Source organism: Drosophila albomicans, chromosome 2L (assembly GCF_009650485.2).
Source record: "Drosophila albomicans strain 15112-1751.03 chromosome 2L, ASM965048v2, whole genome shotgun sequence".
NCBI classification, from domain to species: Eukaryota; Metazoa; Arthropoda; class Insecta; order Diptera; family Drosophilidae; genus Drosophila; species Drosophila albomicans.
In genome coordinates, this window is record NC_047628.2 from 25,003,340 (window position 1) to 25,106,888 (window position 103,549).

The 103,549-nt window shown below is 35.6% G+C and overlaps 3 protein-coding genes and 1 long non-coding RNA gene across 5 annotated transcripts in view; 2 read left to right on the forward strand and 2 right to left on the reverse strand.

Annotated features, from left to right (window-relative positions):
* Positions 1–4,218: 4,218 nt before the first annotated feature.
* On the reverse strand, positions 4,219–41,021 carry LOC117564344 (polypeptide N-acetylgalactosaminyltransferase 2). 2 transcript variants are annotated; one of them, XM_034243055.2, is made up of 7 exons: positions 40,995–41,021; positions 33,096–33,357; positions 8,185–8,660; positions 7,927–8,093; positions 6,176–6,863; positions 5,925–6,097; positions 4,219–5,193 (listed from the first exon to the last, which is right to left on the reverse strand). In XM_034243055.2, the coding sequence occupies exons 2-7, from the start codon at positions 33,180–33,182 to the stop codon at positions 4,892–4,894; spliced, it is 1,893 nt and encodes a 630-aa protein (XP_034098946.1). In that variant the 5' UTR covers positions 33,183–33,357; positions 40,995–41,021; the 3' UTR covers positions 4,219–4,891. The 2 variants fall into 2 exon arrangements, with proteins under 2 accessions (XP_034098946.1, XP_034098945.1); XM_034243054.2 differs by lacking the exon at positions 40,995–41,021 and adding an exon at positions 35,302–35,536.
* A 20,280-nt stretch (positions 41,022–61,301) lies between these two features.
* Positions 61,302–62,422, reverse strand: LOC127565240 (uncharacterized). Its single transcript, XR_007954618.1, has 3 exons — positions 62,378–62,422; positions 62,247–62,320; positions 61,302–61,453 (listed from the first exon to the last, which is right to left on the reverse strand). It is a non-coding gene; the product is annotated as an uncharacterized LOC127565240 (long non-coding RNA).
* A 12,499-nt stretch (positions 62,423–74,921) lies between these two features.
* On the forward strand, positions 74,922–76,334 carry LOC117565643 (lipase 3). The gene is made up of 2 exons (XM_034244856.2): positions 74,922–75,086; positions 75,173–76,334. Exons 1-2 carry the CDS (start codon positions 74,967–74,969, stop codon positions 76,298–76,300), a joined length of 1,248 nt encoding a protein of 415 aa, XP_034100747.1. The 5' UTR covers positions 74,922–74,966; the 3' UTR covers positions 76,301–76,334.
* A 20,651-nt stretch (positions 76,335–96,985) lies between these two features.
* LOC117565425 (mucin-5AC) overlaps positions 96,986–103,549 on the forward strand; it is a 7,413-nt gene continuing 849 nt past the window's right edge. The window contains exons 1-5 of the mRNA XM_034244509.2: positions 96,986–97,103; positions 98,132–98,467; positions 98,525–98,605; positions 99,365–101,737; positions 102,862–103,549. The exon at positions 102,862–103,549 is cut by the window's right edge and continues 849 nt beyond it. Of these exons, the coding sequence (XP_034100400.2) occupies positions 97,016–97,103; positions 98,132–98,467; positions 98,525–98,605; positions 99,365–101,737; positions 102,862–103,549 (3,566 nt within the window). The 5' untranslated portion in view covers positions 96,986–97,015. The remainder of the gene's footprint in view (positions 97,104–98,131; positions 98,468–98,524; positions 98,606–99,364; positions 101,738–102,861) is intronic.

A 103,549-nucleotide genomic window follows, 5' to 3' on the forward strand; every position in this document is an offset into this window, starting at 1 on the left:
GAAAGTGAAGATATATCTTATTGAAGATGGTCTCTTATTAAATTTACCTCTCCAATGTGCTCGACTGTGAGATACCGGCTACCTATTCTGAATAAAAGAAAAACAGCGCGATATTAATTTTGAAATATACTAAATTAAAATACCACAAAAAGACAACAAATATACCAACAGCTGTATTTGGTATATTTATATAGTAATCTTTTAGTGATCGACTGTACGATATTTTAACGAAGCAAAACAGTATAGTATTAATTTTAAAATATACTGAATTAATATACCGAAAAAATACTAAAAACGCAAAATACTAAAAAATACCAAAGAATGTATTTGGTATATTGAATGTATTTGGTATATTGCTACTACATTTCGTATATTTTACACGCTATGGTATTTAAAATATACCAGATTGTCAGCCAAAACAATTGTGTCCCCTAGCAAGTAGGCCTTGTACTCTATGGATAGTTTGTATAAAGAGCTAAAGTTCTCTTATTAAATTTACTTCTAAAAAGTGCCAATTCAGTTCTTTAAAGCTAATTAATCAATATTATTGTAATGCAACTCATCTGCATAAACACAATTGCTATTTTTATAACAAGGACATTTGGCTCGCACACATTTTAATAATAATTGTGAAGTATGGGATCCATTTGTAATGCTTGCGCATAAGCCTCGTACTTATGGCAATTTATACGTGGTCAACTCGGGCGCTTAACGTGTTTTTAATTATGTTTCAACGACAGGCTCATTACGGATGGATGGTCGCCGCCAGGACTCGGACCCAGGTCCGAGAGCAAGACTCTAAGAGCCCATGATTAATGCATGAGCATCTACAGGACAACGGGACGACGAAACTGAAACTGAAGAGGTAGACGACGACGACACCCTGATAATAACTGAAAAGGTGGCAGAGAGACCAACAAGCAACAAACATGGTGGAGAACAGTAAACATCTCGTCTCGGATGTAGGTTGTGCGTTTGGTTATTAACATGCCACGTAAACTGGCAATGACGTATGGTGTAAACAGCAAGACGGCAACATAACGAGGTGGGATGTGGGGGGGTTGGGGCAGGTGTTTCATGGCGATGTGAGGCAATGCGATACGTTACGAGGCGATGCGATGCGAAGCGACGAAATCGGGCCAAAAGTGTTGGGCCGCGATAAAATTGCGGAAGCGCAAAGAATGCCGATGGCATCGCCCGTTTGCAGCAAATGATGGAAGTGTAAGGTTCGCTAACGGCCTCTCTTTCACTCTCCCTCTCTCTCTCTCTCTCTCTATTTACTTCTCTCCTTTCTCCCTTGCCCGCAGTCACACAGTCAACTTTTGTATGCCTGACACACGTTATGCCTTAAATAACGGAAAATGTAAGGAAAATATTGCAGAGGGAGAAAAAAATGGAAACTCACCTGTCGCCGCACAGTAACAGCAACAACAACAAGAACAACAACTACAACTGGGGGGAAAACATGGCCAAAACGCCTTAGTCATCAGAGCTGAGCCAAAACATATGGGACTCGAAGCCTCGAGCTGCGAACTGCGAGCTTCAAGCTCTCCATGGCACTCGCATAAACGATTCAGATTCAGTTCCAGTTGCTTGTCATCAGCCACGCCCTCTCCGCCCGAGCACGCCCCTCGCTCGTTTCGCTGTCGCTGGCTTAACCTTGTCGTCCACAGGCAGGAGAAACGGCAGTAGCAACGGTTGAGACTCCTCCTGCCACATCCGTCGAGGCTTTCATACGGAAATCGGTTTGTCTTACGCTTGCCTGCACATGCGGCTTCCCAAATGTCGCTGCATTTGTAGAAGCTTTTTTGTTCCTTCTACTTCCTCAGCTTCGCCTGGAGATTCCCAAGCTAAAAGGTAGTTCTTCAATTTCTAAGCAGCTGCAAATCAACTGAATTTATGTGTTTGTGAGGCAATTTATAAGCAAAACGATGAGCAATGAAAACGGACTTTATAGATGCTTGCGTTAGCCTCTAGAATTTATCATATTTATACATTATTTAAGCTAGTTTTATGGCAACAATGTTGTACAAACAAGTAAGAAAGCGACAATCCAGTGTACTCGACTGTGAGATACCTGCTAGCCATTCTGAATTAAAGCTGAACTGAGTGGAATTCATTTGAAAATATACCAAATTAATATACCGAAAAATACTAAAAATATACCGAATGGTATATTTAGTATAATGACAAGACTGCATTCAAAATAAACTAAATACATAAATATACCAAAGGTTACATTTGATATTGTATATTAATATAGTACTACATTCAAAATATACCAAAGGTTACAAGGTATACATTCAAAAAATACTAAATACTAAAATATACCAAAGGTTTCATTTAGTACTACATTTAAAATATACTATAGAGTGCGAAATATACCAAATTGTCAGCTAAAGCAACCAAGACCAGATTGTATTGGGCTATATCGTCTCTGCTTTTAACGCTGATCATGAATATATATATATATGTACTTTATGGTGTCGGAAGACACAGGAACACCCTTCTACCCTTTGCTTAACGGGTATAAAATATGCTTAACAAGTAAAGATTTATTTATAGAAGAATACGTTTAGTTTTATTTGCTGGTTTAACACTTTGCAACGTTAACATTGTTGCTACTCTTTTATGCAGTCTTTCTATCCATTGTTAAGCAACTGCTTTCAATTTGGGGGAAATGTGTCTAAGCTCTTGTATGCTGTGTGTAAAATCGTCCCCTCTCTGAAATTTCAGGTGGCGATTTAAGGTTTTACGGCATTTTGGTTTGCCGGAATCGTCGGTGAAAGACACTTTTTGTTTATCTGCTCTCTCTGCGTGTTGAAGATGCTGAGGAATACGACGAGCATGACACTTTATTTTATGTTATGCTTTATGCTGTGCATGTAAACGCTCTTCCACCTGCCACGCCCACTTACGCCCATATAATTTAAAGTGCCTCGTGCTGAGCACTGAGCGCTGTCCTGTTCGCTTGCTGCTTTTTATGATGTCTGTCTTACTTTACCTTTTTCAAATGACAAAATTAGCGCAACGAACTCGTGCTTTTTTTATTTCAACTGCTCAACGTGTCGTATACGCAATGTAGCGCAGCGTGCAAAAGATACAAATGTTAAGGATGCGTCGTTTAACCTACATGCTCGCCTCCTTTAATTTAATATGTAGTACGAGATGAGAACTTGTGTACTTAGCACTTGACAGATTTCCTCTACGTACGGGTCAGCAGCAGAAAACTCCACTCCACCCACCCCTCAAGCAATTACATTAAGTATACGCAGAGTGGCACAGCAGAAAGAAGAGAACTTTTTATCTTTTGACTGTAAGAAAATGCCGTAAACTTTTAGTTTTCCCTTTTTAATTTTTTTTTTGTTTTAATTTTTATTTGAAGTAAATTAAAATTGCAGTTATTTGAATTTCAATTTATTAAGTATACGCACGGTACACACAGGAGAAAAAGAGAGAGTACAAACAAACATTCAGTATTTGGTTTTTGTTTTATTCGTTTTCACGTTTCTTTTGCTTCTAACATATATAATAATATATATATTTTTATATATTTATATAAAAAAACTACATAAAATTCATTTACACACAACAACAGAAAAACTCATCAAAATTAACAATAAAAGCACTTGAACAAATGCAAATGGAAATGGAAATGGATGTGGAAGTGGAAATGGAATGTGAAATCGCCATAAAAATATTGTAAAATATCGTAAAATTCATATAAAACAAAGGAGGCAAAAAACTCTCGAAAGAAAAGCAAATTAAATGCTCGCTGTGTGTGTGTGTGTGTGTGTGTGTGAGTGCAATAGTATTTAATGTTGAGTGAGTGTGAGTGTTTGTGTATTTGTTTGAGTTAACTAGAAATTTTAAAATTTATTCAAATATTGAAATGAATGCGTTTCGCATGCACTTACAATCAATGGAAATAATATTTGAAAATTGATTTCAATTATTGTTTTGGCATTTTTCTTTTTGTTTGTAAAATTTTAAAATAATCATATATACATATACACTTAAATTGTTTTTGTTGTCTAATACATTTCGGTGAATGTATTTTAAGTACTTAAATTTATAACTAAAACTAATGATAACATTTCTTATTTATTTTCCTCTTTTTAATTTGTTTTCTTTTTTGTTGTTTGCCTTTGTCATAGTCATAGAGATAGTTGAAGCCTCTGAGCTTCAAATAGGGATACAGATAGATAGTTTTAGTTTGGAATTTTTTGTTATTTTATAGTTGTTGTTGCTGTTTCTGTTGTTCTGCTGGGCTATCTAGATGATAATTGACTTTGCTGGGGGGCGGTGAAGGGGAATGTGTTGAGTTAATGCAAATTATATATTTATTCTTTAAGCAGCTTCCAAAGGGTTTACGTTAGTATATGTTTGTATGCATGTGTGTACTCGTATGTAGTTTATATATTTTTTAAATATATTTTATTACATATGCATATACATACAAAAAATTAATCAGTCTAAGTACGTGTTTTTGTTGTTGTTCTTCTTCACACACACTTCTCCTCGAATTCTCCAAAGAAATTTGACTTGTACAACACATTCAACTTGTAACTTAAATATCATATTAGTCGAAACTTATACTTTCTGTGTGGTTCTTTGTGTGTGAGTGTGTGTATGTGTTTGTGTATGTCTGTAAACACATAGAAACCACATACTTCATCATCTTCATCCTCATCATCGTCATCATCGTCATATCCGAGTAGGTAGCATTTATAAACATTCACAAATATCACGAACCGAACTGAAGATCGCTTCAACGGAAGCCACATTTTCACGTTCTTCTCTCTTTGTCGGTTCTTTTTTTTTACTCATTATACTTTCTTTCTTTCGAAAACAAATCTACTTAGTTGGTCGTTTGTTTGGTTCGCTGCTCTCACGCATATTTGCTAAATTTCCAACGCTGTGTCGACAGCGCTGAATTGCAACGCTGTGCACTGATTCCCTGCTCGTTGTGATCTCGCGTGTCCAGGCAAACGTTGATCTTGTTATGCCGCACCATACCGCCATCACGTATGATCCAGCGTTGATTCTCCGAATCGTCGCATGACTTCAGCACCACCTGAGAGCCACGAGCGAACTGCACCAGGGTTAGGCAGAGATCATCGTGCTTGATTTCGCCGCGTTTCGAGTATGCCCATTCCTGATTGCCGCCCGTATTGTGGCAGGGGAAGAGACCTGCAAGTGGGGAAGAGAAAGAACAACAAAGATAGTGTTGTAAAGCAAGGAAATTTTGAATTAATTATGCGTATTTAATAGCTAACAATTTATATATTAATTTTAAGTAGTTAGTACATAAGCTTTAGGGGTTTTTTGACCGCCTTTGTAGAAGAAACTTTCGCAAAAGATGTATAACTTTTGACAGTGTAAAACAACACCAAAAATATGCTTAAAGTAGTTAAAATTCGTATAACTTTGCTAAAATTGATTCATAATTAATAAATGTGCGTTTTGGTGTATTAATTATACCATATACTTATCATATCTATTTGGTTTGCTAAACAGGTGCTGAATTTTTAACTTATAGTATTGTAAAACACCAAAATAATATTATAATTATTTTTTATACATTTCGTACTTTTTGAAACTTTGCTATTTTGAATATCTATAATTTTCATGATTTCATTTTCAAAGTAAAGGGATGCTTACTGTCAGTGTTGTAAAACGTCAAAATATTAGGTTAAGGGAGTTAAACGAATTAAAATTTAACTAATATAATATTTAGGTTGATCTGTATGTTATGGAAAAGTTAATTATTTAATTATTTTTAAATTTATATATAATTTTCTTATATTTTTTAATAACTTTAATTTATAATCCTCAAATTCTTTCCAACTTCTTTTTTTACGTTTCTTTAATATCAGAATTGTATACTAATCTTATTATTTGCTATTGCTTTTGTTACTCACCCACAGTGCCGTCTATCAAATGACCCATTGTGTCTAAGCATTCGGTCTGATCCTGTCTGAATTGCCCCACTTCCTGAGGTTCGGGGGCCTGCAGATCGGGATACACGTTCTCCAGATACCACTTGAAGGGCTTGCAATGCAGTTTTTCCTTCAAAGCCAAACGATCATCAATGCTGAAGAGAAGAAAACATAAGACATAGAAAAGAGATTTAAGCACCACATTTGAGAACAACGTTTTTTGCTCAACTCACTTGCCAAATGGAATATTCTTGGCCAGCGGCACTGCATTGTAATAATGTTGCTTGTAGTCATCCATCCAGACCTCAGCCGCACGTCGTGTATTCCGGGCAAAGACATTGCCACTGCCCCCAGGGAAAGTGTAAGGATGACGCTTGCGGAACACGTGACCCACTCGACTGCAGGGAATAATCTCCAAGCTGCCACCGCATTGCCACACGCGGAACGAAATCTCCAAGTTCTCACCGCCCCACACATCCATCTTCATGTCGTATTTACCCAACTTGTTGAAGTACGCCTTGTCGATGACAAACAGACCGCCAGCAATCATGGGCGTCCTGATCGCAGTCGTGGGATCATTGTGGCGAGCAGCACGCTCGCTTGGACTGAGATATTCCCACTTGAAGATCAGATTCCAATCGAAACCACCGCGCAAATCAGCCGAGGCGCCAATGTACTGGAAGTTGTCCATGCTGATCACATCGATGACGGGACAAACCACCCGAGTGGGATCCTCGCGCACACGCTCCAACAAAGGTTCCAGCCACTGTTCGTTGCACTCCACGTGACTGTCGAGGAAGGTGAGAACGCTGCTCACAGCCGCGTCCGCGCCGCGTACTCGTGATCGGACCAAACCTTCGCGCTTGTCGTTACGTATAATCCGCACCTTGTCGATCTTCGCGAGTTCCAGACCATCCTCGGCTGGAAAGTGTAAAAGAAAAGTGCAGAGTTGGCGCATTGTTAAAGTTTGTGCGGTAAGTTTGAATTTATTGCTATCATATTTAAAGTATTTTGAACAAGGGCCAAGTAGGTCAATCAATTGGTTGAGCCAGAAAACTATCTGCGGCTTAAATATTGCTGCCAATATCTATGTCAAGCAAGCAGAATTTAACTATCTTGACTATCTTAAACGGGAAATATATATTATTATTATTTGTATATGCTCGTACTTGTAATATAGGTCTTGAAGAATTAGGTTTTTTTTTAAATAATGACAAATAACTGAGAAGACAACTGGAAATAATACATTTTGTGTTCAGCTATCGAATTAGTTAATTTGAAATAGGAATTTCTTCTTTATTTATAGAGATTTATATTTCAAGTTGTTTTATGTTAAATGTGGCATATTTTGTATTCTCTGGTATATTTTGAATGTAGTACTTTTTGATATACCAATTATAGTACTCATCAACTTTTCAGTATATTAAATGAGCAATAGTTTTTGTTGATAATGAGGTATATTTTATACTCTATGGTATACTTACGATTTAGAAATATATTGGTATTTTTTCGGTATTTTAATTGAGCTATAATTTCTGTTGATTGTGGTATATTTTGTATAATTTGAATGCAGTACTATATCAATATACCAAATATATCCTGTGGTATTACTTCAGTATTTTTATAGTATATTAATTTGGTATATTTTTAAATTAATACCACTTTGTTTTGCAAATGGGTAGCAAACGTAAACATTCAGAATTAAACGGTTGTAAAAGGGCAAAAAAAGCTTTTCATATTTTCTGTCTGTTGTTTTTTTTTTTTTATTTATTAACGAAAAAGGTTTTGCAGAATTTCATAGTATTGAATTACCATTCTGTCACAGTTTTTAGTATAGTATACATGCATGCATGTATTCATGAAGTGAAAGAAAAAAGTATGTCAAACAGAACAAAGTTTAATTTACTGCTCTGCAAACTTGGCACATTTTTCACCTAGAGTCAGCTTAACATATTATTGTGTGCGGTAGTGTCAGCATACTTACGGTGGTCACTGTAATCGTCCACCAGCACAATTTCGCGTATCAAGTGCTCTGGACTGCGATTGAGAACGCTGACAATGGTTCTCAGCAGCGTTGAGCGCGCCTCGTTGTGGAAAGTGATGATGACGCTTGTTTCGGGCAAATCCTCGCGGAATTTCCTCGCGCGGCACCTGAAGGGGTGGGGAGAAAGGGGAGAGAGAGATAGAGGGAAGGGGCGTTGAAGAGACATTGAGTGTATGCATGTTAAAATCGCAAACTTACATGGGATTCCTTGTGTCGGGTATCTCGCGATTACTGGGCAACGCATCGCTGGCCTCCTGATTGAAGCGATTCCTGATGTACGGATCCTCGCCACTGCGCAGACCGCCGCCTCGAATGTAACCGGCCTCATCGAAATATTCCACCTCGCCATTACCACGTGAGCTGGGTGCCATGGCCAGACGTCCGGCAATTGGGAGACTGCTGCTGCTGCCGCTCTGTGAGGTCTCCTCGAGCGCAACGATGCCATTCAACTTGAGGCCATGGACCGCATTGCGTTCGAAATCCTTTACGGACCCGATTAAAATGACATTGCCGCCGGGATCGTCTGCTCCACTGCCGCCGCCAGACGCTCGAACCCCAGAGTTGGCAGCTGGCGCCCATTGCTGGCGTGCTGTGGATGCGCCAGACGATACATCGTCCTGGTATTGCTGCATGGCCGTTGCCACCTCACGTAGCCTCAACGCTCGATTTTCCACCTAAAAGAGCACACATAAAAAGAGAGAGAAAGAGAGTCGTGAGTGTGAGTGTGGAAGAAACATTGCCACATTTAATTTATTTCTTTAATCTCCGCCACATTGGTGACACAGCCAGCGTGTGGCAATAACTCAACTCAACTGCAAAAGCAACAGGGCAAGAGGACACGAGGTGGTCGAGAGCATCCAGGACACGACAGGACATGGACAGCAGAGGATTAGAGCAGATTCAACTTGCTGAAAAACTTTACAGCTTACAACAAGCAGCAGCAAAACACGCTACAGGCTGACTTATGGCTAAAAGCGTCGCCCAACAACAACAACAACACAAATAATATTTTGAGCCAGTTTTACGCTTTTTGTTACAAAGATTCATAATCTATAAATGACATTGGGGCCAACGCTTGACCCAGTTCACAAAGCTTTGCCCCAAAGGCTAAGGAAAAAACAAAGTTTTTAGATGCTCATTGCTGTGATAGAGTCGCAAAATATGTAAAAAGTTATGTCCGAGTTTTATCGAGTGCCACTTTCTACTACATGTTGTACAAGATCGCACAAGTTTTGAAATATTATATATACAAAGAGTCGATTAGAGTGCATTTATATTGCATGCACTTGGCAAGTATTTGCCAAGAGAATTCTTTATAAATTTTGCTGCATTGAGAGTGGTTTTTCAATAACCGTCAAGGAAAATAATAAAAATTATTGTTTTAACTCGCTGTGTGGCAATAAACTTCGATTAATTGCAACCAAAGCAAATGAGAAATAATTTGTAAAAAGTTTTCTAGCAAGAATTTATGGCAAGACAATAATTTCTCTTGATAATACCCAATACATACAATAGAGTAGAAGGGTATTATAAGTTTGTGATTCCAGGGAATGTATTTAACGGGCAGAAGAAGCCATCTTCATTTCCTTATAAATTTTATATATTTTTTTGATCAGCGTAAAAATCCAAGGCGATATAGCGTTGTCCGTCGTCGAAGTTTTTTTAAGAAGCCCAATCGGGACTTAGTAGCTTTGGCTGACAATCTGGTATATTTTGTATACTAAATATGTAAAATTATAACGATATATCAAATACAGTTTTTAGTATATTTTCAGTATTTTTTGGTATATTAAATATGTAATACTATTTCAATATACCGTATATTTAAGTATTATTTAAATATGCACCACTTTATCGATATATCAAATATTACTTTTGGTATATTTTTAGTATATTTGCGGTATATTTTGGAATATATGAATTAGAATATGATTTTATTGAAAATGGATTAACGGATATCTCACAGTCGAGTGTGCTTTCTTACTTGCTATGAATAATTCCTCTTCATTTTGTATTTGAATTTATGTTTAGTACTTTGACAACTTAATTAAGACACCCCTCGTCAAAGCGATATAAATCTATCATATCTATCATAACTTCTATACGCATATGACAGACATATTTGTCATTGTCACTTCGCTGACGATAGCGTCAATCGTTTTTACGCGCTGCTCTTTTTTTCTGCAATCTCATCCTATTGTTGACAACAAAAAGCAGCGCATTAAACTTCTCCCCTTCGTATACCCAAGACTCATTCAAGATGCAAGCAAAGCTTTGTGTTTTGCAGATAATATTTCGGTTGTTGTCCTTGCATGCCAATCTCTAATCCTCCTGTCGGTGAGTATCAAAATAAAAGAAAAGAAATAAAAGTAGGAGCAGAAAAAAAGAAAAAAAAAGGGTAAATCCTTTCTGGGTATAAATCCCGTAGGGTATAGACAAATAAAGACTTGTACCGGATTTCCGTTTTTATATTGCTCGTAATATTATGTAAATTGTATAAATAGCAAAAGAATACTATATAGAGCAGAATTAATGCCATATGATGAGGGACAACAGTCGAATGAGGAAAGGATAACAACAGCAGCAGCTGCAGCTGTGGAAAAAATAGACTTCTGACTGCAAAACAGAAAACTTTTTGGGTTTAACTAATGATGGATTGTTATTGTTGTTGTTTGGTTGTTGAAATGATTTGCAAAAGGCCAAAGATTGACATACTTTCACTCTCCTTTCACTCTTTCGCTCCTTTCATACTAATAAAATCCAAGGAGAGAGAGAGAAAGAGTTTCATTTACCCATGACTCGTTTATTAATTGTGTTTAACATTCAATCTATTTGTCATGCTTTATGGCCAAAAGTGCTTGGACAGACCCTCATTTGTTATACGCGACGTATGCGTGATGTTTTTACTCGTTCATGTTGTTCTTGTAGTTTTAAAATCGAAACTGGCACGTTTAAGGTTGTTTTTTTAGAGTGTTTTTTGTGAGTGTGTTGGTTGATATTCAACTTCCGTTCTCAGTCTCGCCTTTCTGCGCTTTCGATTTGCATGATACGTGACCCCTTTTAACGCCATTTGCAAACGCATTTGTTATAGGGCAAAACCCCGCACTTGGCTCTTGCCTCGTGCAACGTGTCTGCATTGTTAAATATTTAAAATGGTCTTAAGTGTCGAATTATGTGACAAGCTGCAAAAATTTCAGTAGACTCTAGCTGTCGTCTGTCTTCTGCCAGACTTGTCAAGTGGCCCGAAGCTGCTGTGGATTGGGAATCGGAGTTGTCTCAAGGCTTTCGTAAAGTCAAAAACATTCATTGTCCTTTTGTGCACGAATCACTTAAGCTTCAGCAAAAACCAACTGAAATTTCCATTTCACACCCAAGAGCATTTAAATCACATTATTCAGTTTGACAAATAATCTGCAATTTGCAGTGTGCTTGTTTAATATGTGCAATGCACAAATAGTTATTTAATTTGTTATTCAATTTGTTTGCTCTGCCACACAATAATTCTTTGCCCGATTGTTGTTATTATTATGCACACACAAACAGGCAACAAACGAGGGAAAAAAACAAACAAACATCCTTTTTGGTTATTATTATTAATTACACTTTGAGCTGGGCTGCTGCATGATGGACAGCCTGGTCATATATGAGATGAAAGCATGGAGATAAAGGACCAAAGACCATGTGATATGTGGCTGTATGCAGATAACAAAGCGCACAAAGAATGGAGCAAGAAGAAAAGCGCAATTGTTGCCACATTAACGAAGATTGAATACGCTGAAAAAGTAATCCAATCTAAGCAGAAATCTTGTTAGTCGCGTTGTTAATTAACTTTGGTATAAAAAGGCAACGCGAATTGACAGACGACAGTTTTGTTAAAGCTGCAGAAAGTAATAACTCATATTTAATATTGATTATGACAAAGTCTGTGCATATAATATAAATTTCATTTTATTATACATATAGTTGAGAAGAGAAACTATTTGTGAGCTAAAGTAAACAAAATTTGCATACTTATTCATTTTTCTTGCATGAAATGCAAACTGCACAGGGAATGAATGGAGCTCGCTCGATACACTCGACAACCTATTTGGGTGCGCACATGGCGTATACGCAATATGGGAACACACACACAAGGTCTTGGCCATGAAATAGTGCGTTTCTTATCAAGTAAAATATTGGCAGCTATGCATATGCGACAAGGCAAGGAGTTGTCTCTTTCTCGTCTCCTTTCCCTTCTTTTTGCTCCATCGTTTTGGTATTGGAAACAGTTTCAATTTAGCCATTCAATTTGTCGTTCTTGCCACACTTGCCTTTGCTCTTCGGTCATGTGTAACTTAATTAGTTTCATTGTTTGCATTGTGGAGTGAGTGATGGACACAAGGGAGACAGCGACCGAAAGGGGAAAGGAGAATGAGAATGAGGATTTATGGTCAATGATTGGTTTTTGGTTGCACTCCCTGTGCGTGTGTGTGTGTTTTGGGGGACCAAAATATCTAAAGGGTGCAAAACGGGGTAAGCGGCTTATTGGCCGACATCATTATGCTCATTTTGGCACAACAATCGATATTGGTTATTAACTTGTTACCGCTGTTGCTGCTGCTGTTGCTACTGCTGCTAATTAGCCATAACTCAAATTTAGCCTACATGCCTCCTGATAATAATACAAACAATATTTCAGGCCAAAAGAATTGCCAAAAAGTTTTGTCAATATAATTTAGTCGACATACAACAGTTTTTATTGTTTGCTGTTGTTGCTGGTCTCTGGAGAGCCACTTTCAGTTAAGAGTAATGCATTGATAAACGACTCTTGTTGTTGTTGTTCTTGGTTGTTGGCACGTGACTTGAAGCCAACTTTTGTGTAGCACACACGTTGCATTTGCCCATGACGCTAATGTTTGCCACCGTTCACCACTTTTTATTTTGGTATGTGCAAACACTCGCTTGCCCAATTAGTCAATCAGCTAGTCAATCAATCGATACACTTGAATATTTTTCTGACCTACACTGCATCACTCTGTCAAAACTGTGTCATTAGTCAATCAACAGCAGCAGCAGCAGCAACAGCAAAAACAACAAATATCGCGGTCTATATGGATGTGGTCCATAGACGGCAACAAGTTGCCACAAATGGATCTTTTTTTTTTTTGCTGTTGTTGCTCTTGCTATCGATGATGATGCTTTCGGTCATTTTTTTATGTGCAGCTCGTTTAAAGTTCAATGTTTGAGTTCAATGCTTGCTCTGCTCTTATTGCCTTCTTTTTGTCTACTTCATTTGATTTGTTGCTTATGGCATTCATGAATGGAATTGGAATTGCATTATATATTTCAAGTTGATTATAACAGGTTTTACTAAAGGTTTATTGGCTTGCTCTGAATACGTTGCCTTGGGTGAACAATTACAAAAAGAAGATAGACAGAATTGATAATTCGTCTAATTACAAAATAAATATATAAAGAAAACGCTATTTAAACCAAAATTATGTTATTCAAAATACAAATTTAAAGTTTGAAAATAAGGTTATATAACAGTTCGTTGGCCTTGGTTGGTCACTTCATAAAGAATAAACCAAAAACTTTGATGACTCGCTTTATATTGAACTTAAAAACGAGTAATTTTAAATACTTTTTGAAAATAATTTATATAGTGCTAAAAATATAGATGAACGATATTAAACTAGATAACAAACAGTTAATTCAATTTATTAGCTTGGTTTAAATAAACTGCCTTGGGAGGTGAATTCAAATAGAAAAAAAAAAAAAAAAGATGTCGCGTTTATTTGTGAACTTCACAAAATCAAAATTGTGAATAAAATACAAGTTTAAAACATATTTTTTTTTGTTTTCAAAATATAGATACGACATTTTAATATAAAGTTTACTAATAGTTCTTTTATTAATCTGAATAAATAGCCTTGCAAAGACGATTCATAAAAAGAAACAAGAATTTATAATTAACCTAAAACAATAAGTTCTTTTACTTCCATCTCAAATATAAAAATAATTTTAAAATATCATAAAATACCAGTTAAAATACCATAAAATTAAAAGAATACTATTTGAAATACCATGAAATACCAAAAAACCGGTAATTAAATATAAAACACTATTCATTTATACAAGTAGGTATAAACATGTAGCAATTTAAACAAAAGCAACAACATTTGATATCAAATATAAAAAAGTATTTTTAAATACCAAAAAAATATCAAAAATTCCAATTTAAAATAATTTGAAAACTATCCATGATTGCTTTAATAATTAAATTAAAAAACAGTAGAGAAAGTAAAATGAAATTTTAGATCAATTTATTTCTAACTGAAACGTGGAAATACCATTTTAAATTAGAAATAACTAACAATTTAATAATTTTTCCATTAAATCACAAAATATTCAGACCACTTTCACTTCCATTTATCTTGTAACTATTCCCTAAATAATATTGCAGTTGTGCCCCAAGTCCAATCTCTTTTGTCAAGCTATTTCCATTGAAGCAATCATTATATTATTTTCAAATCTTTATTACGAAACTTTGTTGCAATTTATTGATGCGAACTCGATGTTTTTGACTCTAGCATACAATAAGATTTGCTTGAACAGCTTTTGAACATCAGAATTTCGATAGAAAAGTATTTAAAATACAAATACAGAGAGAAGAGAGGGAGAAATTTGCATTTGTTGCTTAGCCCAACTACTATTCGAGTCAATTGTCGTGTGCTTAAAGTTGTGTTTTTGGCCAGACAGAAATCTGTGCCCATGTCATGTCTCATTTCCAATTTCATCAACGGTTCATTGCTTCTACAGTTATTCTGTTGCTTTGACAATGGGCGTGTGTGTTGAGTGTCTGTGTGTATGTGGTGTGTGTATTTTTCTTGGCATTTGTCTTTGCCGAAGACATCGAAAATATTTTTGTATTTTGTCGAATCAATATTTTTGGGCGTGCATAGATTTTTAATTGAATTTTGTTTGTTGTGTTTCGTTAGTTGTTGCTGACGCACAAATGCCAATGCCACACACACGCACATGTGTGTATAGGTGTGATTGTGTGTGTGTGTGGGTGTGTTGGTTTGGTTGCATTGCATATTCAATGCTCGTCATGTGCAACTTGGAACATCGAAAGGTCTTAACTGATTTGCAATGCGATTGAAGTTCAATTTATGCGGCCTGAAAGCCAAAGAAATTAGTTTTGCAGAACAATGGCAAAAAACTTCCATTTGTTGTGTGAGTAAACTCACATTTTTTTCTTTTTGTTTTTGTGTAAGCCAAGTTTAATCAGTATACTGTGGCTTTTATCTGTCGGTTTGTCGGTTTTTGTGAGTAGACACACTTGGGGCAAAAATAAATTTGATACGTTCCAATTACTGAATCATGCAGTCTACTTAGTAGCTATCTAGCCAACTGGCTGCATGGAAACTACAACTACGATGCTGATGTGAAAATCATTCAGCTGGAAGACTGCACAACCGAGTTAAGCACAAAAAAAAGAACAACAACAAAAGACACCAGAGAGAGAGAGAGAGAAAAAATGAGATATATAACATGAAATGAGCAACACGAAAACACGAAAACGAAACAAAACGAACCGAAACTGAGGCCAAAAGCTAACCAAACGAAACGCAACAAATTAAAATCATTGTAAGAAAACATGAAAAGAAATTGCTGGCGAAAATTTTCACTAATTAATCAAAAAAAGAAAAAGAAAATAGGCAAATGTGAAAAGCTTATGACAGAAAGGCAGCAAACTTAATTGGAGATGACAGCCAAATGTGACACTTAAAGAAGTTAAGCTGATCAACAAAATTCAAAGAGGAAAAGCATTAAAATATAATGTTTTTTTTTACATTTTTATTGCACGACCAAAATAAGTAAACAGAATTACAAAAAAAAACCTATCAGGAGCTTCATATTTCCCTCTCACACAATTCATTAATTCGTTGCTCCTCAGATGGACTCTCGGGTTCGATATCAGATAGCATTTTTTGAGTTTCCTGTGCCAATCGCACCAATGTTGTCAAATCTTTTTCTAGGCAATCGATGCGTTGCTTTTGCAGATCAATGACAGTCATAAAGCGTTCGATCTGTTCGCCACGACTCAAGGCTAAGGCACGCCAATAAGCCGCATCGTTGGTGACATCTACGTACTCCGACATCGATTTCGTGTGATTCAAACGCTTCTGCAGCATTATCACAATGTGCACCAAGAGACGAAAGCTAAAACGTTGCGGAGTTGCGATAACTTCAGCTTCATTCTTAATCGTATTCACTTTGAGTTCATGTGGTTCACCAAAACTATGCTCTGCACTTTTTTCAATCATTTCCTTTTGTTCGTCTGTGTTTTCCATTTTGTTTAAGGATTAAAATAAAATTATATTTCTACTATTGAAATGCCAAATTTAGTTAAGTTTTTTCTTTGTTGTAAAGTCGTAGCCTACTTCTCTATGAATTTCTACATATTTCAGACGCTTTCTCAATAATAAATCAATTAATAGGCAACTGTAATTCGTTTGTAATTTCTCTTCTTTTTTAGCCACAGTTTAGCGGGAAATTGCTTAATTTAAACCATCTTTTTTTTCTCGCACAATATTCTCTGAACATCTTCGTTGCTTTTATAGTTGATTTTTATCATAAAACTTTAATTGTTGCGCTTGTTACATTTCCGGGCAGGCGAAAATTTCTTTTCCCTTCACTACTTCCCTTCTCTCTCTCTCTCTCTGTTTATTTCTCTCTCTTGTTGTTTCTTTAGATTTTCACCGTCGTCGCATCTTGAAACTTTTATGGGACATTAACAAAACACGAAATCTCTTGGCTACGGCTAATTTCCTATACAACAGCGGCAAAGGCGAAGATTTTCTCTAGGTTTAATGAGCTGACAGCATTAATCGCAGTTTTAAGTTTTTGGATATTATTTTGATGTTCCCTTTGGGGCGCATCAACATTTATGCGTTGTGCGATAAGCGATGATTTGTCGGCTCTTTCTTAATGCAACATGAAATACCCTGTAATTTCCTTTACTAAACAAAAACACAAATTACCGCTATCACTTGACATTCACTTCCAAATCTCTGGCTACCCAGGGGGTCCAAAATAATGTTGTTGTTCACTGTGTTTGCTACTTATCAGATTTGCCTGTCAATCAGTTAGTTTTGTTGGCCAGAATTTACATAAGCCACACGGTAAATTTTGTGCAAAAACCGTCGAGTATTTTAATGGCTAATTTATGTTCAACAAATGTCGAACGGTCAAACAACAATGCACAAACTCTGTGTGTGTTTACAATGCACTGCGGGGAAAATGGCACAAGATGCAATAAATAAATACATTTGCTCGTAATTTATCATCAATTACAGGCCGAGGTCGACACACAGAGAGATATAGAGAGCGGAGATGTTCGCCAGATGATTTGGCCTGCAGGTTAATTGAAAATCTCACATGCTGCCAGGTAAATCAGCCTTTCTCTTGCTCTGGCTATTGCTGTCTCTCTCTCGCAGCTATCATCTCTTTCCTTGTGTATTTCTATTAGACTTCAACTTTGTGCGAGTTGCGCAACTTTTGAGGCTGATGATGAAGCTGTGAGATGCCACAAAAAAGCAGAGAGAAGCGAAAAAAAAATCCAAATTGCGGCCAAAGCAACAATTGCAAATTGTTGTGTAGCAAATGTGTTGCATGTGCTTGTGTGTGTTTGTGGCATCTTCAGCTGCGATGGGGCAACAAAGTCACATGGCAAAAAGCTTCCTCCTCTCTCTCTGTCTAGGAAAACTTACTGTTGGTTAAGTAGCAAATTTGATGCTGTTGCAGCTGTCAGCTAACACAACTCAACTCGCCTCTTCCTCCTCTGCTCTGCAAATTGATGCAGCCTTCATTTTTGGCTATGGTTGAACAAACAAGTTTGTGGCTTTTGCTCAAGTCGCCCAATTTGCATGGCAAACTCAATTAAATAACCATCATTTTGAGCACTTGGCAGCGTTCTCTTTTTCACACATAACCCGAATTATTTTGACCAACAAATTTTTGGTCTAAAAGCAGCAGCTTAGCTGCCAATTTTCTCACCTTTGCTTGCGCCATAAAAGGCGTCTCTAATTTGAGTTAATTAAAACCGAGTTTGCAGCAACTTTTGCAACTTTCACATAGTTTTAATAAAATATTGAAGACTACTTATTAATCTTATTGAGTAGCCATCCAATTGCCTTTCTTTTAAACAGTTTAACAATAAATGTAGCAACATTATTTATGCCAAGTGCATTGCAGTTGATAACAATCGAGGTGCCACATTTGCAACAAGCTGTGTGTGTGTGTGTGTGTGAACATGACAAGCACAACGCTGATGACCAAAGCTCTGTTGAGTTTAGCCTCAATCTGCTTGACATGAAAATATTATCCTTATTATCCTTTGGCAGTCTTAACTCTTGCTTTTTGCCACACACAAATGCACATACAGTTGCAGTGTTGCAGCTGTGGTTGTTATACCCACTATTTATAGAATAGAAAGGTATTATAACTTCGTGTGTGCATGCAGAAATAAAATTTAAACATATATTTTTGATCATCATATAAGACTATAAGACTTTGGTATGTTTTGTACTCTGAATGTCGTAGAATATCGATGTACCAATTATAGTCGTTGGTATATTTCACTATTTTTTCGGTACATTAATTGAAATAACTTTTTTAGACATTATGGTATATTTTGAACCTCATAGTATATTATCAATTTAGAGTAGAATAACAATATACTAATTCTTCGGTATTTTTTCGGTATATTCATTGAGCTATAATTTTTATTTGGCAATCTAGTATATTTTGTTCTTTATAGTATGTTTTGAATGTAGTAGTATATTGATAAACCAAATAAAGCCCTTAATATACTTTGGTATCTGTTCTGGTATATTTTTTACACTACAGTATATATAGAATATCGTAGTATATCAATATACCAATTATAAACTTCATTAATTGAGCTATATTTTTGACAATCCGGTATATTTTTATATACCAAATAAATCTTTTGTTGCACTATAGTATTTTTTCGGGATATTAGTTGAGCATATTTATAGAATAATACCATAACATTACCATTATTATTACGTATCTCTCAGTCGAGCAGACTTGACTCTAGCATTCTTACTTGTTGGTGTTGTTTCTGGGTGGCAATTTGAAGTAACTGCCACAGAGGCTGCAATAAATTGCATGTTGCATAAATAGCAGTAGTACTATAGTAGAAGCAGCAGCAGCAGCAGCTGTTGCATGCAACGTGTGTGTTAGAGTGTGTCCAAATTGCCACTGTGACTATGACTGTGACTGTGACTGAAGTCGCTCTAACGTTGCCACTGCCACTGACTCCGCCTCTGCCATGCTCTGCTCTGTTTAAGTGCTTGCAACTGCCACGGCCAGTGGTTGTTGTGGTTGCCACTGCTGCTGCTGCCCCACGTTGCAAGAGATCTTCATAAAATATATTGAAAGTGCTTGGCATAAATTTAAGGTCTCGCCCTGTCTCTGTCTCACTGAAGACAATGCTGCCACTGAGTCTCTGCCTCTTCAGAGAATCAATTAAGGCCATGCCACAAACTAAGCAGAGCTGTTGATGAACTAACGCCACACACAATTCACTCTCTTTCTCTCTCTCTCACACTTTTTGTCGATATTTTCGGGCACTCATTAGAGGCATTTGTATCTGGGTATAATAATAATATACTCGACAATCAAAAGTTACTCAATTCGGGTCATTCATTAAGGCACAACTGAATGTCGTCATGCAGTTTGAAAACTGTGACTCATTCGGCGCTTGAAAGAATGTTTTCATGATGATGTGGCAGACACACAGACACAGACAAAACACAGATGCCCATGTACGAAGTGAAGGGCAACGGGCAACGGCAACGGTCAGATATAGATACACTCGCATTCGCGTTCACATTCACATTGGCATAAATATTGTAAAGATACATTCGATTGCAGCGCTCGAGCACAAGAACAATAGCGGCGACAAATTGCCAAATGTGCGCATCCGCACATAAACAAAAGCCACATGTGCGCACAAAAGATACACAGCCATAGATACAGCAGTAGCTACAGCAGCTACAACAGCTTCAGATACAAATGTATCTGAGGCCGAATGTGACACGTCGCATTCTAATTAAAGCAAACACTTCTTGCGAATGATATTTGCTTATATAGTACGTAATTTTTATTACCACGTTGATGTCAGTTCGAAATATCAAGTATACGCAATACACACACAATTTACCAACTAAAATATTGTTTATCGCAATAAGCCCATTTCATTGCAATTAGCTTTGTTGCCATGGGTCAAATTGCGGTTGAATATGTAACAACCGCACTTCGACCGCATTTACCGCATTATATTGACCAATATTTTTGTAGAGTTGTTGCAAATGATATTTAATATTTAATTTAATTGCATTTTCGTCGCATTTTGTGTTTAAACAGGATTTAACCGCAGCTTAGCCACAGTCAATGAGCTAAATTAATAGCAGGTTGCAAAAACATTTTTAAGCTCAACTTGTTTTCGTGTTTTTGCATTCCAGAATTTTTAACTTTAAGGTCGTTGAACACAGTATTGTTCTGATTTGTTGTTCTTGATAAAATATCTTAATGAGCCATGCCTTAAAAACAGGAGGCGACATTTAGAAGTTAGCTATCTAGAAAGCTGACGTAAGTGCACTGAAATAGCAAAGCAAATTATAATAGATGTTTTTGCTTATTTAAAGTTTATCTGCACTTAAAATTGACATCAAAAGTATAAAGTATCTAAATGGTCGCAAGAGGAGTTGCTTTGCTTTTCAACAGTTAAAATAATTAGGAAAAATAGGGTACTAAAAAGTATAGCAAGCGACTTGACTTTACAATTGATATTATGATATTTATTATAAAAGTAATATTACATGTAACATTCTAAATTTTGCTCTTTTCCAGACACAAGTTTGCTGTTGTCGTTAGTGTAGTTTCCAATTAAAACTTTGTTTCAGTATAGTTGAATTTTATGCTGCTCATATGACAAGCATATCAAAATTGTAACCAAAATATGTTTATGACATTAGTTTTGTTTATAAATTACAAATTAAAGTGTCAGTTTAACTTAAAAGCTCAAATCTTAAATTAGTATTAAGATTTTGTTGACTTTACTTATTGTTACAACTTACGAATTAAACTATCAGTTTAACCCTCTTATAACTTGTAACCTTAAAGCCTAGACAAGAGCTAAAATGTTGCTGACATTAGTTATATTTATAGGTTACAAATTAAATTTGTAGTTTAACCCCCAAATTTTAAACCTTTAAATCCCTTAAAAGCTCTGAGATATAGATCAAATTACAATGTAAACTGCCAGCTTCAAGAAATGATTTTGTTGACATTCATTATATTTATAAATTACAAATTAAACTCAAAGTTTTTATTACTTAAAATCCCGAAGAAATGTTAAGATTTGCTTGATACATAAATCACAACTAAAACTGTCAGTTTAACCCTCTCAAATTTACTACTTTAAGTCCTGGACAAGAGACTTGCTTTGTTTAACAATCGCAGAGACATAAACTAGACACCAAAGCTTGATCCTAAACAAATTGTTGTTTCACTCAAAGAGTAGAGTCCAGCTATCTCGGCGACACTTTCGCTGCTGCCCTTTATCCAAGCATTTGCAAGCGTTAACTTAATTTTGGAACGTCAAGAGGTTTTTATAGGCGCTCTTTGAGCGTTTTTATGCGCAGAGAGAGCGAGAGAGAGAGAGAGAGAGGAAGAGGGGAGAAGTGGACCACTGGACTGTGAGTTATTCGCTGGAGTTTTGTTGTGGCACAGTTGCGTAGTTTACGCATTTCACGACATCTGCTTTATGGAGTGCATTTTAGTAGAACTCTTGAAGTACGAAACGAAAAAAAAAATAAAAAAAATAAAACAACAGCGACGTTAACAACACTAGCAAAACAGTAACAACACTATAAAGCCAAGTTAAGATGCCGTTTGCAAAGTAATCCGGTATATGACCCACATAACTCGAAACTTCACTTCAACTCGTACCACATTTCATTCACGAGGGCCGCTCCAAGCATTAAGTGTTGAGTGTTGAGTGTTCAGTGTTGAATGTTGAGTGTTGACTGTAGTACGCCCTCTTTGTCAACCATCGCTGCTCTTCTGGCCATCTCATCATCATCGTTCCCCCCCACCTCCGTGTGCCTTTGTGTGCAGTCATCACTCACTTAACGTGTTTTGCGTCATAAAGTTCAAGTTCATTATGCCAACAAACAAAAGCAAAGTCAAAAAGCCAACTACAATAACAAGTTAAAACAGTCCGTTAACAGTCAGTCACAGTTTGTTGGAGGATGGAGAAAGGGGGAAGGGGGGAAGTGCGCCCACCGGGCCAACAAAAATTGTGAAGTACACACTTGCAGCGATTACAGACACTCACTCGAAGAGATACCACGAAAAAGCGACGAGAGGAAAAAAAGTGAAACCATCGACAATAAAACACAGCACAAAGCTGCTGACCAAATAAAGCAGAAGAAGATAGAAAAGCAACTACAACAACAACTACAGCAGTAATATAATAACAACAGGCAAACAATACACAATGTTAAATAATTATTATTTAATGGCATTTGCATTGCGTCGTTTAAGCCAGGCCGACAACAGCGCAACAGCAGCTGCTGGCCAAAGTTAAGAAACATTTAAGCCGGATGCACATGAATTGGCCAAAAGGTTGCCGCAGTCTTCGCAAGCGATATTCGCACGCTTTTCGCTCTCCCCATCTCTCTCCCTTCTCTTCCTTTATTGCTCTTTTTGGTCATGTTGACATTTTAACTTGTCTTGGCTTTTTTCGGCTTCTACCTTTCGCTCACGTTGCTTCGCTTCCTCCTCCCCCACTTTGCATGTGCTCGCCATTTAAATGCCAGCGCTAAATGTCTTCGAGATAATCATTAAAATACAAATACAATAGCTACACAAAAATAAAAGTAAAATAAAATTAAATAAGAATAAAGATACGAGATAAAACACAATTAGCTTGCAAGTGAAAGTACACAATGGAATAACAACAACAACTATTACAGCAAATCGAACAACTTGAGAAAGTCACAAGACACAATTCAAATTTCAATTCGAATTCGAATAAGCTTCGTCTCCTTCTTCTTCCCCCTTTTGTCAAATCGTTCACGTTTTGTGCATGACCAAGAGCTGACACTGCTCCCTGGCTCTCTTTCTTTCTTTTTCTCTGTCCGGCTGCACTTCGCTCCCTTTTTAATCCCCCGGCCAATAAACTGCACCAAAAAATAGCCAACTATAGCCGCGACTTTTGGCCATTTGAGCCACTTAAGTAGTGGCATTCACCTCCTGCCTAGCAGCTTCTCCTCTTTTTTTTTATGGCATACCCTGGGTGTTGAAAGACCACGTGGAAAGAGTATATTAAGCGTAGGCGATGCATATGGCATTTATGGAAAGAAGTTGAAGTTTTTGAGACTTGATTTTCAAAAAGTTTGATATGGCTTGGAGAAGATATAAGTCATGGAGAGGATATACAGGAAAAAATCTAAAAAAGGTTAATTTAAAAAAAATATACTAAAATTATCTATAAGCTCAAATTAATTGTATGTTTATTTAAAATGGTTATAACGAGGTTATAGGGTATAGTAACTAGTGTCCTAATACTCCAAATAAATCTCTGATAATGTATACTTAAATTATATTGAAAATACCTAAAATGTACTAAATATTAAAATACTACAAAATATACTAAAAGAAAATAAATATGATACATTTTAAATAAATAAAATATTTCCTAAAAATACTTTAAGTATATTTTTAGTATTTTATACTATTATATATTAAAATACTTCAAAATATACTAAAAGAAAATAAATATGATACATTTTAAATAAATAACATATTTCTTAAAAATACTTTAAGTATATTTTTAGTATTTTAAATTTTAGTATATTTTACATATTTATAATGTACTTTTAGTATAGACTTATTTGGAGTCTTAGAACATTAGTTAACCGATAACCTTTTAATATATTATTTTTAAAGTAATCTTGTTTTTTAAATTTGATTTGGATTTTTAATGATCTGCTTTTGAGTATCTATTGCTACTATTCTTTTCAAAAAGACATCAACTATCGCTTCAACTTCAACCAAAGGGTATCTGTTAGCCACTTATTTCAGGCTCTTCTCGTTGCTTCTCGTATTTCTGACGCTTTTTGCAGCTGTGAGCTGTCGTTTTTATCGCCGTTGGGGCAAGCTTTGAGGCTGTGTCTCTGGCAATGTTTGTGTGTGTAGTTGTGTGTTGTTGTGCGAGTGTAGTTGAGTGCACATAACTACGACTATATCTATGTTTTATGTGTAGGTGTCTCTGCAATAGTTTGTTGTTGTTGTTTTGTTTTTTGCTCATATTTGGTAGCACTTAAAATTTTGCACTGCCAGCATAGCAACTAGGAGAGCTGCTCATCACTTTAGTGAGAAAAGCAAGAGGCTGAGAGAAAGAAAGAGAGAGAAAGACAGAGCAGAGAGAGAGAAAGAAGTGCTTAAGACTTGGAGCAACAGCATAAGCAGCTGTTGGTTTCGAATAAGTCGCATATCATTCAATTAGTTGCATATCTTATTTCACAAATTAGCTGATTTCAACATCCGCCGCTGTCTCCGTCATTTTTTCCGCTTCTTTCTTCAGCTGGCTGGCACATCAATTGTCTGTCTATTAATATTGAACATTTTTTTGTCTATTCATCATTTGCTATTACATCAAAAATGACGACAAAAATAATTTCGACAAGAAGGAAAGCTACACCTGGGGGAAATAGCATTTTCAATGTCAGTTTCAGCTGCAATTAAAGTTGTATAATAAAGAGAAAAGAGAGACTTTTTGGAGTAGAGTTTGTTGAATAGTAAATTTAACATAAAAACTTGCCAAAATAATCAAGATAGATAGTATCTATGTATCCATCTATTAGATACACCAAAGCTTCTTCAGATATTCTTCCAAAGTGTATAAAATAAAGCATTTGCTGTTGAAGGTTAAACTCCTCTTTTCTGCTAAATTGATTTCCATTTATTTCGAACAGCAAATTCCCAGAAAAAAAAACAACTTCAGTGGTTACACGCAATGTTAAGAGGATTAAATATAAATACACTCAGCGAAAAGTAAAAAATATTGGTAATATTTGAAAGAGAAAAGCAGCTAAGTGATTTAACGAAAAGAACGCATTTTTTTCAAGTGCATGAACCTTAGAACAATTGAATTCGTTTGCTCGAAAATCTTGTCTTGGCAAATGGCAAATCGAAAATCGTATTGTAATATGTAAATACAGACAGAAAGGAAATGCAAATGAATTTGTACTTGTTGTGTTAGAGAGGAAATTGAAAAAATAATAGCAATTGTCAAAATTGTGTATTTTCTAACAAACAAGCCAAAGAAATTGCAATGTAATTGTTAAATGTTTGCATGTTTTTCCCCCAAACAAGCTCATCATGTCTTCAATGTTTTAGCATATAAAAGCCTCTTCAATATATTTTAATCCTTGGACTTAAGTCAAGTTTGCTCCAGAGTATTTAAAGTTTTCATTTTTGTTTAGCCTGTTGTGTCCTTAACGCAGCTTTGCCTTGACCTTAACGCTTAAACGAAGCTTCCGGTTTGATCCCACAGACATTTCCTGGCAGCGCGTAAACATTTATCTCAATTCAAGCAAAAACTACAACTTCTGCTGTTGTTGCTGCTGTTGTTGTTGCCTTATCTTTTGCCTTTTGGCCAAAGACATGACAAGCTGCTACAGCAGCAGCGGCGTCCAAACAAGTTGTAAAATAACAATAAAAATCAGCGAAATGAAATTGAAAGCGATGCGCGAGCAGCAAAAAAAAAAAAAAATTGAACGAACATTAATGCCATATAATAATAAAGCCCATAATAATGAGTTAGAGGGGGAGGGTGAAGAAGGGATTGAAACAGATGCGGAGATGGTTGGTTGGATTGGTCGGTTGTTGGTTGTTGGTTGGAGTTCAATAAAAATTATGAAGCCAAGAGCTGGCGCGACCTTGTGAAGATGCGTTGGATTACGTTGCGTAATCGAGAGACGTGGCCAAGTCAACAGCTGGCAAAGTGGAATTGGCAACAGCAAACGAAAACGAAAATGAAGATGAAAAATGAGCTGAAGAGGAGAGCTGAAGAAGAGGGCAAAAACTGAAAAACCGGCTGCTGCTGTTTGAGCCGGTTAAGCGAGCTGCTTTAACTTTTGTTTTTGTTTGTCATTACAGTAGTCGATCGAATTGTTGTTGTTGTTTCTGTTGGCCACTGAAATTAGTGAAACACAAACAAAAAGGAGGCCAACAGCTAGCGTCATCTGCTGTCGGACCAGCCGATAAACATCTTTAATTATTCATTCTAAATCAAAGCAAGCCAAATGCCAAATGTTGTCTCTCCTATCTCCAATAACAAAGCCAAAAACTTTACTTGATTTTACAATCACTTAAGGGGGGAGTCAGAGGGAGGGGCACTTGCCTGACGAAAATGTTAATTGCTTGTGAAAGCTACAGAACAGAGTCATCTACATCGTTGTAGTCATCGTTGTAGTCTCAGGGCCACATTCGACGATAAACTTGCTAGCAGCGTCTCCCGCAGCACAAAAACCTAAACTGGAAATGTCTCTTCGATTCTATTCGTTTTTATTGAACAAAAGCAACAAGCAACAAATATAACGACTACAACAAAACTGCCACAAGGAAAAAGGCCAGAGGAAAACCAGTTTCTAGTTTCAAGAATTTGTTTTAATTAATTTCTGTAGATTCGAATATTGGTCAAGTGACTTTGGAATAAATGTTAAAGGCCTAGAGCTTGTTTTTTTTTTTTGGTGGAAGCAGGTAAAAGCGCATGTTAAGTGAATAGTCGACGGGGAAATACTCTGTATTAGCAAATAAATTTAATTATGTAGAGACTTGTTTCGCTTTTAATCGATGCAATCCAAGCGAAGGCTTTTTCAGTCAGTGATTTAGAAATCAGTTAGTGTTAATTTTAATTATATATAACCTTTTCTAATAATTAAATAATCGATGCTATAAATGTATGCCTATTTTAAATGCGGAAATATGAGCTTAAATAAATTAAGCTTAATGACATTTTAAAACTCGTATTAAGAAATAAGCAAATATCACCATAATCTTAACAAAAAAGCCAAAGGTCTCTGCAAACAGTGCTTTAGAAATAGGACAGTGTTAATATACTTGCTATCCATAGTGTAGGAAAGTATTATAACTGTCTGACCTGATAGATGCTGTCGAAATTATTTAGGAAGTCTAATACAATTTGGTCTTAGTTGCTTTGGCTGACAATTTCGTATATTTTGTACCTTATGATATATTTTGAAAGTATTACTATATTAATATACTAAGTATAGCATTTAGTATACTTTAGTATTTATGTGGTATATTAATTTGGTATATTGTAAGAATAATACCGCACTGATATGCTTTCATAAAAATGGGTAACGGGTACCTCACAGTCGTGCACACTCGATTGTAGCTTTCTTACTTGTTTTAAATATATATAACTAAGAAACAAAAATAAATGTTATCAAAAGTCGTCAAGCAAACAGAATTACAGATATGCAAACTTATCTTTTTCAATAAATCACTTATCATAAGCAAAAGAGAAAACAACACAAATTTCAAAGTGCTAAAAGGCAGTTTAAATAATAATAACAATACAATTTGATTGAGAGCTTAATTCAATTGTTTTATAAATGTGTTAATTAAAGTGCAGCGTTCATTGAAGAAGAACTCAAGTTGAACGCTTACTTTAGAGCTCCGTTCTCCACACAAAGTAGAATACTAACTGCTAGAGTTAGTCTGTTGAAATCTCAGTTTATTTGATATTGGCTTTCGTTTTCAACACGTTATATTGTCATTTGGGCATCAAACAGAGCGTAACCGAATGTCACGCAATGCGCAGCACTCGACTTGGTTTTTTTTTTTGCGCCAAGTTTCTAGTTCTATTATCGCTCCTTTCCCCTCGCTCTCAATGATATGCAGCTTTGACCATAAATCGAATCGCCGATGCGTAAAGTTATTCGAAACCATTTGAGTTTGAACTTGAAATTCGTTTCGTTGCGTCGAGAATTTTTGCTATTTCACTCTCGTAGAATTTCCATCTTATTTTCCATTTTTTTTTGGCATAAAAAGTTGTATGTAAAACCTGATTTAATGATGTGCCCCATTTTTGAGTGTGTGCGAAAATTGAAATTTCAGCTTTGACAAACTTTTGAAAATACTTGCGAAGAATTTCCATATTTGATGGGCAGACATTTGCATATAAGCAATAAAATTTTACGATTCCAAGGCAAACACACAACTCGGAGAGTGTGAGTGTGAGTGTGTGTGTATTTGTGTGGGAGGAGAAGATATCAAATGAGTTGTGTTGAGTTGATTTGAGTTCACATACTTACACAGTGAGAAAAGTATCTAGATTAAAAAGTAGTTTGCAAATATTAAATTTAAAATCTTTTCGAAATAAATTTGAAATAAGATATTTAGATTAAAAAAATCATAATTTTCATACTAAATTTGCATTTTAAGATTAAAAACATTTTATTTTGAGATTAAACTCTTGCTTCAAGAATGTTTTATTCTAGATTGAACAAAATATTGCATATCTTGATTTAAAAACTTTTCGATCATATATAAAATCTTGAAGTTTTATAATTGTACCTAATTTTAAAAGCAACTTAAACAGCATAAAGAATATAATATATATTTGAGAAAAAACACATAAATCATTTTTTTTGTTTTATTTTAAACAATCTAAATTTAACAATATTTGATATTGATTTAAGATTTTGCCTTATTATTATAATATTGAATTTCAAGATTAGTGAAATAAAATTTTTGGTAGAATTTTAATTTTGATTTAAAAATAAACCTTCTTGGTTAAATTTAGACATCATCTTGATTCAAGATTTTATTTTTGATTCTAGCACATTTTTTCTTTCTGTGTAGCTTGGGGTCTCTGAGACGAATGAGATGATGAGCGCTGCGAGCTAAGCTTATGTATTACTCAGCACATATTATTTATGATTAATCTGAAAAGATCTATGGGCATAATTAACACCCCGTTGTTAATGCTTAATTCGGTTGATCAGAGTGCGATTATGCATTCATTAACACTTGCTGAGCGAAGCGTAACCCAAAAATAACTTTCCCTTGAATGGGTTGCAGTTGTAAGGGTATTTATGTATGCTTAGGAAAGTAGTTCAAACTGAAATTGAATAAATATGGAGAAAGGAATTTATGCAAATAAATGCGAACTCATAAAAATGTTCCTTTTGGCAAACTTTTTGGGCAAATCTTTCAATTTATTTTTTGTTTAATTGCAAGCTTTGTCTGACAATTAAATTATTTGCTGTCCAAAATTGTGTTTTTATCTTTATTGGAATATGTGTGTGTATGCAAATAAATAATTCATTGAACATGTGCTTATAAATGTATAACTGTATAAATGGCATTCATGGCACAAAAAAAAGACAGCAAAATAAGTTTATGGGTGGGTCGAGCAACTACTCGACATGAAGGTACACAAATGGGGGCAGATATATAATATATATGCGTACAGAGTAGAGAGCAAAAGGTTGCATTTGATATCTGTCACATAAAATGCATACGTGCGCAAACGAATAAACATTTATAAAAACCAGCATGGGGCAGAGCACAAATTATTTATAATTCATGCCATGCTAAATACCCTTACGTAGAGTGAGAGAAAATGACACATTTTGATAAGAGTGAAAGAAAGTTACAGAATACATAAGTTCAGGTTAAATAGTTATACAGGTCAGGTCAAAATTACATTTTACATGTTACCCATAGGGTAGGAAGGTATTATAACTTTGTGTCGGCAGGAAATCGGGTAGAACAGGCAGAATGAGGCATCTCCGCCCTATAAGGGATGTATATTCTTGATTAGCGTCAACAGACGAGACGATAGGGTTATGACCTTCTGTGCGTCCGTCTGTTTAAACACTTAGATTTCAGAGACTATCAGGGCTATCATTCTTTTTCGACAGATTAAGTTTGTTTTAGATTTTTGAAACGCCGCAAATCGATAAAAATCGTATAACAATAACAATAATGATTCTTTAAAATTTGGTTGCAATCAGATATAAATTGTAAAAGCTCTTTAATAAAGACTTTTGTTAGTGGCTTTGACTGAGAATCTGGTATATTATTCATTCTATGGTATATTTTGAATGTAGTAGAATACACAATATACAGCCATTAGTATTTTTTGCGGTATGCTGATTCAGTATATTTTAAGAATAATACCGCACTGTTTTGCTTTTATCTAAAATGTTTTAGTATTTTTGTGGTATATTAATTTGGTATATTTTAAGAATAATACCGCACTGTTTTGCTTTTATTCAAAATGGGTAGCGAGTATCCCACAGTCAAGCACACTCGACTCTAGCTTTCTTACTTGTTCCACTTTACACCACCAATTCAACAACAGCTGCAACATACTCTTTCGCTTGTAAGAGCATTAAAAATATGTCTGTGTTTTTTTTTGCTTCAGTAAATGGAAGTGATTAAATTGTGCATGTTTTAAAACTGTAAATTATTGTTAAAAGCTGTAGGCAACAAAAAAATGTTCGCCCGTAGGCGCCATTTTGTTGGCACATACATACACTCACACCTCACACATGCAAACGCAACCCATGCACTCACACACACACAGACACAGACACACACTCGTGCTTTCCCATTGAGAGCAGCCCACATACTCGCAGGCAGGCAGACGGGCAAAGCAAATATAATGAGTGTGAAAAGTAATTCAATAATGCGCTGTTAATTACACTTTTGATCTCTGCAATGATTTTTTTAATTGAGTCAAATAATAATTATATTTTGCAAAAACAAAAAGGCCAAAAGTGTTGAAACGTTAAAGGACACACAATACGAAAGCCGATTATATTGATAGCCATGTGTGAGTGTGTGAGTGTCTGTTGGAAAACCACTCAAAGCTTTTTCGGCTGACCTCACCGCCAAGCAGCCACAACAGTTGCAACTGCAACAGCAGCAAAATGAAATCATTTTTCCACATAAACTTGATTTTTATTTTGGGAGAAAAATGCAGAAAATGCCGGAAATGCAGTTGCAGTGATTGAGTTTTTCTTCTCAGCTGCAGATTTTTGCCCAAAAATGCACAGAGTATTTCTCTCTCTCTCTCTATTTGTCTTTCACTCTCTCTATCTCTCTTTCAGTAGCTATTTCTATTTCATGTTTTAATTCACCACTAAAATGCATGTGCAGATTATCTCAAGTCTTTTGGTCAGAGTTTATTTATTGCACATTCCCGGTTGCGGATTAACTCAACATTTTTTGAAGATTTATGAAGTGCTTCATGAACAACTTTCGAGTGGCCAAATTGCAGACTTATCTCTGATGCAATCAAAGCCTTAGCAGCAATCACAAAAATTGTTGATACTATAACTTTGTTTTTTTTTTTTGTTTTTGTGTGTTAGATTAATGACTGCCTGAGTTTGCTAGCAAATTAATATTGTGCTGTATTTAGCTATGGGATTTTTTGTTTACAATTGCAATTTAGTTGTTGATTAAGAGTTATCTTCAAATAGTTTCATCTATCTTTTAGAATTTAATTCATTTCTTGTAAGCAGCTCTTAATACACTTCCTTCATTATCTGCACAAATATTTTATAAGATATACAAACATATGTAGATTGATAACCTATAATCTATATTCGATATTTATATGATGATGAAGTGGTTGAAATTATTTAGAAAATAGTTTAATGTAGCATTTTTAGGCTCTTCCCTTTATTATCTGCGATATCTCCAAACATTATCTTGACTAAGGTGTTGATTAAGAGTTATCTTCAAATGGTTTCATCTGCCCTTGTTTATAGTGTAATTCCTTTCAACTTCTCACTTACTTCGTCAAATTTCTGCTCAAATACATTTCAACATCTTTCAAACATATGTAGATTGATAACCATCAATATTCCATATTGTTTGATTGATGATAAATGATTTCTGCTGTTTTGCTGTCATTTGAGATAACTTCATAAATTGCCAAACAGTGTTTACTTAATTGGCAACATTGTTTTTTCTTATTGTATTCCATTTTTTTGCATTTAAGTGTATAGAGTAATGAAATTTGCATAAATGAGTGCGCAATACTTTTTATCGATAAACGATAACGATAACAATAGCAATAAGGATTGGGCGGTTGGCTTGCACTTATTACTGGTGGGTCATAAGACGACAGAGGACAGACGAACACCACAATGGAGCACAGCCAGCGGATGACCCAATTTACCTTTTAAATTACGCATACGTCGTGTGTGCAACTGTCACAACTGTCAGCACTAAAAAACAGAGTGTTTAATTAAAAAGAAGACACAAAAAGCAACGGGCAAAGCGGAATAAAAACAACTTCAAAGTGAGGGATGGAACACGACTTAGAGATACGCTGTAAAAAGGGATTGCATTTATGTTACAAATGCGAATGAAAGTAGAAAACATAGTTAGATTTCTTAAAGAGTAAGAAATAAGCCTAAAGTGTGAAAGGGAAACAAATAAAAGATACACTGTATTAAAGGGTTGAACTGTAAGAAACAATAGCAAAAGCATTTGCAATTGCATTTTTTAAAGAGTGTTCATTTAGTGTTTAACTGAGCTACCCCTTTTGGACTGTATGCAGGGTATAAGCATAAGCCAAGCAGCGATACGCAGTTTTGTGGGCGGCAAAGGGCGTTTCTGCACTTGCTGCCAACCGCATATACGTGCGGCTAATTATGTGCACAGCAACAGAGACAGAGATAGCAAGAGATAGAGAGAGAAAGAGATACAGAGAGAGAGAGAGAGTATGGCAAACAATGAAAAGACAGGTAGTTGAATGTGGTTGCTGGTAAATAATTACTATGCACGTTGCATACGCACACTTTGATGATCTATGGACATCAAGCGGAAGAGGTTGAAACACAAACAACAACAATAATAATAATAGCAGCAAAGGAAATATGCTGAAGAAGACAGCAAAGAGTATGAAATCAAATTTATAAATCAATTTGAAATTGGGAAATCACATACATATATGTTATATATGTACTTACCTTTTCGGTGCTGGACTGAAAGTAATAGACCATTACGAACATCCATATGATGCTGACGAAGACGATTAATTTGATGTTGCGACGCATGTTGAATTTCGAGTTTCACTCTCTTTTTTTGTTAGTATATTTTATTCCTACGGACGTTACTCTTGTTGTTGCGGTTATTGTATTTGTTTGTGGTTGCTTTTGTTGTTGTTGATGTTGCAGTCACAGTTGCTGTGGTTTGATTTGGCAATAATAATTCACGTTGTGTTGTATTTCACTAAATAAAGCAGAAACAATATTTGATTAAATCATTAATTATGCACAACAAGCACGTGTTATAAATTACAGTACTTAATTATATAATTGGAAAACACTTTCATCCTTTCAGTAATTCTCATATTTATTTCTGTTTTTTCGCGCTTTTTATTTGTATTTTTATTTAATTGATTTGATTTAATTTCAAACAATTAATTAGTCTCTTGTCGGAAAGTGTTTGTGGCTTCCGCTCAATTGTCACGCAAAAGTTATGCCATAAATATGCAAGTGCATATTTATGAGACAAGCGTAAAGATCAATGCAGCAGTTGTTATTTATTTTACTGTTTACTTCATTATTATTTTACGCTTCGTCTGATGATGTCTTCATCAACGCTTCGATTGAGGTGCTAATTATGCCTTAAAGTAGTTCAAAGTCGAATTGGAAAAGTGAACAATGATAATTATAGCAAACGATGCCGAGTAAATTAGATGTGTCTGCATTATCACAAGTTTACGCTTTTTAACATGAAAGATATTTTCAATTTCCCAAAGAATTTAAGCAGTTAATTATAGGGCTGCTTCCTGAGCTATTGATTGTTTAAGAAAGTGCCAATGAAGCAAAGAAAGAAACGCAGCGTGAAGTACAAAATAAGCCAAGTCTTAAATGTGATTTATATGTTTATTAAATGCGTTTAAAATATATTCAAATATTTTCTGGGAATAATTTGTATCATAATTTGAGGGTAAATTACATTTAGTATTTTTGCGGTATATTTTTATGGTATATTTCACGACAATTTGTGTAAATTTTGAGATTAAATTATTTCTAGTACTTTTGTGGTATATTAATATGGTATATTTTACCATTATTTGTACAAACTTTGAGATTTTTAGTATTTTTGCGGTATATTGATATGGTATATTTCACCACAATTTGTGCAAATTTTGAGAGTAAATTATTTGTAGTATTTTTGTTATATATATATATTAATTTGGTATATTTTTAGGTTAATACCAAACAGAATTCGCAGTATGAAATACAAAATAAGCCAAGCGTCTTATCATTAAACCTAAATGCGATTTATCATTTTATCAAATGCGACAAAAATATATTTTTAATATTTTCTGAGAATTATTTGTTATCAATATTTGTGCAAAATTAATGTTTGCTGATAAGCTGGCAAACTATTAAATATATTTAACTGCAAATATTAGCTGCATTTAAACGCTACAACAATATTTGAGCTGCACTTTTTTTTTTTCTAGCTGTAACTAATTCAAGTTAATCGCATTCTTATCGCTCATACAAATAAGTTGAGGCTGATAAGCGACGCTACTTTTGCAAGTCAAAGGCACAATTTATCACACAAGTATTGTGGCCAATAATTGGTTCATTGTCAAAGCCACTTCACTTCACTCTCCACATACGTTATTATTATTACATCACTTGTCTGTTAATAGACTTCATTTTCGATTCAAAGTACTTCATCGATAGACGAGTTTTGTGGAATTTATATAGTTTTCGGGTCTTTGGGAAAAGTGAAAGTACTTCACAGCTGACTAATTGCTATCGTTATGATTGCTATTGGTTTTGGGTTTGTGTTGTTTTGTTGTTTATTTTGAGGCAAGGGCACAGCTAGCAAGCGAGCGAGCGAGCGTGTGTTACGCATACGCAACGTGGTACACGATAAGATAAGCACAACTTAATCGAGTCTCCACTTTGATTTTATTTTAATTTTGTTTCCTAGTTTTTGTTTGTTTGTTGTTATGTGTTGCAGCTGTTTCCACTGGCACAGTACATTTTTATGGCAACACCTTTATAATCACAAAAACGCCGGGAATTAGCACACACGCGAGAGAAAGAGAGACAGAGAGAGAGAGAAAGAGGCGCAAAATGTTTATAACTTTATTGCTTGTGCTGTTTATGATTGTATTTGACGTATTTATATTGGTAATGCATTTACCGTTTTGTTACCGTCGTCGTTCTCTTGTTATTGTTATTATTATGGTAATGATTGCAACTCTTAGTGGTTGCTTTTGTTGTTGTTCTTGTTCTGTCACAAAAACTGACGCGACGCGAGACGTTGAGACGCGTTGCACGCGAGTCGCGTGAGTCGCAAGCTCACAAAACACCAGACACTGAGACTTAGAATGAGAACGTGCAACAACAGAGAGGCGAGAGCGAGAGGCGAGCAGCGTGTCAGCGTCGGCGTCGCACACACAAATGGCCAATAAGCGCTGCCGTCGCGTATATTTTATGCTGCCAACAGCATGAGCACCAACGGTATTTTTCTCAGCTGTGCTTTGCTCGCTTTGTTCACTTCAAACACATCTCAGTTGCGTATAAGAGTTGCGTTCGCTGTCAACTTGTTGCGAACATGTTGCGTGTTCGATGTTGTGAGCAAACTTTTGTTTATCTTCTTGAAACTTTTTTGCGTTGCGTTGGCGGTTGAATCTAAGTTTGGGCAGCGCCAGAGTCAACGTTGCGTATGCGTCATATTGCATAGAGCTACTTCAGGAACATGCATGTTGTTTACCTCTGTTGATTGATTCGATCAACACCTGTGCCAGGCAAAGTCTTATAATTAATCCTTGCATAATAAGCTGTGACCCGAGAGGCACGTTTAACATGCATGTAGCAACAGTTCATTATATATACCAGGTAGTTTATGGTGTGTATAGAGAGAGGGTATTATGATGAACTGGCTAAGGTTGAAGCTCATAAAGATGTATATTACTGAGTAGCATGAGAACATGATTTATATGTTTGAACTACTGATTACGGGTCTTAGTTGCTTTGCCTAACATTTTGGTATATTTTTCATTCTATATTTTATTTTTAGTGCAATACTATATCACTACACCGAATATACCGACTACCGAATATATACCCTTTAGTATATTTTAGAGGTATATTAATTTGGTATATTTTAGAAAATTTACAGAACTGTCTTGCTTTTATTCAACACGGTATAAATCAATATACAAAATACAGTCTTTGGTATATTTCAATTTTTGTGGTATATTTTTGGTATATTTGGTATATTTTAAATTAATACTTCACTGTTTTGATTTTATTCACAATGGTATATCGCAATATACCAAATACAGTCTTTAATATATTTTCAGTATTTTTTCGATTTAGTTTAAAATTAATACTTCTATTGCTCATTCTTAATTCAGTTAAGTACATATAATTTCTAAAATATGTTTCAATTAAAAAAGCGTATCATAGCTTCGGTCACACGATAATTTTAAGAAAATCTAAGCACAAATATTTATTTCATTTTATTATTAGTTTAACTTTGTTAAATTGCATTAGTTTTAAGCCGTTTTGCATTTATCTATTCAAACTAATTTTAATAATTGTTCTGTGACTTTTCATTGCATCTGAAAAATTTCCATTTTAATAAGCTTTCGCAAAGCATTGGAATATTATTTTAATAAGCTTTTGCTCTAGTTTCGCTTGCGTGTGTGAGTGCAGACATATTCAATTAAAGCAAGTTAAATATTCATTCAATTTGTTGGAATAAATTTCAATTATGCAAATTACTATATGTGTGTATTGTGCTGGAACAACAAAGGAAAAGGAGTTGCAAAAATTGTATTAAATTGAGCCGTTGCCACGCCCCCAAATCCAGGATATTTGGGCGACCCTTTAGGGAGTTGGTCAATTTGAGTTTCGAGTTTTCTGCATGCAGTTGAGATAAATGCCAGCATTATTTATAAACTCACGCTCTGAGTGGGTGACTATGTGTAAGCTTATGAACTTTTGTGTGAGGGTGTGTGTGTGTGAGGGTGCGTGTGTACATGTGTGTGTAGTTAGCAAGAGCCATAACTTTTTAAGAGCAGCTGGAGCTGAACTGCAACAAAAAAGTGCAACAGCAAAAGGAGCTAAGCGAAAGCACAAATAGAATATGTAAGGATGCAAATGTTGATGGGGGTATAAGGACTATGAAATACCCTAGAAAGTGCAGAGAATATATTTATCTTAGTATGATTTATTTTCACTTTTATAACTTGTTGAATACTTTTACTTTCGCACTCAACTGCAAGTAATTATGGTGAACCATAAATATGCCATTTCTTTGGCAATTTCCTTAATGTTTTTCTCTTTAAAAATTAACTGCTTATTTTTACTACACTCTTGCTAATTAATTTATTTATTTCTACACTTTTGTTAACTGCCAAAAAGAGTGTGAGCGACTCTCAAAGAGCACATTTACATACCCTAAGCTGTCGCTTAACTTTTCCGTATTTTTTTCTTCTTGTTGTTGATTGAATTGTTGCAATTGGATAAACACACACAGAGAGAGAAAGAGCAAAAGAGCAAGGATGTTGGCCATAGTATTTTTGACCCCTTGCTGCCCGTTCACTTATTTAAATTGGCTTAAAAACTCAACGAACAACGAAACGGGGCAACAAAGTCATGAATATGCAGCAGCCGGACAGCAAAGACAGACAGTCGGGGAGTTGAACAATTATAAAAGTACACACACACACATATGCAAGCAGTTAACTTGCAACTGACTCCACTTCACTGCATCCCTACCCCCTCCCTCCCTCACGCTGATGAGCGGCATTCCATTAGGCGTAATTAGAGCATTTAGCAAACAGAGAGAGAGAGGGAAAGAAAAAGTTAAGAAAATGCAACAAAACAGCGCAGAGACAGTTGGACATGCATATGTATGTCTGTCTGTCGGTCTGTCTGTCTGTCTTTCTCTCTCTCTCTCTATACATATATGCATGATCTAGAGCTGCAGCTGTATTTGTGTTTGAAAACAATTTAGCTGCTGTTGCAAGTCTCAACACAGCAGCAAGTGTAGAGACTTGGCTCAAGTACGATAATTAAAAGTTGGTTAAATGTTGCATGAGTTGCAGCATCCTCGAACCTCGAAGCTCTGCCACATGGCAGAGCACAGAGCGCAGCTCAGCTCAGCGCACATTTGATTGCACACCATTTGCCAGACACACACTTTGTCTATGAGTGTGTGTTGTGAGTGTGTGTGTGTGTATGTTTGAGTTCACCTAGCCGTGAATGCTGCTGGGTATCTTGCAACCGCACAGCACATTTGGCAGTCAACCTCCTTCTCCTTCCACCCACCACATCCGCTGCCCCGCTGCTAACACATCCTCCTCCCCCACCTCTCCACTTCCCCTTCCTTTGCTCCTCATCTAATCCACACACACAGCCTGCTGCTGCCCCACAATGTTGCCCCGTTTGCACTCTCATTACTGGCTGGCTTTTTCTTGCCACATCGTCGTCGTCGTCGTCGTCGCAGCCTGCGGAAATCAAAGTGCAAATGTATTTTGTCAAATGCGACAACTTTGGCGCCCATTTTGCGGAAATGTTGAAAATATTTTCCAGAACGTTTTCAAATTAATGCATAATTGCATTAGTCACTTCATTCTCCGTTGCAGTCGCCAGCTGCAACGTGCAACACCGAATTTGTTTGCAATTTATTAGCGTTGGGGAATAATGTGGCATCAGTCTATATATAGTAGAAGTATATTAGTCTCTTCCTCTCTCCTTCTCCTTCTCTGTCTCTCTCTCACTCTCTGTGTGTGCTTGGCTAATGTCTTGATGACAAGCGGTGGGTAAAGCTGATAAGTGGCGTTAAGTGTTATCGCCCTTGGCTGCCTTGGAGTCCTAGTTCTTGCCCCCAATACTTGCCTCTGATCTCTGCCTTGCCCCACTCTACTTGCGGCTTGCAAATTTATGTCATTTGGGGAATGTCTTCGAATTGCGCTGCGTGTTCTGCATTCGCGGTGAACGTATGTAAATACTATTACACATTCCCCACGTGGAATAGCCTAATATTCGAGTAATAATATTCAAGCCAGCGAATAATTTCGAGCATATATAAAAATGTAAATTGAGCCCTTTGGATTGTAATGCTAAATTGATTTGGTCGTAAATGGTTAAAGCTTTGGGAATGTCGCTAAATTTCGCATAGTTTCTTCCAAACATACAATATTACAAATTAATAACTTAATACACTATTTTTGAAAAGAATTTATTTCAGCGTTTTTAAATTTATTTCCTCAATTTTATAAAATTAATAAAGTTGAAAATACTTTTTCTATACCTGCACTAATAAAATGGAACAATAATATCAAGTAAGAAAGCTACCTATTATGAATATGTTAAATGCAAAATAGTGCGGTATTCATTTTAAAATATACCAAAATAATATGCTGCAAAAATATTAAATTTATACCAAAGGCTATTTGAGGTATATTGATATATTTTTACATTCAAAATATACCATAGAATGCAAAACATACCAAATAGTCAGCCGAAGCAACGAAAATTAAAGAATTTCTTAAAAAATTCTACAATTTTCATCCAATGGCAATCAAGTTCTCAGAAACTATAAAAACTATAGTTAATATTGTCTTCAACATTTTGAACTTTGGAACTGATCTAATTTGGGTATTTTTTAAATGTATTTCCGTAAGTTATGAAAGTTAAAATTATTTAAGCTTAATATACTTTTTCTATACTTTCAATAAAATAAAACAATAATCAAAATATAAAAAATAATATATTTAATAGTAACAATTTTAAACACAACAAATTTTCGTATTTCTTAAATTTATTTCAGCTGGAATCTCAAAGCATAACTCTTTAATTTTGCAACTGGGTAAGTGAGAATTAATAAATTTAATAAACTTGTTCACACTTTTGTTCATAATCTAATCATTAATCACTTGACCCACAAATTATTCATTGCACAAAAAAATAATGCGACGATTTTTCAAAATTTAATTGTGCAAAATATTATTAAAGCAGCCAACTGAAAATTGTGCAAAGTTATTTAAGCGTTAAATCAGTTGAATTATAGCCAAAAGGTAACTTTATGCTCTTTTGTGTTATTCTATTTTGAGTGCAAACAATTAATGCATATTTTTTTAGTATTGTGTAATATTTAGACATTACACCATTATGTTTGTCTATAAATTAAATTTTTGCAATTTATTATTGTGTAATTTAATATGTGAATTCAACACAATTTTAATTACAATGCAATTCGTGACACAGATTTATTTATTTATATTTATGCACATAAATTTGTAGTTAATCTTTGGTTTATTGCGAAAACTTAATAAACTTTAAAGACTTTAAGGCAAAGTTTTCTTGCCAGTTTTTTTGCAGTGTATTTGTCACGCTTTCGAGTCAAGTCTTGACTCTCTCAATCAGTGTCTCCCTTTTGATTTGCATTCGCCGGCCTTGCAGCGTTCTCTCACACACTTGCATTTCCTTGTCGCCCTTTTTCTCTCCCTTCTCAGACTATGTCTCTCTCACTTGCTGTCACTCTCAATTGGCGCCTCGAGGGTAGCTTTTAGGTGACGGGCAGCTAAGCAACTGTCATAAAGTGCGTGTGGTTACATTTATGCACCCTTGTAGTATCCCCTTTCTCTCTTCTTCCTTTGCACAGCGTGTCATGCAAGGGCGAAGGGTGGAGGGGGTTCCATCAAAACAAATGCTGTCAGCTGCTGTGAGTAAATTTTTGTTACTTTTGGCACGCAAACTGCAATCGCGAGACTCTTGCGACTGTTTGTCTGCCTTCGATTTTTACAATTTATCACACACACACGTTTGCACACACACACACTCACACACTAAGACAACATTGATTTTCATTTTGCTTACATTTGAAAAACTAACAATTTGAACACTTTATATTTATTGCAAATTTCCTTTTTCACTCTTTGCTTTCTATTGCTTCTTTTAGGCGCACTCGAAGACTTTTTTTCACGTTGATTTTGTTGTTGTTTTTTTTTTGGTTTTAAATGCACTTTTGGTGTTTATTAATGTTGTTTATTTTGTTGGATTTATAGCAAAAATATAATTTATGTTTGATTTAATTAGTTAGCTACGTTTTATTTTATACAACTATTTTGTTTTTCTTGCTTTCTATTTGTTTAGTTAATTAAATAACGCGACGCGACGCGTTTCGTTTGGTTTCGATTCGTTTCGTTTGTTTCACACACTGATGAAGCAAACGAACGCAGCCCGTTTGCTGCTCTCTTTCTCCTTTCCTCTCTCTTGTCTTGTCTCTGTTTTCGACTGGTTTTCGCTTTGGCTTTTTGTTGTTGTTATTCTTTTTCTCTCGTTGCCTTGCCTTCATGCTTCTTCTTGCTGCGATGAAGTAACTTTTCTATAGTCGCGCATTTCCGTGTTTTGCTACCCTTTTGTTTCCTTGTCGCAATTTCGCATCGCTCTCACTCTCTCTCTCTCTCTCTGTCTCTTCTGGGGGTTGCTTATGCTCTTGAGAGCGTAAGCTTTGCGCAAGCGCTAAACTTTGCTGTTTACTTTTTGAATTTGTGAATACCGTTAGTTAAAGGAGCGCCTAAAGGGCTTCAACTGTTTGAATTTACTTTAAAATAGTCATGGATGAAGTTTAAATTTAACTCTTTACATCCTTAGATATAGCATTTTTTCAATTTGCCACCTATAGTTACGACAATCTTTAGAATAACTAATTTTAAAACTTTTTTTTTTATGAATTTTTGTTACATACTTATTTTCATAAAAGAATTATTTAAAGCAAAATACTTCTATAGTTATTATAACACCTTTAAAACTTTTAAATTACGGTGGTTCTTTAACAAAGATTAACACATAAACAGTTTTATATTATATTGAGTATTGTTTAAAATATGAATGAATAAAATATGAATAAGCAAAGAGGTAGAAAAGTTGTTTAATAATTATAATAAGTTATTAATTAAAAGATATTTTTAAAAAATTGACTTAGATCTTTCGTATAATTTTTTTTTAGAAAATTTTAATCTTAAATGAAAATAGTTCTCATATAAATTTGATCAAATGTTTCTTTAAGAGAGAATATAATTTTGAATAATCATATGTCTCGAATTAGCCTTAATATTGAATACTTTCGTACTTTAATTTTCTTTTAATTTAACTCGCTTCACCTGTAAAATTCTTGGAAATTATTTTGTAGAATATTTCCAACAATCTCTCTATTATGTCTGCATTTGCATTCCGATTTCAAAGGAAACCATTTTCTCTTTCTTTTGACAATTCTCCCCCACAAACTTAAATCGTATTGTTTAGTTCGTGTAACGACTTGGTTACTTAGGCAACTCAGTGTTGACTATGATTCAAATAAACCACAATATTCAATCCTTAGCACTTCAAAGCGTTTGCAGTTCGTTACTTGCTGGTATTCAATGTTAAACACTGATCCCACAATAATTTAAAGATAATATTATTTGTTAAGGCGCATATTCAAGTGCTGTGTGGCTGATTAATGCCATATTTAAAATTACCATAGTAAGGATTAGACTTGACTGCCTTGAGGTTAATTTTAGCGCAGCTTTTGTTTACACACACGCCCACACAACAGAGTTTATGGAAAGGCTGTGTTAACTTTCACTTTGATAAGAGGACAACGCAGCACTTTCATTTCAATAGATAACATAAATTTCTATTAGCTCCACATGCTTGAATTGAAATTAATTTAACAATCCTTCGCTCCCCATCTCTCTCTCTCTTTCTCATCCACACTCGCTCTTGCTCTTTCGGTCAAATGTATGTGTGTGTGTTTTTGTCCTCATCCTGTACATATGTCAGTTTTTGTTGCTTCCGGTCGGCGGCAAAACCGCAAACAAAAGACAAAGACTAAAGAAATTTTGGTGTATGCTTGCCACAAAAACCGAGCTGACATTAAGTCCCACATTCACAAAAAGGAAAGCCAAAACGCATATTTAATCATATATACTCGGCAACTGATACCCCTTTCACATTATCTGTGTGTTTGTGAGAATATTCTCTCAACTTGCATGTCATTTATATGGATTATACACGAGGAATCATTAATTTTTGCTTTTTTTTTTTGGTCGGTTGTTGGTTGTCATCGCATTTGACTTCTTGACGCTATAGAAATTTGCATAAAATTGTTTTTGTTTTTGTTATTTGGGGTGTTGCTCAGGCAAAGAGGGAAGGGATGAGGGAGTTGCCACATGAAAATTAATAAGAAAAGACAACGCAGCCTTGGAATGTCGTCTGTTTGTGCTTTGATAAGAAGTCAGTCTCCTTCAGCCAGCTGATGTTGCTGCTTAAGATTACGATGATTATTATGATGCTCTTTGTTGATGAGCTCGTCGCATATACATATTTATTTTTAGCCAACTCAAAAGTCTTAGCTAAAAAGCCCTTGAGAGCAAGCGCATAACCATGCGAACAAAACCTTAATTCTTTTAAGCATATCTCATTGTCAAGGATGTGAAAGCTGTGAAGAGCACCTACGTTGCCTAGTTCACATTAGTGAAGTTCTCAATGAGCTTATTAAGTGCTGTTCTCTGTTCTGCTACTATAATTATCGCAGTTAGCAAAGTTTTAATTAGGCTGTTTTATCTCTCACTCCTGTTGCTTCTAATAAAAATAGCCAAATTGATCCTCTGTTGCCTTGGTTTGGCATAGTTTAAAGTTGCTATTTGATTTATGGATCTTTGCATTAAACTCTTAGGTTTTGCTTGCAAGGATAATTTATTACAATTTTAAATGAAAATATAGGTAAAATTGTTAGATTTTATTTGTTTTTAAGTTTATTTTATTATTATTATATTTTTATTCTGTGATATATTTTAAGCCTAATAGTATATCGTATTATAAACCAAATATATATACTCAGTATATTTCAGTATTTTTTGTGTCGTTTCTTAATTACTTATAATGTAACAAAATGTTAGGGATTTTTAGTTAAATCTGTTAACATTTTCTCTCCAATCTGGTATATTTTTATTATGTAGTACATTTTAAGACTAATAGTATATCGTATTTTAACCCAAAAACTATACTCAGTTTATTTCAGTATTCTTTCGTGTGGTCTAATTATATATTTAGTTAAATCTTTTGACATTTTCTGTTCTTTCAAGAAGCCTGTTTTAAATACCTAACCTTTAATAATGAGTAGACAAAAATCGTGCATAATTTTCAGCAATTATAAATGAAGTCATCTTTTGGCTAGACTTGCGCCTAAGCAAAGAGCCTCTGCTGCTTAGTTTTTAGTTGTTTTTAAAAGGTGACCCAGTTGAGCTGAAGTTTCCTAGGTCTGTCTATATGCATAATGTCATGTAGAAGTGCTTTATGGCCGTTGCAGCATATTAGTGCTAAGAGCACGACGGCGTACTTCCTCATCTGGTAATTGCAATATTATGTTGGACTGACAAATTTGGCCAAAGGGGTCGCTGAGAAACTGAGAAAACTGCAAACGAAACTGAAAACTGCACAAAACAACGAAACGAAAAAAAACTGAATAGGCGAATAACTGTAGTATAACTGGCAAAAGTAAAAAACTAGGAAAACGGGTTAATAATGCCATAAAATAGTAAAGACGACACTTTCGTGACTGGCCCATGCCGCCGGCATCGGCAGCAGCAGCAACGACAGCAAGTGAGCCAAGTTTGTTTGCTCGTCGGTTCGCTTGGGGTTTGTTTGTTTGACTGTCGGAAAGTGAAAGGCAGACAATGCAATGCAACAGTAGTTGCACCCGAGTGAGTGGAGTGGGAAGGGGTGAGGGGGGAGAGAAGGTGCACAACAAAGGCCAAAAGCATGTCGTGGCATTAATGTGTGATCAGCAGTTAGCTTGTTGCAACACACACACAGAGCAGAGCACAATACTTGTGAGCTGTTGTGACAGGTTCATTGACACACACACTGCATGCTAATAAATTTGTCATAAATACACTTCAAATTAAAATGCATGCCACACACACACATCTCATCCTCTCTACCTTTAGCTTCCCTCTTATGTTATGTTATGTTTTTGCCAGCCAGCTGCAATTGCCAGTTTCAGTCTCAAGTGATGATTGTTTTTCACCGCGTGCATCAATCACAAAAATGCGTTGCATTGCATTTTCCGCTTCTGAAGATTTTTCATGTCATTCACTTGTCACATCATCATCAGATTGTTATTTAATGATGCGAAAAGCACTCGAACTCGCACTCGCACTTGTACTTACAATTGCATTCACTCTGCGTTGCACTCACAATTCAGTGTTGCACTCGCACTTTCTGTGCGCTGTTTTTCATGTCGTTGACGCTGAACGTGAAAATATAATTGCATTGTAATAGCTTAATTGGTATTTATGGTCTGGACATTGTATATATCCCATATAATTACACGTACATTCGTGAGACGCCCCATTTCGAATGCGGCCAATAATCGTATTTGCACAAAAACTTACAGCGCCAAACGAGCGTCGTTAATGTGCATACCCTGTAAAATGTGAAGTGAGTTAGAGAAGGTTACACAACTTTAAAGTTGTCAACATTATTTATAAAACACTTTAATGTAGCATAAAAAAAAGGATGGACAATCTGCTTTATTTTTTACTCAATGGTATATTTTAAATGTAATAGTATATTTATATACCAAATACATGTTTTAAATAAATTTCAGTAATTTTTTGGTATAATAATATGGAATATTTTAAGATTTTAATTTATTTAATATATCGATATATCAAATGTATATATTATATCTGCTTTATTTTTTACTTTATGGTATATTTTCAATGCATTAGTATATCTATATACCAAATACATATTTCAAGTAAATTTCAGTATATTTTGGTTTATTAATATGGTATATTTTATTTTATTTAATATATCGGTATACCAAATGTATATATTATATCTGCTTTATTTTTTACTCTATGGTATGTTTTCAATCTAATAGTATATCTTTATACCAAATACATATTTCAAGTAAATTTAAGTAATTTTTTTGGTATAATAATATGATAGATTTTAAAATTTTAATTTATTTAATATATCGATAAACCAAATGTCTGCTTTATTTTTTACTCTATGGTATATTTTCAATGTAATAGTATATCTATATACCAAATACATATTTCAAATAAATTTCAGTATTTTTCGGTATAATAATATGGTATTTTTTAAGATTTTAATTTATTTAATATATCGATAAACCAAATGTCTGCTTTATTTTTTACTTCATGGTATATTTTAAATGTAATAGTATATCTATATACCAAATACATATTTCAGGTAAATTTTGAGTATTTTTTGGTATAATAATGTTGTGTATTTTAAGATTTTAATTTATTTAGTATATCGATATACCAAAAGTACATATTCAGTATATTTCAGTAATTTTTAGTCTATTAATATGGTATATTTCAAGCAAAATATCACTTTTTTGATCGTGTATTTCATAGTCAAGATATTTAATGAATACATAACAACAGACATACTTACATACGTTCCATATTATTACATCCTTACAAAATGAATATACATTTCTCTTAACAAAATTCTGTATTAATTTATCTATCCTTTGCTGTTAATCGCATAGCACATAAAAGTTTAGTTTACCCCTCAGTAAAATTGCGATTTCTAGAGCATATTTCATGCGCACATTCATCGCACTGTTACCGTTTAACAATGCACCAAGCATTGGCATTCGATTTTCATTATTAACGTGGAATGCCATTGCCGTTGAACTGTGATTGAATGAAAAATCATAAATGTATTTATGCCACCAACAGGAAAATGAGCGCAAAAGCCCAACCAATGGCTGACAAGGTGTAAAAAGAGCAGGATTAAAGGATGAAAGCTCAAGCTTAAGGGGCACAAAAGAAAGTACAAAATGTAAAGTAAAATGAAAATGAAAATAAAAATTATATATAAAGAAACGAAGAATTTTGTTTTGCCATAGATTGAACTTCTTCTTGGCTAGCTAGATTTAATATTGCAAGCAGATAATTTCACAATATTTCTTTCGTGTTGCAAGCGAATATTAAACAGCATAAAGCAGACTTTAGTTGCCATTTAAATGGTGGTAAAACATTGTGATAAATTTGACTGTAAGATATTGATAATAAATGAGGTTGGTGTAAACATTTTTGAAATATATTTTATGCGATATTTTGCTGGTAGTTTGACATTGCAATTTGTCGTCATTAAAATGAGTTGGGTCAAGCACTTAGTGAACTTTGTCGCTATTTATTGTTGGCTTTGGCTCAGGTGGTTTGCCATTGCATATTGTTAGCCTTGGCTCGTTAGCCTGGCTAACAACGGTCACCCAACGACGCCGTTGTCGACGCCGTTGTCGATGGCGATGGCGATGGCGATGCTTGTATTATAAATATGCTCGTACATAATGCTAAAGTGCAGAATATTGCACATAATAATTTACAAGCAGACGCGAATTGATTTATGACAAGTCACGTACTTTGCTGGCAACGTTGCATAAAGTATCCCAAAAGAGAAAGAGCGAGGGGAAGAGAGAAAGAGCGAGAAAGAGAGTCCGTAAGTCTCTCATAAGGCAACCCATTAAAGTCATTTTTGTACCCCTTAATTTGTGTACGCTTCGAGTTGGAGTTAAGCAGCAGCAGCGAAAGCAAAAAGGAGAGGAGACGATGCTGGAGGATGGGGAGATAACTGAAAGTAATCAGCAGCAGCCTTTGACTAGATGACTGCAGGCTGGATCCGAGATACTGGAGGTCCATCCATTAGCATAATCGATGGCACTTTGTTTGCTTCGGCTGCACTTTTACAACAACTACAAAAGCGGGCAAGATTTAACCAGTTGCCAGTTACTCGACTATCTCTTTCTCTCTCTCTCTTTCGCTCTCTTTATCTTGCTCCTGTTATCCTTGTTATTGTTGTTTGTTCGTTTGTGTCCATTGTTGTTCTGTTCTGGCATACAAAAGCATATTGCCCACCATCTTCTGCCCCAAGTAAACGAATTAATTAAGAATGTCACGAGCGTGAAATTCAAACAAAAGATTGTTTGTGCGCATAAAGAGAGTGAGCGAGAGAGAAATGATAGAGAAAGAGCGGGAGAGAAAGAGTCGCCACAGTTCCCTGAACGCAGAGCATAACAAATGCAAACTGCAAATTTAATTAAATTGCATTTCTACCCAACTCTTCCGACGCGTTTCGTTTAACAACCAACTTCCAGCTCTATATAGGTGTATATAGTAATAGTATAAAGCAGAATTCGCAGGTTGCCTTAGTCGAGTTAATATAACAATTAAGTTCCACTAAAGTTCAGGCTTTAATTGTTACTTATTTGACAACACGATGCATTTTCGTCAAGTGCAACACGTTAATTAGCTGCGCCGCAAGTTTTTCCATTTTCTAATTAAGTTTTTTTTGTTGCTGCTAGGAGAACTTGGTAGCAACTGGAGAATTGGGCATTCCTTCTTGAAAAGAAGTTTTGCGCTTGTTTATTATGTGAAGTAAGTTAGAAAGAACTTCACTTCATATTTTGGGAAGGGAAATTAGCAGAATGCTTATAATTATTTCTAAGTTGTATATAAGTTTAAAATACAAATAATTTTAAATTCTATTTTTAAAACCAATCCTTTTTCTTTCTCTTCTTTCTTGAAAAAGTGTTTAAATCATCTAAATTGGAACAGTGCATATTTATTATTACTTCAAATTTGTCAAAGAAAATAACTACCTCACAAGATAGACTGTTTTTTTGAATCTTCTAAAGTGGAAGTATTTATTATTATTTAAAATTTTTTAAATCAAACTTTTGCCTTCCTACATGTTGAGGTTTAAAATGTGTAAATTAAAATAGTGCATCAATATTATTATTATTCTTTTTTGTTTTCGCCTCTGTGCAAGTTGAATATTTATTTAATATCTATAAAGTTAAAGAGTTCACATTTATTATTATTTAAAATTTATAAAATCAAACCAATTTAGGCTACCAACATGTTGTAGTTTTGTTTTAAATCTATTTACTATCATAGCGCATATTTATTATTATTTAAAATATATAAAATCAAACCAACTTTAACCTTTCAACATAAATATTATTATTGTTTGCAATTTTGCATTTACCACTCAGCAAGTTTAATCATTGATAATCTTTAAACTAAAAAAGTGCATATTTATTATTATTTCAAGTATCTGAAAGCAAACTAATTTTACATGTTGAGGTATCTTTAAAATGTATCAACTAAAATAGAGCATACATATTTTTATTATTTCATATTTTGCTTTTACCTTTAAAATCTATAAATAAAAATGGACTCTTTTCCATGGTCATATGCAAATTTGGTGCTAACTATTTTCATCTTTATAAGTAAAGAAACAAATGTAGCATATAAAATAAATCTGCTTTATTTTTGGGTAAATGTTCTGTGCAGACTTGGCAACTTTCGACAATGAAGTGACAATTTACAGCTCAGTTCTTGGCTCAAGTTATTCACATTTGCATATCATACTAAATAGAATGTGTTGTCAATTTATTTGCCAGCCGAAAAAAGTCCTTGTGCAGTTCTTTCAACTTGTGTCGAGCAGCATTTAAATTGAAACAAGTTTCGCTTAATTAACATATCTGAAGCAGAAAATGCATAATCATGGCCATTATCCCAGGCACATCGCTCAACTTACCCCAAACTTTGTCAAATTGGTCAGCCTGGTCAGCAATTCTGCGCGTTCCACGATGACCTTCTGCTTGGTTCCCTCGTTCCCTGCTCTGTTCTTCCCCTCTACTTTCCCCTATGGACTGCTTCTACTGTTGCTGCTGCTGCTGTCATGTCTCTCTGCTGGTGACTGCGACTGTTGCCAGTTGCTATGCAAATTTCATTTGGCTGCCTGCATTGAAGCGCGTTGCCTGGCAACTGTTCCCCCCAAAGCACATCCAACTAACTCCCTCGTCGACCCCTTTTCCGACCAGCTCGCTTCTAATCCCAAACAGAAACTAACACGAAGGGGGGAGGAGCATGGGAGGGCAGCTGTCATATTGGGCTTACATGACAACGACACAAATTTTAACTAAATTAATAACACATAATTTAAATATTTTTGGCGTACAGCAACTAGAGACGTCGACACTGTCAGCTGCATTAACACCCAACACAAATACACACAACACACATACACATGCAAAGAACAACATGTATTCATATCTAAAGCCAAAATATTGAAGCCAAATTGTAAACAGTCAAGCAGACATATCTCTGACATGGCTATTTGTTATTTCAGCATTACAATTTCACGCATTCTCTGAACTCTCTCTCTTTCTATCTGTCTCTGCAAAATTATCACATGTAAATTCAACATCAACAGCAAATTCAAAATTTTGATTAAACAAATATTTTGCAAGCCCATTTAAAAGTTAGAAACCAGTTGGAATGCGAGCCGGGAGGCAGCAAAGGAAGCGCACAATTTTCGATTATGCATATTATAGACTAAAAGTTGTCACATATTTATGTGAGGTATATGTGGGAGAAACACTTTTAAATTCTTATATAATATTCCATATATTAGCAACGGAAGAAACAGACCTTGAAATGCTCAGTAATCATCTGTGAAATACGTTAAAGTATCAATTAAATTTCTGTATTTCATACAAAATAAAAGATGGAAAGAAGAAGTCGTTGTACAACCCAAAAATCTTAGTTCAAGATTGATTTTTTTTTAAGATCGAAAAAAATGTTAAATCAAGATTTGCAATCTACTTTTTAACTTAGTACAAACCAATCTAGAATAAAGATTTGCTTCTTAAATGTAGCATTAAAATTTTGATTTAAGATTTTTTTCAACCTAAAAAGCTTATTTAAAGATAGTTATTTTTGTAAATCGAAAAAATCAAGATTGTAGAAATCAAATTTAATATCTTTATTTGTTACACTAAAATACTTTAATTCAAAAAATAGAAATTGAAAAACTGTGAACTGTAAAATTCTTTTAAATTTCAATTAAATAATTTCTATATATTATAAAATATAAAAGGTTTAAATAAGAAATATAAAATAGTTGGTGTAAATTGAGTTACAGAAATACAAGTTACAAATAATAATGTTACATTTTCTTAATTCAACTCATTTTACATCATATATTTTAGATGACTTATTTAAACCTTTTTTAAATGAAACAATTCCATTTCAAAAAGAAGAAATTTGTGCTTAAAGTCAACTTAGAAGATTGCAATTCGCTGCTAAATAATGTAACAACTTTGATTCCTCCATTTGTTGCCCCAACTCTAAGCGACCCTCTTTACAATATTTTGCAGCCACAGGGTATATTAATATCAATTATAAATAAACTTCCTGCGAAAGGAAATTTACATTTTATTGCCACGAAATTCGCAGCAATTTTCATATCTGTGCATATCCTGTTCAATTTTCAAGGCTTTTGTGTGCAGCTTTAGAATGAAATTTATGAAAATAATTTCCATACACATGTACGAGTATGTGAAATAATCTTTGAGGTAAAAAGGTCACAATGGACCAACACACACACTCGCAAGCAAGTTTATATATATCGCTATGTGTGTTATGCTGTTACATAAATTGTGGTCACTTGTGCCTCTTGTGGCAAGCCAAACGTGCAACGCACACGTGACCAGCCGCCGTTGCTCTAATAATAAACGGGACAAGGCACAACATTGCAAGGATAATGGCAATGAGTACCGTCGAGTCCAGCCCCAAAGACTATTTACTTGAATAGATTGGAATGTACCCGGCCCGGCCCCTTCGCCTCTTCATGTATAAAGGGACTCGACACATTCCCAGCTGACCACTTTCATTTTTGCCCAGCTTTGAACTGAGCTTTGAGCGCTGCTCATTTCATTTTCAGTGTTTCGCTTTACTCATTATCCTTTGCCAGGGACTTTAGCTTGACGCTAAATTGCGTTCTTTGCCTTTGCCTTTTCAGCTGCTGGTTTTCTATGGGGCATTTGTATGTTATGTGTAGTGGAGTGCAATTGTGGCAAAGTGGACAGCCCTCCATCAACGAGACGGCAGCGCTTTATTTGCATATTGGCAGCGCTAAAGTTACACAAAAGCATGCGTGTACCACATTGTATTTTCTCGAGCGTCTAATTGAAACTATAAGTTACAGAACAGTCAGAAAAAGCTGTTGAATAGAATTATAGTAAATGTTTAAATTGAATACTAAATTCATATTATACATGTATATATTTAAATGGATAAGTGGAAGGCTGTCTCTTTTGATTAAAATTAAACATGACTGAAATGGGATTATTTTCAAATTGCAAATCCAATTGCAATTGGCTAACTAAAGCCGCCAAAGTGCTGCTCTCGGGTTGTTAATTGCAGAACTGTAATTAAAATCGAACTCTGACCTCTCGATTGGCCGTTATCAAGTCGGATAATCAAATTTGTCGTGTTGACAAACTGGCTGTTGGGCCCAAAGTTGAAGTGAAATGCGATTTAAATAACTCGAGACTGCGTTTGGCAGAGAGCTTAATTGATTTGATAAGGAGTGACAACTTGTTTAAAACTGGCAATTTAAAGTCGGTTTGTTGACATTATAAAAAGCGACGGCTGAGATATTGAGATACCGCAAATAAAAGTGAAGAGAGCTTAAAGAGCTCTCTCTCTGGCTTGTGTTGTGAACTGGCCTTTGGCCAAGGGGCAGACAGGGATTTGTACAGATGACTTGCTGGGACGACGTTGCACACACGTTGATTTCTCTCACACGGATTGACAATTGAAATACGAGCCAAGTCAAATACGCTGTCAGACCGACATATCAGACACTGTACTGTGTGTGTGTGTGTGTGTGTGTGTGTGTGTATATATATGGTTGGTGAATGTGGCAGCCACAAAGAGACAGGCAAGGACATCAGCGCATAAATTTCATGTGCTCTCGCTCTCTCTCTTTCACTCTCTCTGTGTCTTGGTCTCGCTCTCTGTGAGTGGGGCAAACAGACAGGGCAAACAAACAAACGGCGCAAACAAATAAAATGCCAAGCACTAAGCGACGCCACAAATAAGGTTCAAGGACAGTAGAAGCTTCCACCACCTTCCCCTTCCCCTTCCCTTCCTTCCTCCCTCGCTTGCAGCAGCCACAATTTGTGCAGCCAGCAGCAAACGCCTTAGCTTGATGCTCGAATTTCAGTTTGAGCTCTGCATTTGCCACATGCACAAATTGTGGTCAACACTTGCCAAGAAATGTGTCTGAGTATGTGAATGTATGTGTCTGTGTGTGTGAGTGGGAGTGTCTTTTGTGTGTGTGTGTGTGTCTTGCTACTCATGTTACAAAATTCATTTAAATGAAGTGATGCCTCAGACATTGGTCAGCGCGCAAGAACATCACTCAAGCTTACGCTCTCCGTCTCTGCTTTTGTTAGCAGTTAAAGTCACGTATACGCCACGTTAAACATGGTCATCCATATGGCGCAGCTGTTGTACCAAACAATTTCGACACAATTTATGGCAACCAATTGACATAACTAAAACACACACAAACCGACAAAAAAAAACGTTGTGTTTACCGCAATCATTTTGGTTTGAAAACGCTTTCGCCGCATTTTCACCAACTTTTCTGTAGCATACTTTTTGGGGCCGTCCTAAATATTGAATTGAAGCGAATGAAAGCGAAATGCTATCAATAATAGATGCAATATCAAAAATCAAAAATGCTGCCAACGTCCATCTTTTCTCACTTTAATATTTCTACGTGAGCATTGCGCAAATAAACTTATTTATATACACCGGCTTTATTAAAAATCCCCGAAACAGTGAAGCATGAAAGCAATATTGAGAACACCAACGCTTGTTTGACTAGCGCTTAATGTGTAATCAAACGTAGCATTTTTTTCGGTACTGTCACGCAATTCAGCATTCAAATGCTGCGCATAAATAAGGCAATAAATCAGTGAAATATAATACATCACCTGGCAAGGAGCAAAGCAGGTGGTCTGCTCTCTCTCTCTCTCTCTCTGTCTCTGGCGACCTCTCGGTTGATCCCCTAAGAAATTTCGAGCATTGGGGGATAAATGGAAGAAGAACCTCAGATTTTATGCTGGATGGCATTCAACATTTCCATGGAGCCCCATAAATTATGCGTGTTTTTCGGTTGTAAGTCATAAGAAAAATGACATATTTTCTCGGTCGCAATTTCTTCTCGCACTCTCAGCTCTCTCAGAACTTTTGGGCGGCATGCCAGTCGATGGTCATGGCCAGCCAGAGTTTTATGCTTAGGCCAAAGGCCAAACATTTTTGCCATGTGGATTGCCCTTTTTTTGGGCATAAAAAGTGGGGAGATTGACGCACATAATTCATTTGGTCATTCGCCATGAACATGAACATATACATATATACACACTCGGTATTTATGAAATTCATCGTCGTCGTTGTCGTCATAGTTGTATTTGCCTTTGCGCCAGGACAACGACAACAGAAAATTAATTAAACTTCAATTTGGCTTGTCAAAAGCTGATTAAATACAATTTGTTCTATTTGCTCTATTAAATAAATAACACAAGGGAAAACTTTGAGCCATTCCAAACACACAATTTATTCTACAAGTTGCGCACAAAATGTTGACATTTTACTTACTTACTATAGACGAGTCGAATGGCATTATCATGGCAACAATTGTTGGCCCAACTTTGAGGGTAATTGAAGTGGAAATAGTCTTGTAATTAACAAAAGATACTATTATATTACGTTTTAGTAGAGAAAACTGATTGCATGACTGACTGAAGTGAGTGAGTGATTGCTCAATAAAGTGCTTAGCGTGTGACAACTGGTAAAATTTGATCACTTCACAGTCTTTAGATAAGAAGCCAAGATTAATAAACATGTAAATGCAGTAAATCGATAAATAAATTGCCTTTTATGTGAATTTCCTTTTAAATAAATACTGCAATGATTTGTGGCCAAGAACGGTTTTTTCTCTGTGTGTGAGCCGGCTTTAAAAATATGCTGAAAAAAATGGGTGGCCTTATCAGTTTGAAATATTTCAGCTTTTATACAATTTCTTTTTGGTTTACGCTCGACTGCGTTGCATATATTTATTGCCACTTATTTGCAGCTGAAAAATGCAACAGTTTTAATGCAAAAACACACACCTTCAAAATGGCACAAAAAACGCTAACGGCCATCGCTCTGATCCACTCAAAGACAAACACACACAGTCACACTCCATCCCATGACACACACACACACAATCTTACTATTTACCAACTGTTTTCTTTACTAACGTACAAAAAAAAGAAGCTAAAAATGTTAGCATTTTGTTCCACCAAAGTTTGTTTGCGCTTGAGATAACCGTTTTGTTTACTTTTCGAGACTCTTTTTAAATTCGAACTAAAAGGGTAGATTGTTACGCTTTGTGACAATCATGGAAAGTTATATGTGGGCAATATTATAGAGAATAACATATAAACTGAAACCGTTTTAAAAATGAGTAAAAGTTATTTTCATAGCTCTGATTTAGCTACGATTGATTTTAGAAACTTTTCCAGTTTGTTTATGTTTGCAATTATCTTAAAACTAAAAAATATTTGCAAAATCATTTTAAACTCAAATTTAAGTGCTAATCAAGAGCTATAAGATTGATCTTTACTTAAAATAAAATAAAAATGTTGGTATATGTTTTGCTATAAGATTGATCTTTACTCAAAATAAAAAAGATTTATTGATATATGTTTTTTCACTTTATATTCAAAATTTTGACAAAAAAATTCCCATATGTATTTATTTTTAATATTTAAAAATTTGAATTGCTTCAATTTTCAGCATTTTTCTTTGGTTTCTAAAATATCTTTTGCTGGGTATCAAAGTCGTTTTTCCTTCCCCCAACATTTTTCCATATTATTCTACTGTGTATTGCTTTCAGCTACAGTTTCTCAGATGCTGTTGGGGCTCACTATTTTTTTATCACATGATGTTTTAGTTAACATATGTGTGTTTTTGTCATGTGGACATGGGTTAAACGGACTGAATGCTCGCCGAGCATGGGACGTGGCAGCGTGAGTTTACACAGGATTTATTGTTTTCTATGTGCATTTTAAGCACACCAAAATCATTTTCAACAACAACATAAAAAAAAACCACCTCTAAAACTGCTACTTGAATAGACACACACACACACTCACACACAAACACGCACGTAACAAGTATAACAGCACATAGGTACTCCCTCACACACTCGCACACACACGCACACACACGCAGCATCCCATCAGCTGTTCACTGCTCAGTCCGTTGCTGTCAGTATGTGGCCATTTATCCTTATTTCGGTCGAAAAGCACTCGAATATGAACACAGACCAAAAAAAAAGAAGGCAAGTGAAGTTGTTGAAAAAAAAAACACAGTTTGATTGACTTTTAGATACTGCGTACGATCTTCTGGCTTTTAGTTGACTAAATAGATTTAAATGGCTTTCGCATAGCTTATCCCGATTTTATTTAGTGGCTGAAGTTTTAGGAAAACATTTAAAATTTCTGCAACTTTCCAGCAATTTATTATATATTGTAATATTTTTTATAGAATAGAATATTTCGAACTATTTACTATATACTAAATATTATTTTGGATATTATTTTATTATTATTAGTTAGTATATAGAAAATATTAAGATTGTGAATAAATAAATCCTAACTAGTTTTATACTAAACATAATATACTATTTATCATTTTTAGTATTTTTATGTATACAAATTGTTAAAATTAAAATACTAAAAAATTTATCCTAAAATAATATACTATGTATTATTTTTAGTATTATTGTGCCTAGACATAGTTAAGACTATCTAAATATGTTCTATTATTATAAGTAATCCAAAATATCCATTATCTCAAAAATCTAAATATCATTGCAATTGAAAGGTTTTTCTTTCTTTTAAAGCAAAGAGTCAAATGGAATTTCCAGTTTCAAAATATTTGATCTGCTTTGTTTTTCATTAAAAGTCAATTGTTAAATGAAAGAAAATAAATACGCTTTTATTAGAATATTTTTTACATTAGTATATATTTTATCCCACTTTACTTTTAATATTATATTTTAATTTTTTTTTATAAATTATAATTTTCCCATCTTTCTAGAGCTCAACTATAGTTGATTCACACTTCATAACACGGGGTATAAACAATGGGTTCGCTTTTCTTGGGCACGTATTCGTACCTCAAAGAATTCGTGCAGCCTTGGGGGCGATTCAAGTCCGATGGGCCGCTGCTTGAGAAAACGTAGACTTAACGTCTATGCGCATCATTTTTTAGTCTCATGCTTCGAGGAGCGCAAGAATATTAAAAATTTGTGAAACGTTGCCGAAAAACTTTAAATTTGCTTATTATGCTTAACTTGCTGTCTGCTCTCAGTTCTCAGCTTCTGAGCTGTCTGCTGTGTGTGTGTGTGCTACCTGCTGAATGCTTTCCTTGCTGCTGATGCCTTTAGAGAATCGCCAGCCGTATTGCACCTTTAGTAGTTGCCTTTTACCTTGCTGCTTCTGCTGCTTCTGCTGTTGCTGCTGTCTGATGCTCTCAGGGTGGCACTTGAACGCATTTGCTCACTTGCCTGGCTGCAGTATCAAATAGCAAAACAGCCAAAGGAGAAACCAAAGCATGAGGCAGTAGTTTTCTCTATAGCATGACCCAATTTCCCGTTTCTGCATTCGCATGTGTGTGTGTGTGTGAATGCGTGAGTGTGTGTGTGCGTGTACTGTCTGTTACGTTTAACGACTTTCGAGTTCAAATTGTACAAAATTTACGATGCCAAGCATTTTCACACTAGCCAAAATTGGTATTTGTTTCCCTTCCCCCCTCTTCGCTCCCCACACAATCCATTATTTTTTGGTTCACTTCGGTTTTTATTTGGGCAACCAATTGGCGCTTTGGCTGCCACTGCAACGGCTGCTGCAACTGCATCTGCCACAGGCTGTCGTTAATTGAGGTGGAGAGCGACACTAAAAATGAGCAAACACAAACATTGTATGTGTGTGTTGGTGTGCAATTGTCTGGCATGCTTTTAATTCAATTGAACAACACAAACAAAAGTCTCGGACAACAGCAACAACGATGTGCTACAGCATAATTAATTTGCAAATATCGTGCAACAATAATTTTCATTTAGAAATTGCTTTTCTAAATGCTTTTTTCATACTACGCTTCAAGCGTAAGTTTTATGCTCATGAATGACTTGTGAAAAGTTAAAGAGCTTAAAAGTGTTGCACACATGGGTGGAGATTATAAAATGTAAAAGTAATACACTAATTTATAAGTCAGCACTATGTTGGTGAAAAACATAAACTGCTAGACAAAATGTAGGAAGCATGGAAAGGATTACAAAATGACTGTGAGTTTAAATTGTCAGTTTACAGTATGAAACTCTACTCTTATACATATAAAGTATTTATTTTGTTGCAGTGCTAGTTAAGGATAGATAATGTGGGATGTCAGCTAAAAAAGATTAGTCAAGCACTGAATTAAGTAATGAAAGATAATGTATTTGTAGATTAAATATTATTGCATATTTTTATTTTATTGCAGTATTATATAATACTATATGTGCTAATAATATACCAATAATGTACATGCTTAAGCTTAGAATATAAGCTACTGAATATTTAGTACTATTTAATACTGTTAACAGTAATATACTAATACTAATACATGGTTAAACTTAGTATATAAGCTACTGAATATTTAGTATTATTTTATACTGCTAACAGTAATATACTAATACTAATACATGCTTAAGCTTAGTATATTATCTACTGAATATTTAGTATTATTTCATACTGTAAACAGTAATATTCTAATACTATACATACTTAAGCTTATTATATCAGCTTATATAATTTATAAGACTATTTGTAGGTTTTTGTCATTTCAAATATTTAATAGAACTTGAAACATTTATTAATACATATGTACCTTGTAGAATAATTATATTGATATTTTAAAACTACATTGCAAAGTATTCCACACAATATCACAATCAAATGAACTTTTACGCTAACCCATAAAACAAATTGATCAGCAATCAGCTTATAACTAAAATTCCTACGGTTTTTCACCATATTCAATCCAATACTTCATATTTACCTTACTTCATATTTACCTTTTTATTTATCTCTCTCATATTATTACCAACCGTTTGTCGCCCATTAACTCCTCAAGAAAGACCCTCTAATGAGTTATTTACTTATGCAACTTGCATGACTCTGCAGAAATGCACAATTTCCAAGATCAACAACTCATGAGGGCAACTCGATGCCATTAAATAAGTACTCCACCCAAAGCATAATACAAATTAAAATCAAAAGGTTGCATTGAAGCAATTGCTTCCAGTTATTAGAGACTCTCTTTGGATATTTAATTGTGGCCGTTGTAAAGAGCTTTTTGATAAGCAAACAATGAAATGAGTTGAGAAATCGTTTGGAAAAAGATCAGCTTCCAGAGAGTTGAAATGCTCTGTTGGAGTACATAGAAGAGACGTGACTTCAAGTTCATTGTGGCAATTTGTGTGCAGAGATCCCCGCGGAGACATTTTTTTTGTTGTTTGCTGTTGTCATTCCTTGGCACACTTTTGGCTAAAGTCTTGCACAAGCTTCGGAGCTCAAGGTCGCGCAAAACGCAGACTTAAATGCCATTTTAACGTAAATCAAACAAAAGTCAACAAACATACAAAAAAAAAAAGAAAACTCAGATAAATAAATAGAGAAGCGAGAAGCGAGAAAAACGAGAAGAAGACTCGTGAAATGAATGCAACGAGTGGCAGTTGCATAATTCGTTCGTGCAAACACGATTTCTGCCAGCAGTAAAACACCCAAGCAACACCCCAAAATGCATCATCGCGAAGCTGACACCAGCTGTGGCGTCTCCCCTCCCCCTTTGGAAGCTGCCCGCTGTCCGCTTTAACTGCCAGTCTGTAGTACGTGGTTGTATTGCATGTGCCACACGTCGTCAAATATTCGTGTGGCGCATAAATCTTTTTTCAGTGTGCCGCAAAATAATTTAACTCTTGTCGAGCTGAGCTTTAATATGAAATGCAAGCGAAACCAACAACAGCAGCAACAACAGCAACAGCAACATCAACTCAACTACCGACAAAAACAAAAACAACTTTTGTGATTCGATTGCTGCTGCTGCTGCTGTTGCTGCTTCACTCCACAATCACAACGACAGCAAAGTTGCAACAACTTCTTTAACAATTTCCGTTTTTCCCTATAGTATTGTTAGCTCAATACCCTGTAAAAATGGGTTTCAAAGTATCTTAACTAGCCACAAGTTAAGCTAGTTTATTGGCTGCAAATACTTTTATATTTATTTACATATAATTCTTCTACAGGGTAATGCAAATTCTTGATCTTCTTCTGTTCTGTGCCTTACTTTGTTGTCACTGATTCGACTTGACAATTAATTTGTCCTCATTCTTGAGGTGTTCATTAAACTTGCCCAGCACAACAAAAGAAAATGTCACAACATCGACTTTTGACTCGCAGCGGCAGCAAAAAAAAAACTTTTCTCTCTTCTGTTTTCTTTATTTGCTCTTGTTCTTATCGATTGTTGTAAGTTTCTTGCAAAAATGTTTCTTGCTTTACATTTCAAATTGTCTTAAATTGTTGACAACTTTTTTTTTGCTTTCTAGCTCAGGCTCTAAGCACATTAAAGAACATTTATTTATTTTATTTAAATTTATTGAAGCCAAGTGTATCGAAGTGTAAAGTTAGAAACAAATTACGAGGACAAAGCTTAGAAGAAGTTGATGCGAACAACTCAAAGCTTACATAGAATTGTCCCAAATCAAGCCTCATCCCATAAGCTCTGTAATACTATATGTGAAATGATGAATTGAAGTTTAATTTTAAAGTGTAAAGACTAGAAGATACGCTTTCAAATTTTCAGTCCAATATTTATCTGTACTTACTTTATTTACTTGTAAAATTCTCTTTTATATTTTTGACTCTTTTTTTAATTATGTGAATTGTACTCTCAAGAAAAGAGTAATTTATAAAATCAAGAATATTAAATATTATTGACTTATTATAACAAAAACCATTATCCTGACTTTTCTTAACAAAAATGAATTCTTTCTAATTGTTTTCTTGTTGAAAAAGTCTCTAGAGTTCCTCAAGTTTTAATGGTACTAATGACAAATAATTACCAATTACAGGGTATACAATATCAAAGTTAAGCACACTCATTATAAATCTACCTTGTTGTTTGTTAGTTGCTTGTAAGAATTTTCCTCCTGGTCGCCGCACTCACTTTTGTCCATCTCCAATGTTGATGTTTCCGACAGCAAAGCGGAAACTTTGTGCTTCCTCTTTTTCGGCTGTGGTCTTTGCCCCTGACAAACTTTGAACTTTGTCAAATCCAATAAGCTCTGTGCACCTAAAAATCGGAGAAAAAAACACAAAAAATAAATCCAAAATAAGAACAAATTTCTGGCTTTATTTCACCTACGAAAATCTCTCGGCAAACACACAACAAACTTAATTCGACTCCAAGTCAAATTCAGAACGTGCTGAGTGTACAAAATTTGAGTTTTAAGTAGATTTGAATACATTCAAGAATCGCAGCGAATTGCGAAACCGCAATCAGATTCAGATTCGCGCATTTCGATGCTGCGATAATTGAATGCAATTCAATTACAATAAACGATGGCGACTTGCGGCGTTTGTCGAGCAATTAAATAACAATTTTCGCAATCGCCAATAAACCATTAAAATTCATTTAGGCCTTCATAATGAGGGGGGAATAAATGACTTTCAAGTTGTCTCCCCCCGTCTTTCCCGTCTCTTTGTGTCACTCTTTCCCTTTTGGCAAAACGTGCCATGATTGATGACCAGGTCTTTGGTGAGATGTTAATGCCGTCATTATGATTTTAATGAGTTACAAATGAAAGTGAATACATGAACGCGAGTCTACTCAGTCATCTCATTTGCCAATTGTTTGTTAAATGTCATGTTTGCTTCTTTTTTTTTTTTGTTTGTTTGTTTGTCGATAACAATTTTTGGCAATTTCCTGCGAATTGTGAATGGAATAACTTATTTTTATTGCGAATCTCTGTGTGTGTGGAAAGTCTATAAATACGCGAGGCTTGTGAAAGAGCTTTAATAATGGAGTTGTGTGAGTCCATTATTAATTTGTTGAATACACGAATTTGTGGGCCTTTCTTTCTTACCGGGTTCATGAAATATTAGAGACCATGAGGTTTGGTTTTCGGCAAACTAATTTCATAATTTGCATATACACATGCTGCATAAAGACCAGGTATATGAATGAATGAATGAATATTTATGGGTATTTATGCACATTGCTAAATGTGTGCTAAATCATATTTATGTAAGCTCTTTATGCCTGCTAAATTCATCGGCTTGCCAATTAAAATTAATTTTCGAAATATTTATTCAATTATTTAATAAAATTCCATAGCTCGCTTTGCTCATTGAAATTTTTGCTTTGTCAAAGAATTTCTCTAAAAAATCTAGAAAATATTTATGATTGCTGCTATGTTAGTGGTTCAAATAGTTAATAATTTAATTTTATTGCAGTAATTGCAATGCAGTATTTTTATATAAATTTGTAATTTTTCCTTAGTATACTTTAATTTTAGCTTTTGGTATTTTTAAGTGTTTTGCGGTGTATTAAATTTGTATATTTCGAGAATAATACCGCACTGATTTGCTTTTACTCTAAATAGTCTTAGTCTTTCCTTTTTGAAAGTTTCTTGTTTATACTTCAATTTTTTAATTATTAAAGTCATCAAATTATTCAACACAGTATTTTTGTTAAAAATTTTGGTATTTATTTAATTAAAAGCCTAACTAATTTTAAATTATCTTGTTAGTTTTCTAAGAACTATTTAAATAATTACATTTTATTTCCATTACAAATTTTGTATTTTAAACTTTTAATCTTTATTTATTTCAATAGTCTGAACAATTTTGAAATTTTCCGCTGACCCTAAAGTCGCTTGAGATCAATGACTTTCCAACACCTTCGGAGTTCATTTACCTGTATAATTTATGCAAGAAATCGTCAAAACTCGACCGCAACTCCCATCAAAAACCTAATGCAGTGTGCGTTTTAAATAAAATTCACATCAAAATGCCCACATCTATATAGTTGGTATAATCAAAGATATCAAATATCCACAGCACTAATTTGTTGTACTCTCAAAGTGCTCGCATTTTTATTATCTTTTATTAATGCTTCAAATTGTGCTGTAGTTAAAGATTCTTATCTCTCACTCTTCACCTAGTTCTTGGCCTTTTTCTTTGCCACGCTAATTTGCTGGTAAAATCAATAAAAAATCTTTTTGAATTTTGTTAACATCCAACGCTTGGAAAACAGGTCTGGCTATGGCCCAAGGGGCAAAAGGCAAAGGCACAGACAGAGACAGAGATGGAACAGCTCTGGGTCTGTGGAACACTCTCATTCTCATTCGCATTCATAGACGCACTCAAAATGCTCGAGACTCAGACTCAGGGCTCATTCTCATTCTGGTTTTTGGGTAAATTCATTAAATATTCTACTGACTGCATACAAATTGTGCTTGGATGACTTTTTCTGTGTTTTTGGTCATTTAGTTGCCAGTTTTATTGTATTTTCCAAGTCGATGAGCCACAGACAGTTAGAGTGAGATAGAAATAGATCGAGAGAGAGAGAGAGAAGAGTGAAAAATTACATGCACACAAATTTTGATGGCTGGCCAAAAGTGTTGTACGTAGTTCAATTTGCTCGTGTTCTCTTCTGGCTGCATATTGAATTCGATATAGTTTTTTTTTTTTTAGATCTTTTGCTGGGTGTTGAACACGTATTTGATTGTTGCTGCTAATTGCTGCATGCAATACATACACTCTATGCAACTGATTGGCGCACCTAGCTATCGCACTCTGAGGTAACCAGAGCTCAACTTCAAACTGCAACTTCAACTCAACTTGGTAGCTAATGGAGTAATTAACAGCACATGGAAATTGTGGCAGAAAGCTGAGCTTCACGTGAAATGGGTGAATCGGTGAATGGCTCAAATATTACCCTACACTCTTCTCCCTCTTTCCCTTTCCCTACTCCTTCTCGTCAATTGCCACTCCCCACATTCTCTCTTCATCGCTTTGCTGATAAAGTGAGTGGGTTAGTTGCGGTTGCAGTTGTTGCCTTTCGGACATAATAACTATGTGGGCTTTGCTTCTAATACGCTGCACATAAGCTGGAGCATATCGCTTTTGTCTGCTTGTTTGCCTTTCGCTATTTGCGAAGCGTATAAACAAGTTCGTTGTTGTCGTGTTGTTCGAGTTGACTTGTTTGTGTGTTTGCATTGTTTGATTGTTTGTTTGCCGACGAATCTTTTGGCATGAGCCACAGCCAAAGCCAAAGCGTCGAAGCGCCACAAGTAGCCGCTGGTTGTGCGCCTCCCTTTCACCCTCTCTCCCTTTCTCCCAACACGTTGGCAGCGGCGCACGTAACGCTCGAGTAAAGCGGCGAATTATAATGCGAAACTCTTTGGCCAGCCGGGCATATCAACAGTTGGCTGCTGCTGTTGAGAGTTGGCTTTGTTAGTGCAAAATGAGGGGACGACAACTTGGTTGGGTAAGGGGAAGGGGGGAGGGGAAAGTGGCATGCGGCATACAGCATAAAACATAACTCTTGATTTGTGTGCGGAATGTCTTCAGTCTTCTTGTTGCTACCTCTATTTTGATTTCATTTTAAGCGCGTTTTATAACACCCGCTACAAAAAGTGAATTGGGGGAGTAGCAAAAAAGAGAGAAGGAGAGTGAGAGGGAGAGTGAGAGGGAGATGAAAATAAAGCTGGAATTGAGGAGCATTTGAGACGCCTTTCGCGCTACTGTCGTATTGTCTCGCATTATATAGTATGGCCATTGTCTAACTGGCCATATAATACGTATCTCATCTCGGTTACAATGAGTTACCGTGTGGATATTAATAACCGTATTGCCAAATTGAGTTACTACTTTATGCAGACGACATAATTCCCATTCAATTGCTTAATTAAAATCAATTTGAAGCGAGTGACAACTGGATCAACATATGCTATAAATAACTGGATAAAAAAAGTAGATATAGAGAAGTTGATGAAGAAAATAGGCATAAAATGACAAATAGTTAATACTCTAGTGATGAACTTTTAGGGAAGAGATATAATGTAAACATAATATTAATATAATAATTTTTGAGAAAATTTATATAAACACTAATAATAACGCACACAATATTTAATATGTCAAATTTAACAATATTAATTTTAGAGAAAAAACATAACAAAAGAAATAAAGTAAAAGTTTATAATTTATACATATTTTGAGAATATGTTCTATTCATTGTTAAAAATAGTTTAAATAAGTTAATAAAATTAGGAAATTTAACTTTCTTTGAGCAACTTTTTTTGACAATCTTATATTATTATAATATTCTCTGGCGAAAAATTTCCAAATTTCCATTTTTATTATTTTAAGTGAAGATGAATCTTTTAGCTTTTGATTAGCACTATTCATTTGTTCTAAGATAATTCCAAAATTAACGAATTCGTAAGAATTACCTTTACTTATTTCACAATATGTCAAATGTTGGTGTATATAAAAAACAATGCAAATAATATTTGAAATGTTGTAGTCAATTGTTTCACCAAATCAAATCGCGTTCCAATTCTAATTACATTTTTAATTACTAATAATTAAATTTCCTCTTTTTTCCCTTACAGCATCCAGATCATCATGACAAAGCCCAGAGATCCACGGTGAGTGTATTAGCAATGTTATTTTATGCACGTGTATTCATGGTCAACGTACGGTTTGTTACCATAATAATGGAAAACGTATGAATAATTGATTTTCCCCATATCGTTGTTTGAATTAAAAAGAAAAAAAAACTCTTTTTTTCTATTATTTATCTTTCTCTCATTTGTGTGGTCAACATCGCGATTATTCTAGTTACTCTTATTTCTCTTGTTTTTTTTTTCCTATTATATACTCGCAATTATTTTTAATTTATTTAATGTGTCATATTTTACGCGACTAGATGGAAAATTATAGTTGATTGAATCGTCTCGCCATTCAGACCGAGTGTTAATGAGGCAAGCGAATAGCATAGTATAACTTGTTAGTGTGTGCAGATGGATTTGAATGGCCTTTTCATTGTCAGTTGGCTGTGCAGCAACCCTTGACAATTTAATGACTCTTCCTGCTTAACTACCAAAGTAACCAAATCGTATTGCCCTGACCCAAACAGTTTGCCAATAAACAATAAAACGGCGTCAATAACAACAAAAGCTACGTAAAAGTGTTGCCTTTAAGGTGCACTCGATTGTGTTCCCTAACCTTATTCTTAATTGCATGCAACGAGCAACGGTGCAGTTAGCTTCGCGGCTCGGCTGCTTTTACTGTTTTGTTACTACGCAAACTCTTATACGCCTGCACCATGACTGACGCGTATAAGAGTGAAGTTCGAGTTGCATTGCACGCTGCGCTGGGTCGACGCAACGTGTTCGATGTTGTCTGTGGGAGGTTGCGAACAAGTTTGAGGAAGCTTTTGATTTGCTGGGATTTGCTTATTAAAATTAAGTATACGTAGCAGGATGTTCCTTAATATGAAATGCATAAATCTAGAATCTATATTTATCTAAAGCATCAAAGGCAAATTTATCAATTTAGTCAGTATTTTCTTTATACTGAACCAAAGCAATAACTTTGCTTTATCAAATGAACTTAATTTTCTTTTGAAAGATCAAATTTCAATATGCTACTATAAATTAAAATGCCTTTGTGTACTAACTGAAATTTATTCAACCTGTTTAATTGGATTTGTGATTTTTCCATATTTCATAAATGAATTGTTCAAGTTTGATTAGATTTGTGCACGGCAAAACTTGCTTAAACCATCAGCTTTGGACCACATTGCTTTTCATGCCAAAAACACAATTATTGCACAGCATGAGGTTAACAGTTTAAACTAATAATTTGTTTTAATTTGTTTTCTCGACTGCTTTTCACACTCTCTTGAGCGATTGGCACTGTGCAGTGAACACTGTGCACCATGATTAGTGGACTAAGCACTCAACTCTCTACAGCAGGCAGCGTAGTGAAAGGTAGAGTTGTGTTAAGTTGAGTTAAGGTGCTAAGCAGAGGAAGAAGAAGGTTGCAGCAATACAGCTAACGATGCTGCCGAGCTGCCACCAAATGAAGCAAGCTCAAAAGATGCATGCATCAGCAGGTAAAGCTTTAGTGGCAGAAAACGTTTCAGACGATGATGATGAAGGTGGCAACGATGCTGATGATGATGATGCTGATGATGCCAAGAAAGCGCCACAGACAATAAGGGAAATATACAATTCACTGCACTCGACGAAGATGCAACTTGCAACGATTGCAACTACCAGTGTGTATATGTATATGTGTATGTGTGTGATGCATGCAACAACGTTTATGGAACAAACGTTTCGAATAATTAAAACCCCTGCAATGCAATGCGATTGCGAGGAGAAGCGAAACCAACTAATTGGTTTTGCATGAACTCGACGAGGCGCATGCCGCAGGAAATGTGAATGGTGGAGGCGGCAATGCGGCGAGAGAAGAGTGAAGAGCCAAGAGCGAAGGGTAACATGTATGCATTTGTATGCTCAAGCGTACATACATCACTCACGTAATGTGCCACAAGTGGCATCGAAAATCACGCTGCCAATTTGCTAAAACAATTTTGCTGTAAGCGCTAAAATGCAAAGCCAACAACTGAATTTGCTCGACTTTTAACCAAATATAAAATATGCTACAACGGAATGTGCGAGGGACATGAAGAGATAACAGGGGAAGCAGAGAGAAAGAGAGAGAGACGGGTCACAAAACGAGATGCGAAATAGCAATTGCAGAGAAACGTTCCAACTCGAAATAAATTGGGGGATTTTACTGTTTAATAATGGGATATCATTTAATTTACTGCCATGTAATTGATTTCAAATCACTTTCGCCGCAAATGCGCTAAAACAATGCTCAATGATTACAATAGATTGATGATATGAGCTGCAGTTACATTTTAGATCAATTGCTCATTGAAGGGAACGCAATATTGGGAGTGATTTTAGACAAGTAAAATATTTCCAATGGCAGTAAAATAATATGACTGAATGAAAGGCATTTCAATTATAAAATATTAATTAATTTGGAATGAATAATTTCACAGATTATTTTGGGGTTGATATTGATACCTTAAACGAAGTAACTTTTGTTAGTTATGCAAAGCTTGGCAAATAACATTATATAAATTTATGTTGTAATTAAATACTCTTATTAAAGTCGAACATGGTTTAAAATCAACAATAATGAATAGTTGACCTTAGCAACTTTGGTTGGTAAATCAAAGCTTTACAACTATTATAATTTTATGTTATAATTTAATACATTTCTAAAAGTTGTACACAGTTTAAAACAAGTAAGAAAACTAATGTCGAGTGTACTCGACTGTGAAATGCCTTCAACTCTTTTTATCTTAAAATGTATAAAATTAATGAACCATAAATATATTAAAATATATCAAAAAACTATATTTTGTACATTTATTGTACTACATTCAAAATATACCATAAAGTGCAAAATATACCAGATAGTCAGACATCAAAACAGTACAGTATTATTTTTTAATATACCGAAATGCTATACCGCAGATACATTAAAATATACTAAAGGCTATTTTAAGTATATTGATACATAGAGTAAAAAATATACAAGATTGACAAAAATCAAAACAGTACGGTATTATCTTAAAGTATACCAAATTAATATACCACAAATACACTAAAATATACTAAAGGCTATATTTGGTATGGAGTGGCGATTACTTATATTAACTTTAGTTAGTAATTCAAAGGTTTAAAGCTCATGTAATTATCAGTTTTTAAATTAAATTTATTTCGATGTGCTCTACTTATTTGATTTAAGCACTCTACTTAAAGTTTCGGACAGTAATATATCATGCATGTAAAGTGCAAATGGCAGTTCTGAAGTGAATTAGCTCAAGCCCAATTAAAAATCCTGAATATCAAATGCCATTTGGTTTTGGCTTCCTGGCCCACACATAGCATAAATATTTGTATATTTGCATGTCCATCGTGTGACACGCGTTGAGCTTTTGGATCTGAGGAAAAGGGAAAATGTACATTGAAGTTGTGGTTTACTTTTCAAATATGTGTGTGGTAAATCACTCAAAAGCATTGAGCTGCGATTTACGAGTAACTGCAAATGGCGCCCCGAAAATAGTGTCAAAGATTTCACTTGCAATTTTACTGCATTTTCCTCTCTCTGTATTGTCATTGGTAATAGGAAGCAGCAGCATCAGAAATTTGGCCACATTTTATTATTTATGCACATGTATCTCACAGATACAAATATATCCATGGGGTTGTACGTAGTATGTAGTAAGTAACTTTTGGCCATATTTTACAATTTATTGCGCCTGTCAATTGCCAGCAGGCAAAAAAGATTCAAATATATTTATTTTCGGTACTCGCATGAATACAAGAGCGAGTGTAAATGAATATCTCCATGTTGCACTTACAACACACTCGTTTTAAGCTCGTCCTGCGACTGCATATGCTACACTATGTGTGTGTGTGTGTGAATAATACTCGTAAGCAAATTTATTCTTTTGAATATATTGCATTTTGATTTCACTTCCAAAAATAGACTCCTTCTCCTTACGACCAACAACAACAAAAGCAACAGCATGAAAAATGCTTGACTATGAAATTTGAGATATGATAAACTTTTAGCCCAAAAGTGCCTTCTCCTGCTTGTAGAGATGGAGGAAGAAGGAAGAGGAAGAAGGGCAGGCAGCAGGCAGACAAGTGCCAATTGTCGAGCAAAACAAAAGTTATTTAAAATGAAGATACGAGATACAAGCACTCAGATATGAGCACTCGGTACCACATTCAAATGCTGTGCTAAAGGGAATAAGTGTACTCTCATAATTGCGAGCATAGAGTTTGTGTGGCAGAGATATGTAGTATAATCAGTGAGAATTGTGCAACTTGAGTTATTCATTTGAATTTTCAAATGATAAAGTATTCGAGTATGTGATGTGATACGAATAATTTTTGGTACTTGTTCACTTTCCATTCTGCTGGAAATTGCACTTTTCAAAGTTTTAGAATTTGCCTTTTATTCAGGCTTCCTATTAAATTCAATTACTATAGCTTAAGCAGAAATTTCATTTCAGTATAAATTATGCACGTTTTTTTCTAAGTAATACAATATTCTAAACAATTTATGTCCACAAACATATGACACAGAACTTTCAACTTATTGAAAAATATTGCCTTTAAACTTCTGTAAATAAACCAAAATAATATAGCTACATATACTATTGCATTCGAATTTTCATTTTACTTCACTTTTCAACATAAATTGTTGGCTTCTTTTGTTATTTCAAAATAGATTATAAGATTTTCTTAACATTTTGACAACTACTAAAAAAATAATAAACAAGTAAGAAAGCACACTCGACTGTGAGATACAGTGGGATATTATTCTTTTAATGAACCATATTAATATAGTACAAAATACTAAAATATACCGAAAGCTATATTTGGTATATTAAAATAATGTTACCTAAAAACTTTAATTACATTGCTAAACATATTCTTCATATACTTTTTTTTCCCAATATAAGCTACTCGGTTTTACTAACACAGTTTAGGAATTATCGCAAAACTTTCACCTAATTGAAATCTAGCAAAAAGTAACAATAGCCAAGATCAATTACCATTGGAATTTGATTGATTTGGCAACTAAACCCCATTTCTTTTTAATGCGCTTTTTAAGCAGATTTTTCATACCATTTACTAGTGTTGAATTTCAATTCTGAGCTACCAAAGCTGAGCTGTTAATGATTGATTTGCTATGCCAAGTTGGGATGATTTTCGGAAAATAGCTTAGAAGCCACAACTAATTAAGATATTCTCGCTTCAGAATTGCTTTCGTAGTTTTCAGGTGTGCAGAAGGCATGACAACGACCAAAGCTCGAGAGATCCTTCGTCAAATTGTTGAAATGGAGACGAAATCAATAAATGAAGTTAATTTATAATTGGTAACAAGGCAAGTGGTCGGATGGCCTTGCAACGACGACGCTTAGTGTGTGGCAAGTCGAAGCATAGCCAGCAGCAAAAGCTAAAGAAGAAGCAAAAGGGCTCAGTTACCAGCCGTATAGCCGCAGTCTTTGTGTTCGTATTATAGCCAACTCATGTGCAGGTTGTCTGCAAGTGGCTTTTTGACTTTAGGCTATTAACATAAACTTGACACGTTGTGCCATCGTCGTCGTCGTCGTCGTCTTCGTCGTCATCGTCAACGCCTCTTGACGTCTTGTCAGACAGTTAACACTTGGCTACTCGACTACTTGGATACTTGGCTACCTGGGCACTTGGCTACTTGGTTATAGATACATTTGAGGCTTTGGCCAAGACATTACTTTTTTTCCTCTGATTTATGATTAGTCACGATTTTGAGAGGCTTAAACGATTTTGGCAACGACCTGTGCGAAAAGGTTTTCAATGATTTCATTTCAGTTTCTTTTTTTGCTTTTCTTGTTTGGGTTTTCTGCTTTTTGTTTTCATTTCTTTGCTTGTTGTTGCTTATGAACAAAAAAGTAATTTTACAGGCATTTGGCGATTATTGAGCAAACACAGTTGTCGCTCTCCCATCAGCAGCCAATTAAGCTGCAAGCTTATTGAATTACGTGGCGTGGCATTTCAAGTACTTGAGAGCCCAAAGTTGCAGCAAGTGCAAAATGTTGCAGCCGCAACAGCTTCACCTTCAGCTGCTGCCTCTGCATTTGCAACTGCAACCAGACCGCAAGCAATTCACGAATCTACCTTGAACTGTCTGGGCTCCGTCTCACGTTTGCTACATCCCAAAAATGGTTGCCACTTCATAACTATTTGAATACCCTGTAGGCATATAAAAGTGCTAGCTAAAAGTTGTTCAAGTTGAAGAGTGAGAGAAACGGCAAATGCTGAGAAAATATTTTTAAGGAAAGTAGAGTAAACAAAATTGAAATTATGATATATCGTCTGCCAAAAATATTGTGGGCTTTGTGTAGGTAAATTTAGGAAAACAATTATTCATTTGTTGACATATCTTTTAATAACAATTCTTGTGCATTTTAAATATCTTCGATAATTGAAAATTTGAAATATGGAAATTTTAGAGCATAAATGCGTTGATGATAGAGAATTTTCTAATTATAAATCAAATTTGATTAGTTTGAATAACGATCAAACAAACAGATTCCATTTTTCATGTTTCATGTTTTTATATTCACAGTTTCATTAAAACTTTTATATGTACATTTATTTGCCTGATTGACTGAATGAATTACTTAAACATTTGTCTGACTAACGATTAAAAAGGGCAGAGTTTCGTTTAGATATTTATATGAGTAACTGATTGACTCGCTAAACTTTCAATACACAATCCAAATGGTAAGAGCTAGGAGGCTGTAATTTTTACTCAACATAGTTTAAATAAGTTGATAGGTTAGGTTAGATTTTTAAAATTTTATTTTATTTACACAATTTTTCATTCAAGTTTCAAACTTCTTACAATTGTATATATCAACTATAAAGCTAAACTAGCTCGTTATCAATTCCTCGTAATTTTATTAGCCTCCTCTCTGTACACTCTACCTTTACAGGGTATCTGCTAATCAAACAGTCGCTTCTTCGTGCGCTGCGTTACTCGTAATGTTGCAGTTTTTCTGTGTGCCTTGCAATTTGCAATGAAATGTATTTCCATTTTTGCTACGCCACTTCACATAATTTCAATGAACCGCATTTACGTTTGGCTTATCAGCACTGCCATTACTCTCGCCCTCTCTCTCTCTCACTTTCTTTTCTCCCCCTCTCGCTCTGTTGCTCTAGTTATACATGTATCTGATTCTTTTCTCTGTTTTTTTTCCTGTTGTGCACATACCACGTTTTCGGTGTTGGCCTGACAATGCCACAGACATTGGTGGTCCTCAATGCTCGGATGAGTTCTTACTACTTTTGTTGTTGTTGTCATTGTTGCTGTTGTCTGCTTCGTAGCCTGTAGCCTGGTAGTCTGTATCTGCAGTCTGTGGCTTTGCCAATCTCGCTCTGCCACACACACTCGTACACACACTCGCACACACACATGCAAAGCACTTGCACTCCACGTAACACAAAAATCGCAGCAATTCAGGCGCAACTCGTCGAGATACGCGTATTTCGCGCTCATCAAACGACAGATGCAGTCGCACAAAAGCCACTACACCTCCTACTCCTCCTCCTTCTCCTCCTACTGCCTCGCCCACTCCACTCTCCCCTCACCATAACCAACAATTCCCTCACGAGGCAGACGTAAGCAATTCATGCATACCTCCATGAGCTACCCCCAGAGCTGAGAGCTGGAGAGCTGAAGAGGATGTGTGGTTAGGTTTGTCCTCATTGCAACTTTGTTTCTTGATTGAAAATCTAAGCCAAAAATAGAAAACTTTTCGTAGTTCGAATGGAGACTGGGAAATACCTTGAAATTTGTTTATGCAAACTCTAGCCATTCATTTCGAATGCTAACTTTTGTCAATTTTGGTTTTTTTTTCTCTTCTGGTATATGCAAACAAAATGTATTTAAAATGTATGCAAGCATGAATAAAAAAATAACAAATTTATTTGAAATATATTTTATGTGGCTTAAAATTGAATTAAATTGTTTAAAATTGTGACTTGCAAATGCCATAAAATTTGTTATTCAAGCTCGAATGGTAACTTTTGACATTTGCATACGAAAAAACAATTAATACAGAATATCAAAAATAATATAATATAATACAGAATATTAAGAATATTAAAAATATCAAAATATCTACGAGAATATATACAAAATTTAAATAAAACTACATCTTTATAAATTTAGAATAAAGTTGCAGTGAATTTAATATTTACTTGTGACTATTCAATGTTCAAGTATAAAAACACATAAACTTTACAAGCTCAACAATGTTTAGCGAACAATCTTTAAAGAGCTTTCATTACCAACTTATCTACAGCTTACAAAAATCCAATCAAATTAAATTATATAAACATAATCTTATTTTCGCGAATTAAAACGAGAATTGTCTTTGATTTGTTGAGTTAAAGACTGTCTCATTCAACGCAATTTATATACTTTTTTTTAATATTTTAAAGTGTTTCAGGTGATAAGTCAATCAAAAGGCTTTTTAAAAGACTTTATATAAACACCACACGGTGCTTTTATTTGCTCAAAGCTCATAAATTTAACGAACAATCAATTGGTATTAACTAACGAAATAAAGCAGTTGAAAATGCTGAATGAATTCTTGTTGTTTTTCCAAACAAAATACGTATAAATTGTGAAAGAATTAATTGGAATTATCTGAAGAAATATGGAGTAGAAACATGTGAATCTTGACTGCAGCTGTTGCGATTATCAGTTGCCATAAAACTGTGGCAACAACTGATACTATTTCGATTCGAAAGATTCTGTCATAATTAGCAGTATTTACGGTATGTTTTTTTTTTGCTGCTGGCGCACAAATGGCAATAATTAACTGGATCGTTTACCCCCCGCTTGCTATCGGCATAAATACAGAAGCATGTCGAGCGACGTAATCTCATCGCCGAATAGAGCGAAGCACATAAATCTCTCTCACATGGCGCACACGGATTATCTGAATGGGAATTCAAATCGAAACTCGAAATTGTGCTAGTCTTATCGCATCGCATAGCAAAAAAAAAAAAAGAAAAAATAAAAATAAAAGCCACTCGAGTTGCAAATCCATAGATTAGATTCGCCTGCAACAAAACTACAAGTGAATTTTTGTCAAGTTCAGTCGTACGACGACAACTTTGCTGAACTGTTGCAAAATGCTCAAGGAATTCCTTGTGATCCTGATTGTGACTGCAGCAGTTGCTTTGGCTGCCAGGATACCCCGGGCAACTGAGAATGATTTTATCGATATACCATTTAAGAGACTCAAGAATTCGGTGAGTGAGCATATGAAAGCATATGAAAGCAAAGGAAAGCAAAAAGAAAGCAACAACTGACTGTAATGCGAATGTTTCACACTCAGGCTGAACGCATTCAATCGCATGGCTATCCAGGTGAATCGCATTTTGTGGAAACGGAGGATGGCTATGTGCTGAACATGTTCCGCATCCCCTACTCCCCCAAGCTGGACAATAATGCCAAGGAGGAGGAGGAGGTGCAGCGTCCGGTGGTGTTAATCCAGCATGGACTCTTCAGCTGCTCCGATTGTTTCCTGCTCAATGGGCCGGACAATGCGCTGGCCTACAACTATGCGGACAGGGGCTATGATGTCTGGCTGGGCAATGCCCGTGGCAATATATATTCGCGTAACAATACGAAAATTAATATCAATCATCCCAATTTCTGGGCATTTAGTTGGCACGAAATTGGCGCCTACGATCTACCAGCGATGATTGACTACATACTCGAGCTAACCGGAGAGAAGGCTCTGCACTATGTGGGTCACTCGCAGGGCTGCACCACGTTCTTTGTGATGGCCTCGTTTCGGCCGGAGTACAATGCCAAGATTAAAACTGCCCACATGCTGGCACCGCCCATCTTCATGGGCAACGTGACCGAGGGAACTGTCGTCGGTTTGGCTCCCTACGTCGGTTCGCCGGGCATCGGTGCTGAGTTGTTGCAGAATCAGGTATTTTTGCCATGGAATGAGGTGATTCAACGTGTGCTGGACACCGTTTGCAGCAACGATCCGTATCTGCTCAGCTATTGCAAAACACTTGCCATTATGTGGGGCGGTGACTTGGGCAATTTGAATGCAACACTCTTGCCACAAGTGGCCGAAACGCATCCGGCTGGCATCTCCACCAATCAGGGCATTCATTTCATTCAGTCGTATGTGTCCAACGAATTCCGCCGCTACGATTGGGGACGCAAAAAGAATCTGGCCAAATATGGCACCGAAGAGCCGCCAGCCTACGATTTAACCCAAATCACATCGCAAGTCTATTTGTATGCTGGACCTGCGGATGGTTCGGCCAACTTGAAGGATATTGCTCGACTGCCGCAGTATCTGTCACAGCATACGCTCTTTGAGATCGAGGATCCCACGTGGGGACATTTGGATTTCATATTTGCACTGAAAGTCAAGGAGATTATCAACGATAAAGTTATCTCACTTAGCGAAACGTACGATTGGCTCAATAAAGACTAATCAACCCCCATGCGATTAATAATCTTATCTCGAAATCATTTGCGCTCTATCAAATTGAGTGCCAAGTGGGGAAGCCCTAGGGGGTGAGGGATGAGTGGTGAGAAAGGGGAACCACAGCTGGGGGCAATGCGACAGTTGCAAGTTGCAGGCAAGCTGTGCTGAGCTGCTTAATTACACTGTTGCGCTGGCCCAGCTGACCCGCAGTAAAACTTTTTAATACCCTTTGGGTGCAAGGCTTTAAGGGAGTATATTAGCTAAGGGTTCTATGAATGCTATCCTTTGATATATAAATATGTTTGAAACTTTAAAGAATATAGATACATTTTAAGCGCATCGCATGACGTTTATTATTTTATTTTATAAAGAATTCAATTTTTTTATTTAGGTAATTTAAAGTCTCAGCTGCTTTGGCTCACAATCTGAGATATTTTCCATACTATGGTATGTTTTGAATAAAAAGTATATAAGTATATTTTAATATTTTTTTTAGTATATTAATTATTTATGATTAATACTGCACATCTTTGCTTAAATTTTATTATTAGAATATTTATATAATTATATTATTATACTTCGACAAATTTTAGTATTTTTAGTATATTCATTTATAATATTTTAAGAATAATACCGCACTGTTTTGCTTTCATTATATTATTATTCCATCTACATATATACCAAAATTAGCTTTCGGTATATTTTAGTATTTTTCAGTATATTAATTTTGTATGATTAATACTACACTTCTTTGCTTATATTATTGTATTATTGGTATATTAATATACTTAAACTAGCCTTCGGTATATTTTGGTATTTTTAGTATATTAATTTATTATATTTTAGCTTTCATTATATTATTATATCTTTATTAGCTTTCGGTATATTCTAGTATTTTTCAGTATATTAATATGGTATATTTTAAGAATAATACCGCGCTGTTTTGCTTTTATTGAAAATAGTAACCCGCTTTCTTGCTCATTAATCTATGTATAACAAAGTTTCTAAAAACAATCTATTATTCACTAAGTATTCTTTGGTTAATCATATTTATATACCATTTACAATTCATAATATTTGTATATAATTAGCGCCCCATTACAGGGTATTTTGCTGTGCTGTCATACTCAGTGTGCTCCCTCAGTTGCATGTGTTGACAAACTTTAGCGCTGAAGCACGTGGTTAACAGCAAGTGCAACTTATCACACAGCTTTGATGGGCGTAGTGCAAACCGGACAACGCTTGACAAAATTATAGTAATTAGCGTCTGTCCGCCTTGGCTGACCTGGCTGTCTAACTGCGAACGCCCAGCTATTGGCTTTTAGCCTGGCTAATACGGCTACTAACACACACACACACACACACACAGCGACACCTGTATAATTATGCCAGCTGCAAACTGCGACACATAATGGAATGAATATTGATTATTAAGTATGACTCAGTGAATGCAAAGAACGAAATTACCTCAAGATAAGCACAAAAATACTTTTAAATGTGGGCACACTTTGGGTTCAAGTGTGTGATAATCACCAATGAAGAGATAATCTCAACACAATGTAGAGTGAACGTCAAAGGATTGATAGAAAACAAAATAGATTTATGATTAATAAACTATAAGTGAAATTAGTTAGAAACCTTGTGGCAAGAAAAAATAAACTAAATATTGAAAAAGTCAATTAAATATAGAATAACTATTAAAGGAAAATGAGAAGAAATCTAAATCTAATTTTCAATGAACAAGATATAAAAGTATGCCAAAGTATTCTTTTGAAATAAAATAAAAAGGAAGGACAATAGGAAAGAAAGTAAGCTATGCTATTCCACGACCAGCGACCCAATTAATTAAGGAAAAAGCACAGAAAAAAGTTAGTTCAAGCGATTAAAAGTAGTTAGTCGCTTATTGCACTTAATCGCTCTCAAGGAATACGCTAAATTATGCTTGCGTTGAGAGTGCGTTAATTGGATTAGATCCAAATGAAGATATTCCTTGAGGTTAACCCACCATCACCACCCCCCACCCACCAGCAGCTTCTTAACTAAGCAGCAAGTGGTTGCAAAGTGAAGCATACGCAACCACTCGAGTCACAGCGAGAGTGGTTTTCCTTTTTGTCAGCTCAACCACAGACGCAGCGAAGCAACAACACAAGTTCATTAATGACAAACTGCTGATGCGGAAAATGGATAATGTTGATGAAAATCACTTCGACAATGCCAGCAACAGCAGCAGAAGGGTCGAGGTCACACACACTGAGTGTGCAAAAGGAGACAACAGCTCAGCTACAATAACCATTATGAAATTAATAAACTGTAAAAAGATTTGTCGCGACAGTTCAAACAAACAAACGCACGGAGAGAAAAGAGGACGATTATAATCCTTTATTTTGGCTTTCAATTTGCCTGGAATAAAAGTGCCAGAAAACAAGAAGAAAAGTTTTTTGGGCACACCAAAAAAACAAAGAGAAACAAAAGAAAATCTCGCGTCTTGTTTGCCACTAAGTGGCATAGAATCTTTTGGCTTCTTTTGCTCCTCCTGTATGCATAATTTAGCAGAAGGCGTCAAAACAGTGGCAAGAAAAAACTTGACTTGAGATTTGCGAATTGAAAAATTTCGGTGCATAAAAGTGAGAAATGAAAATGTCCAAGAAAAACAAAAACGGCGCACAAAAAACTTACAAGTTGCAAATGTCGCAGCGTGTATACTGCCAAATGTTTATTGTCAAAAGTTGCAAGTCGGGCAAAAGTTTGCCATTCCTTCAGCTGCAGTTAAAGGAAAATGCGCAAATGCATTTATGTATATAGATTATGTATTCACTTAATGCAGAATATCAAGTTGTTGAAAGTAAATTGGAATAATTAAATACTAAGTAAATACTGCAGACAGACGCCATAATCTATTGGCCAACATCTTGTTGACAACCAAAAGTTTCAAGTTATGCGCATTGCTGCTTTTCTTTTGCACATTAAATGAGTTGGAAAAGAATTTGAAAAGAAACGGAAAGTTCGTTTCGAGTGCGGCAAGCAGTGTAAACGTCATGAATGAACTGCTTGTTGCCCTGCACTGCAAAGCAGTGGCACAGCTTTCAGCGCCAAGTAGTTTGTGCATGTAGAAGGTGGGAAACTTGACTAAATTTTAGGCGAGCATTTGAATAGTATACGACATTTTGTTAAGAGTGCTTTGTGACAGTGTTGCCAAAGTCGCTTTTTTCCCGTCAAAACTGGCTTTTTTCAAATGCCATTTGCTAGAAAGAATTGCAAACAGCGGGCAGCGGGAATTCTGGCTTTTTTTTTACTTAAATGCTTTTTTTAGATTTTTTTTATTTGCCTAAAATTATGGAACAATATTTGCTGTAGCTGTTCTGTCGATGCTTGCCAACATTTTTAGTGATAAATCGATTGTATAGTGTTGTTAAGCAATGCCAAAGAACACGCCAATTCTTATCGTAGCGTCACTAAAGGCAAAAGGGCGACACGGATGACAGTTACTGTAAATGTACAATCACACCAAAACTCTCTGATTTGCGCGCCAATGTTTTAAATAAAAAAAAAATAAAAGTGCTAGGGACGGCTTTATGCAAACAAACCAGCCGAGCATACATTGTTGGCTCAATTGGATCATTTAGGAAACCTAGTTGTTAAATAATTTGAAGACAACAGCGCTATTTGTTTTTCTACTCGTTGTTTTCTACTTACATACCATGTAATTCATTTTATTCTAAATTGACAAATATATAACCTTCCTAATAAATTCCTAAAAATGATAGAAAAACTGGATGAACATATTACAATAAAAATGAGAAGAATAAGGATAGTTTTAATGAAATTCTCTAAATATTGTGAATATTAGAGCAGCTGCTGTACAAATTCTATATATATGTTTCAATATAACCGATTTTGTAAGCTCACCCTGTGAAAAATGTAGAGAATCCAATGAATTGAAAAATCAGCTTTTTTTATAGCCTTTTTTCTAATTTTTCAGCTTTTTTGCATCGTTATTCCCGTCAAAAACAGCTTTTATTTCTCAACAAACTTTGGCAACACTGCTTTGTGAAGAAATGAATTACGAAAAGATACCCTATAAATGCAGTAAAAAAAAACATTATTATAAATTATTAATGAAAAATTATATAATTAAGAACACATTACAATAATTTATTACAAATGTACTAATAAGCAAAAATTCTGTTTATGGAATTGTTAAATATTCAAGTTTTTCAATGACAATTCTATTTAAATAGAAAAGTCTTTCCATTAGCTAATACCACATTTAATTTCTACACAACAAAAAAAACGGCAAAAAAGAATGTTAAAGCTCGCGAATTACCCAAAAAGAAAAGAACTCGAAAGCATGCCAAACAATTCTGAGCTTCTTTAACTAGTTACCTTAACCAACGATGACTGTTGTTTTCATTGAGAAGAGAGTGTGATAGTTCTAAGCACTTGCTAACTACGAATGACGAATGAATGAATATGACGAATTAAGATGACAAGTTTAAAGAGTTGCCCTTTTAACTTGCCCAGCAAGGTAACTAATTGGCCACTATCGAGGTGATCGCGGCAGTTTATTGACACGCTGGGAAAAAAAAGGTGAGCCACAAACATAATTGAATGAACATATCAAATTTCAATCAGAGCAAAATCTTATTAAGTGCACAGCACCAAAAATAGAAGAGAACAAGAGATGAAGAAAGGCAAAAAAAGAGCACAACACAAAACGCGAAGAACCTGAAAAGACGGCAATAACACGCCCCGCAGCTAATCAGGCTCTAATGGCGATAAATATTTCATTCTATATATTTTGGCAGAAAGCACGAGCACACAAAGCAGACACGCCTCATCCGCCACAGCCGCAGCCACAGCTTCAGTTTTGATCATCCTCAAGCCAATGCAAAAGACAAAGGCAACGGCAACGGCAATCGCGGCAGACACAATCTTCAATGCGATGGACAATCGTGTAGACGATGACGATGATCAAACAGCACCTGAAGATACAGCAAGCCCCGAAGCAAAGGGGAGGAAACACAGTTGCTCTTGGTCAGCTGAAGCTGAAGTTGTAGCTGAAGCTGTGGCTGAAACTGCAGGCAAGGCCTTCTTCTGTTCATTCCTTTTGCCATTTTTGTGTTATGAATCGGAGATTTAAAACAGCTTTTGGGTTCGACATGGGCGGGTGTGCCTCTGCAGCTCTCAGGATGAGGCTGAGACTGAGACTGAGGATACCGACTGGCTGCTGCCATTATGAGTAATGGGAGTAATGCCTGGAATTTGTTTACTTGCAGCGCTCCATTGCCGGCAACCCAACACAACACCAACTTTGGCTCCAACTTCAACTGCAGCCACACTCAACTCTCATCCTGTCTCGAGTGTGCGCTGCGTGTGCTCTATGGGATTGCATGAGGTTGTCTGTTGTCTTCTGTCTGCCTTTGTGGCTTGGCAAACGCATCACAAGATGCGAGCTACTCGCATGAGTAAGCGGCGAGAACCACAAACTTGGTGGAACAAAAAATAAACTAACAATTTACAGAAAAATATTGGCAATTATTTATTCTTTATGTACTTTAGAATTTACATTATTGCGTGAGATCTTATTTAATTATTTATTTATTACTACAATAATATATTATGGCTTATATTTCATGTCTTCATAACTACGAATTAATTTAATGGTTAGTTTTATTTTATTTATTACAAGAATAATATATTATTGCTTATATTACTTCGAAATAATTTAATGATAATTATACCCGCTACCCATAGGGTAGAAGGGTATTATAACTTTGTGCCGGCAGGAAATGTATGCAACAGGTAGAAGGAGGCATCTCCGACGCTATAAAGTATATATATTCTTGATCAGCATCAATAGCCGAGACGATCTAGCCATGTCCGTCTGTCCGTCTGTGTGTCTGTGTGTCTGTGTGTCTGTATGTCTGTGTGTCTGTGTGTCTGTCCGTCTGTCCGTCTGTCCGTATGAAACACTGGATCTCAGAGACTATAAGAGATAGAGCTATAATTTTTTTTCGATAGCATTTCTTATGTTTGCACGCAGATCAAGTTTGTTTCAAATTTTTGCCACGCCCACTTCCGCCCCTGCAAATCAAAAAAATCGAATAACAAGCGTAACTTTAGAGCTAGAGCTGCGAATTTTGGTATATACTATAATTACTATAGTAGTTATGATTTCTGAAAATTTGGTTGCGATCAGATAAAAATTGTCGAAGTTATTTAGGAAATACTTTTGTATGGGAAAAACGCCTACTTACTAGGGGTCTGAGTTGCTTTGGCCGACAATCTGGCACATTGTGCCGTTTATGGTATATTTTGAATGGTGTACTATATCGATATACCAAATATACCATTTGGTATATTTTTAGTATTTTTTTTTAGTATTTTCGGTATATTTTGAAAATGATACCGCAATATTTTGCCTTTATTAAAAATGGGTAGCGGGTATCTCACAGTCGAGCACACTCGACTGTAACTTTCTTACTTGTTTTTATATATCATATATATAAAAATATATTATTGCTAATATTTCATTATATATTTCTGATCTAATTTCTATTTCATTTAATGATAATTTTAATTTCCTAATTTGATTAAATTAATTAGGAAATAAAAATTATATATGTATATAAAATATGTTTCCATATACTTGATTTTTTATATAACTACGAATCATCAAAATGTAAATAATAATGATGTACTTCTTACTTACCCAACTTCATAGAATTTACATGCAGAATAATTAAATTTAATTTAATCATAGCATATAATTCTACTTATTCGAGAATTAGTTTGTATATCAATCATAAAAACAATTCCATTGATGTTCCAATTAATTAACTAAGCGTTTCTTATTGATTATAGAGTATCCAACATTAATGCTTAGTAATAAGATTTAATGCTAGCATAATTTTATATATTTAATATAATATAGTTTACTGCCTATATGATTCGAATAATACTACGAATTAAACAATTGAAAGTAATAATTATTTTTATTTGAAAATCATTTCATTAGAATAATTGGATATTCTATTTTTTTAACTTATTCTTGGCTGTATATATTAAATTGCTAGCCGAGAAAATGTTCTGTTCATTGATCAAATTGATCATTGTGCTTCATATACTAAGATTTAAATTACATTTATTTTATGTGCATATATAGTTATATATATATATATATTTTGGATATTCCCTAATGAATTTATACTCGAATCTATTTAATATATTGAATATTTTCTCTTACTTATATTTTAATTGTAATAATCTTTCTAATAACTTTTAACTTTATTTTTATTTCCAGACTCTTTAAATTGACAACTCCCCCACGCGAAATAATAATAATATCTCTTAAGAGCACACTCACACTCTCTAAGAGAAGACTTACGAACTCTCTTCGATTGTAGCTTTCAAACAAGAATCTTTGGCTCTAGCAGAATTTTGTATGCAAGCAACTTTCTTTGGGGGGCTTTTCTTAAAAGCGACGCGCCAACACGATGGGGGCTTCAGTTAGCAGCCAACACGCGACGCGTTCAGAACTAGCCCAACAACAAGAGCAACAGCGACAACGAGACGAAAGGTGGAAAGAAAATACAACGAACGAAAAAAAAAACAGAGTTGGTCATAAAAATAAAAAAGAAACACCGTCTAAGATCTTGTGGTTAAGGATGAGAGAACGTTTGAAGTGAAGTGAAGTGCAGCAGAAAGCAAACACAACGATTTTTGTTATTGTTTTGTTAATACTGAAATTGAGTCGCGTCGCGTCGCTTCGCGAGTGGAACAGAAAAAGTAGCCAAACGAAAAGCAAACAAAAAAAAAAAAACTTAATGCTCAAGCACTCAAGTGGATAAACAATATCAAGCATCGGGAACCAACAACAACAACAACAACTGAGGTATGTGAACTTTTCAAGTACTTTAGAAGGAGTCGTCGCAGTCTTCAGAAGAAGATGAAGACGACTCTGTCTAACTCATTAGCATGACCAAGACTCTCCATAGAAATTCTTTGCTTGCGGTTTTCTTTCTACTTCTACATTTTTCCTTTATTTTTTTTGGCATGCAAAATGCTGAAATTTAATAAGTGTTTGCTGTGAGTTTTTCCCGCTTATGCGACGCGGTCGCATTTCAGCTTACAGTTTTTCCAGTTGTCTTTTCTTTCTTTTTTTTTTTTGTTACTGCGGTTGCGTTGCACAAACAACACATGATGCATGCAGCTAAAATTTGTTGAGGTTCGGATTCGCGAGAACTTGGCAGAAATTCTTCTTGCAACGTTTGCGTTTGTGCAACATGTTGTGGCGTGTTAACGGTATTGTTTACAATGTTAACACACACACACAGAGCCCATCGCTGGGTGGCAGCTTAAATAAATAATTGAGACGCAGAACGACACACAGCACCAAAACGATTCGCTTCGCTGCACACACAGAGACAGAAGGAAATGAAAAGAAGGCAAGCAAACAAATGACTTAGGCAACGAACTTGGACGCAATTGTTTTTCTTTTCGCCTGGGAGCTGGCGTTGGCGGCACAAACAGTCGGTAGCGATTACCTTTGTGCAGTGCAACAACAGTCAGAGACGAAGCCGAAGCCAAGTGCTCGAAAGGAATAGCAATGTGAATTAGTTGCTTCTGGGGGTTCTCACGTTCTTCCTGCACTTTCAATTACAATACTTTACTTTAAAGCAAAGGAATTTTAATTGCATTTTTCCCCTCAAATAATTGGGAAACCATTTTAGGAAATTAGATTTAATGGTGAACTTAGAATTATTGTTTGCTTTATTATTTTTAATGGATCTTATGGCACTATTTACTAACGAAGCTTTGTTTATATTTGAACTTTATTATAAAGACTTATGGCAATATTTATTTGGTTGCTTTGATGGTAGGCTATCTAAATTTTATTGCTGATGTTTTTATAGTTCTTTCCAATTTATTTTAGGCTGTAGGTCAGTTTTTTATGTTTGCTGCCGTTTAAATCAGTTTTTGAAATAAAAGAAAAAGAAAAACATAAAACTAGGAATGTAATAAATTCACAATGAAGAACATTGACTTAGTTTTTATAACCGGGTAGGAGGGTATTATATTATATAACTACGTGCCTGCAGGAAAAGTATGTAATAGGAGAAGGAGGTACCTCCGACCATACCTAATATAGCCTTCGGTATATTTTTAGTATTTTTGTGGTATATTAATTTAGTATAATTTAAAATGAATAAAGCATTATTTTGCTTTTATTCCCAATGAGAGTTATTTCCGACCTCATACCAAATATATACTTTTAGTATTATTGTGGTATATTAATTTGGTATATTTAAAAATGAATACTGCACTACTTAGCTTTTACTTACAATGGGTAGCGAGTATCTCAAAGTCTTTCTTATTTCTTCTACTCCCAACATTTCTTCATCACATCTACAAAAACTTTTACTCCGAATATTTCTAGAATTAGTTAAGATTTAACTGCCCATAATTGCATAATTTACTCAAAATAGAATCAATAACTATCAATTAAGTTGTCCGCATATCAGCTTCAATGTTCTATTCATAATTAATATGTTGTTGGATAATCTTGAGTTGCGTTTTTATTCGATTTTAAAGAAATGTATAATGAAATGTGTTGCTAAGCTTCAACTTTAGCACGAATCAACAGTTTCTACAACGAAAAGAGCTTGTCATCGGCGATGAAATCTACGCAAATCTACACAAATTAAATAATCTGTGTAGCAATTAAATAACAGCTGAACGAAAGACAAAGAAAGCAAGACAACAACACAACAAAACAACAACACAAAAAAAGGTCATAAGAAAAATTGTGTATTTATTAAGCCAAGAAAAACTGAAAACTGTTCTCAGCGCTCTCTCTCGCACTTTCCCGCTGGCTGCATCTTTCTCTTTTTAGTACGCTCATGCTAATGATGTAAACTAACCATTTAACTGTTAAAGTGCCGACAGCGCCACAAGATGACGACGACGACAAAAAACGAAGATGGTAACCAAAAGCGATGACAAAAGCTGAGGAAAAACCGAGTTGAGTTCGACTTTAGAGTTCGAGTTCGACTTGAGGTCCAAGTCCAAGTCTAATCAAAGCCGTTACAATGGTCACAGAATGCGACTAAGAAACGCACTCGCATCGCTCCGAAGCGACAACAAAAGGGTTCAGCAAAGAGAAGAGATGAGAGTGAGGAGCATGTGAATGTAGGTTGCATTGGCAATGAGTGAAAATGTTCACGGTAATCTTTTCAGAAAATTACCGTTCCTCTGTTGTTGTTGTCGGTGTTGACAAAGCAGCAACCAGTTGCTGCTGCTGCTGTGGTTGCTGCTGCTCTTGTGGTTGCTGCGGCTGTGATTACAGCGCGTTCTTAATGATCATCATTAGATTCCAGCCGCACACTTAAAGGGTGTTTTTTATGACTAAAAGCAGAACAGAACAAAACAGACAACAAGCCGAAGACCAAGACCAGCAGCAGCAGCTAACGTGTCGACATGCAATCTAAAGACGACTCCAATAATATTTGATAATGCAAAGCGGAAGCTATAACAGACACTGAGAACGACATTTCATACTGCGAGTTTGGTTCGTTAGTCGCTGGATAGTTAGTTAGTTCTTATTATTGTTGTTGTCGTTGTTCTAGGCACAGAATTTGCTAATTGCCAGCAATTGGCTAGCGGTACTCTCTCTCTCTCTCCCTCTCTCTCTCTTTTAAGTATGAGACGGAAGCCTCATTAATTTAATGGGCCTAAACTTACTTTGTTGTAATCGGATGACGGCGACTTCATTTGCTGTGGCAAATCTTTATGCACGAGCAGCTCGACGCCGACAAGTTAACATAAAAGTGATGTTTAGCTCAAGGTCAAGATGCAGCCTCCTTCTCTCCTCGTTTTTTTTTTATTTGGGCAAACTGCCACATCTGATATGCCGAAACGAGACTCGAGGACAAAGCGCACCGAAATTCAACTCTTCGATAGAAGAACCGCACGTAATCAGATATCGCAGCAACAGCAGCCAAGACTTGCCATATGAGGAGGGATTCGGTTTGGTCTCAAGTTTGCTGCTGCTGCTGCTACTTTTTTTTCTTTTACTGTTTTTACTGCTCTATGCAGCGGTTACCCAAAGGAACTTGCCAACTGCAGAGAGAGAAAAACATTCTGAAAAAATAAAGTATAATAAAGTAAAGCTGCAAATAAATCAAGACAAAAAGCGTATCAAGATTGAGCCAAGCACATAAATTATTATATCACCAAATTCTCAATTCTTAATTTATTGTTATTGATTAATCAAGATTGGTTTCGCATTACATGAAAAATGTTTTGCATACAAGAATATGTTTTAGAATTAAAATTGGGAAAAAATGAATGTGCATGCTATGAATTCTTAAATTTAACAAAATTCTCAATTCATAATTTTAGATCTTTTTACCACTCATTAGAATGAAAAACTTTCTGGAAGAAAATATGAAAGATTTTAAATAACAAAAGAATATACTACGTATATAATATATAAACATATTTCCTGAAAGTTTTCCATTCATAATTCTTGATCAACCAAGATTCTATTCACCATTCATTAATATAAAGAAATATATACGAATTTAAATATAGTAGAAATAATATGCTATAAATTATTAAATTAAACATAATTCCAGAAAGTTATCCATTCATAATTCAACAATGATCAACAACGTTTCTTTTCACATTTGCATTAAGATGATAAGTTTTTTAGATGAATATATTAAAGAACGTTCTATGAATTCTTGGATTAAACATAAATCTAGAAAATTCTTCATTCATAATTCTTAATCAACAAAGTTTATTTTCAACTTTTTACATTAAAGTAAAGCATGGAAATTCTACACACATTTTTGGAAGTTAAAATGCTAAGATTTTAGTTTGCAATTCTTGTTTTTCAAACATATTTTTTCTCTCTGTGCATTAGTCAACTAAGAAAATGTGGCAAGGAGATGTGGATGCAGTGTGGATGCAGCACATGCAGTTCCAAGCGAGTGCACAACAAGCGGCTCGACTGCCGCACTGTGCTGTAATAGTGAGCGGAAGAGATGACAACCAGGTGCATGTATCTTGCAGATATAAATCAAGACGCGCACCAGAGAGAAGTGCTGCTAAAAAAAAAGAGAAGAAGTGCTACAGAAATGATTTGAAAATAATTGCAAAGACAATACTTGAGAAAGAATAGAGAATATACTCCGTCCGTACTTTGCTGCGTGCTTGCAACACATTCATTTAAGGGAAAACTGAAATTCAAAACTTGAAATTTGTTTAAACAGTTATCAAATTAACATATGCGTGTACTCTCGCATCTGATTAAATTGCAAGTTCAGCTTCAAGAAGTTTTAAAGAGTTTTTTAGCAGTTGTTTTGCTTTTTCTGATGTGCTCAGCTGGGCGTAGGATAATTTCTTTTTTCAGCTGAAAATTACGCGCATAAACGTAAAAGATTATTATGACTGTTCTAGTGCTGCTATCTTATATCGTTCCGGTTGTGAATTTAATATCATATTTCGCACCAAGTTAAGAAGTTAAAAATAATAGAATACTTAAAGTTAGAGTAGCACTTGAAGAGTGTAACATGCAGTTAAATTATTTTGCAGAGCATTGACAGTCAATCAAAAGTCTATCGATAGATGAGAAAAGAGTCCCAAAGGCATCAAGTATTGTTTTTTTTTTTTTTGCAGAGTCAGTTATTTATCAGAACTGTCAGCTGAATCCATTTATAGACTAAGCAGGCAGCTCAAGTTCGTCTGGAGCAGCAGACGATATAAAATTTTTGGTTACAGTTGAACACTCGATTCTGAGTTCTAACGGCTCTTGGCCATGTTTACAAGTTGCCGTTGACAAATGTGCCCGGAAATTGTGGCAGTTGCATAAATATATTCGTGCAAAATTCCGAAATGGAAATGGAAAATGGGCAGCACATGGGCTTGGGAACATTTGTACTTGCATTTTGATGGTGCATTGTTTGTATTTCTTTCTGTTTTTTTATGTTTTTTGTTTGTTGCCAACGAAACGAGTCACAAAGTCAAAACAAGTTTGCCGCCTCAAGAGCTTGTGGCAAAGAAGCAAAGCTACCTGAGGCACTGATTCGGTCGTTGGCTTTGACTTTGGCTTTGCAACTTGAACTTCCCTCTCGAGAGTCGCATCATCATTAAATTCAAATGGCAGACAAAGTTTGTGTTCCGAGTCTTTTGTTTTTGTTGCGGCAAACAGACATGATTTATGCTTGATAAATTGAAGTCTATATTAATCGGAGCTGTCATGTTGACAATTTTATTGTAATGCGAACGCGAATCACGATCGCCATCATCAACAACAGCAACAACAACAAGGGAGCAACAACAATTTGGCTAAATGACCCAGAACAGACAAATTTATGGCAATAGCTAGGAAATGGCCAAGCGAAGTTAATGCTCTGTGGTACTTAATGATGCTTAGAACTTGGGCTCATTTTGTAACACAGTCGTCGTCAGATTCTGTGAAAGGTTTCCACACTATGTTTGTACTCGGCTTTGTGAAATTGTTTGTACCTTTCCTTTGCAATCGCTTTGTCGTGCTGTTGTTCTAATTTCATTTACCAGCCGACTGACTTTCACCTGCCCAGTTTCTGTTTCTGTTTCTACTGCTGCTGTTGTTGTTGCTGCTGTACTTGATACCTCCCATATATGCAGAGGTTCCCAGTTCTCTTACCAAAGCCCAACCCAACGCGATTCAGATTTGGGCGCAGCCCTGGTCCAGCTAATTAAACACATCTCAGTACCCAGTGCAGCAGCAACAATCACCAATTACACGCTAGTTATTCTCGTTCCCCTCTTTAGTTTAAGTATTACTCTGCTGCATTGCAACTTAGCATCTGCTCACGAAGCGTTGATATTCAATTAAATTTTATGACAACTTCTTGACTTCACTCTGACTCTATCTCTGACTATCGATTGGTGAAAGAGGAAAAGCCTCTAATGACACAGAAAAAACTAAGATTCAGTTGTCGGTATGATTATGAATGGATTGCAGATTAAGGTATAACGAAATCTATATGAGATTTGTCGTAGTAAATAAAAATTAAATTATATAAATAAAAATTTAAAATATTTTTTCACAATATAAAACAAATATTATTATGAAATTTTAGGTAGTAAATTTTATTAATTTGTATAAAATATTATTTTAATTATTTTAAAGCTAATAATATTATTTGTAATGAATACTAAAAAATTTGTCCAGAGAAAAGAAATTTCCTAAAATCAAGATTTTGGATTTTGTACTAAAAATTTTGGTCTAAAAAGAATCTTTAATTCAAAAACATTTGATATAAAAGCAAAGCTCTTATTAATAAAAAAAAAAGTAATCTTACAGTTAAGACCAAACATCTTCAAATCAAAAAATATTACATTATATTTATTTCTTTGTTTATGAATTTTGTAATTTAAATGTAGTATTTTTGGTCTTTCTTTGAGAATTTGACATTTTTCTGACTTATGTTCTCAGTTTTAAGAATTTGTTCTTAAAGAGGTCTTATTTTAAGAACACAATTTTTAAGACGAATGTTTTTGATATTAGAAACTGGCCTCATTTCAGGGTACTCAAATATCTAATATGTTTTAGTACATTTTTAACGTGACTTAAGCAGAACTCAAAAGTGATTTTTCAAAGATAATTTATCATATTTTTTATAGTGGGAATGTTGCTACGTTTAATCAAAGTTTACTCAAAATAAGAGCATCTTAACTTCGTTCTTTATCACTTTGCTTAGGTTCTGCTCTTGTTCATTTCTTTTCATTTACAACTTCCGCTTGGTTGAGAAATATCTAAGAGAGGGGGAAAAAATAATAAAATATAAAGAAAAGCAAGGCTGCAAAAAGAAGGCTGCAAAACATTCGATGCCGATCACTGCAATCGCTGATGATGAGGTGCATAAACGACGCCCATTTATTGAGCCCTCGCGGCTTTAATAACTTGAGAGACGAGGACGAAGATGAGGATGGGGATGAGGAGTTGCTGCTGCCGCTTGGATTGATTGTGGTAGGCATTGCTCAGAGGAAAGAAAGAGAGAGACAGAGTGAGTGAGGAAACATGTTTGCCTGCCACTAAATGACAGGCATTTGTCTGTCTACCAAAAAGGCAAAGCGAAAAAGGGGAAGGGAAGAAGAAGTCAGAAGACAGGCAAAAGTCGCATCAATTGAGTTCGACATGAAAATTGCTCAGTGTAAAGTTCTGTGAAGACCTTAACTCGATGTTGTTGTTGTTATTGTTGTTGTACTTGTTGTTTGTTCGTAGAATATTTAAAAAGCCACACATGAAGCCATCGAGTTGAATTACGAGTCTAGAAGAGACTGCTAGACTAGAAGACTTGCTTCATTATGTATAGCTAGGTGTGTCTACAACGCAAGAGTCTTCGACTACTACGAGTTTACTCATTGCCCGGAATGGGCCGATGTCGATGGCCAAATTAGTGAGCACGCGTGGGCCACAAATTGTTTGGCACACTATAAAAGCAACTTGGCACAAATTTCACCCGATAAGGCAGCAAGAGAAGAGAAATATGAAATGGTCGAAAGAATGAGCGAGTCAAGTGTACAACTCAAATACACTATAAATAATACACTATAGAGTATGTGAGTAGCAACCATGTTAAATTTAAAACTTTAGCTCACAGATTTCCACTGATTGATGCGAATTTATTAAAGCCTAAAGTTGTTAACAGAAAACAAGAGTCAACAGCCTACGAACAACTGTAGAAGCAAATGATATTCCCAGTACTCGACTTGCAATACATTTCAGCTATATAGAGTGTTCGCCTGGCTGTGTAGCTGATGCCAAAGAGTTCTCAGAACTAAAGAGATGAATATCACAAGACAAGCAGCAGCTTTGTGTAGTGTATTCAAATGTGACTGCATAGCAAATTGAGAAGAAGCCTTAATTTATTGACTTTTCTAGATTGCTTTTGGCCGGAGTTAATCAAGTTTAAATACGGGCACAAACCACTTTCACGCTGAAGTCTCTTAACAATAGAGTTCTTTACCCGCTGTTAACCGACTTTTCTATCCATCTATTCAGTTCAGTTCATTTCATTCAATTTCATTCATATGATCGCCGTTTGATTCATTTCGTTTTCCGTTTCGTGTTCTTGCTCGATTTGCAAAAGTGAAAATAGGCTCAAGCACAATTGCTATGCATCTACTTATCTGACTATTTAAATCGATTTCATTTCTCGACTCATATTTACATAATCTGTGCTTATTATTATCGAGCTGGGCGGACTTCAACTTGGTGAAAGTTTTTCTCGTTTTTTGCGCGCTACAAATTACAACTTAGAACGACGTCGACGTCGACGACGACGACGAATGATGCCCAGTAGCCAAAGTTGTGCTGATTAGAGCCAAGGCTTCGAGCCCATTTACCGCCTTTCACAAATCAACGTTGCAGCCCCCCAAAACAAAAAAAAAACGAAAAAGATCTTTAAGAAGGAAAAAATCTGTCAGTGGGGCGTTGCCACTGTGTCAAATACTCAACACGAACACACAACAACGAAATGCGGCAAACAAAAGTATCTGTCAGATGCTGTTTCAGATACAAGTGCTCAATAGCCCATTTATTGTGTTGAATTGATGTCGCGCTTTAGAATTTATTGCTGTGCAACTTTTTTTTGTTGATATCCCCAACGGTGTGTGTTTGGAGTATTGTCTTCAGCTGGAAGATTTGTGTCTATGGGTTTTATAGAACAGCTAGAAAAGCTTCCACTAACTGGGTTGATTTCTACCACTACAAAGGTGAATGATTTATGCTATGAAATTAATCAAACCCAATGACTAATTAGCACTTCAATTAAGCTCCAATTGTGTGCTATCCAATTAATAATTTATACAACAACTAGAACAATCTTTGCACATTTCTTGCCTTAGTGCAAGCTTTTTAATGTGCTTTCTGAGCTTTCTTCTAATTACACATGTAGAACATTGATAAACTAATTGTTAACTTTCAGTTTCTCTTGCACTTTAATTAAGCTCCAATTGTGTGTTGAAAACTAGCTAATTAATAATTTATACCACAACTTGAACAATCATTGTTATATTCTTGCCTTAGAGCAAGCTCTTTAATGTGCTTTCTAAGCTTTTCTTTAATTACAAGTGTAGAACTCTGATAAACTAATTGTTAACTCTCAGTTTCTCTTGCTGATCACTTAAAAAATCTCTCTTTGTCAACATTAAGAATTCTTTTCAATTTCCCTTAATCTTTGGCAACGTTTAACTGGAAATGGAAATTAAAAGTTGTAATTTCCTAAACTAATAATCCAATCTCCAGTTAATGCGCGTTGACTTTCGCCCCGTCGCAAAACAAAGAAAGCCATCAAAATTAATTACTTTATTAATTTGTGTATAGCATTTCTCGCAGTGCAGATTGAATGAGCTGTTGTCGACAAAAATTACATTGTTGGGGCGTAATTGTTGGCCTCGTTATGCCAAAGTTCTTGGACACTTTAAAAGACAATTGCTGCTCCCACAGCCTCGGAAAGAGAGTTGTTTGGCTTTCTTCAGCTTTGTTAACGTATCTTTCTACTATAATTTATTTATTACACTTGCCTTCTAACCACACGTTCTGCATATACACACTCAGAGCTGTGACTGAGTGCGTTCTACATTTCCAACTACTATGTTTAGTCACCGGAATTATGAGAACCTGAGAGCTGCCCCAATGCGAATCGCGTTGAGTTGAGGCATTGTACGATAATTAAGTGTACAACAATTTCACCACTAAAGAAAGTGCCAAATACAAGTCTTATAATACTCTTTGCTCTGCAACACTTAAGCAGCTGAGTACTTAAGAGCAAGTGTTTGCTGTTTGCAACCGAAAATCGAAACTGTTTTTGGTTTTTTTTTTTGAGAGTGGAATCCATGCAAACGAGAGCCAAGTGAATTGAATTAAAAATCTCAGCACACTCGAAATAAAAGTCAAGCGCAGTGATTTATTGTGTGAAACTGAAACTTCTGCTTTTCAGCTTCCTTCTTTTTGTTTTTGTCTATTTCTTGGATGTTGTTTTGACTCTGATTTTAAGTTTAACTGTGGCTACTTCTTTGCCGCGTGAAAGTTTCAGTTGTTGTTTTGCTGTTGCCTTCGGTGGCTTGACATTAGGATAATGGCTTGATTAAAAAATGTCATGAGAGCGAACTGAACTAAGCAAAATATTTTGCTAGCGAGCTGTGCTTGCCTTGGCTTTAAGAGTTCCAATTAAGCGCACTTCTTGATCATGTCGCACTTTGCTGTAACTTCAGCAGAGTTGCAACATTTGGTGAAGTGGTTTGCAACAGCTAAACGATAATGAATGCTTCCTAGCGAATGAATTAGAAGCTTCCTAGTATTTAAATGCAAATGCAACTGAACCATGAATTCTTTAAAATCGTAACTAAACTTGACTAAAATAGTTATTGAAACAGATAGCTTTACTCCAGACCAGCAAAATAAGTAATTAACTTCTTTAGTACTTTATTTTTATATGTTTTTCTTTATGCTACTTACTATAAAATCACAGCACTAACTACCAAGGAATGCACATAGAACCAACTCTCTTAATCTATCAGTTACGGTATATCATAAATAGATAGCTTTTTCTATGCCATTTTCAACACTTAATACATACTGCACTTTTACAATCGGATAAAAATTGTAAAAGATATTGAGGATACACTTTAGAATGGCAAATTACTGCAATCCAACTTTACCTGCTTTTGGCTGACAATATGGCATATTTCTCACTCTTTGATATATTATATTTCGAATGTAGTACTTTAACAATATACCAAATATGGCCTTCGGTATATTTTAGAATTTCTGCAGTATTCGGTTATCGGTATATTTTAAGAATAATTCGAAATGATCGAGCATACGCGACTGTAGATTTCTTACTTTTTCATTTAAAATTTAAATATCATCTTTTTCCTCTTACTCAACTGTACAATTAAACCATCTTCTAACTAATAAACCAAGCTAAACTTGGACTTTACACTTCATTCACCACACCTAGAATAATTATACATAATTTTATGATACGTGCTCAGTAAGCATTCACTCATCAAAAAGACAAACACTGATGTCATCCACATCACCTTTCGCCAACTATTACTTTCATTTAGCTACAGTTCAAGTGAGGGCATCTAGCATTCGCTTTTAGTACAATTAAGTTGTTACCGCTTCGTTGTTTTGCTTACAGAAGAAGTGCTTATGCTCTGTGTTCTTTGCTTCATTTGCATGCAAGCAGCTTGTGGTGCCTCCTGCTAATCACGTTCTTAATGAAAGTGGATGTGCGATGTGCCATGGTCTGCTAGTCTACAAGTCTACTACTAGTAAGTAAAGACTCTGTAGTCTCTCTCTCACTTGATGAACTGATGGCTGAGCTGTGATCGTGTTTGGTTCTGTGTCTAGAGACTGACTTGCTTCTTTCACTGGCAATGACCGCCATTTGCTTTGGTGTTGTTTGATTTTCACGTTTGTTTATTTGTTTGTTTCGTTTTTTTATTTCGCATGCAACCTGACCAAGTCCAACTCCAACTTGTGGAGAGGGAGTTTTGGTTGAAGTTGTTCTACTCGATGCTGTGTGTGCTGATTCTGAGTACCAGTTTCTTCTACTTTTTCTGCTTAATTTTTGTTGCTGCTTTTTCTTTTGTCGTTGATTAATATTATTTATAGCTGTCGTTCGTGTCGCGGGCTGATTTCATTTGATAAACAGTGAGTTTCCTCTCTGCCCCATTTCTGTCGCTCTGCATCAATTTATTCGAGACTTTAGACCAACTCCGAACTGGAATGTAAACAAAGCCATAAACTCTGTGGAAATATGGTAATTAGTGTGTGCGCTTGGAGAAGTGAGAAAATACAAGCACGATTTACTTCTAATTACTTAATATTTATGATGGGAAAGAGTGACTGAAGTATTCAATTGTCCGAGACAGAGTGCAATGATCTTTTTAACTTCATAATGTGCGATTAATATCATTTATCTAATATCTAAAAAAATAGGTTTTTTTTATATTTGCTGAATGCGTCACAAACTGGAAGTCAAATGAAATTCACATTAAGTGAGAGAAAACCACAGTTAAAATCCCCATTAAAAACAGTTAAGGTTTTCTATAAGCTCGTTTATCACCAGGTTCAAGACGGGCTTTTAAGCCGTACAGCAAGTTCATCAGTCGAGAGCTCTGTGAAGATGTGATTTACGCACATCGTTTTCTGCTTTAAGTTTTTGAGAAGAGACTGGACAGCAAACATTACCTGAGAATCACTTATTTACTCTTTCTCCTTCTCTCTCTCTCTTTTACAGTGTCTACAAATTTCTTCATTAAAAGTGTGGCAGAAGTTTTGGCAACAACAACGACGTTAAGATACCTGTATCATTTGCTCTGAATGGCTAAACAATTGTGCGGGTAATTCCATCCGTGCAGCTCCGTGCTCTGTGCTTCGTGCTTCGTGCTCCGTAGAGTCGAGCATGCGCTGGCCTCCACCAGTTGCCGGCAGACGCATCTTCTTCTTCTTCGATTCGCTTGTCATTGGAAAGTTGCCGCAGCCGCTTTGCTGCGTGACACACATTTCACGCATTAGACAACCCCCAGAAGACAGAAGACAGATAGAACCATAGCCCGCTATTCCAACTCCAAGTTGCATTATTCATGCGCAGAGAAGAAGAAACAGCAACAACAACAACAAGCAAAAGAAGTGCTGCAAGTGAGGCAAAGATGACGCTTCGCTTAGTCAGCATATTATCGCTGGCATTATTTTTAGTATTGCCCGCACAGTTGGATGCATTTATCACGCAGAATACAGGTGAGCTATGTAACAACGGTAACGTGCGTGAAAAACTCTGATAACAACAGATCGGAGCATAACAAAAATGTAGAGAGCGAAGCATGCAATAGCAACAAAGTTATTTCTCAGTTCACTTTGAACGTCAAATTCGGTTCCAAATGGTTTCCATTGGGGAATTCCTAGCCAGATTATTCAGCAGATTGTGTTTTCCTTGCGGAGAACTCTACTTAACGGGTTAAACAACTGAGCAGCTTAGTCTAACCAGTGGAATCGTAAATGATTTGCAAATTCCTAAAGTTCACTTGAACAGAAGTTGAAGAATTAATTCTTAAAAAATTAATTAACATCTCTAAAAAGAAGTTAGTTAGCTTATTAAAATTGAGATAACATATATAGTAAAAAGTAAATTAACTATGGTAAAATTTTTTACATTTTATTTTCCAGCGTATAAATAAGATCTTTTAGAACTTAAATATAAAACTAAAAATGTAGGAAACAATAATAAATAGTTTGTATAACAAATATGTTAGGATGTAGGATGTTGTATAAAATATATTCTAATTAGTTTTTATAACAAATAGGATGTGGGATATAGGATAAACAATATTCTAAATAGTTTGTATAAATAATAGAATGAAGTATAAAATATATACTGAATAGTTTATATAACAAGTAGGATGTATAATGTAGTATAAAATATATTCTAAATGTAGGAATAAATAAATAGAATTTCTACTAAATTTTTTGATTTACAATCTAACTCAAAACATTATAATTAAATTTCATGAAAATGGAATTAAAGTTACACATGTAAACTTTTATGTTCTCATCAATTACTTTGTTGAAATTTAATATATTTTCTTCACATTCTGGGAGATCTCTTTCTGTTCAAAAAGTATTCCAAAATGTCTGCAATTGATTTCAAAAATGCTTTAAAATATATCAAATATAAATAATGTATAACCAACATATTTAATATTCATACATCTATTTTGCTTTCAACTTAAATTTAAAACTCAAATTCCCTTTTAATTCCTCTCCCTCAGGATGCCATCACAATGGCACTTGGTATGCGGACAAATCGGTGGTGCCCAGCATGGAGAAGTGCCTCAACTGTCAGTGCAATCGCAAGACGCTCGTCTGTCGCCTAAAAGTGTGCCCAGAGATGCCGATGCCACCGCCACGCGGCTGTGTGGTCGTCCAAAAGAAGAATACCTGTTGCCCGTATTTGTCGTGTGCTCGTCTCGATGCCTTCTACAAGATTCCCACCAAGCGACGCATCATCGCCTACTTGGATCACTATGAACGCGAGTCCATCGATCGTGTGGTCAACGATAATATGCTGCAAAGGCGCTCTGATGACTCGGACGTGGATCTATTTGGTAAGTTGAGATTTTACTTTATATTTTCAGTTGTTGAATAATCTAAATATTTTGCAGTTTGTGTGAAGAATGGCACGGTGTATAAGTCGGGATCTGCGATGTCTTCATCGAATCTGTGCAGCTATTGTTATTGCATTGGTAAGTTCATAAAGAGAGTAGAAAATGAAGGTAGAAGAAAGAAGAAAATATATTTTTCTTAACTTTATATTCGTTTGTCTGTCTTCCTGTTTGTCTGATCTCCTAATACTTAGAGGCTATCAAAGCTGAAGAAGTCAATACTGTATTGAAAATGTGTTGCGGATATATCACAGTCGAGCATAGTCGAATGTAGCTTTCTTACTTGTTTTGTTTAAATATTGCTTCCCTATTTTATATTGTAAAAAAAATAATATAAATATTTTTAATACATGCTTTATTTGCATACATTTATTTAAGACCAATAAGTAAATATAATGTTTAATATTATAACAACACAAATTAAACTTCTTCAGCAAAACCTATCAAATTATTTTCTTAGTTATAGGAATATGTAGCGAATTTTTAAAGTTATTCTTTCCAATTGTGCAGTACACTATATTAAATTCCTACTAAACTACTTCTAATAATTATGTAGTGAATGTTGTCAGTTAACTTATTTTGTTTTGTGCATATGAAATGTTGTCTTAAAATTAAACTCTTAAATCTATCTCAGATGTGTCTCTCAAATTTCTTTCAAACTCTCTCAATCAAAACTCCCAGGACACGAAATTAAATATGTACTTACTGAGCAATTTCCATAAATTTCATAACTATCATATTATAAACTTGGCTGTTTCTCAGGAAATTACTCTCATCTGTAACCTTACTATTTTATATGTTGTTATATGAAATCATACTAAAATCTCCCTTCTTTTTCAGGTGGCACCGAGAAGTGCGTCAAACCGAAGTGCATGCTGCCCGTGGAGGGCTGCAAACCGATCTTCGTAGACTCCACCTGCTGCCCGGTTCGTTACGATTGCAGCAGCAAGACATCGGGCAAATCCTCTCAAGAAGTGCGCTATCGCAAGACCTCGAACAAACACTTCCAACGCATGTCGCAAAGACTTCAACGCAATCGCGGTTGCACCGTCAACAGTCAGTTCTATGCGGAGGGACAGAAAATGCGCTCGGATGCGGACAAACCCTGCGACATTTGCTTCTGCATACGCGGCACACGTCGCTGTGCTCCAAAGAAATGCTCCCCAGCCCTGAAGAACTGCATCCCGGTGGTGCCCAAGGGTCAGTGTTGTCCCTCCAGCTACGACTGCGGCAGTCAGCGGGATTATCGCCGATCGCAGAGTTCGCGACAATTCAATCTTTATAATCTGCTGTTCGGCAAAGAGGAACAAGAGGCTGAGGCAGCAGCAGCTGCAGCGATGATGCCACAGAACTCCATGCTAGCCGAGCATTATCCACACGATCGTCACCCGACGCCGCCGACGGTGGGAGATGCCTTGGAGGCGAGCAGCGAGAAGAGCATTATGGACACGTTGCGCGAGGGACTCGAGTTCATCGATGGCAACAACAATCAGATGCTTGCCAGCAACATGGATCTGGTAACGGCAGCAACACCTGCGCCCATAATCGAAGACGGAAGCACCACAGAACTGAGTTTGCTTGATTTGCTGTTGGGTCCCAGCACACAACAAAGTGAAGTCAAGGTGACGCAGGAGTCGTTGACGACAACGAAGAAACCTTTGTCTTGGGTGGATTTGTTGCTCGGTCCCGATGAAGAAGATGTTGCTGCTGTCACAGAGTCGAGTATAGAATCAAACACAGCGCTGGCTCAATTGGAGGCGCAACCGAGTGTGGCAAGCAGCACTTTAAGTAGCATTAAACGCATTGCCGATGACTTTGACGATCAACTGGGCAGTGATGAGATTGCTGTAGGTGAATTACCCGCAGAAGCACAGCAAATATTGCTTAGCAATTCACAGTCAAAGGAAGAAGAAATCGAAACAACAGCAAAGCCAGCGAATGATTTACTCAATGCGTTCTTGAATGGACTCTCCGATATGCTGGACGATAATGCAACGAGCAGCTCAACAACAACAACTTCCACGACAACAACGACGACCACAAGGCGACCCACAGTCAAAGTGCAACATGCACCTCCAATGTTTCGTCCACTACCGAGCAATAAACCGCAGCACAGTCGCATCAACTCGAAGCTGGCAAATCTGACGGTGACGCCGCCAATGGTTGTGGTCACCAGCAAGTATGGACAGCCCGTGACCTACAGAACAATGCCCAGCAGCAGCAGCAGCAGCACAACGACAACCACTACAACAACGACAACCACAACGACAGCCAGACCCACAACAACAACAACCACTCAGCAACCAAGCACAACAACAAAATCAACAATTCGAACTACAAACAAACCGAAACCAAAGCCGAAGACAACGCGACGCACCACAGCAGCAACAACAACGACAACAACAACAAGCAGCACCACCACAACAACAACCACACCGCGACCCACCACAACAACAACAACTACAGCGCGACCAACAACAACCACTAAACGCAGCACTTTGAGACCCAAGCAAAGCACCGCGCGACCTTTGATCATAAAAACAAATCCAAGCATTTTGGAAGCAGAACCTTTGGATGTCAGCGATGACAGCACTGCGCCCACTTTGCCACCCAGTTTGCCTAATCTCAAGATCATTCCATTCCTGCCTACAGATGCTGTGAATAGCCAAGCAACCAAGCTGCAATCGCAAAGCAGCTACAACAACGTCAACGCCAACAACAACAACTACTATCAGCAACAGCCAATGGCTGCTGATAAAATGGATATTGATTACGATCCAGCTTACGATGAGACTGCCGCACTTTATCCTTCAATAACCTCAGCTTATCCACAACAACAGCAACAGTCGCAAGTCAGCAGCAGCAACAACAACGATCAGGCTGCCTACAAATACAAGTTCAATGTGGAGGTGCCCGCCGTGGAGGCGCCACCAGAGCCGGTTGTGCATCTCGGTGGACAATACGAAGGCAGTGCAGCGTATGTTAACTACGACTTTGAGCAGCAAGTTGTGCCACCAGCGCACAGCGGCTTCTCGCCTCCCACCGAGACTGAGGGCGGTTTTATGCCCAAGGATCCGCTGGTCATCGATGGCGAAGTGTTGCACGATCACGTCACATCCAATGTTATACTTTCGATTGGCAACAACTATCAAGTCACACAACACATCATCGATATAACAACGGCGGCAAGTGAAAACGACACGATTCCAATAGGTAAGTGAATGGGTTTAATAAAGGCAAGGTGAAGAATGGCGTAGGATAGTAAGAGATGTATAACGAATGAGAAATGCGTATATATTAATATAAAGAAAGATATTCTAATCTAATTCTCTAGAAGAAGGATCATTATTCAGAGTTGAAAAAGCAATACATATATTGATCATTAAAAGAAAATTTAAACAATTAAAAGTAGAAGTTTGAAAGAAGGATACTTTTTTCTTTTATCAAATTTTCAATAAGCTCAAATTCTATTGATTCTCCCCCTTCCAATATATTTCTTAAATTATTATTCCCCAGAGATACCTTCCATTTCCTCATCACTTTCCTTGGCAGTGGAGACATCCCAATCGATGTTGATAATCTTTAGTCAATAGCCTTTCTCTTTTGGTCTTATATTTTGATGGTGCAATGGACCAAAGTTGCCCATAATCAACTTCATAATTTTGAAAATTCATCAGCTATTTTTCAATAGAAATCAATTAGATTGAACTTAAACAAAGGTTACAGAATTCATTTATCAACAAATTTCACTCACATTCTTCAACTTTTAATGTGTAATTTAAAAGTAAATCACTTTCTTTAAATATACCTCAGCACTTTCCTAGAACTATAATTTTTTGCTTACATTATAAGTATATACGTTAAAGCACCTCTATCGCGAAAAATAAGCAGACAAAAACCAATGAAGCGACTACGAATAGTCGATAAACATTTGAAATTGCTCACAGGCAACTCTGGGGAATCGAATGGATTGAACCAAAAACAAAGATTATAGCTAGACCGTCAGCCACAAAAGATTATAAAACTTACTCATAGTTATTATATAAATATTAATTGTAGCTTTTATATATCAATCAAACAAAAAACTTAAGAATATTTGTAAACTCTTATAAGAAATCAATTGCATTACTTTAGTAAAGTAATTTTGTCATTTTCAGAATAGTTTATTTATCTTAGAGAGCCAAATATTTAGCAACATTGTTCACTCTCCATTCTTGTTGCGTATTAATTACTTTATAAATCATTCAAAACTTACCCATTCTCTGTATAAAATCCGTTTGTAACAATGTTTGTCCACTTCGGAGCAACAACTCATTAATCATTTTCGCTTTTGGCAGAAATCACAACACCCGATCCCTTTAAAGATGTCATCCACACCGAGAGGTCGCCCAATCTGGACGCACTCATTGTGGACAAGCAGCCAGCACAACAGCAACAGTTGCAGCAACAACAAGAACAGCAACAGGAACAACAGTTGCAGCAACAGCAGCTGCAACACATCGAGAGCGTAAGCTATAGCATAAGCAGCGCTTCCGGTGGCAACAAGGCAACAACACAAACACCCGCCACAACAACAACTACTACTACAACAACAACTCCATCAACAACAACAACAGCAGCAGCAGCAGCAGCACTGCCATCGATAATAGACAAAAACGAAATCAATAAACTGGACCAGTTGCTGGACGAGTTGCTGGGCAGCGTCAGTCAGAGCACGGTGCCGCCCTTTAGGACATTGCCACCCAGCATAGCAGTAAAAACAACCGCTACAACAACAACATCATCGAGACCGGCAACAACAAGTGCGAGGCCAGCAACAACGACAACAACACGTGTCTATAAAAAGGGCAACAAAACGAAGAGCAAACCGGCAGCCGGCAACAGACGCAACAATCCAACAGCAATTACAAGTAAACCCAGCAGATCCAAAGTTCAACAGGCCACGCGACGAACTCCCGCCAGCAGCAGCAACAGCAGCAGCAGCGGCAGCAACAACAGTAACAGAAACAACTCTGTGGCAGCCAC

What these genes read in the sequence shown, in the direction of transcription:
- LOC117564344 (XM_034243055.2), bottom strand. Translation starts at nt 33,182, where the DNA reads ATGCGTCGCAACATCAAATTAATCGTCTTCGTCAGCATCATATGGATG. An exon ending in GGACGATTACAGTGACCACC is followed by an intron (nt 6,864 to 7,926) that starts GTAAGTATGCTG and finishes TACACTTTCCAG; the next exon opens with CCGAGGATGGTCTGGAACTC. An exon ending in AAGAATATTCCATTTGGCAA is followed by an intron (nt 6,098 to 6,175) that starts GTGAGTTGAGCA and finishes TCTTCTCTTCAG; the next exon opens with CATTGATGATCGTTTGGCTT.
- LOC117565643 (XM_034244856.2), top strand. Translation starts at nt 74,967, where the DNA reads ATGCTCAAGGAATTCCTTGTGATCCTGATTGTGACTGCAGCAGTTGCT. An exon ending in TTAAGAGACTCAAGAATTCG is followed by an intron (nt 75,087 to 75,172) that starts GTGAGTGAGCAT and finishes TTTCACACTCAG; the next exon opens with GCTGAACGCATTCAATCGCA.